This window comes from Eutrigla gurnardus, assembly GCF_963514095.1.
Source record: "Eutrigla gurnardus genome assembly, chromosome: 9".
NCBI classification, from domain to species: Eukaryota; Metazoa; Chordata; class Actinopteri; order Perciformes; family Triglidae; genus Eutrigla; species Eutrigla gurnardus.
Window position 1 is genome coordinate 4,241,079 of NC_139923.1, and position 118,919 is coordinate 4,359,997.

At 42.9% G+C, this 118,919-nt stretch overlaps 4 protein-coding genes across 6 annotated transcripts; 3 read left to right on the forward strand and 1 right to left on the reverse strand.

Annotated features, from left to right (window-relative positions):
• Positions 1–7,886: 7,886 nt before the first annotated feature.
• On the reverse strand, positions 7,887–14,764 carry LOC311018325 (hydroperoxide isomerase ALOXE3-like). 2 transcript variants are annotated; one of them, XM_084017238.1, is made up of 15 exons: positions 14,525–14,657; positions 13,521–13,658; positions 12,976–13,180; positions 12,767–12,848; positions 12,538–12,657; positions 12,276–12,379; positions 11,257–11,429; positions 11,030–11,173; positions 10,662–10,865; positions 10,198–10,284; positions 9,872–10,038; positions 9,604–9,725; positions 9,386–9,486; positions 8,794–8,964; positions 7,887–8,668 (listed from the first exon to the last, which is right to left on the reverse strand). In XM_084017238.1, exons 3-15 carry the CDS (start codon positions 13,163–13,165, stop codon positions 8,489–8,491), a joined length of 1,845 nt encoding a protein of 614 aa, XP_083873364.1. In that variant the 5' UTR covers positions 13,166–13,180; positions 13,521–13,658; positions 14,525–14,657; the 3' UTR covers positions 7,887–8,488. The 2 variants fall into 2 exon arrangements, with proteins under 2 accessions (XP_083873364.1, XP_083873363.1); XM_084017237.1 differs by lacking the exon at positions 13,521–13,658 and having other exon boundaries at positions 14,525–14,764.
• A 17,712-nt stretch (positions 14,765–32,476) lies between these two features.
• slc7a10b (solute carrier family 7 member 10b) lies at positions 32,477–99,120 on the forward strand. Its single transcript, XM_084018404.1, has 11 exons — positions 32,477–32,720; positions 38,733–38,937; positions 41,705–41,856; positions 52,764–52,889; positions 52,974–53,127; positions 58,299–58,422; positions 64,495–64,598; positions 64,706–64,802; positions 96,305–96,454; positions 97,405–97,582; positions 98,328–99,120. The coding sequence occupies exons 1-11, from the start codon at positions 32,561–32,563 to the stop codon at positions 98,456–98,458; spliced, it is 1,581 nt and encodes a 526-aa protein (XP_083874530.1). The 5' UTR covers positions 32,477–32,560; the 3' UTR covers positions 98,459–99,120.
• On the forward strand, positions 72,889–75,420 carry LOC311019158 (nuclear factor 7, brain-like). Its single transcript, XM_084018407.1, has one exon. The coding sequence runs from the start codon at positions 72,921–72,923 to the stop codon at positions 74,367–74,369; it is 1,449 nt and encodes a 482-aa protein (XP_083874533.1). The 5' UTR covers positions 72,889–72,920; the 3' UTR covers positions 74,370–75,420.
• A 6,972-nt stretch (positions 99,121–106,092) lies between the features above and the next one.
• On the forward strand, positions 106,093–118,122 carry dus2 (dihydrouridine synthase 2). 2 transcript variants are annotated; one of them, XM_084018405.1, is made up of 16 exons: positions 106,093–106,202; positions 106,881–107,018; positions 107,922–107,967; positions 109,781–109,872; positions 109,956–109,999; positions 110,226–110,286; positions 110,361–110,408; positions 111,337–111,402; positions 112,173–112,243; positions 114,313–114,399; positions 115,265–115,433; positions 115,585–115,706; positions 115,784–115,924; positions 116,031–116,118; positions 116,669–116,742; positions 116,892–118,122. In XM_084018405.1, the coding sequence occupies exons 2-16, from the start codon at positions 106,896–106,898 to the stop codon at positions 117,139–117,141; spliced, it is 1,482 nt and encodes a 493-aa protein (XP_083874531.1). In that variant the 5' UTR covers positions 106,093–106,202; positions 106,881–106,895; the 3' UTR covers positions 117,142–118,122. The 2 variants fall into 2 exon arrangements, with proteins under 2 accessions (XP_083874531.1, XP_083874532.1); XM_084018406.1 differs by having other exon boundaries at positions 106,100–106,181.
• The last annotated feature ends 797 nt before the right edge of the window (positions 118,123–118,919 follow it).

Here is a 118,919-nt window from a genome sequence, read left to right on the forward strand (position 1 = left end):
CAGCAGTCCTGGAACATCCTCAGAGTCTCCAGCAGTCCTGGGACATCCTCAGAGACTCCAGCAGTCCTGGGACATCCTCAGAGACTCCAGCAGTCCTGGGACATCCTCAGAGGCTCGTAGCTGCAGTGTCTGCTCCAAATGTCCAGATCCCTGTGTTGCAAGAACATGATTATTGTTGAGGTTTTATTTGTGTTTATCAGTAGTGCAGTTTATAAGTAATACCACACAGTAGTTCTTACAGACAAATGTTTCCTGTTAAATGTTTTACGATTATTAGGTTCTGTACAAATCTAAATAATAAATATCTGAATATATATATGATTGTTGACTCATGTTTTAGGCCTGCAGGTCTATTTCCCTCCTGTTCTGGAGGAGAGACCCTGCTGCAGTGGTTGGCATCATGGCTGAGGAGATGGGGTGTAGTGGAGTAATAGCAGGTCTTTGCTCCATCACCTCATCCATGACCATAAACACTTCCAGTGTGCAGCAGTGACCTCTCCTCCCTCAGGGCTGACACCATCCGTTCCTATAAACAACATATACATACATACAAACACTTATCGTAATCATTGTTTAGATCAACTATTCACCACTAGTCATATATTAGAATATGGACAGTAATACTGTTCCACATGGGATAAACTTAATGGACTCTGATGTTTTAACACATTGTAGATATTACCCAGCACTGACTTTGCCTGATTATTAATAAGAAAGACAACTTCATTCATGTTCAACAGAACGTTTCAGGTAGACATCTCAGGAGAGCAGTACATCTCCCATCTATATACGCTGGTGTTCAACCTTATATCATTGAGAAGCTAAATATGCACCAGTAGTAGTAAGCCCTGCATATGAGAATTATAACATTTAACACCACATTTTCTTAAGTGAAGCCTCTCAGAGCAGCATTCCTCCTGCCGGTGAACGTCTCCTCATCGTTCCCTCCACCGGATGAGGCGCTCGGTGTCTGCATCCGTCCCTTTAACGAACGGTGCACCGCGTTATTTACCGCCGTTAGTAAATATATAACCACGGTTTAACATAAGCACTATATTCTTAGTTAACGTCGGTAAAAACGGTACATTTGCCACTTCGGTTACGCTCGCTAACCTCTATGGTAAATTACCGTCTGTAGGCTAGCCGGCTGGCAGGACCTTCGATTCATAACGTTATCGTACAATTCCAACAACAATAAAGTAACGTTCATTATCAATACGATTAAAAAGTCAGCTGGAAACATACAAATCGTGTTACAGTATACTTACATGTGTACGCGGTTTGTGTCGGGCTGTCGCCAGAATCACCGCAATCGTCCGCCATTATCCAAAACTTTTCAGAAGTCAGACGAGCCGCAATGCATTTTGGGGAAGTTGAGTAGGTCTCCCAAGACTCCCAAGACGGGGCTCACCCGACCGGCCAATAGGAACGTGGCCCCGCCCCTGACATCATTTTCACGGCCAGAGCAAAATCCTGACACGAGAGAAAAATCCTGACACGAGAGCAAGAAATTGCTTCGAGAGCAAAGGTTTTGAGAGCGAGAAGAAAAACGTTTTGAGAGAAAATGTGTTCACACTGATAGCAAAAAAAAATATTTTGAGAGAGATTTTTTTTTTCTCTGAAATAATTTTCAAAATGTATATTTTTTTATGTTCTATGAGAAAATACTTTCTCTCAAAACTTTTTTTAGTCTCAAATATTATTATCTTTTGCTATTGGTATGAAAACTTTTTCTCTCAAATTTTTTTTTTTCTCTCAGATCATTTATTTTTTTGCATGTAATAAAGACACAAATCTAACTCCATACCAGTGTGGCTGTGTGATTACGCCTCAGCACTACTTCTTCCTCTTAAGTCGTAAAGGTCGTGTGAAGTCAAAATAAAGTTTCTGGTTTTACAATGAACTCAAAAAACATGTATTGATTGAGTTATTTATTAGCAGCATAACTGCTCAATAAAATACCAATACCGTTCTGGTTGTTTCAATGAGTAGAGGAGCCGACATTATAATAAAAAGATGCCTCATTGAAAGAGCCTATCCAACAAGTTTGAAGGGGGCTCCTCCTTTGTGATAGCAATTTACTATTCTCTTGATCTGAACGACCCGATTGGAGTGAGGGGAATAGAAAGGAATTTCTTCTCCCTTCTCTTCAAGATGGTTTTTAAAAATCAGCAATTAGCTGAGAGGGCACAGCTTCATGTCTCAAAGAAAAATACATTCAAAGATGCAACATTCATGAAACGTCATAGTACCATTAAAAAAGTCATATATGCCAAGAAGAGTCATCAAAGGTTCCATTATTGTATGTCATAAAAGTATAGAATGCAATACACAAGTCATAATGTACCATAAAATGTAATGGCATTGCATGTCATATACATATAATACAATAATATGGCATAAAATGTAATAAAAAATCCATGCTATGTCATAATGAAGTCATAATTTAGTATGCCATAAAAAATGTCATACAAAAACCGGGGTATTATTATCAACCACACAAGATATGTTTGTTAACAGATTCAACCATCATGACGGAACATGACATTAACTGTTAAAATTTAAACTTAGAGCCAATCAACTCCTTGATCTGGTGACAGCCGGTTGTTTCCCATCATGCTCTGGGTCTTGCAGTCGGTGGAGAGTGGTGCCTGGCCCTAAAAACCGAGGCAGTGTGTGAAGTCAGAACAAGTTGGCATCAAGTCGGACACAAATCTTACCAGCATGCATTGCGAGGCGATCGATCAGCCTGGCTCATTTCCAACGAGCTGAATGTGATGTTTGTCTGTAAGCAATGGAAGAATTAAAATCACCTGCATAATATAGATATTAAAACATATCTCATGATATTACTCTGTCAATCCACATCAACCTGAATCAGGCCTCTGGAGTCCCCTATTAGGGCCATGTTGCCCCCCATACTGGAAGTAGGCCTATTTTACAACAAACACAGTGTGTTCTCTCTCTGCTGCTCTAAACATCCAGGTGACTTCTTTAGGAACTCTGAAGTTTGCTGTTTTCATCTGTAGACCTCCAGTGTTGCTACACTACAGGATGTGATCATTAGAAATGCAGCAGGTTTATAAAATGTGACAGAAGTCATGACTCTGTCTCCCACAAACGTCTGACAGATACCTACTTGTAATAACCGAATATCCAGAAGTATAACTTCATTTTGAACTCCCACATTGTTCCCTTTGATTCCCACAACGTCACATCTGGTTCCCTTACAATAGATCAGCAGCCCAGTACTTATGCCTCCGACTGAGCTAAAATAGCCTTTATCCTTAGCCTATTAGAGGGCAGGGCATCCCAGTGGGCGGTAGCCACCTCCAAGTCTCAGGCCCCTTTCCGTAATTCCGTTTGTTCACTGCCGAGCTACTTAAGATCTTTGATCAACCCGTTCAGGGCAGAGAGACCGCTAGCCGCTTGTTAGCTCTACAACAGGGGGCCAGTTCAGTAGCTGACTTCGCGGTCGATTTTCAAATCTTGGCCGCGGAGACTGGGTGAGATGAGGCCACGATTCAGGGGGTATTTTTAAGGGGTTTAGCGGATAACATCCAGGACGAGTTAGCAACCCGTGACGAGACTTCCTCCCTAGAGGAGCTAATTTCCCTAGCTATAAGACTCGACAATAGGCTCAGGGAGAGACGTAGGTGACGAAAGGTCCCTTAAGTCCCCTCCTGCTTACCCTCAGCCCCGAAAACCCTCTGCGGTGCCTCCCCGCCCCACTGCCACGCCTCCTCCCTCTGTCCAGCCTGTGGAGGAGCTGGGCCGAATGCACCTCTAACCAGTGGAACGCCAGCGTAGGCTAAAGGAAGGACTTTGCCTGTACTGTGGGGAGCCCAGTCACGCCCTCCCCCTTTGCCCCCTTCGGCCAAAAGCCGGGGCTCATCATGCGACAGGGGAGCGCTGATGAGCCGAACCGCCTCCGCGGCTACCTCCCCCTCTCGCATCCAACTCCAGGGAACCCTTACCTGGTCTCTTCAGCCCCTATCCCTGTCGGTGCTCATCGATTCGGGCTCCGATGAGAACTTTATCGGGCACGGTAGACCAGGCTCACATCCCCACACTCCCTCTTCCGGTCCCCAAGGAGGTTTTCGCCCTGGACGGACGATTATTAGCCAGGGTCACTCACCGCACTGCCCCCCTGACGCTTCTTCTGTCTGGCAACCACAGCGAAAAGATTCAACTGTTCATAATCCCCTCACCCCAGTCACCTGTGGTCCTCGGTCTCCCTTGGCTAAAACTGCACAATCCCCAAATCGATTGGTCTGGCAGCTGGAGTGTGCACTGCCACTCGAACTGTCTCCACTCAGCTGCTCCCTCCGGTGCCCCGGTAACCCCAGCCCGTCCTGCACCTGTAGACCTCACCACCATCCCCTCTGCCTACCACGACCTGGCAGAGGTTTTCAGCAAGGACTGTGCGTAGTCCCCTATTGTAGCTTTTCCGGTAACGCCTGTCTTGTGGCTTCACTCTCCAGGAAACCCCCAGCGCATCTCAGTCTGGATTCCTGCCTGCCTGCCTGCTCGTCGTCTCGGCTGCCTACTGCCGACAGCCCTCACAGCCACGTCAACCGCACCAGCTCTCTGCACCATACTTGTTGTAAATAAACACTTTTTCCTGCCGCTCCGTCTCTGGTCTCTCAGTCCGGGTCCACAAACAAAAACACAACAATTTATTGACTAAGAATTGAACAAGGTGAATAAAAGCATAACAGAGATGTAACAGAAACACAAATACAACACAAGAAATATAACTGGGAAAGTAGTTACTAGGGCTGAAACGATTACTCGAGTTATTAAAGTAACTCGATTACAAAAAATTATCGAGGCTAAAACTCTGCATCGAAGCTTTGTTAAATTCCTATCTCGGCATTATGCGGCTGCTCAGCAGGGATCATTGTTCCACACGGACTGTTTTTGAGGAAGCCAGGGCTCCAGAGTGCAACCATTACGGATGTGAGGCTAAATATGTTCCTTGGTCGTACCGGTGCTCCTAACATTCAGCTGGTCTGTTTATGTGTGTAGCGTAATGTTTATTTCCCCACTGCATACAGAGATGAATCACCACGGAGGCCGAGTAGGGGCGGACCTTCGTCTCTGAATCCAGAATACTGTTATTGCTGTTAGATGAGTGTAATGTAAAAGTTAGTTTCTTTACCTGCATTACAACAGCTTAATTAAAAGCATATTAAAATAGATATTGGCAATAATGAAAACAATAAAGAACTATTTAGGAACTAAATAATACTAAAAAAAAAGGTTAGTTTTACTACATTGCTTAATTGTTAAGGCATTAAACACTGACACAAGTGACTACAGCCCTGGCAGCTCTCTGAGGTTAATGTGATGTGGAGCAGATCAGAAAAGTCATCATGCTTTAGCAGGTGTGCAAAGCTTCATGACTGTTGATCTGGTGTAAGAGAGTGGAACTGCATTTACCAGTCATAGAGCTCACAGTCGACAGCGCTGAGTCCCCCTAGTGTCCCCCCCCCCCTCCCCCTCTGTTTCTCCTCTGTGCAGGGTGACATCATAAGCATGTAGTTTCAAAATGTTTTTTGCTGATTTCCTGTTGACCTTAGAGTAAGAGTCCAAGATGCTTTTTAGTACATGTCTACATGTTCTATGTACAAAAATATGTCATGCATGTTCGACCTAAAGGGGGGTCCAATATCTTCTGAATAAAACCATATTTTGAAAACCTTTTGCAACCATGACCCCAGCTTTATTAAGTACTGAAAACTATTTTCGTCAGAGAAATAAATAAAAACATGTTTTTCATAAAATCCAAGATGGCAGATGTTTTACTGGAAAACACCACATTCTCAAATTTTTCACCAGGCCGTATGTGCACACCAATGTTGTTGAGGGTTTTTTTTTAATGCTAAGGCCCCCTAAAAGTATTTTAGTGAAAGAATAATATGAAACGACCCAATTACAATGGAGCTGTTGGGGATTTCACAAAACACCCACTTTTGCAGCAGGTGAAAAAATAACATGCCTGAACTGAATTCATTGAGGCTGTACAGGCACACAATGTGCAGCCAAGTAACAGGTTCCCAGGGTATCATAGCCCCGAAGGCAATGGCACAGAGATGAAAGACAACCTCTGGTATGAGTGCAAATGGGCAAATAAATTTGTCGTTTCTTAGCTTGTCGGTCAAAAGATCAATTTTTGAGAGCATTTAAATTTCAGTACTAAAATGCTGCTTAATTTCATTATTATTTTTCTATGGTTGTGAACTCTTGAATGAGAAGGTGCCCCCACCATCCCCAGCTCAACAACACCAGAAGTGCAGACTCCTTTAGGGTTAGGATCTTTTAAGGCGGGTCCACACCGGACCGAAAATCGGCGTCTTTGAGAGAGTCGGCGTCCGTGACATGAGTCTCCTTGGTGTGGTCGCTCGAATTGGCCCACGTCGGCGTTCATTTCAGCCGATTCAAATGTGTAATCCGCCATTCGAGTCGGCCATATTAAGTAGCCCGACTTCATTTACCGACGCGAGTCAGGCAGTCGGTGTGGTGTGGACCTAGTCTGGTTTTCACCATACTAAGGTCAATCTTTTAAGATTGAACATTAGTCTGGGGAAGCTGCGCTTTGTTTCTACTGCTCAAGAGGCGGGATCAATGGGCATCGTTCAAATGACTCCGTACGCAATTGGATAGTCCTACAACCAATCAGAGCAACTTTCCGGGTGACGTACTTATCACAACTGCTGCTTCGAGTCGCTTATGTTTCGTCATCCTCACGTCACCGGCCAATAGCGTGCCAGGAGAAAATGGCCGTTTCTGATTGGAGCCAAAGATTCTGGCAATGTAACAGCGAAAGTAAGCCTGAGGGTGTCCAGCCTAAACTGCCGAGCAAAATCCAAATTTCCCGGAAGTTCAGGCAGGGTTCACCCAGCCTAGTGTGGACCCCCTTTAGGTTTGAACACAACGCTTTGGAACAAGCTTCGTCTGCTTGGCTCTTGCCTCGGTTTACCTTGCTTTGACCTTTTCCTAGTTTCCTCTTGGGTGTGTATTTACGTTCTGATACCTGGTTGCTCAAAAATAGCTAAATAAGAAACTACATGGAGAGGGCGGGGGCTGTTCTCTTCCAGACACCGCTACACATTTCTTGTGGGTCATAAGTCATTTTTGAGAGATTATTTTGGATGGGTCGAATGATACAATTTTTTAGCCTTAATCTCGTAAATGGTATTAATATAACTATTGGAGGATATAACAACTGAAAAGGTGAACAGAACAAGTTGCATAAAAACAATTTTCTTGTTATCCATTCTGTTTGACTCGCAGGTTGACAATTTCAAGCTATTATTATAAAATGAAAATAGGACAATTCTTGGAAGATTCTAGTGGATGCTTTATTGTTAACCTTAGAATATAGGAATATCTGTTTTTGGAAAGGATGTCTGTTATGTCTCGTGTTCAGTTGTTCCATGTTGAACAAAACTCATTACAAAAATGGCTTTCTAACCTTCAGGCCTCCTCTCCCCTGAACACCAGCACACAAGGCACCTGCTAGACAGCGAGTTGAAAGTTTCTTTGAATCATATGAGATGTTGCAGAGGTGAGTGTTTCTGATACTTGGGGCTACGTGGACACCAGTACTGACAGGCTAATTTGAAAAGGCTAGAACGGTACTTCCTACTAAACACAGGTCAAGCCTCATAAGGTCTTCGGATATTCATTAAAACCTGATGGCACTAGCAAAACCTGCTCATGCTGATGCATTCTGGGATAATTTCTGCTGTCCCTGGTATACCATGGCACTGAACATGTGCCTTCAAAACAGAAGTCATGCATGGGTTGGTTGATTGAGTGTATGTTGTGTGTGTGTGTCCAACACAGATTTCACTGAAATATAAACATCAAACGATCAATACCCTAACCCTAATATAGTTAGTTTATGCTTTCATAAGACAAAGATTAAACACAAAGATTAACTTGGGTGCCCAATCTTTCTCTCATCCTCTTAAGTCAGAACCAAATCTTCGAGTCTTCTACTTGTCTGTGTCAGAGAAAAGATAAAAGCTTCTCACAGGACGATGGTGTCCTGATGATCTAATGCCTGTACACTGAATGACAAACCAACATATGAGCTGACCTGCAATGTCAGAGGAAAATAAGACATAAAAAGTAAATATAGTATCATATAAATATGGAATTTCCCACACCCAATAGACCACATTCATCTTGATGTTATAATATCTGCATTCCCATTCTACTTTTAATACTAAATAAAACCCTTCTTTTGGTTACAAACATGTTTGAATACTATACGGTTTTACATTATTAACATATGCCCCCATTCCTATAAGGATAGGAAAACATCTATCTAATCCTAATGACGAGAACTAAAAGCACTATATGTAGAAATGACTGTTGCAGAAGCAGTTGTAGATGTCTGATGCAACCAAATTAGTTGCAGAAAAGTACACTAAAGCAGAGAACTCTTTACACCAACCAGCATGCAATCATCTGCTTAAATAGTTATACTGTTCTCTATCTCAGTAGGGTTCAGATATGTGTAGGGCACTTCAAGCTCTGAGTTTCTTTCCTTGATTGCTTCACTGAGGAAGAACAACTCTGCTTTAAATTCCTTAATCATCTGCAGAAGGGCAGGCTCATTGAATCGTTCCTCGGGGTATGTGCCCATGGGAATCTTCCGCAATGACAAAAACAAGACAGAACATTAGACAACACAGAATTTCATGGTAAAATTTTCATTTTCAAATGCAGAGAGGCCATATTGAACCCATTGTAAGTATTCACTAACATCAAACTTACATAATCTGTGTACTTGTCTGAAAGGAGCCATAACATTGCTGCAACGCTGACCGTCTCCCCAACATCTGGGAGAGTCTCCAAAATGGTCTTCATGCTCGACTTTCCCTTTGTGGTTGGAGGAGGTTTGCGCAGCAGGAGCGAACCATTGGGTGCCCAGCCACTGTAGTCATACTGAATATGAAAGAAGCTTAAATATGTATCAATTTTGAAAGGAAACAAATTCAGTGAACCGATTCTAATGTCTAACAATACAGAAACATGCAGAGGAAAACGCAAGCTTTGCACCACATTGTAGCCGTCATTCCCAAAAAGGAGTCAACTAATCAATGTATCACAGCAGCACATATACTACAAATATCTATGTTTCACTTAATAAGAATGATCAATTCTTGTAAAAAATAATAAATAAAAAATCAGAATTATAACCAGTAAGATGTGAACTTGAGCAGGCGTAGCTGAAAAGCTAATTAGGACAGGTGCCAGCACCAAACCATACATGAACCACTAACAATGCACAGTGGCGACTATTCTGTGAAATTAAACTAAGACTTACTCAAATATCAGTACGTTTCCCATTATCCCAACTGTTTACCTGCCCACTGTTTACAGCAGCATGTTGAGCTGTCACTGTGAAGATCACCATGGTGATAAACTTGGTCACTTCTGCGACAGTATGAAAGCATGCTGGAATCCCTGTACAATCATCATCATCAATTAATTATTGGCATTCACTTTGTCTTCCATGAAATATTATTGGTTGCTATTAACTTTTTAAATATGTTGTGTTTACCAATGACTTCCGATAAATACCTGAGGCTTTGTTTCCTAAGAAGCCGTGGATGAATATCTCACTGATCCATTCCTGCAGCTCAGTGTCTTTATTCACCTCACTGTCTGAGGGATAAAAGTACTCCACTACTGCCTTCACAAAGCTGGTGGACACAATAATAATATATAGAAAATATATAAGAAATATCAAATAAGAGTTTAAATGTTAATGTGACAAAGCAAAATACTTTAAGCAGTTAATTGTAAATTAAATCAGTGTAGACAGTGGCAATATGTTTTTAAAGATAACCTTCCGATGATGTTCCACAGCTTCAGGCCATCATCTCTGTAGTAGAAGTTGGGGATGGACTCCAATCCTCTTGCAGTGATGTTCTCTGGCAGACAGAGGGAGCTGTAGGTCATTTCAGAGAGAGCCCTTCTCATCAGCTCCATCAGCCCCTCATATCCAAGTGAACTCTAATACATGAAGAATACACAAATATTTACTATCAAACACATTTCTTGAAGTAAAAGCAAAATATGCATTGTCAAGTCAAAAGGTTCTAATGTGTTTTGCAACCCTGCAATAATATATTCAGAGAAAATTCAGAAATATGTATTTCAAAAGAGCCATACTTTGCTTAAAGGCCCATCAGGTCCAAAAAGAGATGTGAGAGCTGCAATGTTCATGTGCAGCGTGTACCGGAAGTGGGGAAACAGCAGCTGTACAGACAAAGGGGAAGAATTAAAAAAAAGAAGTAATTTGGGATGTGCTGCCTGTTGTTTGTTGATCACCAAAGATAGCCATTTACAAAACAAAACTGAAAACTGGCTTATTAAACAAAGAAAATGGGGAAGTTGAAATCTGATGTACTTTTATATAAATGTGTACTGAAGTACTGTTATAAAAGTTTGATATAAGTTCGTATGGAAAGTAAAAACAAAATAGTTCCTGACACTCCTTTCTGTCTTTGCTTGGTCGTCTGTTGTCTACCCACCACCTGATCTGTCCTGCCCGTCTTGCCAGTTTGTGTTCACGGAGTGTTTTGGGATTTTCACCGTTTGTAAGTTCTGTTTATGACCTCTGCGGTGTATTATACCTTGTAGAGGGGATGAATCACAGAGAAGCTGCGGAAAGCAGCAACAGCATAGACCTCTGCCAGACGGTGAGTTTTCATGAAGTGTTGGACTGCTTGATGATCCATTACATCAGCATTTTTAATAAACATCTTGGCCAGCAACCAATCAGTCTCTGGGTCACTGGGCAGAAAGATGGGGTTCTGCTCAGAAGGTTGTTGATGCAACTGCAATGTGATAAAACGGGTAAAAAAAGGTATTAAAATATTATATTATATATATATTATTATATATATTAAAATATAAGACATGCAACTGAACCAGACCAGTGATTTGATTTAAACTTGTATAGTATAAATACTGTCACTAATTTGCTGTCTCAGTTAGATACCTGTATTGCAATCGGCATCAGTTTGTCTTCTGGGTTCTTGTAGAACAAACAGAGACCAGCAGTCACATGCAGAGGTCCACCATTATAGTCCCTCGGGGGTATTCCATCCATCATCTTCTGGTCATAGAGGAATATATTGCCTTTCTGTATAGGAAGGGAAAGACAGAGCAAAGAATATTTAAGACATTCAATATTTTATTCCATATAAAGACACCCTTCTTTCATACCTTCATTTCCCTCTGCAGAGAGCTGCCCTCTTCCAGGAACGGCTTCACCATCTCCTCTGTCACTGGGAAGTTTGGGGGAAGCTCTGAGCAGCGCTTGATCACATTGGGGTTGATTCCATTCAGAAACTGGGATCCATAAAAGTCATCTTCCTTCCAGTGCTCTGTAACATAGTCTGGAAGCATAGAAATTGGTAAATATAGTATATGATATCTAACGTTGCCTTTTTTTTTCTTTTTTCGGTTTGATTATGATGACACAGTCACTAACTAAAACAAGATTGTGTGTTTGTTCCTGAAAGGTTTTTACTTTGTAGAAAAACAAATTGTTGTACATTTACATTTACATTTAAGGCATTTAGCAGACACTTTTGTCCAAAGCGACTTACAATAAGTACATTTGTCAAAAGAAAGAAACCACAACATATCATTGCTGATAAAGTAAGAGCTAAAAATAGAACAAGTGTTAGGTCCTTGTCTGAGTAAAGTAGTAGCTGTTCAGCAAACGTGCCTTAAGAACAACAGTGCTATGATCAAAGTATAGGTGAGAACATAGAAGTATTTTTTTTTTGTGGAAGTGAGTTATGCTATGCAGAGTCGAGGTGAAGTCTGAACAGGTGAGTCTTGAGCCTTTCGCTGAAGATGGCAGTGACTCAGCTGTCCTGACATTGGTCGGGAGTTTGTTTCACCACTGAGACGCCAGAACAGAAAAGAGATTATACAGAATGCCTAAACCCAGCATCTACAATTACTTTCTGACTTACCAACAAGATGAAATGCAGCTTCCTTCCTTTCTTTCAACAAATGTAACTGAACAGAAGTTTACTGACAAATCCTTAATGCAGGTTTAGCTCCTTCCTCCAATCAGGTCTATTCACTACTGCCGAGATGGCTGAAACTAGGTAATTTTTTCACCAGTAGGTAAAAGGTTGTACTCATCAGGAAGAACACTCCTTCTAAGACCACTGAGGTTGTGGTGAGTTACACTGCAGAAGTGGAAAATGGGGAAACAAAAAGTCTACCTGACATCATTGTCTTGTTGAACAAGAAGATTTTTTTCAGGTCTTCAATGCGTTCCCATTTTTCAGTAGATCCAAGCAGCCCCTTCAGCTTGAGTTCAATACCGCTGAAGGAAAACAGGGTGAACAAAAGAGTACACATAATATGGAATTAATAATGTAATAACATTACATTTTACTTTGTTTAGAACTTAGAGAACATTATGTTGTGTCCATGGTGTGTGTGTGTGTGTGTGTGTGTATGTGTATATATATATAGACCCACATTATCTTTCGTGTATCACTCAGCTCAGTTGCTTTGGACTTAGATAAGGCGATTTCAGCCGGGAGATCAGACTGATGATTGAAATGGTTGGTGTGAGGTAGTCCTTCAAGGGTCTTCCACCTAATAGAACAAACTAAATATATGAGAAGCACATAGACATTTCTCCAAATAAACTGAGACAGTAACAGCAGCTCCTGGTACATACTGTACTGCACACATGAAAACTTACTGGTAAAAGCGCTTTCTTAGTGTCAGCTCTTGTTTACGGTGGTCAATCAACATGGGATGGTCCTCCTCAAAACCCTTCATGGCTGATGCATGAATAGAACATATCAGTCAAATTTCAAATGACAAAAAAAAAAAACTTTTTTAAAAAGAAATATCCATAAATCTCAATATTTAGGATGTATGAATAATTTATTTTGACTCGAAGCAGACCTCGTCCTCCTCTCAGTTCCACCAGTTCTCCCCTGGAGATCCATCTGTAACAGGGGAAATGAACGACATCCCCTTCTGGAGTCGTCACCACTATTTTAGCGCAATACCACTCATCTTCTGGGAGGACCAAAAATGGGTCTTTCTCCACTCTGAGCAGCAGAAGTTTCCCCAGCGACAAATTGGTTTTCATGGTGTAGGTCCCTGTCTGGGAAATATAATTAATAGAAATGTTAACAAAGTGAGTGCACCATTTGTTAAAAGGTTTATGTTGACATGGCTCAGGCAACTATGTATGTTGGACCCAAGCTATAGACTTCTACACTGGTGTAGTCAGTAAAGGCTACTACGGTAAACCTAACAGCATATGAACCACAATCTGCAAATAAACTTATAGTATGATACAGTTCAACATGTATGTTAGGGTATAGTATATACATATTTGACCAAAAATATTTAGTTGAACATGATATAGGCAAGCATGTAAAAAGGATACATCCACCAGGACTGGTGCAGAAACCTGGATTGTTGATTGATTGTTGACGCACCTTTTCGCTTTGGTGTTAATGCACGAGTGAGTGCCGCTAGAGGGCATGCTTTCCATGCCTTCAGTCAACCAATTGATCCAATTGTTTTTGAACTTGCGGAATTTCTTCTTCACAGCCATAGTTCCTTCTGCACAATTCCTGTAAAATGTGCTTGGCTGGAAGATTAAGGGCTGCATGTAACCTTACGGATCATACACTGAGCTGACAATTGAAAAAATCCCCCATTGTGTTGGCATCCGTTCTTTGCAGTCCATGCGAAAGTTGAATGTGTCACTTTCCATACACCATTGGAGCCCTAAGGCTCTTTCCATTGGGAGTTGATCTCGGTCTTAATTGAGTTTGTTAGCTCACTCACATTCTTAGAGTGGCCTCATTATTGGCCCACTTTAAGAAGTTCTGGTGGCCATAGCGCCACCCTGGTCACACACTGAAATGGCTTCAACAGTGATATACAATCATGCCAACTGGCTGGTGAAAGCCCTGATCTTTATAGAATATCTAAATCCTGTCCCGTAAAATTTGGCCTTTTTACAATAGATGGTTATTTCAAAGAGTGCGACTCTGACAACTGTCAGTGTAAGTTATGGTGGTTAATGTCAGATAGGCCACACCTCGAAGAAGAATTTGACGTTTTAAGTTTAACCCTTACCGAATTAAAAACTTTTAATCTCTTTTTTATCTTATCCAAATATCTTATATCTATATTTAGAAAAGTGTGGATGAAATGTATTTAACAAGTGTCCATAAAACTTCTGTGTGTCCAAAAGATTTGTATTGAATAAACTTGGGACATTTTGCTCCTGTACCTCAGAGCACTTGAATTACAAACTAAAATTTGAATTGCTCGCTAGATTGCTATTTGTTATCTATAGTGTTATAAATTCTGTAAAGGTACTCTAATTAGTCATAGAGAAAAATATTACCCTAGCATATGCACAAACAAAAGACATTACATTGTCCCATACCTAATTTGAGAATCACTGAATGAATTGCATTGAACTTACTGTCCCAGTTGAAAAGTCCAAGCCAAAGTTGTCCAACTCAGTACGATCACTCTGCCCTTCATTTCCAACTAAGGTGACATATATGTGGTCCCATGTTCCTGCATATTGCATATGACCTGTTGTCACTTCTAGCTTGTACTCAGCCATGGTTACCTCCAGAACTGTCTATGAAAAGCGACACATTAAAATCTCTAAACTGTGGGCTGAATGCTCCAATGCTCTGAAAAAGTGACTCCAAAAGATGTTGTTTCAGGTTTTAAGTGTCTGTAGGGAGTGTCTGTAGGGAGGGAGGAGTTGGCACAGCGCCCCCTTTTTCACCAGAAATAAAACAAGTCTGAACTGAATGTATTGATGTTGTACAGGAATGTAACAGGGAAAATGTGCAACCAAGTAACAGGTTCCCAGGGTATCAGAGCCCCAAAGGCAATGGTACCGAGATGAAAAACAACCCTTGGTATGTTTGCAAATGGGCGAGTAAATTTGTGTTTCTCAGCTTCTTGATGATCAAAAGATCACTGTTTGAGAGCATTTCAATTTCAGCACTAAAATGCTGCTTATTTTCATTATTTGTCTATGGTTGTGAACACTTGAATGAGAAGGTGCCTCTAGCTTGTACTATACCGCCATGGTCACTGTAGAAACAGTCTATAAAAAGACACAAATTAAAATCGAATCTGTGGGCTGAATGCTCCAATGCTCTGCAAAAGGAATTACTCAGAATCGATGTGACTCGAAAATATGTTGTATTTCAGGTTTTAAGTTTCTGTAGGGAGGGAAAGGTAAGTACAGCAACCCCTTTTTCACCATAAATAAAACAAGCCTGAACTGAATTAATTGAGGCTGTACAGGTACCAAGTAACAGGTTCCCAGGGAAACTTGCTGCATTACACTGCAAAGCACAATTATTTCTAAACGGTACGATTGCGGCATATTTTTGACTCTCCTTGATTACGGTGCAATCTTCTGTGTAAAAAAACTAATGTATCATTCGGGAGGCTCTCCTATGGCAAGAGCCAAAGCGACTTACAATAAGAGTCTTTGTCGAAAGAAAGAAACCACAACACATCATTGCCAATAAAGAGCAAAAAAGTAGAAACAAGTGTTAGGTCCTGATCTGAGTAAAGTAGCTGTTCAGCAAGGGTACAACAGTGCTATGATCAAAGTGCTATAGGTAAGAACATAGAAGTGTGTGTTTTTGTTTTTTTTTGGAAGTGAGTCATGATATGTAGAGTCATGGTGAAGTCTGAACAGGTGAGTCTTGAGTCTTTTGCAGAGCGCTGAACTGTCAGACGCCACCTCTAATGGCTCGGACACCACCACAGGTGACGGGGGAGCACTGGGCCAAACCCAATCACCACAGATATCATTGCCCAGAATCATTGACACGCCCTGCAAAGGCAACTCAGGCCGCACAGCAAAAACACCTTTAGCCAGATCTCAATCCAACACCACATCATGGCATGGCATGGGGACAAAACCAAGCTCCATCCCCCTCATCACAATGAAATCACCGACTGCATATCAGAGGGAAAAGGGAGCACAGACTGTACAATGAAAGAATGCCGGGCCCCTGTATCACGCAACAAGTTCAGCACTGCCCACCAAGGATACCTGTGCCTCTATGATGATGAAAGGCTCAAACCCAGACCTGTCAGTAGCAGTCACCTCGTGGTTCCACGTGGTTTTTAACAGCGTGGCCCTGCCCCCTCCGAAACACTCACCGGAGACTCATGAAGCAATTAATCAACCTGTGGAAAGAGATTGGAAACAGCGAGAGAAGCACCACACGCAAACACAAACAACCACACCCACTGGGGTTGTCACAAGGTGGCAAGTGAATCTGATGTCCTGACATTAGTCGGGAGTTCGTTCCACCACTGAACCAGCCACGGAATTGGACCTGAAGAGTTTTTCTTCTACAGTGTAGCCACCAGAGGAAGGCTGTCTGTCCTAATTATAAATTAGGACCGACAGATTTAAGGATGCCCTAATCAGGCAGATAGGCAGCCAGGGTGCGAACTACGGGGGAGCCAGGGGGGTCTCAGCCCCCTTAATGAGACATGAGCTCCCCTGAAAACATAATTTGTGAAATTTTGGGGGGGTCTCTAAAATATTGGCAAAAATGCTGTTTTTTCCCATGCATTGCCTTTTTGTTTTGTTTTTTTGTTTTTTTGTTTTGTCATAATCATGGATCATGTGTAAAATTAGGCTATTTTTAATGTATGATTTTAGCATGAGGGTGATTGATCACTATTTCACTTTAATAAAGATACCGGCCTCAGAGGTTATTTTGCGCATGTTAATGCGGACTTGATTCCTTGTAACCAGACTGGCATATTTTGGTTTCTACGCGTGTGGAGGTTGGATGTGATGCTGGCACACAGGCTTGTAATAATGGATGTGTTTTGAGTAAGTCCTCGCTCTGAGGCACGCGCAAGCCCCCCCCCCCGCCAATATATGTGAGCCCCCCGAAAGCCGCGGTATAGTTTGCATACTGTAGGCTGCTGTCTGTTTGGAGTTCTCACCAGCTAATTTGCTGCAGGCTGGTGAGGGGGATTATGAGGGCACTGCCGACTCTGTTAGGAGCTGTTCCAGGAGGTATGTTTATTGCTATGATTAAAGAGTGTCCACTGTTCATTTGGCATGTTGTGTGTGTGTGAGTGTGTGCATATGTTAATGCTGACTATATTGTTTGTTGTCACTGAAACAGTTGCAGGGAGGAAACGAGCCGACGAGTGTTGGGCAGATCAGTGTGGGCACCGGCAGGAGTTGCTTTTGAGTGTCTGCAGTGGTTATGGTTGCTCGATAGAGGTGCTGTGTTATAGTTACTGCCAGGTGCGTGTGTTTAACGTTATAAATCACTGTTTTGTTTATCCTGTCTCTCACCTGCAGTAAACCCGACGGAGCCAGGCCGGCTGTGAACCTCATCGTTAGGGGAAATGTTTTTAGTCATTGTTGCGAGCAACATTCCTTTTATATGTGCCAATAAATAAATAGATTTGAGCCTAACTTGTGTATAAATAAAGAACAAGTGTTTTAAAATTTTATACTGGAGTCCTGGCTCATCTTTCGAACCATGGTAACAACAGTAAGGTGGCTGGTTCAGATGAGATTTAGGCCCCATCCATATGAAGACGTTTTTTGTGGGTAAACCAACAAGTCTCGTGCGTTTCCGTCCATATGGATCCGGCGTTTTCGCTGCCTGAAAACACACTTTTTTTAAACCAGCTCTCAGGGTGAAAAAGAAAAAAATGACACCCCTCCGTTTCGTGTTCGTTTTCATGTAGATGGCGAAAACGAATACATAGTCATCGCCCTGCTCCTCGACGCTCGAGCCTGACTTCTTCTCCGCGACGTCTCGTAACAACAACAACAACGGCAGCCTACGTGCTCGTAGCAGATATTCTGCTCGTCTGTACGACGCCGTATCAGGGCCGCTGTATGAAAAAAAACTGAGCCGAGAGAGGGGGGCAATATTCCAGGAAAAAAGTCGCAGATTTGCTACTTTTTTACGATGCTAACAAACAACCGCTAGCTAACTTCCCATGAATGTAGGCATTTATTTGTCTAATTAATCCATCCCAATGTGTGACAACGCCTCGTCAAGGTCCTTAGGGTGATGGCTGTTGATGCTTATTGTTGGTTTTACAAACCCGATTCCAAAAAAGTTGGGACACTGTACAAATTGTGAATAAAAACAGAATGCAATGACGTGGAAGTTTCAAATTTCAATATTTTATTCAGAATACAACATAGATGACATATCAAATGTTCAAACTGAGAAAATGTATCATTTTAAGGGGAAAATAAGTTGTTTTTCAATTTCATGGCATCAACACATCTCAAAAAAGTTGGGACAAGGCCATGTTTACCACTGTGTGGCATCCCCTCTTTTTATAACAGTCTGCAAATGTCTGAGGACTGAGGAGACAAGTTGCTCAAGTTTAGGAATAGGAATGTTGTCCCATTCTTGTCTAATACATGCTTCTAGTTGCTCAACTGTCTTAGGTCTTCTTTGTTGCATCTTCCTCTTTATGATGCGCCAAATGTTTTCTATGGGTGAAAGATCTGGACTGCAGGCTGGCCATTTCAGTAGCCTACCCAGATCCTTCTTCTACGCAGCCATGATGTTGTAATTGATGCAGTATGTGGTCTGGCATTGTCCTGTTGGAAAATGCAAGGTCTTCCCTGAAAGAGACGACGTCTGGATGGGAGCATATGTTGTTCTAGAACTTGGATATACCTTTCAGCATTGATGGTGCCTTTCCAGATGTGTAAGCTGCCCATGCCACAGGCACTCATGCAACCCCATACCATCAGAGATGCAGGCTTCTGAACTGAGTGCTGATAACAACTTGGGTTGTCCTTGTCCTCTTTAGTCCGGATGACATGGCGTCCCAGTTTTCCAAAAAGAACTTAAAATTTTGATTCGTCTGACCACAGAACAGTTTTCCACTTTGCCACAGGATCATGTTTAGAAATGGCTTCTTTTTTGACCTATAGAGTTTTAGCCGGCAACGGCGAATGGCACGGTGGATTGTGTTCACTGACAATGTTTTCTGGAAGTATTCCTGAGCCCATTTTGGGATTTCCATGACAGTAGCATTCCTGTATGTGATGCAGTGCTGTCTAAGGGCCCGAAGATCACGGGCATCCAGTATGGACCAGGAGTTGCGTTCTCTCGCCTCCTTTGTGAGGAAAGACTGGATCCTGCAGATATTGTAGAGGGCAAATCTGCAGGATCGGGCCACAGCAGTGATGTTGGGGGTGCAGGATAGTTAGTCATCGAGGATTACACCCAGGTTCCTCGCAGTTGACGACAGCAATACTGTGATGCCCTCGACAGTGACCGACAGGTCCATGCGAGGGCAGTCTTTCCCCGGGATGAAGAGGAGTTCGGTTTTATTCAGGTTAAGCTTGAGGTGATGTGCAGTTGTCTAGAAAGAGATGTCTGCCAGTCATTCCGAGATGCGAGTTGCAATGTGAGTGTCAGAGGTTGGGGGAAAAGAGAGGAACAGCTGGGTGTCATCTGCGTAGCAATGGTAGGAGAATCCATGCGATGTGATTACAGAGCCTAATGATCCGGTGTATAGTGAGAACAGAAGCAGTCCTAATATTGAGCCTTGAGAGACACCCGTTTCCTGAGAGCAGAGTTTGGACAAAGAGCCATTCCATGTGACCTGAAAGGTGCGATTTGTCAGGTATGATGTGAACCAGGTGAGAGCAGAATCAGTGCGTGATGCTACATGAGAGTCTATGAGAGACCGCTGGGGCGATTTTCAACCTGACTGAAATTGAGGCGGGACCATTTGAAGCACGATGTTAGTCTGATTGGACAATGATTTTTTTGGCAGCTCAAATGTCTAGAACACTGATAACACTGATAACGACTGTTGTGCTGTGATAGAAAAACGACCACCGAGCTCCTTCCCCTCGACTTCGTGCCCTTTGAAATCCCTTAGATCATGCCACCTTTGAAACGCAGCTCCGATGTTGACTCTGGTTTTATCACGGGCACCGTCGCAATCTTTCTTTTTTTTCCTTCTTTTCCAACGGTGTTTTCTTTTCCTTGGTTGTTTTGGACCTCCTCGTTTCGGTTTTTAAAGCAACACTAAAGAGTATGTAGTGTCTTAAAATAATGTTTCCAAAATTGTTTCAGTACTTCATCACCTCAAAACCGGGTGAACGGCACTTCAGCATTTATTTGCTGTAACCGCACTATGTAACTTTGCCTCGTCGGGTAGCGGTTTTGTAGTTCGAATGAGACTACAAATTTGACCTGCTTTACGGCAAGCGTTACAAAAGCCAGTAGGTAGAGATCAGAGGGAGAACACCCGGCAGGTGCGTGGAAGATACCTTGCAGCTAGGTAGTTTTAAAATTGGCGTCATGGCAGAGCCTGCAAAGAAAAGGAGGAGTATAATGTCCGATGAGGCGAACAAAAGAAAACGGGAGCATGACAAAGAAAGAGCTTGAACGAGAGTGAATATCGGACCGGCTCACACTCGTTGGCGAGAGCTGAAGGAGGCTACAAGATGCAAGACGGATGGTGACTTGGCTTTGTTGCTGCTGGACTTGTAACGCCCAATTTCCACTGCATACATCTCCGCTGCGGTGCGTCTCCGATCCGGCATCAGTCCGACGTCCGCCAATCCCCACAGGATGCGTTTGAGTCCGCCACGGGGCAGTCCGGTAGAACGACTGTGACGTCGCGATAATACGTAATCGTGCGAGACTGCAGTTAAAGAAATCTGAAAACCTCTGACTTGTGACTCCGTACCTGGCCCCGCCCATTCTTTGTGACGTAGTTAACTGAAATATGATCCGTCGTCAAGAGGTTTTATTAACACAAGTGTTTTATTTTGAAGTAACCGGATGTTTTATTGTTGAGTATGTACCAAACTTCCTGTTTCGCTATATTTGCTCTGTGCTGAATTGCTGCGCCGTGGTCCAGCATCCGCCAGAAATAGAAGCCCTCCGTATTTGTTGCGGAGAGCAGCGGACTGCCGGAGCCGAGACGCAGAGGACACGCAGCGCAGCGGAGACGCATGCAGTGGAAATTGGGGGATCGCTGCTGTTCACCGTAAAGTCTGGCTGCTGCGTGTAACGTGCATCATGGAGAGGGGCGGGAGCAGAGCTGACGCCGCTGCGTGCACGCCTTTAGCCTGGAGAAGTAGATGGAGTTGGTGAAAAGTAAACTTGCTGCAGGTGAATTCACCGTCGCTGTCTTCTTGTCATGATAAGACGTGTAGGCTATGAGAAAAAAAGAAGAAGGGGGGGGCGGCATCGGCGTCGGGCGTCGGGCCGGGTTCGGGCAGATAATCCATGTTGATTGTTATACTTTGTCCTCTGGCAACAAAAAAAAACGCGCATTGTATGATTTATGGCCGTCGGTGGCACCTGTAGTCTTGATCCAGAGGGAAGGTGCGCGTCCACAGGCAGCGGTGTTTCCCCGCGTCCCATTCATTGTATTCTGGTAGCGTTGCGGCGAATGTCGAGAGACGGCGCGCGAGTTGGCCGCTCCTCAAGTATAAGTCGAATCTACTTTATGCTAATCAGAGGCGCCGGGCTCGACTCGCCGCCTCGGGAACGCTCGCGAACGCTCGCAAAAATATGTTGTTTGAAGGAGAGCGCCTGTCAATCATCCTCTAGTGGCAGCCCACCAAGCGTGCAATACTGGGAAGCGGCGCGTCCACACGCGTTTAAAATCGATTTGTGAACAGCAAATTCACCTTCAAAAGACTGCCGGATGGTTCAGTCGATAAGACCAAAGTCATCTGCGCGTACTGTGGGTATGAAATGAGCTACCATAGAAGTACGTCCAGTCTGAGATATCACTTGCAAGCCAATGCACTTATATCCTAACTGTACTTATCTCCTGTTACACTATCTCCTGTGACATGTTCACTTTAATTGTTTGTGATATATTCTTATAACCCTGTTTTGATCCCATGTTTTGGTAAGGGGATATTTGAAGTGTTAAATAAACATTTTCATAAATCAAGTATATTTGCCCTTATGTTGTTAAAAGTATTAAGAATATGAAAAAAATTCATTAAAGTACATTTAGAAGAAAAAAAAATGTGCTAAAAAAAATGCGATTAATTTGCGATTAATCGCGAGTTAACTATGGACAAAATGCGATTAATCGCGATTAAAAAAATCAATCTTTTGACAGCCCTAGTTTTTATATTTAAATAAACCGCTGACACTGGCTTGCGTGTACTCTTGTTTATTCCGCCATCTTGAATCACGTACACCCGAACATTCTCGCGTGAGTTGTCACACACCTACGGTGGCCGTAGTGGCCGGAATGTTACATCTCCCTTCTTAACAAAAAACAGGGTTATTCACTTACACACAGGGAACAAGTATTTGTAGGTGCATTTAAAACAAGTGCAACAATCTTTGTAACTCTGGACCAATGTCCTTCACATTAGTGTTTTCTCACAGTGCATCCAACGCTACTTATGTAAACGCAAAATTAGGAAAACATTTCAAGTACATCCATTATGTCGGATATGTAAACTTCATTCTTTGATTATTGTATTCAACCAACAGGTAAGTAACAGGTAAGTATTTCTTTTCAACAGGTAAGTGCTTTCCTTCTACAGGTACATACTTTTTCCCCCTTTTTTTTTTTTACAAGTAGATTTGTTTGAACAGGTAAATATTTATTTTTAACAGATACATTTGTGAACAGGTAAGTGTTTTTTTTTAAACAGGGCAGCGATCCGCCTACACCCTTTACAATGTTTACAAGTCCAGGACTTGTCTCGGCCTGATGGTGCGGCCCGATCTTGTCGTGTGACCAGGTGGCTGGCTGTCTGGCGGTGGTTGGTCCACAGGCTCGGGGTGTGGGGGCTGTATGTTTTTGACAGGTGAGTGCTGTTGTATGTTGTTGGTGTGTGCGTGTTGGGTGTCTGTGGTGTTTGTGTTTCCCTTGCTTTCGTGGAGGTGCCGTCTGTTGCGTCAGAACGTCTGGTCCTCGCTTGTTTGGATGTGATAGCTTCTTTGTGTGTCTGCCAGTTGTGTTACCGTTGCTGGTTTCCAAGACCCGTCATCTTGCTGGAAACGGACAGGGGCGCCGACAGGTAGGTGGGAGAGTGGTCTTGCAGATCTGTCGTAGTATACCTGCTGGCAGTGCTGGCATACTTTTCCACTCTCACGTACAACTTTTTGATGTGCCACTTGTGGCTTCAGCTGTCTCGCAGTCACTGGGAGCACTGAGCGGAGTCTGCGGCTCATCAAGAGTTGGGCGGGGGACTTCAAGTTGTCGACCGGGGTGTTCCTGTGTTCTAGCAGACTCAGGTGTTGGTCTTTCTTCCCAGCTTTGGCCTTGTCTAGGATGTGTTTTGCTGTCTGGACTGTTCTTTCGGCGAGGCCGTTGCTTTGTGGGTAGCGCGGGCTTGAGGTGACGTGCTTAAAGTCCCACTCGTTTGCGAAGAGGCGGAACTCAGTGGAGCTGTAGCATGGCCCGTTGTCGCTGACCACAGTGTCCGGGATGCCGTGGCGTGCGAATGACGCTTTGCACTTTGTGATGACTGAAGACGACGTGCAGCTGGTAAGTTTCTCCATCTCAAAGTACATGCTGTAGTAGTCAACAATGATGATGAAGTCTTGTGAGTTCCATGTGAACAGGTCGGTTCCCACGACCTGCCATGGTCTCTCTGGTATGGCGTACGAGAGGAGTGGCTCTTTGGTGTTGGAGCTGCGTCGTTCCTGGCATATGTCGCACTTTGCCACGGATACTTCAATGTGCTTCCCCATGCCGGGCCAGAAGAGGATGTCGCGAGCGCGACTCTTGCTTTTCTCTACACGTCTCTGAGGGTGTGAGGGATGATGATTTTCTCACCTTTGAACATTATGCCGTTGACTTCAGAGATTTCGTTCCTGTGGTTCCAATATTCCTGGATGTTGAGTGGACACTTCCTCCTTTCGTCGGGCCAACCTGATCTCGTGGTGTTCCTCAGTGTGGTAAGCTGGGCATCTTGGGCTGTTGCCTCTCTGATTTCCTGCAGTTTGGTCTTACTCACCGGGACGTTGCTGACGAGCGTGTGCACCTGTGCCTCTAATCCTTCTGTTATGCTGCTGTCGTGGTACTGTATCGACTTTCGTGACAGGGTGTCGGCCACTGGTATTTCTTTCCCAGGGCGGTGAATGATCTGAATGTCGTATCTTTGTAATTGCAGTATCATCTTTTGGAGCCGTGGGGGCGCTGCAGCCAGGGGTTTGCGTAGTATGGCTTCTGGCTTGTGGTCCGACTCAACGATCACCCTGCGGCCATACATATATTCGTGAAAACGCTTGCACCCAAACAGCACCGCATATAGCTCTTTTTCTATTTGTGCGTAGTTTTCCTCTGTGCTGTTGAGTGATTTGGATGCGTACGCCACAGGTCTTTCGTCTTGAAGCATGACTGCTCCCAGGCCGCATTTCGAAGCATCTACCTGGAGCCTCAACTCCTTCTTTGGATCGAAGAATGTGAGCACAGGGTGGTGCGTTATCAGCTCTTTGATCCATTTGAACGCCTCCTCCTGCTGCTGGTCCCATGCAAACTCGTTTTCATGTTTCAGGAGCAGCCGTAACGGTTTGTTTATCTGAGACAGGTGAGGTGCGAATCTGGCCAGGTAATTGATCATCCCTAGGATAGTCTCCAGCTCGGCTTTGTTCTTCGGCGGTGGCATCTCTTGGATGGCTTTTACCTTTGCGGGGTCTGGTTTGATACCCTCACGGGACAGTGTATGTCCGAAATACTTGACCTCAGGCAGGCAGATCTGGCACTTTTCTGGATTCAGTCGCACCCCTCTCTCTCTTGTGCGCTGCAACATGGCCCTGAGGTTCTCGTTGTGCTCTTCCCTCGTCTTTCCGAACACCAGGATGTCATCGACGATGGCTGTTACTCCGCTGAGGCCTTCGTACGTCTCGACGACTCGCCTCTGGAACTCGTCTTGGGCCGAGTTAAGCCCGAAAGGTAACCTGAGGAATCGATATCTGCCGAACGGCGTTTTGAACGTTGTCAGCACGGATGACTTTGGGCACAGCTTGATTGTCCAGTAGCCGGACCTGGCATCCAGGACGCTGAAAAACTGTACGCCAGCTAGCTTCGTCGTGGCATCCTCTAGCGTGGGCAGTGGGTAGTGAGCAGTGTTTGGAATAACGAATAGCGTTAGGTAACGCCGTTATTTTTTCAGTAATGGGGTAATCTAACTAATTACTGTTTCCGTCGTTACAACGCCGTTATCGTTACTGAACGTTAAATGCAGTGCAAAAAAAAAGTCAGGATCGTGTTCTGCTTGCGCGCCGCTCGTGCCTGGTCTCGGCAGCCTGTTGTCCGTGGAGAAACGTGCAAACTTGCCGCGAGCTGGAGCCGGAGTTGGGGCTGCTGCTGGTCTGAGCGGCGCACGAGGGCCACGCGGGCCCCGGTGTCCCGCCGTTCTGGTGTTGGACGGGAATCCGGTGCAGCTGTGGAGCGCGGATGGTGAAGACGGTGGTGATGATGATGATGATGATGAACGGCGCGGCGGCTCGTGGAGGCACCGGGGTCTCGCCGTCATTATGTCTACTGCTGTGCGCTCTGACCCTGTTTTGTGATATATGACAGACACAGCGTCTCCCACTGTATAATTTCTCCTCAAGTTTTAATTATTCCCGCATGCGAGGGGCGGAGAATGCAATCTCAATTATTATACACAAGACTACACGCTACGCGACTATAGGAGTAGACTACAAGACTACAGTTTGCCATCTCATTACAAGAAAAATCCAAATTCTATGACATAAAGCAACTTTTTTTTTTACAGTAACGCAAATAGTTACTTTCCCTGGTAACTAGTTACTTTTATTATAAAGTAATTCAGTTACTAACTCAGTTACTTTTTGGAACAAGTAGTGAGTAACTATAACTAATTACTTATTTAAAGTAACATTCCCAACACTGGTAGTGAGGTCTTTGAAGTGCCTTGTTGAGGTCCCTGGGGTCCAGGCATACTCTCAACTTGCCACTGTGTGGCTTCTCCACTACCACTAACGCGTTCACCCACTCGGTGGGCTCAGTCACCTTACATATGATGTTGGACTTTTCCATCTTGTCCAGCTCCTGCTTGAGCCTGCCACGCAGTGCGATGGGGACGCGGCGTGGCTGGTCGACGTGGAGGCGACATTCGCCTGGGAATTCTCCGATACCCTGGAAAACGTCTGCATACTCCTCTAGTAGACTCTGTGCCTCGTCGTCTCTTGCTACTGCCAATATCAGCTTGATCAGGTTCAGGTCCAAGCTGGCCCTCATGGCTAGTATGGGTGGCGCTTTGGTGTCGACAATGTGGAACTCCAACGTCGCTGAGTGGTCTTTGTGCTTACACCTTAGCTGACAGGTGCCGCTCACCTTCAGCTGCTCTCCTCCATAGGATGTGAGCCTCTGCGTAGCTGGCTGTAGAGCTATGTCTTTGAATAGCCGTCGGAACATGTATTCAGGAATGGCGTTAGTCTGTGCACCAGTGTCTATTTTGAATTTAATGTTCTGTGTTGCTACCTTTATCTCTGCATAGGCTTGTTCGATGTCTTTGCCAGCGTTCTCCGTCGTGAGCCCGTCTATGAAGAGTTCTTGTTCCTCCTCGTCGCTCGCTTCCATCACGGCGTGTATGGCTTTACGGTGGCGCGGCGTAGCAGTCTTTGCTTTACACACTTTGGCGAAGTGATTTAACTTACTGCAGTTTAAGCATTGCTTGCCTTTTGCCGGGCCTTTGGTCTTGCTCCTCTTTTAAATGGTCTCCTGTTGTCAGGTCTCTTGCTAATGGCGTGCACTGCTTCACTAGCATGGTCCTTATTTCCTGCCATTTCTTTCATTTGTGCTTGGGCTAGCTCGTATGACCGTGCTATGTTGATAGTCTTTTCTAGCATGAGCTCTGCTCCATAGCTGAGTAACTTCTCGCGTACACGCGGAGAGTTGGTTGCGATGACTATCTGGTCTCTAACCATTTCATCGCTGTTTGGATAGCTGCAGTCCCTCACGAGTAGTTTCAACTCGGTAATGAAATGCTCAAACGTTTCCTTGTCGCCTTGCGTCTTCTCATGAAAACGGTATCTAGCGTAAATGGGGTTGGACTTGGGAGTGAGATATTTCGTGTACGAGTCGTAGTACGTCTTTAACTTTTTAGCGTCATCTGCCGACAATGTCCACGTGTTATATACATCCCTGCCTTTCTCCCCGAGCCACAACAACAGGTAACTGCACTTATCCTTCTCTGCTTTCTCTTGCAGGGGTCCCGAGAACATCAGTTCGGCGTGTTGTTGGAAACGACACCATGCCTCCGGGAGGTTCGCCGAATCCCAGTCCATCCTGGGTGTAGGAACGCCAAACGTCTCCATTCCGGTCTTGCTGTGTGAGTATGCTATCCCACTCTGACACCATGTTATACTTTGCCCTCTGGCAATACGTTTTTATTAGGGCTGTCAAAGTTAACGCGTTAATAACGCGTTAACGCAACATCCTCTTAACAGCGTTAATTTTTTTAACGCGCGATTAACGCTCGGTATTAAAAAAAAAAAAAAACGCGCATTGTATGATTTATGGCCGTCGGTGGCACCTGTAGTCTTGATCCAGAGGGAAGGTGCGCGTCCACAGGCAGCGGTGTTTCCCCGCGTCCCATTCATTGTATTCTGGTAGCGTTGCGGCGAATGTCGAGAGACGGCGCGCGAGTTGGCCGCTCCTCAAGTATAAGTCGAATCTACTTTATGCTAATCAGAGGCGCCGGGCTCGACTCGCCGCCTCGGGAACGCTCGCGAACGCTCGCAAAAATATGTTGTTTGAAGGAGAGCGCCTGTCAATCATCCTCTAGTGGCAGCCCACCAAGCGTGCAATACTGGGAAGCGGCGCGTCCACACGCGTTTAAAATCGATTTGTGAACGGCAAATTCACCTTTAAAAGACTGCCGGATGGTTCAGTCGATAAGACCAAAGTCATCTGCGCGTATTGTGGGTATGAAATGAGCTACCATAGAAGTACGTCCAGTCTGAGATATCACTTGCAAGCCAATGCACTTATATCCTAACTGTACTTATCTCCTGTTACACTATCTCCTGTGACATGTTCACTTTAATTGTTTGTGATATATTCTTATAACCCTGTTTTGATCCCATGTTTAAGGGGATATTTGAAGTGTTAAATAAACATTTTCATAAATCAAGTTTATTTGCCCTTATGTTGTTAAAAGTATTAAGAATATGAAAAAAAATAATTAAAGTACATTTAGAAGAAAAAAAAATGTGCTAAAAAAAATGCGATTAATTTGCGATTAATCGCGAGTTAACTATGGACAAAATGCGATTAATCGCGATTAAAAAAATCAATCTTTTGACAGCCCTAGTTTTTATATTTAAATAAACCGCTGACACTGGCTTGCGTGTACTCTTGTTTATTCCGCCATCTTGAATCACGTACACCCGAACATTCTCGCGTGAGTTGTCACAAAGCTACGGTGGCCGTAGTGGCCGGAATGTTACATTGATGTGTCGGGTTACATCGGGTCCGGGCTTTAAAAGCCACGGGCCGGGTCGGGTCGGGTCGTAATTTTCAGGCCCGTTGAGAACTCTAACCCTGGGGACAACGAAAATGGGGTCAAAAATAACCAGATTTCTCCTTTAATATATTGTTAGATAGTAATATTAATATCAGATATTGTAGTTTATTATCTTATTGTTAGAGAAAGGCTATTATTAGGTAATAATAATCCCACCTAAGAGAACACGTTCTGAGGTGTGGGAGCATTTCCAATTGGAACAATTGCAGCAACAATACATCCTCCATGTTGCGCCATTTGAGATGCACTCATCCTGGAGTTCTAACCCCAGAGTGTCACGATGATCTCCCTGCTGTTGCTGCTGCTGCTGCTTATGCTGCTGATGCCAATGCTGATGCTGCTGCTGATTTCGATGCTGATGCCATTGCGTAGAGGTATGCTAAAACATTTGTTTTACACTTTTAAAATGTAGTGTGATTTCCTGAGACTATGCAAGCCTGGTAATTCTCCTACCACAACACATTATGCGGGCAAATATTGAGCTCCTGGAAGAGTGGGGTATAACCACCAAGGGCTGACAATGCAGCAAACATGGTCCTGAGTGTGAACATGCAAAATACCTAACATTTGCCATGTTTGGCCCACACTCTGAACATGATTGTGAAGAAGGCAGTGGAAGAAACTCCTGTAAATGAGATCCGCGTGAAGGCCAGGAAAATCGTTGGATTGTTATCTGAGATGCAGACTTGTATGAGCAGGCCTTCCCTTAAACTGATTCAAGATGTTGAAACCAGACGGAACAGTACATATGACATGCTTCAACGCTTATATGACGAAAGAGAACCCGTGGCTGCTTCCCTGTCCCATCTGTATACAGACCATAGACCTCTAACCAACTATGTATTGGAGGTAATTTCTGAGTGCTTGGCTCTTCATCCACCCTTCAAATTGGCAATTTGATGCAATTTCTGCATCAAAGCTTATTCCACTTACAGAATGATACAGTAAAGTAAAATGAAAAAAGAGGGGCTCAACAAACGGTCCGAGTCTTCAATTGGGTAGGCTATGTTGCAATAACATCAATGCCAGATGTGAACATGCATATCATTATGTTAAATGTTATGATTAATGCTTGTATTTGTTTGGTACTTAAGAACATTATTCTGCTGAGAGATGGGATTCAAACCAGATGTGGCTTCTATGAAGTATCAACCTTGTTGACCTTTTCCACATAGCTGGACCCAAGATTTAAATCCCTAACATTTGGAAACCCACAGAAGGCCCAGAGACAGAACAGAATCTGATTCAGGAGTGTGCTTCATTGATACGTGCTGCTACATTAACACCTGGTGAGTACTGTTTTTATTTCAGTGTATTGGATGATGTAGCGTAATGTAAAGAGTAATATGTAAGATATATAATGTATAAGTAATTGCTGTTTTGCATTCAAAATAGACCCACAAGCTTCATCCTCAGGCCCACAAGCATCACCTACACTATCGGCATCAACATCAGCAGCAGCATCAAGATCCCCATCAGCAGAGAGTTGGATCTGTTTGACAATCGTGTGAACCAAATTAATGTTGTCCATAGAGCAACTTCAGATGCAACTCTGGAAGTGAAAAATTATTTAAGAGATCCACCTATTTCAAGACGGGCAGATCCTTTGAAAGATTGGCCGTCTTTCCTCATTTGTACCAACTGACTAAAAAGTTTTTAAGTGTCCCAGCAACAAGTGTACCATGTGAAGGATTTTTTCTAAAGCAGGGGAAGTGTTATCCAAAAAAACAAACCGACTGAACTCAAAAAGAGCTGAACAAATATTTTTTAAGAAAAAAAAATGGATTATTGTATTGCATATACAAATGTGTAGTTTATTTATTTTTTAACAAAGTTTAATTCAACCTGTGTTCTCCTTAAATTAAGGAAAACCTAAGACCGGCTCATTTCATAGTGGCACATAATTAGGAGTTTTATTTGGCCAGAGCATGTAGTTCACATTGGCCACTAAATGCCACCGTAGAGGCAGGTTTCGTATTTGTTTCAAAGCTTCATCACTGAAACATTGCTTTGAACTGTGTTGAAGATTCCCTTTGCCCATCACTGGGTCGAACATGGGATAGAGTAGACAGGTCAGGGACAGGCGGGGCCCATTATTGTTCATTGTGAGCACATCACCATCACCAACGGTGAGGTTTTATAGACTGTATTAAGTGGACATACGTCACCCATTGGTTTGTGGACTACGTTTTTGAAGCATCAAGTTCAATATTTTGTCTGTTGCCATCTTGGATGTTTTGCAACCAGTGAATGAAGTGACTGCTGAGGAGGAACGGGTGGATCTGCCGAACACAAGCGGCAGAGCGGAACCCTGAGCAGCAACCTTACTGGATCTGGATCAAGCTAGCTTCTGAAGCTGTTAGCAAAGTTAGCGTCATAATTCAAGTGTTGATTGCATTGGTAGTGACTGCAGAGAGGCCGTGGTGGCAACCTGTCAATCAATTGGTAGCCCCATCCTGAAGCATCCCTTTATGGTCTCTTTGACTCTCAATGGACCATAATTGAAATGAACATCATGCTGTATTGAAGAATACTTGAAAGTGAAGTCATGATTACGATGTTTGCTGAGATGAGAAATCAAATCAGAAGTAGAGTCATTTTCTTATTGACTTCCATGCAATCTGACTGAAAAGTTGCGCCCCTGATGGCCAGTAAAGAGAATGCAAAGCATTGGTTTCTATGGTGGCCCTGAAGGGTGAACGGCAACAACGGTGCTTATGTTAATGTGGTTGTGTTTTTGTTAATGTGGTTGTGTTTTTCTTTTTTGGTTGTGTTTTTGTTAATGTGGTTGTGTTTCTCTATTTGTGGTTGTGTTTTTGTTAATGTGGTTGTGTTTTTTTTTTTGGTTGTGTTTTTGTTAATGTGGTTGTGGTTTTTTTTTTTGGTTGTGTTTTTGTTAATGTCATTGTTTTTTTCTTTTTGTGGTTGTGTTTTTCTTTTTGTGGGTGTGTTTTTGTTAATGTGGTTGTGTTTTTCTTTTTGCGATTGTGTTTTTTTTTTTTTTTGTCGTTATGTTTCCTGCTTTTTGGTCATGGTTGGGATGGATCCATCTCTGCGTGGCTGTGCCTGCTGCCATGGATTACTACTGTTGATACTATCTCTTCTGTTAATGCCACCACTACTGCTAATGCTACTACTACTACTATACTACTACCAACACCAAATGCAGTTGGAACCCAAGGGCCTGGGCTGCACAAGATTTCTGCCTAAAAGCCTATTAAGGCAGTTTTTTCTCGCCACTGTTGCTGTAACGCTTGCTGCTGGTGATGTTGGGACTTTGAAAATGTATTAACTCTGAACATCATGAGCGTATTCTAGTCCTGCTCAATGTGTTAAGTGTCCTGAGATGACTTCTGTTGTGATGCGACACTATAAATAAAATTGAGTTGAATTGAATTGTTTTTCTCTTTGTCGTTGTGTTGTGGTTAATGTCGTTGCCTTTTGCCCTTCAAAAAAATGTAGACTAAACAAAACCTGTGTTGATTGTTATGATTAAACATTATTATTATTATTATTATTATTATTATTATTATTATTATTATTATTATTATTATTATTATCATTATCATTAGTGTGATAATAATTATTATTTTATTTGAACTGTAAGCACATTTGACCAATGTAAAACTGCTGTCACTGAAGTCTTTTTTTTTAGTTACAGGTCTTGAGTATTTTTTCCACCAGTGATGCTTCCTTTGAATTCTGATGAAGTGTGTTTCTCTGACTCTCCCTGGAGGAGGCAAAAGAAGCGGTACGGTTCCTCCCGGTGTCCCTGAACGCATCACTGAGAGTCCAGGGTATTTAACATTCTACCCTGGACAGCGGCAGGTTGTTGCGCAAGCGCAGCCCATTCAGTCTGCATGAATGCGGAGCGAGGAGAGAGGACAGGAGCACTGGGAGTACTGAGACTGGGAGGACACAGTGGACTGGACGGACCGGACCGGACCCGGGCAGGCGGACATGGATAAACAGAATGGCAGCGGCGGCAGCGGCAGCATCTGCTCCCGGCCGCACGGCACCGCGACGGACGGCAAGAAGAAGAAGGAGAAGAAGAACATCCCCGACAGAGTGACGCTGAAGAAGGAGATCGGGCTGCTGAGCGCGTGCACCATCATCATAGGTGAGGCAGGAAAACAAGAGCGCGGCCACTTTGGCTCAGCCTCTGCTTTTTTTTCTTTATCACTAATAAACAACAAGTTAGCGAGTCTTTCTGCAGGACTCACACACAGACACGTGTTAGAAGTAGCTGAATTACACGGTGGACTTCTAACAACTTGACTGATATGGTAAAAGCATCGTTTTCTGTTTTCTGTGTTTGCATGCGTTGTAAGTGCTTACGTGGCTAAAATATGTGAAGTCCAGATGCAGTCCGGTGGTGAAGCAGAAGAACATTGTCTGCTGGAGCAGAATGGACAGCTTTAAACACACCTAGTAAATAAGTGATCAGCATCCAGGCGGGATGGAGGGGGAGGAGGGGAGGGAGTCAGACATGCATGCAGAGAGCTGCCATCGCTGCTAGTATTCATATGCACAGCTGATGGAGGGAATGGATATGACCCCCCCTCCCAAAAAAGAAAAGTTACTTAAAACCATAAGTTTCAAACTTAAAGGTTGAGTAGGTGATTCTATTCAGAAACCTTTTCTGTTGTATTACTTGAAATCCTTGTGACATACTGATAGCAATGAATACATGACATGCTCTGACATCAAACTTAAAAAAACAAAACGTCATCTGTGGCCGTGGCAGGACTGTAGAACCCCGTCCAATCAAAAAAGTCAGGCCGGAGAACATGATTGGACGGCCTGCCTGTCTGTCAATGACTTTTTTGGTTTGGCGATGTGTTCAAAGTTCAAAGTTTCTGTTTTTTTTCCCCAAATAAACTACTCTACTCTTTGCTAATATTTTTCATTGTAAAGTATGTTTTGTTTGTAACTATTTTGCCTTCATTGGAGAGGACAGTGTTAGAGTGAACGGGGAAGAGAAGGGGTGGGGCGGGGGGCATAGGGCTGCGGGTCGGGCTTGAAACTGGGGCGCTGCAATAAGGACTTAGCCCTTAGTACATGGGGCATCAACTCTACCAAGTGAGCTATCCCATTCGCTAATATGTTTATACCGATGATCTTATGTTGATTTCGATTTGAGTGACTCAAACATTATTGACCCCTGTAGATGGACATCAGAAAAAAATTTGGACGTACTAGCAAAGACAGGGAAGCAGTCCGAGAGATGAGACTGAGAGGTAAGACCATAGGCTTATCAAGCACGGTTTAGGGTTGCTTTTCCCAAGAACCAACTGGCCAGCAGTTTGAAAAGCTGCAGTAGAGATGTATGGCCAAAAGAAAAGCCCACATTTCAGGACTTTTTGTACAAATATCACAATGGCAACCTCTTCAAGAAGGTGGCTGAAGAAATGAAAGAGGGGAACTGGGAAGTCCACCACCAATAGAAACTTTGAAAAAACACATTTTAGTAACTTAGCACTGCTCCTGCTGTTCATCGTCATGATGTTCGGGCATCGACCTGTCAAACACAGCAGAGAATGGAGTCCATGTGGGATTTACCTGCTGAGGATGTGGTGGCGACCTCCTCTAATGGACCAGATGATGCAGGTAAAAAATAGGGACAAAGACAACTAACGTTACATTAATTCGATTATGAATGGCTGCATATAAACTGGAATATTTTCATCAGCCAGCTAAACAGATGAGTAGGAATATTGTCTTTTTTCGGAATAAGATCAAATACCGTAATATTTGGTGCATGTAAACACAGTCTGTGTGGATCCAGGCTGTCCACACATGGGAGAGCAAAGTGAAGACACTGAATGGAAATGAAAAAATTCAATGGAACAAGTCAAACGAGTTAACTGCATTCGTCTTGCTCGCCCATCTCCATAAAGATCCCTGGGATGGAAATGCGTATGAGTCATGTAAGGAGACCTCTGGAGACGGGAGATGTCTTCTGCAGGAACCTTTATTGAGGCCCGACGGCCGTCCTGACAGTCAAGGTTTGAGCAGTACAACAATGCAGTTCCAACCCCAAGTCTGCCCACTGTCCTCCTGGCCAGGGCATAAGAAGCCCAAGGTATCTGGAGGACGCTGCCACGGTGTCTGTAGCATGTCTAGGTCAAAGGTTAGAAGAGTGGCTGCGGTGGAATAGTCTTCTTCTCTTAGGAAGGTTCCTAACTGAAGAAGTGACCCGGAAGTAAACAAGTGGCCGCCATGATAAGAGCTGTTTAATTCTCTAAATTTGAAGGAAAGGAGCTCCAATGCTTCCTTTCAGAGCTCCTTTCAGAAAATGCCGCACACTTCGGCCGTTCATGAAAACGTTATGAGCATTTGCAGATTTAACAATGACTTTCATGCAGACATTTAGTCATTGGAATTGTGTTGATAAATGTGTGTGGACAGTGATAATAATTGAATGGTATTTTTTATTTATTTCAATCATGTTACAAATGTTTGACAAAAACGAAACTAAAACCACAAATGAAATGTAAAAACAGCAAACGGTCACACAGGAAGGAGGAGCTGCTGAACTGAAGCCGGTCAGTGAACCAGCTGTTTATAAAACCAACAACATGGGAAGAAGTGGACAATGTGCTTTTTGTAGTCCATTATTGTAGTTTCTCCAGTGCAGACGCACGTCAATCACTGGATCATCAGCTGTCAATCATCAGCAGCATTATAATGACGTAGCTTAGTGAAAGTCCGGTCGGATTCTCTGAGCACCGCGGCTGACTTCAACTAAATCCTTTTGAGTTCTCCTATCGCCTTTCCTTTTTCCCCAGAGGTCAAGGATAGGAGTTAAGAATAGGAGTTAGGACTGAATATTTTGACTATTCGTCACTCATCTTTATTTTATTTACCTAGTTTTAGTTCTACATGCTACTTTTTGGGGTTGCACAGTGGTGTAGCACTATCGCCTCACAGCGAGCATTCGCATGCCTGTTTCAACAATGGGGGGGGGGGGGGGGGGCTCTCCCGGGGGGCTCTCCCACTCACCCACCCACCCAGTCAGCCAGTCAGCCGCTGAGACGCCTGTAGGCCGGCCCGCGGGTCCGACAAACATGAGAAACTTTGACTAAATGCAGTCCATTTACTTCATGCAGCGGGGGATCCCAGCAGTTGCACGTCATGGTGGCCCACATGAGGTTTGACCTCGGGTTTTGGTCCAGGTTTTGGCTAACCGGACCACCTTTCCCGCTCGGCCAGGCTGTTGCTAGCTCAAGGCGGACATTTTTTTTGTAAAACGACAAGAGAAAGGTCCTGTGTACAGAATGCTGAAGCACCTTTCCATTCAGAGAGAGCACTGAGTGAACAAGCTGGCACACTGAAGCAGGCTCAGCATCAAGAGTCACATTAGAACTGAATGTTCTTTGGAGGAGATCATCTGCACGGCACGGTTATTATTTCCCGCTTCTAGGAAGCTGCAGGATGCTGAAGGTGAGTCAGTCACTTCCCACCTCCGCAGCGCCGGAGTGGATAATTTATGTCTGGTTATGTAATGGCCTGTCTGTGCCACTTGGCTGCCTTCTGCTGTGCTACTGGTAGCGCTGTAGTCTGAATGCGTCGGAGACGCTGGTACTCTACACTGCATACTGAGGCTCTTGGCAGGAGGGATTGTCCTGGCCTGAGTGATGGCCTTTACCTCCTTCTCTAACTCACTCTACTATAGAGCTTTGTGTTTTAATGCCCTCCGTATCAACTCAGAGGGGCAACCGTTTGGATCGTGTGACTGAGGTCAAGAAACGGGTCACTGGCGGTTTGAGGTGCTGCAGCAGAAATGTTGGACATGTTCTGGGAGATGATGTGGAAATTGTGGCTACAACAAGTCACATGTTCTGTATGGACATGCAAATGTTTCCCACATGGGTGAAAACGTTTGCTTCAATGTTGATTTTCATCTCGACATGCTATTAGGTTCCTTATTTATGTCAGACATTTTTTAAATATGCAGAGGCATGTTTATCTCACTGCTTGCTGGTCCAATCAGAGCCAGCCAGAGAACTTTTGACCAATGGGATGCAGCCAGCGGAACGTGTCCAACCTGGTGTTAGCGTCTTTGAGTATTAAGAAAAGCGCTTTATAAAATTGATTTATTATTATTATTATTATTGTACTGAGAGAGTGTGCTTGTTATTGAGGTCGGCATACGACAAAATATAATCTTGAACTTTTTATGACCGGCAAGCTCCACCCAAGCCACTTAGGTAAACTGGAAGCAGCCGACATTAATAACACATGCACACAGAACCAGCTTCTAGCTTTGACGCAGACGTTATTAGATATCAATGCACAACTTTGAATGGTTTTTATTAGAGTAATAAAGTAATTTTAGATCTAAACAACATGGTGAGGTTGACTTATATAAACCAAGTGACTTAAAGTTGCACTCCGTATCAGTTTCATCTATGTAATTGTCTTTTAAAGTGATGGTTCAGAGTAAAATGCACCCTAGGTCATTTCCACCATGACATCCAGCCAAATACCCCCTCAGAAGCATTTTTAGCGATGGTCAGCATTGGTCAAGACAGGGCTATCAGCCGAATGGCTTAGTACTGGTGCAATGGTACATTATGTATATCTCGTAAATTACCCCACTAATAATGCATGGAATGTTACCAAACTTCTGCAGTAGTACACATAGGGTCTGTACTCACAAAACCAGGCATTTGAAAGTTTGTAAGTACACCAGGAGTTTATTTAAACCTGCTTTCAGTGTGGAGCATTTGAAGGCATCACGCAGATGAGAGACAGTCACACTGTTGGTGAGGGAGATGAATCCCAGAGGCTCGCCTGCAGTTCCATCTACCGCCACAGAGGCCGCTAGAAGCAACGCATCACATATTATGGACTGCCACTTTCACAGTCCAGTAGAGTGCTTTTACACACTATTTCAACATGAATGGCAAAAGGGATGCAAGATGCAGAATACCAAGCAGGTGGCCAAAGGAAGTTTAAGTATTTCAATAAAACAATAATTAATTGTGCATGGTTTCAGAAATGGGGAAATCCAGGTGAGTGGGGGAGCAGGCCGGAGACCAGGGCAGTGGTGGAAGCCGGGAGGGAGAGAGCAATGAGGGAGACGGGTGAGTGGGGAGCAGTGAGACTGGACGTGAAGCCTGGTGGAGAATCTGACGAGAAGACAAGGCGGGTTAAAAAAATGTCTTTTGAAGAAATAGAGATCTCAGACAGACAGACTGAACCCGAGGATTTGGCCTGGATAACGGGGATAAAGACACACTGAGTACACATGACAGACACAGGGAGAGAAACATAGAAGCAAGACTGGGGGGGGATCTTTTTTTTGGGGACGGTACACTACATAGACATAGGCACACTACCATGAGGCGGTAATTATGGTTATATTTATCTTTACAAGGATCTCGAAAATCACAAAACATTTTAATGATGGGGAGGGGGGGGGGGGGGGGGATCTTTTTTTTGGGGACGGACGGACAGATGGGTGGCTTTTATTTGAATAAGTCTAAAAATATTTAAATCTGAAACACTGCTGTGAATTCATGTTTGACATGAGACAAGATATTACACAATGTGAGTGAATGTGGAGCGCTAAGAGCTGCTGCATCTGTGCATGCTGCCATTTTGCCGGACAACATAACACTAAAAAACAAGTTGGGTTTAGGAAACAAAACCACTTAATGAGGTTTAGGTTAAATGTTGTCATGGTTGGGCTTAAAATAACTTAATTAAATCATTCAGGTTTAGCCAACAAAACAAATGTCAGGTTGAGGGAAACCATCACAAACGCATTGTCCAACAAATATTCATCACCAGACATGACTGTCTGTCTAATCTGGAGTCTCATTCCACTCGAACATGAAATATGCAGGTTGTGTAACAAAGTCATCCACCTCCTCACCGTAAGTCGTCCTTCTCATAAGAGGTCACTAGCTCTGGATGTTGCGTAGTTACGGGGACGTGCTTCATTTGTGTCTCCACCACTAAAAAGGATCCCGATTGACTTTCCATTGGTGTTGTTTTCCTGCTGGGCTGCCTATTAACATGCGATCTCCATATTTTCTCTGGATTACAAGCGAAGGCTAGATTTGATTTTTATTAACAGAAAATATTTCACCTTCTAATACCTTCTGCCTCCTCTCCTCAGGGAACATCATCGGCTCTGGGATCTTCATCTCTCCGAAGGGGGTCCTGGAGCACTCGGGCTCAGTGGGTTTGGCGCTGGTGGTTTGGTTGCTTGGAGGCTGCATCGCTGCCTTGGGCTCCCTCTGCTATGCCGAACTGGGCGTCACCATCCCCAAATCTGGAGGGGACTACTCGTATGTCACCGAGATATTCGGCGGTCTGATGGGGTGAGCCAAGAGCCCGTGTCTGCTCGATGCACGATCGCGGTCGGCTCTCACTACGTGTCCATGCATTGTGAGAATGTTTGATGGGCTCCAGGTTAAAACACTTTTCAGCACAAACACTTCCATTTGCTCAACACATTACATAGTAGTGTTGCACTGTATACCGAGAGAGAATACCGATACCTTGCAGTTTAAAACGGTACGATAGCTCGTTTTATGGGTAGCGATACTAAGTAGGACAGTCTGCTAGGTCAGGGGTTCCCAAAGTGGGGGTTGGGACCCCCTGGGGAGATGTTTTTTTTAGATATTCTTCAGGTAACATGGAACTGAAAGTATAACATAAGTTCCATGGAGATGACTTTGACTGAGATATTCTGCTTTTATCTGATAGTAAACTGTTTGACAATTATGATCAATATAATCATTTAATTAAATAATTATATTATGACAATTTCCCACAAATGTCTAACCACAAAAAATCATTGGTTGATAATGTTTTGGACAGACATAGATACACTACATAGACATAGGCACACTACCATGAGGCGGTAATTATGGTTATATTTATCTTTACAAGGATCTCGAAAATCACAAAACATTTTAATGATGGGGACTTTCAGCACATTGTTTATCAACTTTACTTTTCTGGTTCATCCTACATTTCCCAAAATGCAATTCAGCAGCATATTTTCATTCAACCCTGTGAAAAAGATGAAAATCAGTCACAAAGTACTTTAATAAATGTATTCATTTGGGGAAATATGCTGTAGTGGCCCCAAATTGACAACAGCGGCGTAAACCACACCTTTCACAATACTCTTTTACCTTTCCAAATAAAAGCCCTAGACATATATGCAGCATCGGGGGAAATTGAATTACAACAAATAACCATTACAATATGTATGTATTACAAAAATCTTAATTTATTATGGATGGTCCACCAGCCAACATTGACCTGGAACATTTGATTGTTCGAAAGCAGTGATGTAATGTAATTGAGCAAAGAAACCATTTTACAGGTGAGCTCATTATGTAATCCTTTATTTAGTCCTCTACATAGTCCATGTCACAACTGTGGGTTTTTGCACGTTGGTCTGTTTCCCTGCCTGCTTCTCTACCCTGCCTCCCATGGATTTTCTCGTGCTCCTGTGTCCACCCTCCTCTTGTGTTTTTGGTATCATGAGTGTTTCTTTTGACTCCCGTTTCTGCCCTTGTGGCCTCCTTTAGTTTTGTCTTGTTTTGTTAGTTTAATAAATATTTTTTGCATTTACCATTTTGTCCCTTTTGCCTGCATTTGGGTCCACCCTCCTTTTTCCCAACTACAAACCCTGACCGTCCTCTACATTCCTCTATATCAGGGGTCTCAAACTCGCGGCCCGCGGGCCAATTGCGGCCCCTGGAACGATATTTTGCGGCCCCCTACCTGAAATCAAAGCTGGTGTTAGTGTGGCCCGTACGTTTTTTTCTTCACTTTATCTGCGTGAGTCGTTGCCCTGTGCGTTTTGTATTTTTTAACACTTATGAGCTACCATAGCTCAGGCTCGTGACAACAACACAAATTAGCAACATTGGTCACTTGTACCGTAATTTCCAGACTATTGAGCACACCTGAATATAAGCCGCACCCACAAACATTGGTCCCCCTTTTTTTGTGGAATACTTGATGTGGCCCAGCCTCACCCAGACTCTACCTCCAGCGGCCCACAGGTTAGTTGAGTTTGAGACCCCTGCTCTATATAGTCCTCTACATAGTCCTCTATATAGTCCACAACCCTAATGAATCATCGTGTTCCTCTGTACCTGCTGGATGTGGATATTTGGCTTTCGAGTGAAATTCATGGAAAATGTAAAGACACAGTGATATATCAATAAAGTAGGGCATTTAAGTAGAAGCATGCTATGGTGATTTCCTCATCTCAAACTATTTATTGAAACAAAAGCCAGCAGCAGTGGTGTGTATACCACAACATAACATGTCACTGTCTCAATAACTTGTCATGTGACCAAAGATCGTCCACGTCTCTGCCTTTCTGGGACTCCCTTCCCTCTGACAACATCCTGTTTGAAGCCTTGCATGGCGAGGTGCTGTTGATCACTTGTTAGGTGTCGTCTTGGTCTCATGATGTCAACATGTGAACAGTATGATGAAGACGATGTTTAAATACCGATTCTAATTGAACCAGGACATTGATTGGTCGATTCAAGGATCAAACAGCTGAATGTTGCCGTTCAGCTCCGTGTTAGAGAACAGCAAGTTGTGTAAAGTCCTGAAAACATTGAACAGTTGGACATGTGCATTCAAAAGTTTAGAGAAGGTCAAATTAAGTTCACCTGTAAAGGTTAAAGTGCATTTTAGGTTCATCCTGAAATTTCACCTGAAAGCCGAATATCCCTAACTTTTTGTGAGTAGTGTATACACAGATATACATCACTTTAATATTGCAGCTTGTAAGGGTGGAGCTCTTTCTTATGTTTTACATTTGTAAAATAAATTGCAATGTAGTATATACACTATACACTGTATATATGTATACGTAGTGTGTTTCTTTCCAGCACCTTAGGATAAAGCAATTGTAGCTTCTTGTGGTCAAGGCCATCAAATACTTTCAAACTCTTAAACCAAGACACTAGTACTACTCCTATTATCACACCAGTGTTAGCAAACATAACATATATTAATGCGTGTAATCTTAAGTAAATGCTTCATGCCTAATTACCTAGAGTGCTTTACTTTGACACATCACTTCCTGACTGTCTTTCTCTTGATCAGGTTTCTCCTGTTGTGGAGCGCTGTCCTCATCATGTACCCGACCACGCTGGCCGTCATCGCCCTCACGTTCTCCAGCTACGTCCTGCAGCCCGTCTTCCCCGACTGTGTTCCTCCGTACATGGCCACACGGATGCTGTCAGCCACATGCCTCCGTGAGTAGCTTCTACACCATCTGTACTCCGAGAGTCAGATTCACCCCCACATCAACTTGGTTGGCTATTATTCTGCATAATGAGTAGCCCCATTTAGGTGAAGGCTTATTCAATAAAAAAATTCTTGAGTTGAGACGACATAACCATGACGCGTATTGGGGTCTTTGAAGGTAACATGTTTTAACAAAAACTAAGGAGGGGAGTAAGATTCTTAAAAAAAAAAAAAAACATTTTTTTATTTGCTAATGTAAGGGGGGATAAATTACTGTATAAATTCTCTGAGATTAAAGTGTCAAATTAACAGGAAAAAAATTAAATTAAATCTATGGTCTACGATTTGGAATAAAAAATCAGCCGTAGGCCTGCATAGAAATTGACCAATGGGAGCCATTGCTCCGGAAGGCTCCCATTGGCTCCCCTCCATCCAATCCCCCCGTCTCCCCTGCTCTTCCTCATCCCGCCTCGTCGAATCGTGGCACTGAGGGGAGGGGTTTGGTTTGGGGGGGGCGGGATGCTTTTTTCAAATTGTCTCAGAGGCTCAACTGACTTTCAGAATGTAGACCATAGCTTTAAGTTAAAGTGGAACATTTATGGGAAAAATAGATTTTCTCTGATATTAAAGTGGAACATTTATTGGGGAAAAAATATATTATCTGATATTTATGTAGCAAATGTATGGGGAAAAAGATAGATATTCTCTGAGCTTAAAGTGGAAAATGTATGGGGAAAATTGTCTGAGATAATTAAGTCAAATTTTCTCAAATTTTGAGAGAATTTTGGATGAGAAAATACATAAAAATGTATTCATCATTTTTTGAATCACTCTGGGCAGCAGTGTGATGAAGATTATCCACCCTTGCAAAGTGAATTTGTCAGAGAGTGTGCACGTGTTTGTCTTCAACAGTTTTTTTGTAGTAAATTTACCACTTTAATCTCAATATCCAAGATGTTTCCTTGTAAATTTGGTGAGTTTTTGCACATACATTTCCTCCTTTAATCTCAAAACATTCAAGATTTGTGTTTTGCCTCCAATTGGTATGATATGCTGTTGTACATAACATCTCCACTACTACTCGATGTTGAAACTGGAGGCATGGTGGTTGTTGCTGCTCACTGTCTGATAGTAAGCTTGCATCATTCATAAAGAGTGATATTGTCTGGTTGCTCTGGTGCTGCGCTCTAATGCTGATCATAATCCAGCTCATCAATAAACTACAAGTCCATATGTCTGGGTGTCAGAGGGGAAGTGGTCACATGTGGAATATCTCTTATGTAACTTCTGGCTGGAGGCTTTTTAAAAATCAATATTTTATGGCTGTCAGAGCTTGAGGAGGTAGACCATCAGGACTAGAAGGAGGGATGAGAATGTGAGGTTTGTGAGGTGTGGAAAACAAAAAGCTGGTTTCATGGAAAACTGATCAGCCTGGTGAGTCTAGTTGGAGTCACTGAGCTTTGATTGAACATCACTGTTTGAGAATTGGGTTTAATGACCTCACAGAGGTGCGGATGCAGGGAATGTTAGATCTGAAAAGCTCTTGATGTATACTGAAACATATAGAAAGGCAGATACCTCATGCAGAGTACTATGAAATACAAAACTCTAAATTGTTTAATTCTGAACCAATTTTCATCAAATTTGGTTTGCTAGAAACGTGGAAAAAACACGATATTGATTACTTATTGGGGGTGGATCTAATCAGCCTCTTTCCAAAACCTTAACTTGAATAATTGCTACTTCCTCTGTAATGTGCAGACTTCATGAATAGACAAAATCAAGTATAAATATTTATTTCTATATTTATTGCGCAATGATGAAGCCACAAATATTGTTTATCGCAAATATTTTTATCTTCATTAATTTCCTTACAAAATACTTTAATAACAATAATACTATATCATAATATACTATAATACAATAGCTAACTCAACTACAATGCTATAATGAATTAGCTGAGAGGTGCAGACAGTACTTTAATTCCAAGATCTGACATATTTTTATAGGAAATATGAATATTATTTTCTTTCAGCAGATATTGTTAAATGGCTGAAGGATGTGATCTCAGAGGGGGGAAATTGCATTTTTCATTTCATCACAACTTGAAAGCCGGTCTGTGCTAGAAGAGACAGGATGTGCCAAGCAGACTTCATCCAGGATCTCAGGCTTGTGCAGCCAGAGCTGACTTGACATCAGTCATGTGGAGCCCTAGGCTGCCTAATTGCTTGTCTTGCCTGAGAATACCTGCACTGAACACCATTCATCCACACAGCCTCTTTGTCTTATCAATGCGTAACAAACCATCTGGCCCGAAATCCCATCTGCGAGTTGAAGCGGCGGGATTTCACTGTGTGATGGCTTGCCTCTGACACCATCATTCACACTTGTTTTTTTGGAGGTGGATGCTGAAACGTGAGCTCTGTCCAGCCTCCGCAGGGTGGTGGTGGTGGTGGTGTGTGTGTGTGTGTGTGTGGGGGGGGGGGGGGGGGGGGGGGGGTACCTCGCCATGTTTTGTTTGCTCTTTGCAACGGAAGTGGTTTGTTTTGTGGGCCTGACAGCTCGTCTTTGTGTTGAAGAGCGACGCCACCATGAGAGAGAGCGGGGCAAAGTCGGTGACAATGATGGACGAGGTGAAACAATCATGCCCTCCCTCGCTCGCCTGTTTCCCACATTCCTGCCTCCCATGGCAACTGGCTGCTGCCGCCCACCACCGGCAGCACCAGCATCCGTTCTCCAGTGTGGCGACCATACTGGTGCTGATGTATTTAAAGGAGCACTCCAACACAGTCACTTCACTAAAAAATATCTCAACTCAGCTTTAATTTGAAAACAGGTTGAATAATAATAAATCAATACAACATGGAAAAGAAAAAAATAGAAAGGCTGCCTTACAAACTGGAGGATGGAGTTTGGAATATGTTGACGTTAACAGGGTTGAATGAAAAGATGCTGCTGAGTTGCATTTTGGGAAATGTAGGATCTGGTGTTTCTGGAGCTTGACCTATAGCCGGGATTATAACATATTGTCTGACCTAGGGTTTCAGAATTCTGGGAAAATTCAACGTGAAAGCTTTCCATGGGAATTAATGGGAAATAACGTGCATAAAATGGAAATTAGTTGGGTAATTTGCTCAGGCTGTATTTACTATGTCATATGTAGATAGAAACAAACCTTTGACCATCTTCTGTTGAAGTCACATTAGTCATTGACTTCAGCATTTATACACTAAATACGATACACCAACTTACACAAAACCATATTTCAAGATTGGAACTCCACCTATTTTGAACTTGTGTAATAGAACAATTGAACAATTTAGATCAGCTGAACTTTAACTCAATTAGTTGAATATTCTAACATTAAATTGAACATTTGTTGAACAATATTCAATACTTTTCTACAAAAAATTATTTTCCTCTCGGCCTCCACATCCTCTCCTGCATTTCCAACCCAAATGAGTCCACTGTTGGTGTGTCTTGTTAAAATTGTATTATTGATCAGGGTGTATCTCCCGAAAGTCACCATTCATTGTTTTTATTTTTTGTTTTTGTTTTATCTATAAAAACCCCTTCATGCATGAATTATGATAACCTCAGTCAGGATTATTTTTACAAAGTGTTTTAATCATCTTTAGGCATGAAAAACAAGGTTGGAACTTTATTTTTTCAACCCATATTTAAAGGGATAGTTCGGAATTTTGGACATAAGACCTATTTTCCAAGTCAGCCGATGTGTTCGAGACGTCTGGAGACGTTTTCAAGAAATTTCCTTCAGTTCTTCTAGTTGCCGAGTTCGCTTCTGCTATGGCTAGCGCAAGTCAAAACTTGTCTTGCCCACTCCACAGTGCACCCGAGGCAAATCAATTAAAACACTAGACTGTCGATGTACATATCTGTGTTGATAGAATAATATTTGAAACAAAACTAACCTCGCATCGCATGAATCATCCATTTTTTGAGGGACTAGTTTCTCAGCAGCAGCGGAATTTTACTTTGCTCTGTCGGACACAAAACTCTAAGATGCGCTGCTCGGAATCCAGCAGGTAAATACACACCTGAACACCGCCGATTTGTCGGCACTTATGCTCCCAAGGATGCAGGCCCGGACTGGCCATCGGGAGAACCGGGAGGTTTCCCGAAGCGCCGGTCTCTCTCTCTCTTTTTTTTGATTTTTTTTTTTTTTTTAAGTCTGCCGGTCAGCCGGCGCCGCGGCTATCTGACTTTTTTTTTTCTAAAGGTACGTGTCCACAGGGGCGATCTTCCCAGTATTGCACGCTTGGTGGGCTGCCACTAGAGGATGATTGACAGGCGCTCTCCTTTAAACAACAAATTTTTGCGAGCGTTCGCGAGCCATAAAGGTGCGTGTCCACAGGCAGCGGTGTTTCCCCGCGTCCCATTCATTGTCTATGTGAAAAGCCGTGCAATGCATTCTGGTAGCGTTGCGGCGAATGTCGAGAGACGGCGCGCGAGTTGGCCGCTCCTCATTTGCCTAAAGTTGAAGTCAAATCTACTTTATGCTAATCAGAGGCGCCGGGCTCGACTCGCCGCCTCGGGAACGCTCGCAAAAATTGGTTGTTTAAAGGAGAGCGCCTGTCAATCATCCTCTCGTGGCAGCCCACCAAGCGTGCAATACTGGGAAGCGGCTGAGTTATGCTTCCGTGTCGACACAACGCAAGGGGGCTTGCGGACCCCTTACGTCCTTGCGGGCCCCCCTTACGTCCAACGCAAGGGCCTGACGTGTGCCTCCCAAAAATCCTAGACGCGCGTCGAGGCGACGCAACACCAACGCAACGCCAACGCAGCGGCATTGGCTGTGATTCGTCCGCTAACTACATCCGCTGGAGACCGCTATCCGGTTTCCACTCATAAACACCGCCATTTAAACTTTTAAAAGGCTACTTTTATTGTTTTCACCTCGTTTTATTGTTTGCACCTTCTCGCTTTTGCACAAAGAAATAAAACACCAAGTTCTGAAAAATTGTGGACGTTTAAAGCCGGAAAGTAAACAAATACGCTATAACGAGGCTAACGACGATATACGCCAAGAGTCTCGGTCGGTCGGTCAGTCTTTACAAAAAACATAGCGGCCTTTACCGGTGTGGCATTGAATTGCATTTCGACACGTAAACCCAACGCAGAACCATCACGGTCTCCAAGCAACTGCGTGGCCGTTGCGTTGCCGTTGCGTTGCCGTTGCGTTATCACTACGCGGAAGCATAATCAGGGCTTAAAGTCAGAGATGCAGGCCTGGCCAATCAGAGGCCACTCAGGCCAGTAGCATGTGAGGAGGACAAGGCGATTGGTTTGTTTTGATTAACACCCGCCCCAACAGTCCGTATCAACCACACAGACAGCATGCGGAGGAAGGGGTGTGTGTGACACTGATGCTGCAGTCGCGGTGTGTGTGTAGCGAGCGCCGAGCAGAGAGGGAGAGTCGAGGCTTCGACTAGTACTGTAAACCATGGACCCCAACCCACCGGGTAAAAAAAAAAGAAAAGGCGGTGCCGAGAGGGAGAGAGAGAAAAAAAGAAAGGCGCTGGAGGAGGATGCGGCCAAATGCCGTAAACTGACAAATGTATTCAGCCCCCCCCCCAGCCAAGATACCTCTGCAAGTAAGTTGTGTAAAAAACAACAACAACAACAACAAAAAAACACTGGTTCTTGAGGTCCAGGGACCTGGGTCCTTGAGGCTGTACACTTTTACACAGTAGCCTATAGGTCCTGGTCATGAAATTAAACAAGCCACTTTTTTATTTACTGTTATCATTCCATTATTATGTCTATGAATACAAGGGCACATTAAGTGAGACATAGGCTACACTATCTTACTGTATGAACTATAGTGTATGGAAAAACACTGTAAGCATATGTTTGCTATTCAAAGGTGGTGATAGTGATGACACAAGTCCTGCTGGTACTTCAGGAGAAGCCAGTGCAGAGCAGTTGGCGGAAGGTACAGAATCATTTCTAGAGCAACAACATGCAAGTTGCAGACATAACACCAACAGGCACTGCCATTTGACATAAATGGCTCTCATTTGTAATATGGTAATAGCTGCCATTCTATTAAGCACTAGTGTTGAATTTTGCTGTCTGTTGCTGACTTGCTGTTATGTATCCCAGCCCTATATTAGAATATGAGTCAATATTATGTGATTGCTTATTAGGAACTATACTCTCGGACTGTATTATACATTGCGTCTATCAGTGTGTGCATGTTCTGTGAACATGTATTCAAAGGCTGTCCCCTCATAGCTGATTAATTGTTTGATTTGGACTTTGTTGTCTTTGTTTATTAGGTTATATTGTAGGCTACACATAAAAATTATGCCAAAGAGGCTGTTGACATTCCACATGATATGATGTTTAAGTAACCTTGGCACTGCGTTAAACCTTTATTCTCTTCTAGTAAGTGTGTTAGTGGATTTTGCTGAGGATTGTTGTGTTACTGTATTTTACCAGCCCGGCCCCAAACACAAAAGTTACTGTATATTCCTAACTTAGTTTGTACATAGGTCCCATATTTGAACTTCTATTTGGAATGCAGTGTGTGTGTGTGTGTGTGTGTGTGTTCGTGCGTGCGTGCATGTGCGTGTACATGCGTGCCAATGCATGTAGGTGTGGGTGTGAACGTGCGCATGTGGGCAAGGCCAGGGTGGCCTGGTTACATGACTGACTCCTGGCCTGAAAAAGTCTCCCAGTCCGGCCCTGCAAGGATGTCTGAAAAGCCCTTGGACCTCACACAAACACCGGCCAGCCCACGGCCACGCGAACCCACAATTACGCACCGCGAACCCGAACCTCTGCTCCGTCCGGAGAACCGTAAACCCTCGGACGCGTTGCGGGGGATTCCCTCCTGGCACCACCAGTCTCCGTTTGTTCGGTCCCGGTTCTCCACAGACGCTCGTTCACGTTCTGCCCTTTGAGCATCCCTCTCGTGCAATTCTTCCTCTGTATATTCAGGCTCGTACAGGTACGGTTGGGTTTGGGTGGAAAAAAACTCCTCATCAGTGTCTTCAAAAGTTTCAGTATATTCTCCAAAAGTGTCCATTTCTGTGAGATTGAAGAAACTAGCACTGCAGGCTACTCTGCTGTAGCAATGACAGCAGGTAAACAAACTATAGAACCGGTGACTTATAAGTGCTAGGTGATATCACTCCGCCGCTGCCATAGCCTACTAGGAAGTATGACACGCTGCTGCTGCTGCTGAGACATAAATCCAAGGTTGGTTTTATTTCAAACATTGCCTCGGGTGCACTGTGGAGTCAGTATGAGTGTTTTTAATGCCATGCTAAAACTAGAACGATTGACTTGCGCTAGCCATAGCATAAGTGAACTCGGCAACTAGAAGAACTGAATTAAATGTCTTGAAAACGTCTCCAGACGTCTCGAACACACCGGCTGACTTGGAAAATAGGTCTTATGTCCAAAATTCCAAACTATCCCTTTAATAAAGATATAATAATTACATGTACACTCAGGTGGACAGCATGCAATTTTGTAGAAACATATTTAAAAAACAAATGAATAAAATTATATAATATAGTGTGTTGAAATGTGAAATGTTCATGTGAACTATAAAATAATTGAATTTATGCATGCATAGAGGAATTCACTCTCCTGTATAGATTCCCAAGTCTCTCGCTCACGATTCATCGACTGTCAGCCATATTAAGGTGCACTGTCCAGCATTGACTTACACTGAATGTTTTCATGGCTAGCTGTACTGCAAGGAAACCTCCTCTACATACTGTTTTATAAGCCACGTCAATGCCTGTCCTTTTCCATTGAGCTCTGTTAGGTGATGCATCCTCAGCAGTGTTGGGAGTAACGCGTTACAAAAGTAATGCATTACTGTAATGCATTACGTTTTGCTGTAACGCGGTAATGTAAGGCATTACAAAAAAAAAAACATTAATATTTTACTCGGTACAAATCTCAGTTACGCGCGTTACAATGCATTTTAAACCCCAAATCAATTGACTCTACATTCGCGATCGCGAGATGGGAATACGCTCTTGGAAAAGTGTGAAAGCCGGTCCGTGTAACTCTACACTGTGTTAATAAATCGCTGTTGCTAGCAGGCTCCATGAGCTGGACACCGACTCACAGAGCGGCTCCCGGTCGGTCAGAGTGCAGCCGACCCCGCACACCGAGGATCAACAGTTGAGGGGCGGCGGCGAGGAGGCGGAGGCTCCGATTCTCCCCGTCGGTTTTGAACGGCTTTTATGTCTGCGTCGTAACGCTTTTGGTGCGAGTTTAAAACAGTAGGTTTATTTCAAAACGTGAGCGTCAGACGCTGTCAGAGCGTTAATGAACAGTGATTTAGAGCTCCCCCTAAATGTCTCAGGTAGGCTTTCAGGTAATTTCGCAGCACACAGCGCCTTCAAAGTCATTAAAAAAAAACTTCAAATCACATTCTAAAAACATAAACAAGTTGATTTACAGCCAAAAAAGAACAGCAGTAATATTAGACTATGCAGCCTATGAATTGTAGTTGAAATATAGCTCATGATGCATGATGTACACTTTAGTGGACATGTGATTAATCACAATTTCCTTCCAACATAAAATCAATACTTGGAAAATGTAGCAATTGCATGACTCCTTAGTAGTTCCTTAATGTCACCATGTGTTTCTTACCTGCAAGGGTCTCTTTTCATAGACGTTTTGAAAAAGAAAATTAGCAACTTGTTTCTGGCTGTCTGTCGGCCATCTTGGTTTGACTCCGGGGTTTTTCACTTGCAATGTCTTGCCACTGGGTGGAAGTGTGTGAGATGATGCAATAGCGTCCACTGTAGTGGCTGCGATGCAAATATGCCATCAAAACTCATGCATATACAAAAAAAACTGCTTTTGAAAAGCTGTAAGATTATTATTTATGTGTAGGCTATATCAGATTGAGTTCATTATTTAAGTTACCGGTACTTACATTATAGAAAGAGATAGGAGCTCATATATCTTAACTTGCTGTACATGTTTACTGTTCATTGTATTGATCATACTTGTTTTCTTATTATTTGTTACATTTTCAAAATATATCTGTCTTATGTATTCTATTCATTTACCATCATTGAAAAGATTAATCATTTTAATTTATTAATCCCAATAAATTATGAAAAGATTGAAAAGATTAATAAATTAAAATTAAATTTATTTTAAACAATTTCATTGATCATTGATTGAAGGTAGGGTTGGTAATATTGAGAAACTTGCAAGAGTACGCTGAATTTCAAAAAGTTATAGTACGAACCCGGCGTTAAGGATGCGGTGATTCAATTTCGGAGGTCAAGGTCACTGTGACCTCATGTCCTCCCCATCCTCGTGAATGTGTTATCTCAGCAATGCTTTGAACACATTTCTTCAAATGTTGAACTAAAGGTTGAACTGATTAGAATTTGGTGGTCAAATGTTATTGTGACATCACAAGACACGTTTTTGGCGAACCTCTATGTAAAATATGCCTCATGTATGTTTCATTACATGCATCATTTCAACTTTAAATGATTATCATGTCGAATCAGGCGGCAAAGCCAACGCTGAAGTGCCTTAAACCTGCATTCTCTATACTGACCATCAGGGGGCAACTATCTTCAAAATGAAGACTGATTGTATGGAAGTCATTGTAAACATGAGTTTATGGTCTCAATCACTAGTTTCAAGACTTCTTGAATACTTTGTGATGTTAATTTAGTAAATTATTCATTGAGAGTCAAATAGACCATCAGTGCTCAACAATAAGGATTGCCCGACATCCCGGGGCAAGTAAAACGCCACGGGATGTCGGGCAATCCTTATTGTTGACTATGACAACCCACTTGCCCGTTTGGGCAAGTGGAGGACTCGAAGCAAAAAAAAAACAAAAAAAACAATCATCATCGATAAAGTTATGATGTTGCCCCCTCCCCTTGCCCTCGTCGGATAATGCTTGTAATTAGGGCTGTAACGATATACGTATTGAAGCTGAAATCGCGACACTCAGATCCACGAACCTGTCTCGCGCCACGAGAAGGCAGAATCGCGACACAACTTCCGGTCCACATCAGCACTATGAGCTGTAAATAACACCACATTAACACCGCAGCGGTCGTTCGCTAATTCTCCGCCGTTGTTCGTTCACACGGAGCGAAGCACCGCTGGAGTAAAGACGAACCGCTGTGTAATTCACACAGAAAGCAGCGCAAAGAGACGTCCCGGTACACATCATGATGATGACGTGTGTGCATTTTCAAGGGGTTTCCCTGGAGTCTCCCTGTCACTCAAAATCCGACGGAGGCTAAAGTTCACTGAAGTCTCGGTCCGGAGGGGTTACCGTCGCAGAGATTTTCGGAGAATCAAAATTGAGATCGCGAAACTCCCGCTATTCCGCTACATAGCTCCGCTACCGCCAACTACAATGCAGAACGTGTTGTAGGACGATGGCTGTCAGCAGGTCAGAGAGCACGTCGGGTGTGAGGGGATTATTTATTTTTGTGCCAAAGTTTGAGTGGCCAAGATTAAAATATGGGATAAAACCGCAAAAAAAAAAAATACCAATGTTCCAACAATGTCAGAATTATTCATACATTGTAAATAAAGATCAAATATAACAATTTACCTGAATATTTGTCGTTATTTGATAACCACTAATAAAAAAAACTATTTATATTTGGGGCCAGTGAAAATTGACTTCGGGCAAGTAGAATTCAGACCCACTGGCCCGACCGGGCAAGTGGAAAAAAATCTTAGCGTTGAGCCCTGATCATAAAGCAGTGTACACTTTAGGGTGGGGCTACCTTGTGACAGGTCACTACCATAGCCTTGCTATCACGCTTCCATGCTACCAATGCAATCAGTTGGTAAGATGACTTTAACAACTGAATGTGTCCTCCTAGTCCGACGGTGATCCTGAAACCGTGTGTTTTCCGCTCAGTGCTGCTGACATGGGTGAACTGCTCCAGCGTTCGTATGGCCACCAGGATCCAGGACGTCTTCACGGTGGGGAAGCTGATGGCTTTGGGCCTCATCATTGTGGTCGGCCTGGTGCAGATCTGCAACGGTAGCGTCCGCAGCCTGTGACCCCTAATGCTTTATCGCTCCCGACGTAAAAAGCAACCACTCAAACGTCTGATTTATCTTCCAGGGAACTATGAGGCGCTGACTCCTCAGGTGGCCTTCGCCCTGGACAGGACGCCGACAGTGGGTCAGATCGCTCTGGCCTTCCTGCAGGCATCCTTCGCTTTCAGCGGCTGGAACTTCCTCAACTATGTCACGGAGGAAGTTGTTGAACCCAGACGGTGACTATTTATGCATCTCAACATCTTTAGAAAATGTAACACTGCAAATGTTCAGCTTGTTTCTTTGCTCTCTTCGCTCAGATTTTTGGCGACATGTTGGACTTTTGGTCTAAATCAAATATTAAAGGAATAGTTTGACATTGTAGAAAACTTCTTCATTTCACTTCTCTACAACTCTCATATCCGTCCATCCAGGGACGTCACTAGGATTTAAAGACAGTACTGTACACTGTAAGAAAAAAAAATGTAAAAAAACGGTCAATGACTGGCAGCTACGGCTGCCAACCAAAAACCGTAAAATTAAAGTAAAATATCCTAATTCAAATAAAGTTCAAAAACATTACTATTACAGAAAATTTCATTAAATGTTCTGCAGGAAAATACCGTTATTTTACAGATTTTTCCTCAATTTTTATAATCAAACACCTTTAATAAAGTGAAAATGCTATAAGTTCTGCAGGAAAATACTTTTATTTTACAGATTTTCCTATTTTTTTTTTTTTTTAATGATCAAACACCTTTAATAAAGTGACAATGCTAAAAGTTCTGCAGAAAAATACCATTATTCTACAGATTTTTCCTAAATTATTACAATCAAACACCTTTAATAACAGTTAAAAACACCTTAAAAACAGTCAAATGACTGGCAGCTGCCAAACAAAAACCCTAAAATTAAAGTAAAATATCTATAATAATACATCTAATTCAGATTAAGTAACATTTTCATTCTGCATGGTTCTGCATAAAGATACCACTATTCTACATATTTTTCCTATATTTTTTTTACAATCAAACACCTTCAATAAGTGTGTTACATGCTAAATATTTAATGATTCAGTTTTTGTAATATTACAGTTTTAATGTAATACATTGAATATTTTAACTACTGTACTGACAAAATATCATGTAAAAGATTATTGTGAAATATCCTCAACTCAAAACATACTTAGGAAATTCAAAATCGATACATCTAAAGGTTTTCACTGTTTCAATTAAAGTAGGTCGCAAAACTTAATTATAAATAAAATACACACCAATATTGATTCTAAACCCCCTTTATTTAATGTATTGAGTTGTAAATTTACAATATCAACCAATTATTCACAAACAGTTCTTCAGAGACCCCCAAGGAAGAACTGAAATACTAAAAATTCTATTTCTCCATGTGTCTATCTTGTCTGATAGCTGTACTATCATGACGAGGTGATGGCGTTTCACTTTTGAAACAGGTGGAGAGCTGCTGGGCTGAGGGGGTTGTTGTCAGTTGTTTTTTAGCTTGTATTTTCCAAGTCAGTTTTATATTGTTTTCCGCAATGTTCTCCTGTCCCTGGGGGCTCTGTAGTTCCAATAATATTTGTAGTATTTGTGCACATGCATTACATTCTTAATTTAGCCTATTCAGCCCTCTTAATTTAACCTTAAATGTACAGTGTATTATCAAATAAAATCAAAACATACCACAAAAGGTCAATTAATATGTACCAGAGGTGACAGTGCAATGTAGCAGATCAAGAAGAATCCTCCTCCAAATTGCATCAGATGGATCTTTGGTGCACCTGGGGGAGGGGGAAGGGAGAAAGGACAAAGTAAGATCCACTGACAAGTCCTTACTATAAAATGGATTTTATTTATTTTTCTATTATTATTAGTTGATCCAGAGTCAATTTTGTTTTTGCCCATATATATGGCCGTGCCTGCCCTGGGCTGGAAACTGTTTATTTTATTTGGGTTTTGTTTTTTACCTCGGAGTGGCCAACGCTCTATTATTCCTATCTCGGTTTGTCGATACAATTCAACCAATCCAATCAACGAACAAACGTGCTGGCCAATTACAGGGGTTGGGGAGGCGGGTCATTGAGTCAGACTCATGAGATGTTGACGTTCATGGTCGCAGTTGCTCTAGTCGCTAGTTAGCTGTGGTGTTCTGTATGGATATCCGTATTTTTTTCCCAAAAAATACGCGGACAAGAAGTGATGACGTGAACGGGAGCCAGCAGGAAGCAGCGACATTCACTTCTACTGGAAACGTCAGCACTGAAGTCAACAGTAACACTGGAGTAAACATTCATGCTAGGAGAGGTAGCTGCCTAGCTGCTGGAGCTAGCGCTCCCAGTATGAATGTTTACTTCGGTGTTCAGGTTGACGTTATTTGCTAAAATAACGTTAATCACCTACGACTATACGATAACATTAGTTAACGGTTAGCTAACAGTTTGACAAGACCATCACTGTAAATTAAGGGAATGAACACAAACACTGCGTTAGGTTATGATTTTACAAAGGGAAGGGAAATGTATTCTTACCTGATACAGCAGTTATGTAGTGAAGTCCAAGTAATAGCTGACCAAACAGATCCGTCTGACTCTTCAACTGTGTCCATACTCCACTTTGTTGTTCTCCGTTGAAATCCCACAACTCATATTCGCTCCAAATGAAAACATGGCGAGCAGATGTAAAATAGTCCAGGTAATAATCCAGGTAATACGTTAGTGGTCAGGTAGTCCACTAGTGCACGATTGCCAGCGCGTACCCATTCAAACTGACGTATTTTCAAAAAGAAGGCGCGCACAGTTGTCATTGGGAAGTTTTTGTTATGACAGCCACATCAACCAATCACATTCAAAGCAACATGGCAAGACGGCCAATAGCAATTGTATCAGCGTGGTATCTTTTTCTTTATCAAGAAAAGATAAATGTTTATTTATTTTTATTTGTAGGCGGATATATATTTAATTACATAAGCATCTCTCTCTCTCTCTCTCTCTCTCTCTCTCTCTCTCTCTCTCTCTCTCTCTCTCTCTCTCTCTGTCACACACGATCTACTGCATTATGTGTAAAGCACTATATAAACAAAGATGAGTTGACTTCACTTGATTTAAGCAAAATATCAAAAGCATCAATATTGTTACTGGTACTTGCATTACTTGCTGAACAGCAGATAAAGGCCTATTCCAGTTTAATGTAACATAGATATATTATTAATTCTTTTAATTGGAATGTATAAATGCTAACCCACTCATATTTTTTTATTTTGCAATAATCATTGTTATTTAAGCATCATCCGAATTCATCAAAGCATCAACAAGTTTACCGATTGCCGTCATTGACCTGTTTTTAACCTCCCCACACATTGCGCTGCTGCAGCCACTGAAAGACGCACCATACCTGTCTGCACCGACAGCCTGACCTGTACGTATTTTTGTTAGAATCATTGCCATTATATCCAGAATTACAGTTTGAATATTAGGTACTCACTAGTCTAATCCAAAGTCTATACAAGTACTTTTATACATACCACATAGTACTAGTGAACTAATAAGATTTACCTTAACCTTACAGAGAAAAACGTTAGTATGGACATAAATCTTAATATAATGAGCTACATATTTAATTGCATAGACCGAACTCCTCTGATGATAGGAGATATCCAAGAGGGGGCGTTCATCACCGAGGTGAAGTTCGGTGTGTCCTGATAGGCCGAACTCCTCTGATGATAGGAGATATCATGTTTTTAATGACTATGTGCCGGCTACGGTCCATGTTAGCTTGTTTGTGTGTGCTAACCACTTCACATCGGACTGCTTCAGTAAGGAGGGTCTGTACAAAGCTGCCTTTGCCTTGACACTGACCCTCGTAAAAGGATCTGTCCCAACCATATGGGACTAGCAACTTCACCTGAGCCACATTGGCGAGCCATAGCGATACATCCACGTAAACATTGGTACATGCTACCTTTAGCGTAAGCAGCATCCTCTCCGTCTCTCTCCAAGTAGGCGATGACAGACGGAGCTCATTATCATTTAAAGGCGCAGACACAGAAACAGCCTGTTCTCAGCAGAGCTCATAAAATTCACATGCAAATTTAAGACACACAAATGTGAACTTGGGTAAAAAGAAACAAACAAATAAACAGAACACTATCCTACTCTTAAATATATAAGTAACAATATTAAATATTGAAAATATAAAATATAAAGCTCACGCTAGCTGCATTTGGGCTTGGGTTTGGGTTAGCAGCAGCAGCAGCAACAAGTGTCGTGTTAGCATGTGTTGATGTGAGGTGCTTCATAAGATTCGAGTTGCTTGAGGCTGACGTGGATAACGTTCACTCTTGCCTTTAAGTGCCCCCCCCCCCCCCCCCCCCCCCCCCGCTCTCTCCAGGCAGCTGATGTGTGGTACTGGCCAAAGCCGACGCCTTGCGCTTCATTCAACCTAATTGTAGTAACGCAACTTTACATTCTTAACAACGGCAAATAGTAACGCCGTTATACTCTATCGCCGTTATTACCAACACAGGTTAGGGGCAATGCATTCCAATCCAGTGTTGTTGGACCTCTGACAGCTGTGTGGACTTGATGAAAAACAGTATAATATGGGACCTTTAACTTTTACACACATTAAAGCTGCATGCTTAGAACAGGCCCTGATTGTGTAAATGTGTCTTAAAGTGATAGCGTATCTAATTCCTCTCTCCATTAGATACGCTGCAGGTCAATCAGAGTGGGATACTGCTCAGTAATGTTTCTGTCATAAAGTATACAGTAGAATAAACCAAGTCTGGTTTTAAAGGTCACAGTAAAATCTGACAACATAAATATGAACTTTACCCAAATAACTGTATTTTGGATGGATTTATTCAGAAAAATGAGGATACAGTGTCTGTAAAAAAAGAAGTTAAAAAACAAAAAGACAAATAGGCTTTACAGAAATGCACCAACAGTTGGTTAGCTTAGCTTAGCATAGCATAAAGACTGGAATCAGAGGGAAACAGCTAGCCTGGCTCTGTTGAACAGTTACACAGTCTGTCGACCTACCAGCATCTCTAAAGCATGTCATATTGTGTTTGTTTAATCTGTAAAAAACAGAAGTGGGAAATGACAATTTGTCAATTTACAAAAAAAAGCCTTTTTTCCCATTATGTTCTTTGTGTTGATTAGACAGGAAACTGTCAAACTATCCCTTTAATATGTCTTTAGCCTTTACATCTACATGTCTGTGGAGTGACATTTGGTGTTGTTATGGCTCATTTGCATTTCCATCGTTTTACTCAACATTATATTTTGTGAACTGTGTTTTGATCCTTGACATTTCTGTTTCTTGCATGTTTGATTGCTTTTTTTGGGTGGGGGGGTTGACTGTGTCATCTGTGCATGGTGTGTGACCTCGGTCAGGAATCTACCTCGTGCCATCTACATCTCCATACCATTGGTGACCTTTGTGTACACGCTCACCAACATCGCCTACTTCTCCTCCATGTCGCCCGAGGAGCTGCTGTCATCCAATGCTGTGGCTGTAGTGAGTAACGTGGCCAAATCATCTTCAGTCACAATAAAACTATCTTTATACTTTCTAGATCAGGAGCATTACAAGCACAACAGTGAGGGAATGCAGCTAAGTACATATACTCAAGTAGTGTGCTTGAGTACAATTTGACATACTACTTGAGTATTTCCTTTATACTTTATTTACTCCACTACATCTCAGAGGAAGATATGGTACTTCACTACATTCATGACAATTATAGTTACTTATTACATATAGCACATTGTGTTTTATATGATATAATGCAGTACAATAATCTACCCAGTAGTACACAACGTATCTAAACTGACTCCACATGGTTACAACATGAAAATGCTGATGCGTTACCGTGTGAGTGATACAAGGAGCCTTTCTGCACAATGAGTACTTCTGCTACTTTCAGCATGTTTTGCTGATAATACTTCTGTACTTTTACTTTGATAACATTTTGACTTGTAATGAAGTATTTTTAGACTATGGTCCCGAGACTTTCAACCGGGACAGTCTGTCTAAAGTGGGAGGGGCCTAATTGCCGATGCAACCCACCAGACCCGTCTTGAAGCATGGAGCCCATCTCGTTAAGCAATGCTTTCAGTGTAACTTTTATACTTTCATAATTTATTTATACTTTCATCATAACTTTCATTAATACATTGATTTAATTGTGTATTGATCTTGACTCCTAAATTTGCTTTCAGAGTGCATCAAATTGACAAATTTAACTTTAGAGTGAGTAAAATTTAGAGTGAAAGTACCAGAAATAAAATTGCAGAAAATAATATTGCAATGTCCATTTTGTTCCAATGTCGTGCAGTCGTGGTCATCACTCTAAAAACTCTCTTCAAAAATCCTCAAACCAAATTGTTGATTTCAATAAAGTCATGAATTAGGCTGGACACCCTCAGGCTTACTTTCGCTGTTACATTGCCAGAATCTTTGGCTCCAATCAGAAACGGCCATTCTCTCCTGGCACGCTATTGGCCGGTGACGTGACGATGACGAAACATAAGCGACGCAAAGCAGCAGTTGTGATAAGTACGTCACCCGGAAAGTTGCTCTGATTGGTTGTAGGACTATCCAATTGCGTACAGAGTCATTTGAACGATGCCCATTGATCCCGCCTCTTGAGCAGTAGAAACAAAGCGCAGCTTCCCCAGACTAATGTTCAATCTTAAAAGATTGACCTTAGTATGGTGAAAACCAGACTAGTCATGAATTAGATTATATGAGTGAATTTCTTTTGAATGAATAGAATAGAACTTATCAGTGCTGCCTCTTTGTGTGAGAGGAGCTGTGAAAGTGAAAAGCCAAATGCCAACAAATAATTTCTTTTGATTAAACCACATCTTTTTTCCTCTGGGTCATTCCCTGCCATCTCAGCCACCCATGTACATGGTACCTCTCAGATTTTGCTGAAAAAAATATGCCTTATGTTACCAAACAAGGGAATCTGAAGTTTCAGGTCAATATCTCAAACGGTCTGCCCGTGGCATCCATTTGAATTTCAAGTGCCACACCCCTTTTTGACACATTGGAATTTCACATTTCATTTTTTGTGTGTGTTAGTTTATTGTAGTTTGTACTACACAATTCTACAGGCAGAATCAACATTCCTTACTGTTTGGGTGAGAGGTGGGTCACCAAAGTCCTAAAAAATGTTGACTGCATGTGTGATTTTTCGCTTTTTGGGTGGCCCTAGCACCACGATTAATGGTCATATTTATTATAAACAGGATTATTTGTTATATTTGGGATGTTTGCTCTTGCCAAAATTTGTTTGAAGGGTATGGTACCACTGGTGGGGGTCTTATGGGGGTCCTAAAACCCTCTCGGGTAGAGGTGACTCTTTTGGAACCCCATATTTGGACCCCCAAATGACCTCTTTTGGAACCCCATATTTGGACCCCCAAATGACCACGTGGGCCCTTGATGATCCTAACGGGATTTATACCAGATAAAGGTACATATTTGTTCTTTCTTTTAATGAACTAAAACCTAGACTATGAAGCTTCATCATATGAATTTTATTCTTCAAAATGCACCATTTTGGACATTTTTTCCAGAAGTCTGGAATGTAGATCAGGGAGAATTTAGTGATGATAATGATGGAAATAACTTAGTATTATGCTCAGTGATGGCAAACAATTAAATATTTAGCCTGCTGGCCATTAATTTCCTGAAAATCACAGATTAACCCCTGATCCCGATGAAAGAGACCCGCCTGCAACAAGCGACTTGCAGCACAAGCAATTCTGCAGGCCACTGATGCAAACCATATTCTGACACCAATGGATGTCCATGGTAATGCAGAAGATATTAAAAAACACGAGGAAACGTACGAATTGGAGAGACGAACACGATCGCATCATTGCTTTATACCAATTTCCAAAAATAAGATATGGATGAAAAGAATATCACAGGATACAATATTCACAGATGTCGATGCAGGACAACAATCGGATTCAGAACACTTGGATACAGAACACCCGGAGGCAGAACACTCGCAGTCAGATCGCCAATACAACCTTGACAATTTCTTGGATAATAAATAATAGTGTCTGTAACTATTATCCAAGAAATTGTGGAAGCAGTGACATCATTTTGTCATGGTCCTTTTGGTCAAGTTTGTATTGGTGAGCACTGCGTCCATAGATGTCTGGCACACTGACACAACAAATGATGTGTTGGAATGGCACCCAACAGGGGATCTGTCTTTGGTCCGATGGCCATGTGAGGATGTTGTTGACACGCTTCCAACCGGGGTCGACGGCGTATGCGTACGTGTAACATACATGGCATGACCTCTAACCACTCCGCCACCTGCACGCCCCTAAATCACTGTTTTTCGGGTAGGGGGGGCTGAGAAAGATGTGAACTTGTTAGTTTGCATCACAGTTTCAGCTGTGTTAATTCAGTCAGGCTGAGTTTCCGTTACGCGTGCCATCCGCCTTTGATCTGACGTCAGATGTGACGGGACAATCTATATAGATATAAATTCACGTGTTGATTCAATTAGTTGCATTAAATAGTGTTTGTTGTGATTATGTATTGCATTTAAATGTGCCTGGAACTGTGGAAACCTGCCTGTGAGGTCTTGGTGACGTGTACGCACTGCGCGCCAGTGAGCCAAACTGCCACTCCGCCAGCTGTAATTCGCCTTGAATGAATGGACTTTATTTGCGCCTTGCGCCTTACGCCAAGAGTAGACTAGGTTGGAGCTGGCGGGCTTTCAGCATAGTCTCGGCGAGGCTTTTTGCCACGAAACTTCCGCTACGCCAAGCTGAATCTGTGACGCCTCCTCCTGCTGCGCTGCCACACCCATCTTGGCGCAGGCGATCCACCAAACTGCCAAACTAACTGTGCGCAAGGCTGCAATGGTCGAAACTTGCATTACGCCGGCTCCGCCACCCTGCGCTGAGCCACGAAACTAGGGCCCAAGGCGTGGAGTGGGATTAACACAGCCGATTCAGATCTTCACCAATCAAATGAGCTCCTCTCCTCACCTTTAATGCGCCAGGCGAGGTGCAGTGCAGTTTCGTCACTTGACAACCCAATGACAGAAGCAGCGCCGCGGCTCCCACCACGCGCATCACGTGCTGTGCGTAGGGCACCAAGTGCTGAGGGGGCACCAAAAATATTATGAAAAATCATCATAGTCATAATAATTATAATGCCGATATTATATCACTATAGAAATTGTAGGCACATTTTAGGCATGTCTATCACAAAACAGGGTCAGGGCGCACAGTAGTAGACATAATAGACGAGCCAGCCGGGCCGTTCATCATCATCATCACCGTCTTCATCATCTGCGCTCCACAGCTGCACCGGATTCCCCGTCCAACACCAGAACGGCGGGACATTGTGACGCCGCTCAGACCAGCTGCAGCCCCAACTCCGGTTCCAGCTCACGGCAAAGTTGCACGTTTCTCCACACGGACAACGGGCTGCCGAGGTGCGAGACCAGGCACGAGCTGCTGTATTTTTTTTTAAAGATTTTTTTAGGCATAGATTTTATTAGCAGTGGATAGATATGAAAAACAGGAGAGAGAGAGGGAGGTGTGACATGCAGCAAAAGACCTTCGGACGGGATTCGAACTGGGGTCGGCGGCGTATGCATACGTGTAACATACATGGGATGTGCTCTAACCACTCCGCCACCTGTGCAACCCTAAATCACTGTTTTTCGGGTGGGGATCATCATAAAGGAATTCTGCTTAGGGCACTAAAATGGCTAGCGGCGGCGCTGGACAGAAGACAGCAGCAGCAGCGACAGACGGCCAGACTTTTCCCAGGATGAAACTGATGTTTTGGTCCGAGAGGTCCAAGTTTCAGCTGTGTTAATTCAGTCAGATGTGACGGGACAATCTATATAGATATAAATTCACATGTTGATTCAATTAGTTGCATTAAATAGTGCTTGTGTGATTATTTATTGCATTTAAATGTGCCTGGAACTGTGGAAACCTGCCTGTGAGGTCTTGGTGACGTGTGCACACTGCGCGCCGGTGAGCCAAACTGCCACTCCGCCAGCTGTGATTCACCTTGCGCCAAGAGTAGACCAGGTTGGAGCTGGCGGTCTTTCAGCGCAGTCTCAGCGAGGCTTTTTGCCACGAAACCTCCGCTGCGCCAAGCTGAATCTGTGACGCCTCCCCCTGCTGCGCCGCCACACCCATCTTGGCGCAGGCGATCCACCAAACTGCCAAACTGACAGTGCGCAAGGCTGGGCTGGTCGAAACTTGCATTGCACCGGCTCCGCCACCCTGCGCTGCGCCATGAAACTAGGGCCCTTAATATTGAATTGTTTGCCATCACTGAGGATAATACTAAGTTATTTCCACTATTTTCATGCTTTATCATCACTAAATTCTCCCTGATCTTCATTCCAGACTTCTGAAAAAAAGGTGCAAGATGGCGCATTATGAAGAATAAAATTCATATGATGGAGCTTCATAGTTAAAGGTTTTATTTCATTAAAAGAAAGAGCAAATATGTATCTTTATCTGGTATAAATCCCATTAGATCATCAAGTGCCCACGTGGTCATTTGGGGGTCCAAATATGGGGTTCCAAAAACCCTCCCGGGTCACCTCTGCCCGGGAGGGTTTTTGGACCCCCATAATACCCCCACCAGTGGTACCATACCCTTCAAATTCATTTTGGCAAGAGCAAACGTCCCAAATATAACAAATAATCTTGTTTAGAATAAATATGATCATTAATCGTGGTGCTAGGGCCACCTAAAAAGTAAAAAATATATATATACATTTTTTTTTTAAATTGGACTTTGGTGACCCACCTCTCACCCAAACAGTAAGGAATTTTGATTCTGAATCCTTCAGAATTGTGTAGTACAAACTACAATGAACTAACAGACCAATTTCCAACCTTCTATCACTATTAGAACAGAAGTTATGGGCCTCCAAAAAATGCCAACAAATGAAATGCGAAATTCCAATGTGTCAAAAAGGGGTGTGGCACTTGAAATTCAAATGGACACCACGGGCAAACCGTTTGAGATAATGACCTGAAACTTCATTTTCCTTTGTTTGGTAACATAAGGCATATTTTCACCCTTTTCCAGCAAAATCTGTGAGGTGTCATGCACATGATACCCTGATATTTCATTTTGAGTTTTGGACTTAACGTTGTGGATTTATTGGAAATGTTTGGATCACACTGGTCGGAAACACTCCTACACAGCCCCCACTGGAATCCAATTCTACAAGTAGTTTGAAACTAATAATAGTAGTGTAGCCTGATCTTTATCTGACACTGTGCAGAAATGCTTCGAACACAATGAGGACATATGCAAAAAAACATGGCGTGCAGCAATTGAGTTTGAATTCTGAATTCCAACGTCGGCCTTAAGAACAATTCAGTCAACTCTCAGCACCAAGCTTTAAAACCTGACTCTAGTTAACTCTGTTTGGGGTGTGGAATGAAAGGTTTTCTAACAGCCGAGCTATACCATCCATTCAAGCACACGTTGACCCCTGGAGGTCACGTTGTGGTGTTGATCAGGTCTGTTCACATGGGTGATTCTGTCTGTCACTCTGCTGTTCAGACCTTTGGAGAGAAGCTGCTGGGAATGTTCTCTGTCATCATGCCGATCTCCGTGGCTCTGTCCACCTTTGGAGGAATCAACGGCTACCTGTTCACCTCGTCCAGGTGAGACCCGCTGCTCTGCCTGCTGCTCTGCCTGCTGCTCTGCCTGCTGCTCCACGCTCCCACACTGCTGACGTATGCCTGCTGACAGCCATCTGATGTTCCTGCAGGTTGTGTTTTTCTGGAGCCAGAGAGGGTCACCTTCCCAGCCTGCTGGCCATGATCCACTATAAGAACTGCACACCCATCCCTGCCCTGCTGGTCTGCGTACGTACAACCTGCCGCTGGTATTAACGTAATCACTGGGCTTTTAGTGCTTCTGTCACATATTGATTTGACTCCACATAGTCTTGATTTTCTCTTGTTAGTGTATGTAGTGTTTATATTAAACCATCCGATCTTTTAACCAGGTGATATTTATACATGCTTAAGATTTGTTCGCTATGAAAGACAAGACATTTGCAAATGATTCCATCTTCATGGGCGACCCTGTAGTAACGTGCATCGAGTTAGTGTTGACAGTCACGTAACTCATTATGAGGTAATCAGATCTCTCTGAGGTCGACGTCACGCTGCAGCGGTATCAGGTGGAGTTGTAACTTAGAGTTTTATTAGGCTGCTTGTTTATTGATTGTTCCGTCTTTGTTTTTTAACTCAAACATCCCATCTAGAGAGCCGACAGCGTTAATGCGTTAAAAATAATGAAGGCGTTCATTTTTGTTAATTCAAAAGAAATGAATCATTACGGGTTAATGTTCATTGACAGCCTCAAAACCAAAAGGCTATGGTACAAACAACAGGGTTGCTGCTGTATTTATGCCTCAACCTTATTTTAAGTGTGTTGGAGAAACTACAGTGTTAACATAGCCTACCTCTCCCATTTCGAAAAGAAGCATTTTAAACGTTGTTTGCCTATTGTCTTGCAGACAGACCTGACAAACCATGAGTTATGACTTTTTATTAATTGTTGTCAGCATCCTTTTTATCCGTTTATTGTAATTAAATCACAACAAAATAGCTTGTTTTGGGTTCATACCGCTGTAGTAAACCAGCTGATGTGTGGCTTGCTATTCACAGGAAGATGTGAACTCAGACAGGATGCTGTTTGAGTCGGTGTATCTGGAACAAAGCAGCAATATGGTTATTTCAGCTCTGACTGATGAAACGTTGTTAGTGTCTACATGGGCGTGAGACCCACCCTCCTCCCCGGGCAAAATCTAGCCTCCACGCCGTCCATTAATTATGTTAACCCTCTAGTGTATGCATTATGATATCATTGAGGTTAAATTTCCGTTTGTTGCCTCAAGGCAACAATGAAGCATTTGATATTTCATGCAGACAAAAGTAATATATTTATTGATAACATCAATTTCTTCAGTCATTACACATTTTATATTTCATCAAAAGTAACATGTCAGATCCAGTTGTTGCTCTCAGGCAACATTGTACCATCGTGAAACACAAAGGTATCCAATTCATCATATCATCAAAGTTTCGGATCAAAACATTATAGTCAATATGCACCTTACCCTTACAGTCATGCACATGCACACGGAAGACCTGCACATACACAAGCACAAAATCTCCTTCCTCACTAATGCTCTCATCTCATCTCCTCAGCTGTCAAGTATTCAGCAGGATGTTTGACTTCTGTTGCCTTTAGTAATCTGTCAACATGCAGCTTTTTGTCATTTCCTATGAAACATTTGTTGATATTATGTCATGTGTTGTTTTTTTAAATATTTCTCTACTTACCAGTGAAGGTCTCTCAGATCTTTGGTAGGTGATTGTCTGTATGAAAATTAATGAAAAATGCACTTTTTATGAGAGAAAATAGAGCGCTGTGGCACACATGTGCTGAAAGAGGAGGACTGTGGGTCATGTGACCAGTTATTGTCATTGGTTAGTATCTGAGTTCCCCTGGCATTACATAGCATTTAACAAATAAATGGTGTCTCATTTAAAACTGCTCAAACAGGCTGATAGGAGCCTCCAGCAACATAATACAGTGTTTTTCTATTGCTAGACGACGGCAGTTAAACTGCAGCTACATGTAAAACTTGAACACGGTCTGCATAAAACTTGAACACGGTCTGCATCACCAACACTCACCTGAACTCAACAGTTCACCTCACATCACCTGCAAAACCGGCTCAGTGCAGCGATGACAACAACACACACTGAGAGGAAAACACTCCCATCACCCCCCCCCCCCCCATGTGCCATTAAAAATATTAGTGCATGACGGGTCTAATTTGTCCAGCACTGTTTTCATTGCTTCACGATCAAATCCGTTCCACCAGTAAGAGAATACCCACAGCAATAGGAATCCACTCCGTGTTTTCCTGGTTTCCTACACACACACACACACACACACACCCGCAGCACGCACAAGCACTAAAGGAAGTTTGCTTCTTGCAGCTACTTGGTCAACGAGTTGACACCAGCAACACGGGCGGCCTGATGGTCGACATTCCATGTTGAAGTGCTGCTGAATCTCCACTATTTGTTACAAAAATAATTGAGAAGTTCTTGACATCTCTCTGGGGAAGATTCAACTGGCTGGCTAAGTGGGGACCAATCACAGAATTTACAGTTTTAAGAAGGATTCTGGGATTATGACCTTGTTTAGTGATCAGTTCAGAAAAATAGGTGCTCCTTGCTTGTTTGATTGTACCCTGATAAGTGAACATTCGATTTTCTAGAGAAGCAAGGGAGACACTGACTTTATCCTTTTTTCATTTCTGCTCTGCCTTCATGCATTGTCTCTTTAAAATCCTTATTTTGTCATTCAACCATGGAGAAGGCTTCAGTTTTTATATCTGACTGGAGATATAAGATCTAAACTATGTGTGCAAGAGCTGTGAAAAGCTCCTTGACGGTGAGGCCATGTGGTTCACTGGTATTAGAAAACTTGTTTGACGTAATGCTTGCTTGACAGAAGTGAGGAACAGAGAGTTTAGGGGTGGGAGTGAATCAGTGTGGTGGGTTTGGGGTCAGCAGAGAGGAGTAGAACCTGGAAGAGCACTGCGTTGTGATCAGAGACAGCAAAATGGACCAAGTTCACATCATCCACACAACACCCATGGGAGAGCACAAGGTCAAGTGTGTGCTGCAGCTTCATGGATTGCTCGACATGACGTAATTTGTGCCAGCGTATCACAGTGTGGACAGAGGGATAGATGTCGAGGAGACCTGGGATCATTTCCATACAATCAGCTGTCTTGCCTCCTGAAAGATGTAATAACACCAGGAAGCTTCACACATCTGTCTGATGATAGAGTCTCCAACGATTAAAACATGCAAAACTTGAACATGGTCAGTTCAGCAGTTCACCTCACATCACCAACACTCACCTGAGTTCAGCAGTTCACCTCACATCACCAACACTCACCTGAGTTCACACTTAACCTCACATCACCAACACTCACCTGAGTTCACACTTCACCTCACATCACCAACACTCACCTGAGTTCACACTTCACCTCACATCACCAACACTAACCTGAGTTCATACTTCACCTCACATCACCAACACTCACCTGAGTTCAGCAGTTCACCTCACATCACCAACACTCACCTGAGTTCACACTTCACCTCACATCACCAACACTCACCTGAGTTCACACTTCACCTCACATCACCAACACTCACCTGAGTTCACACTTCACCTCACATCAGCTGCAAAACCGGCTCAGTGCAGCAATGATGACATCACACACTGTCACTCTGAACACACTGAGAGTAAAACACTCCCGTCACACACCAACACACACGTTACACACTTTCATCTTTACAGTTTACTTCAAGTGACTTCACACAAATCAATATTTTCTTTGAAGAAAAGAGTGACATTTTTTCACATGAATATTTGTATTTTATATCATACCAGTTTTTAGGTAAAATAAGAAGGAATGAAAACATTACAGGAACTGATTTCTGTATTGCAATTATAGAATATTTACACAGATACTAACAGTTTTTACTGTAAAATATAATTTTACAAAAGGCACAACAGGAGGAAGAGGAAGGATATGTTCAGATGAGCAGGGAAATTATATATATATATATATATATATATATATATATATATATATATATATATATATATATATATATATATATATATATATATACAGTGCAAATTGCTGATTTTCATTCCTTCTTATTTCACCTAAAAACTAGTATGATATAAAATACAAATATTCATGTGAAAGAATTTCACTGTTTTCTTTAAAGAAAATATTGGTTTGATTTGTGTGAAGTCACTGAAAGTATTCAAACTGTAAAGAGGAAAAGTGTGTAACGTGTGTTGGTGTGTGACGGGAGGGTTTTCCTCTCAGTGTGTTCAGAGTGACAGTGTGTGATGTCGTCATCGCTGCACTGAGCAGGTTTTGCAGGTGATGTGAGGTGAAGTGTGAACTCAGGTGAGTGTTGGTGATGTGAGGTGAAGTGTGAACTCAGGTGAGTGTTGGTGATGTGAGGTGAAGTGTGAACTCAGGTGAGTGTTGGTGATGTGAGGTGAAGTGTGAACTCAGGTGAGTGTTGGTGATGTGAGGTGAAGTGTGAACTCAGGTGAGTGTTGGTGATGTGAGGTGAAGTGTGAACTCAGGTGAGTGTTGGTGATGCAGACCGGGTTCAAGTTTTACACATGTAGCTGCAGTTTGACCGCTGTCGTCTAGCAATAGAAAAACACTGTAAAGCGCTACAGTAACAATACAACATCGACTGGTTCATTAAGCCACAGTACTTCTTTTTACGGAGGAGCTTGAACTCCTCATACGCCTCCATCAAAAGCTCATGCTCAGTGTGGAAAAGTTTGCCGCAGGCGTCGTTGTCGTCAGGGTGAATTTCGGATTGCATCAATGGATCAGTGGTGGATCTCGGGGTCTAGTAGGAAGCCGTGAGCACACACTGTCCAGGATTAGTTTTCCGGGCTTGACAGATTTTCCACCGAGGCATTTTGAGGGCCGGTTCGGAGCCGGTGCCCAATCGCGAACCAGTTCTTCCTGTTTCCACAGACAAAGAGCCGGCTCTCGGCCTGGAAAACTGGTTCCCGAGCGGCTCCAACTCCTTGCTGGGCTGGAACCAGGCCCGGCTTACGTTAGGGGCTGGGGGCGGGGTTAACGCTCGAGGCAACGGGGGGAAATACGCCGCTGCGGAGTTTTACTAACGTTACTGTTCCCGGTAAGTTTCACTTTTAAAATGTTTCACCTCGTTGCAAACCAACGACACATTTCTGTTTAGTTTACCAAGCTAGTGATTACGTTCGTAACAGCAGCAACTAGTGGCTTTGCTTCCTCGGGTAATGTAAGCCGACCGGCTAGCTGGCCAGCTAGCGTGATATTGCTAACAACAACGTTAGCATGCCACTTTCTGACTGCCGTTCGCTCACTAAACGTTACCAACTACCAACGTAACATAACATCTGTGTTTACAGCGTCGTGGACACGTTTGTGATTAAACCGCTGTTCTCTGGTTTGTGTTTGTAGAGCTGTCGGACATCGGCGATATTGAACGGAGGTCCAACCTGCAGATGACTAAACATCAAACACTCCGATCTATTGATCACACACTGTTCTACACTTTAAAAAATGTTGTGATTTTAGTATTTTGTGTATTTTATTGTTATTATATTATTTGCCAAAATAAACACTTTTTCTGAAGAGACATGTCTGCTATGCTTGAAATGAGCGCTGCGGGGAAACCTCAGACGTATACAGTGACGTAATGACGTGGCTCTCTGGGCTCTCTAGCCGGTGGAAACGCAAACAGGTTCTCAGTACGGTTCGCAAGTTGAACCAACTGCGAACCAGCACGGGCACCGGCCCGGCTCTTGAACTAGGTTCGCGTTGGTGGAAAAGGGGTACTAGTCAGCTGTTGAGATGATGAAATCCACAATCCTCAGTCATTATCCTCGCATCCTGTGTCCGCAAAACAGCAACGGAGAATCACTGGTTTTTAACCTACTTCCTTACCTCCGGTCTGTGGAGAGGTGGACACCACTCTACTGAGCAAAGCAGAGATTGCTGAGATAAAAAAAAAATGGACTGCAATCCATTGAGCGGCTCATCGAGGATCTCCTCCGGAGGCAGACTGAGCTGTGTTCCTGGCTAGCGTGTCTCGAGCCTTCGGGTGGCAAACAGCCCCAGGCCTCGGATGCAGCGGCTGCTCCTGCTGATGTCCCTGGCCTGACTTGTCCCCCCTCTTGGGCCTGGTCTGTTAGGGGTCGCAGAAAGATCTCTCTCCCCCTCTATGACTCGTCTAGTGTCGGCGGTTGTCCTCTCCCCTATTCCACCTCCTGCTCGTGGAGCAGAACGTGTCCGGCCTGCAATCAGAAAGTGTACCACACGGGCTCGCTGTCCCTTTCATTGCCCCCCCAGCTGCAAACGCCCCTGCTTGTCACTCCTGCAGTCAGAGCCTGACGTCCTGTTCCACTTGGTGTCGGCTCCAGTGTCTTCCTCTCCTTCACAACAGCCACCCGTTACTATCTCAGTGCCTCCCCCCACGCTTCTATTAGTAATCGCTCGGCTCACCTGAACTCAGCCAGCTGGTAAACAGTCAGCCATGATCGCAGATCATAGCTTTCAATTTACAAAGGCAACCCTGAAACTGAGCGACCTGAGATTTTAATTGTTGGAGACTCTATCATCAGATGTGTGAAGCTTCCTGGTGTTATTACATCTTTCAGGAGGCAAGACAGCTGATTGTATGGAAATGATCCCAGGTCTCCTCGACATCTATCCCTCTGTCCACACTGTGATACGCTGGCACAAATTACGTCATGTCCAGCAATCCATGAAGCTGCAGCACACACTTGACCTTGTGCTCTCCCATGGGTGTTGTGTGGATGATGTGAACTTGGTCCATTTTGCTGTCTCTGATCACAACGCAGTGCTCTTCCAGGTTCCACTCCTCTCTGCTGACCCCAAACCCACCACACTGATTCACTCCCACCCCTAAACTCTCTGTTCCTCACTTCTGGCAAGCAAGCATTACGTCAAACATGTTTTCTAATACCAGTGAACCACATGGCCTCACCGTCAAGGAGCTTTTCACAGCTCTTGCACACATACTTTAGATCTTATATCTCCAGTCAGATATAAAAACTGAAGCCTTCTCCATGGTTGAATGACAAAATAAGGATTTTAAAGAGACAATGCATGAAGGCAGAGCAGAAATGAAAAAAGGATAAAGTCAGTGTCTCCCTTGCTTCTCTAGAAAATCGAATGTTCACTTATCAGGGTACAATCAAACAAGCAAGGAGCACCTATTTTTCTGAACTGATCACTAAACAAGGTCATAATCCCAGAATCCTTCTTAAAACTGTAAATTCTGTGATTGGTCCCCACTTAGCCAGCCAGTTGAATCTTCCCCAGAGAGATGTCAAGAACTTCTCAATTATTTTTGTAACAAATAGTGGAGATTCAGCAGCACTTCAACATGGAATGTCGACCGTCAGGCCGCCCGTGTTGCTGGTGTCAACTCGTTGACCAAGTAGCTGCAAGAAGCAAACTTCCTTTAGTGCTTGTGCGTGCTGCGGGTGTGTGTGTGTGTGTGTGTAGGAAACCAGGAAAACACGGAGTGGATTCCTATTGCTGTGGGTATTCTCTTACTGGTGGAACGGATTTGATCGTGAAGCAATGAAAAGAGTGCTGGACAAATTAGACCCGTCATGCACTAATATTTTTAATGGCACATGGGGGGGGCAAACAACTTTTGAAAGTTGGTGGTAACTCCCATGATTTAAAGCCTTGAATGGTCAGGCTCCTGCCTATATCTGTGATCTACCTCCCTATGAGCCTGATCGCTGCTTGAGATCCTCCAGCAGGCCCTTCTAATGGTTCCAAAGTCTCCTCTTGTCAAAAAAGGTGATGTTCCTTTATCTGTTCGGGCCCCTAAGCTGTGGAACTCCCTGCCTGGAGATCTCAGGCAAACTCAGTGTCCTCTTTTAAATCTCTTCTTAAGACTCACTTTTGGCTTTTCCTAACTAATGGCATTTCCTGTACTATTCAATATTATTTTATCTTGTTTTATTATTTGATCTGTTTCATTATATGTTTTGGATCTTGTTGTTATTCTTATTATTGTTATTATTGTTGTTGTTATTATTGTTATCATTATTATTTTAGTTTACATGCTGATTATTTGATTGGTCATATATTTGGGCTAATGTGTGTAAATTAACTTCATAGTGGAAACAAAGACGTTGGTATGTAAGGGTGGCAGTTTTGGCATTTGACTCAACCTGATAAAGTGAAAGAACAGGTTGTTCTGCTTCACTGTGACGACACAGACACACACTAAGAAAACATTTGCCTTCAGACCAGAACCACCATTCCACTAAGAAACATCGGAGGGAATACTCGGTCAATCTGAGACTAAATGGCTGCCAGATTAGAGGAAGATCTCTGCTGTTCAGTCTGCAGTGAAGTCTTCAAAGATCCTGTCATCCTGTCATGTAGCCACAGCTTCTGTCAAGTCTGTCTGCAGAGCTGGTGGACAGAGAAAGAAATCCAAGACTGTCCAGGTTGTAAGAGAAGGCATTCAAAGGATATTCTACTTTCCAATTTGGCTTTGAAGAAGCTGTGTGAGCGTTTCTTACAGGAGAGAGCTCTTTTCTGTCCAGAGGCTGCCTGCAGTCTGCACTCTGAGAAACTCCAACTCTTCTGTCTGGACCATCAGCAGCTAGTGTGTCTTGTCTGCAGAGGTTCAGAACAACACGCCAACCACAGATTCAAACCCATTGATGAAGCTGCACGCCAACACAAGAAGGAACTTGGGGAAACTCTGGAGCTCTTAAAGGAGAAGTTAAAGCTTTTTGAAGAAGGTAAAGTGAAGTCTGATCAAATACGTGAACACATCAAGTTCCAGGTCCGACACACAGAGAGGCAGATTAAGGAGCAGTTCAACAAGCTTCACCAGTTTCTAGACGAGGAAGAGGAGGCCAGGATCTCTGCACTGAGGGAGGAAGAGGAGCAGAAGAGTCAGATGGTGAAAGAGAAGATGGAGATTCTGAGCAGAGAGATAGCAGCTCTTTCTGACACAATCCGAGCCACGGAGGAGGAGCTGAGAGCTGAAGACATCTCATTCCTGCACAACTACAAGGCTGCAGTGGAACGAGTCCAGCAGCACCCCCTGCTGGAGGATCCACCGCTGTTCTCGGGAGCTCTGATAGACCAGGCCAAACACCTGGGCAACCTGACCTTCAACATCTGGAACAAGATGAAGGATGTGGTCTCCTACGCTCCTCTGATTCTGGACCCAAACACTGCCGGTACAAGACTCATCCTGTCTGAAGACCTGACCAGCGTGAGACCAGGAAAGAAACGGCAGCTTCCCGGTAACCCTGAGAGGATCGATGGGTACTATTACTTCTCTGTCCTGGGCTCTGTGGGCTTTAACTCTGGGACTCACAGCTGGGACGTCCACGTTGGAGACAGTGAAGTCTGGTCAGTGGGTGTGTTGGCAGAGACCGTTCAGAGGAAGGGAGTCATTCCGTCCGGATTATGGAAAATAGAGTTCTTCTATGGGAAATACAACATGTTCTCCCCATCAGATCAAGACACTGATCTCGTAGTGCAGGAGAAGCTTCAGAGGATCCGGGTGACTCTTGACTGGAACAAAGGAAAGCTGTCGTTCTCCGATCCTGATACGAACACACACATACACACCTTCACACACACATTCACAGAGAGAATGTTCCCATACATTAACACTGTGAGTCTCCCACTGACGGTTTTACCAGTGAAGGTATCTGTAGAACGACATGAGGAGGAGGATGGACAATGTGAGGAGGATAATGAGGATCATTATGATGATGATGATAACTGATGATACCGATGACGAAGATGAAGACGACACCAACGATGAACATCATTATTATATTCTGACATATTTGTATAAAACATACTGGATGTTCTTCTCTGAGTCATTGAGGAATGTGTGACTATGTTGGCCTGATGATGCTGTTGGTTGTGATGGCGGTTGACATCTACTGTTTTACAAAAATATTTGTTTTTAATTTAGAGTCAAAGATGTTAAACCAACAGACATTTTCATGTAAATTAAGATTTGTTTCAGTCAAAGTGTATTCTTCTAAACGGTCCATGATACAGTATACATATGTATTCAGTTTTACATTCCTGCAGGTTTACTGCTGTGTATACAACACAAAAATATAATAACTCAGATTCAGTCAATAGCTCCTGTTTCAAAGTTACCGGACCTGTTAATAATTAAGTTGTGATTGATTTAGCTTGCAATGCATTTTGGTGGTGGGAGGGGCTTTGATTATTAATTATTCATAATGTCTGTCTGTGTAGCTCAACAGAAGGTAAAAGCTGGTAGAGCTGTGAAGCTCACTCATTTAGGGGTAAAGATATTTTATCTTAGATGTGCTGCACTCAGCGGCTAGAAATGAGATTAAAGCCTCAACTGGAAAATGAAAGTGTCTCATGAAGCAGAAATTGGGCCAGGATGAGGACCTTGCTCACTGCCACCACCTCCTCTATCACCTCAACTGTATTGGCAGCTAAATCTGCCTTCTACCTATCAAGGACCAACTCTTCCGCCTCCAACCCCAGGAAACTCTTCTCCATGTTCTCCTCCCTCCTCACCCCTCCTACCCCTCCCCCTCCTTCCTCCCTCACTGCTGATGACTTTGCAACTTACTTTAGGCAAGGCAACGTTATTTGTATAACACATTTCATACACAAGGCAGACTCAAAGTGCTTCACATCATAACATGTCATACAATAAAGTGAAAAAAATAGAAGAATTTAAAAAATAAAGGCAAAATTAAAATGCATTACAGAAAGACAAGGAGAATAAAAACATATTTGCAATAATAATTAAAAAACAGTGCAGACATTAAAAGATTTAGCAGAAAGCTATGGTGAACATATAAGTTTTCAGTCTAGTTTTAAAAGTGGTCAGAGTTGGGGCAAGCCTTACATCTGTTGGGGAAGTAGCAGGAGCAGATTTGGTTATTAGTATTAATATCAATAGAATTATTGATATTATTGATATTAATAGGATTATTAATATAATTAATATATTAATATAATTAATAATCTACGGGGCACCACCCGGCAATCAGGGAAAAGATAACCAAACCTGTATTCACTCTCATATAATAGGCTTTGTACTCAAATGCCAATAATGAATAACTATAAGCATATGAGTACAAAAAGTTGAAGGATTTATGAATTCTTTGCAGAGAAGAGGTTGATATCACTCACAATTATACAACATTAATAACACAGCAGGATGCTTAAAAGGGGTTTATTAACAATAAACAAATAAACGTACACTAATTCTAAGTGGCCTATCTAACTAAATACTATACAAGTGTGTGTGTGTGTGTGTGTGTGTGTGTGTGTGTGTGTGTGTGTGTGTGTGTGTGTGTGTGTGCGCGTGTGTGTGTGTACAAGAGTGTGTGTGTGTGTGTCAAGTCGCCAATGGTAACAAAATAGTTCCTATCTTGTAGATATGACTTGAACCAGCTTAAGACTGTGCCTGAGAGCCCCACCCAGTTTTCCAACCTGTCCAAAATTATTGAGTGGTCGACTGTCAAATGCAGCATTAACCAAGAAAGTAAAAGACATCAGCTCCTCATTCACTCCTTTAACCTCCCAGAAACCATCTCCCCCAACTCTCAACACTGATGGCCTTACCAGCTTCAGCCCTCTCACCTCTGAAGACTTTCACGCACTTGTTACATCTAACCGTGCCACCACCTGCTCCATTGACCCGATTCCCTCCTCTCTTCTCCAAGACATCTCACACGACATCTTGCCATTCCTCACCACCCTGATCAACTCCTCCCTCACCTCAGGTGTCATTCCAGCAGCTTTTAAGACAGCTACAGTGAAGCCCCTCCTAAAGAAAACACTCTAGATGCTGCTGACATCCAAAGCTACAGACCTGTCTCTCTTCTTTCATTCCTATCTAAAACCCTGGAAAGTGCCGCCTACAACCATCATCCTATCTCTCACAGAACAACCTCCTTGACCCTAATCAATCAGGATTCAGGACTGCTCACTCCACTGAGACGGCCCTCCTCACAGTGACTGAGTCCCTGCGAAACGCCAGAGCCTCATCCCACTCCTCCGTTCTCATTCTCCTCGACCTATCTGCTGCATTCGACACAGTCAACCACCAAATCCTCCTCTCCACCCTGGCTGAACTTGGCATCACTGACTCTGCTCTAACCTGGTTCACATCATACCTGCTCTATGTCCAAACCCTGTTCTCTGGAAACGAGTGTCCCTCAAGGCTCAGTACTAAGACCGCTTCTGTTCTCATTATACACCAGATCACTAGGCTCTGTAATCACATCACATGGATTCTCCTACCATTGTTACGCAGATGACACCCAGCTGTTCTTCTTTTTTTCCCCAACCTTCGACACCCACATTGAAACTCACATCTTGGAATCTCCGCCTGGGCAACTGTGCATCACCTCAAGCTTAACCTGCATAAAACTGAACTCTGAACACTGCAGCACGCCTTCTCTTCAATCTACCCAAACATTTTTTGATCATATTTACTGAAGCCGACATTATGCTCCGATAGAACAACATAAATCATCCGGTTTTAGAAAAAAAAAGTTGAGCCTGTTGTTTGTTTTGCAAAAAATCAACAGAGCCCGGATCATCCTGTCCACTCAGCAAGCAGGACTGTGTTCGTGCACACTCAGAGCCCCTCCACCCTCGGGTCGTTCCACTGTCACAGGGGGGAGGTGGAGGGAAGTAGCAACAAGCTTCCAATTCCTCGGTTAAAAACCGAAACGAGGAGGTCCAAAACAACCAACCAACAACACCGGTGGAAAATAAGAAGAAAAAAAAAGAAAGAAAGATTGCGACGGTGCCCGTGATTCAACAGAGAGTCAACATCGGACCGCGTTTCAAAGGTGGCATGATCTAAGGGATTTCAAACGGCACGAAGTCGAGGGGAAGGAGCTCGGTGGTCGTGGGGGAGGAGCGTGAGAGTTGTTAACATTCAAAATCTGACAGAGTGCCCTCGATCCGCCGGACTTGCCAACTGGGACTTTAAACATCCAATCTCAGATGCATTGCTTGGTATGGTGATGAAGCTCAGTACATGGGCGGTGCTCGCCGGCTCTCGATAAATCTTCTCCAGGACTTTGTTAGTCAATGCTCTCCAGGTGTAGACAGTCCACAAAGGAGTACAGAGACTTTGATTTTACGCCTGATGCTTATTCAGAGACATTTAAAATGAGTGCTCTACTCACTAACACCAACGGGGAAATCAGTGTGTGGAGATCCTGATGAGCAGGTGGCTATTCAATTCAATTTTATTTACTGTGTCGTATCACAACAGAAGTTATCTCAGGACACTTAACACATTGAGCAGGACTAGAACATGCTCGTGATTTTCAAAGTTAATACATTTTCAAGGTCCCGACATCACTAGGAACAAGAGTTACAGCGACAGTGGTGAGAAAACCTGCCTTAATAGCTTTTTAGGAAGAAATCTCTTGGGTTGGGCCCTTGGTGTTGGTAGTAGTATAGTAGTAGTAGCATTAACAGTAGTGGATCAGTCTATGAATGTGTGTGTGAATCAGGCTGCAACTTCGGTTCTGAAAAGTGAAGCCAAGCCTTAAGTGCCTTAAATTTGCATTATCTCAACTGGCCATCCTCTGATTGTAAAAAGAAGTCTGATTGCATGGAAGTATATGAGAAAATGTCCCTACTTCTCACTTGATTTATTAGCTAACTTAACATTGTAAACATCAGTGTATGGACTCAACCTCTAGTCTCAAGCCTTCTTCAATACAGCATGATTAGTAAATTAGGGTCCATTTCGAGTGATATTGTGGGGACCCACTTTTAAAAAATTACAAATCATGGCGACCCAATAGACCGAAGGCCTTATCTCTAAATCACGAGAAGAGTGAATTTGTATGTAAATGAACATTCTTGACCATTTAGAAGAGACGTGCATTTGATGAATCACAACTTTGTTTTACACATGCGTTATTGAAACATAAGTTATGTATAGATAAATCAAATAAATGCATCAACGCGTAATTAACAGGCTGTCTCGCTCTTTTCATTTCCTCTCATCAGTTATGCATTTAGGTGGCATATACAGGCTCAACAGGTTTTTCTTCTCATCTGTAAAACGAACGAGAAGAATGTACGCTAGCCCTTCATGGTTGGCTACAATTATTACCAATTACTACGTGTCCCCGGGGTAGTACTCATCCCATGTGAATAAAGTTCAAGATTACTTTAAAGGAGAAATCTGGTCATTTTTTTACCCCATTTTCGTTGTCCCCAGGGTCATCCCGACTTATTAGAAGCAAAAAACCTGACAAGAATTTACTTGACCTAGCCCAACATCTGTACCTGCCTAGCAGCCTTCCAGAATAACTCCAATGCTAACCCATAGGGGCAAGTTTTATCTGCTTTTCTTGGCCTCAGAAAATAATTCCAAGACCAATGCAACACAGATTGGGTCCTTACGAGACACGACAGCGCTTGTTTAGCTCAAATAGTGTGGCGAAACGACATTAATATGTGTGTTTTTGCATTGAATTACTCACCTCAAATCACCCCATAGACATTAGCAGTAGATAGCCGAGTGCGCGCTCGTCCCTCCCAGTCACCGCAGCAACGAAATTGTTTTCCTTGTAATTTTGATTTTGTATAGATAAAGAAACGATCGAGCAGTGCAGTCGTCATGTCCATAATAAATCCATGAAGCTGTTGGGCCCTAGTTTCGTAGACCAGGCGCAGTCAGCTTTCAGCGCACCTGCGCCGCGCCGACGGGGTGTGTCCGCCTGGACTTTGCAAGTTTCGTGCACCGCGCAGGCTCGCACAGGCACACCTCCCGTCTCGCCCACCGGCGCAAGTGGGAAAGAGGGAGGAGAAGAAGGCGTGAGTGGGAGACAAGGAGGAGACGAGGAGGAGACGAGGCGTGGACTGGGATTAATACAGCCGATTCAGATCTTCACCAATCAAATGAGCTCCTCTCCTCTCCTTTAACGCGTTAGAGGAGGTTCAGTGCAAGATTTGTCACTTGACAACCCGATGACAGAAGCAGCGCCGCCGCTCCCACCACGCGCATCACGCGCTGTGCGTGCGTATCATAATAATAACAATGCCCATATTATAAAAAACAGGAGAGAGAGAGGGAGATGTTTTGGTCCAAGAGGCTGAGTTTCCGTTACGCGTGCCATCCGCCTTTGATCTGACGTCAGATGTGACGGGACAATCTATATAGATATAAATTCACGTGTTGATTCAATTAGTTGCATTAAATAGTGTTTGTTGTGATTATTTATTGCATTTAAATGTGCCTGGAACTGTGGAAACCTGCCTGTGAGGTCTCGGTGACGTGTGCGCACTGCGCGCCGTCAGCCAAACTTCCATTCCGCCAGCTGTGATTCGCATTGAATGAATGGACTTTATTTACGCATTGCGCCTTGCACCGAAAGTAGACCAGGTTGGAGCTGGCGAGCTTTCAGCGCAGTCTCGGCGAGGCTTTTTGCCACGAAACTTCCGCTACGCCAAGCTGAATCTGTGACGCCTCCCCCTGCTGCGCCGCCACACCCATCTTGGCGCAGGCGATCCACCAAACTGCCAAACTGACCGTGCGCAAGGCTGCGCGGGTCGAAACTTGCATTGCGCCGGCTCCGCCACCCTGCGCCGCCCTGCGCTGCGCCACGAAACTAGGGCCCGTTATGTCCATATGTATGACCAAGGGCGTAACTTTGAGTTGAACATTGGGGGGGTTGAGATTCACATTGCCTGTGAAGCAAGTATATATATAGTATGCGGTGGTATGCTTTCTTCATACCACCGCTGATGCTTCGTACACGTACGGGGAGAGACCGGGAGAGACAGTAGAGAAGCGCAGGTCCGAGCAAGGTGGACTAAACCAAATCTCAGAGCGGGAGGGGGCACAGACAAACATCACTATTTTTTACTGGTAAATTGGGAAAATCTACCACACTGTTGTGATTACAATGCTTAACATTCAATATCAATAATTATGATATCATATTGGGTGGGTTGTGGTGGCTGGTTTGGATTATTGAGTTGGTTGCAACCCACCCATCCCCCCCATAAATTACGCCTATGTGTATGACTATGTTACAACATGGCAACGATTGCTTAAACAGCAGCCCATAGCCAAAACAATGCAAAGTCATACATATGGGCTGTAGTGGCAGCTTTCCAGCAGCCACTTCTGGGAGCGGATACAACCGGACAACGCGCGTCGTAAATTATAGATCCATTTATTTGTTCCTTCTTCGTTAATACAAACATAGATGTCCCTATCGCATTCACGCGGTTGAAAAATTGTTTGCCACTTCTGCCTCACATGGTCATAGGTAACCTAGGTAACCCATCACTATATCAAGCTACAACGTCTGACGTCACATTCCATTGGCTTGACAGATTGCGGCAGTCAATCCGTTTTCACATATAGAATTACGTTATTTTTAAACCATAATTCACCATACTATTAAACCATATTCCATAAACTTAAATATTATAATTATTTCAACCGTGTTATCAATCTTAATAACTTAATTTGCAACATAAATATCAAAATGGCTCCAACACTCCGGCCCCTAATTGGCCATAATAAGGCAATTCATAACAAGATATTCATGGGAGCCACACAGTTCAAAGAGTCCATTGCAATATTATTCATGTTTCACATTTCTTTTTTTTCACATATTTGTTTCAATGGTTCATGAAAAGTCCAGCCGGAAAAGGCTTTCTTCTTTCAAAAATATGACCCCTTATAAAAATCAAGGGGAATTCAGAGTCTTTTCTCAAAAAATATTCCAATAGTCCTTTCGATAGCCCATTCAATAGTCCTTTTGATAGTCCATTCAATAGTCCTTTTCAAATCATATAATTTCACATTAATACATTTAATTTAATCTTTCCATAAACATCAGCAGGTAAGTATCCAACAAATTCGTATGTATTCTTTGCTCGTTCAAAAGTGAAATATACTAGAAAGGGATTTCAGTATTTTATCAAAATAAATGTTATGTTTGTTAGCAGTGTAGTGTGGTGTGTGTCAATGTGTAAGTTAGTCAGTCGGGTCAGTAGGATGGTCAGTCAGGACATGTCTTTGAGGAGACACAGCTTGGTAATAGGTCTTTCCAGGATGTTTGTCTGAGTTTTTACTTTGACACGACGTACACAGCCCTTTGCGTCTGGAAAGGTTTCCATGATACGTCCCATAGGCCAGGAGTTTCGTGGAGAGGTCTCATCTATGATCAGTACTATGTCTCCAGGTTTCAGGTTTCTTTTGACTTCATTCCATTTTTGTCTCTCCTGCATTAGCGGGAGATGCTCCCGTGTCCATCTTTTCCAGAAGAGGTCTGACAGGTACTGAACCTGTTTCCACCTTCTTCTAGAGTAGCTGTCCTGTTTGGAAAAGAGCCCGGGTGGAAGAATGGGTTTTCCTTTCAAGAGCAGAAGGTGGTTTGGAGTTAGGGGTTCAGGATCTTTGGAGTATCCAGATGATACTGTAATGGGACGGGCATTGAGAACTGCCTCCACTTCGCACAAGGCAGTTTGAAGACATTCGTCATTCAGGGTCTGTTCCTTTGTGATGGAGTAAAGGATTTTTTTTATGATTCGAATGAGACGTTCCCACACGCCTCCGTGGTGGGAACCATAAGGCGGGTTGAAACTCCATTTGATGCCTTTTGTATTCATTGAATCCTGTATTTTATTCATGTTCAGGTGAGCAAGTGCCTCTTTTAATTCTCGCTCTGCGCCCACGAAATTTGTTCCGTTGTCTGAAACTATTTCTTTGATTTGACCACGTCTGCAGATGAATCTTCGCAAGGCTGAGATACATGAATCTGTGTCCATGGAGTAAGCCATCTCCAAGTGTACAGCCCTACTGATAAGACATGTAAACAAGGCTCCGTATCTCTTCACCCGGCTACGGCCACTCTTGACTTCTATGGGCCCGAAATAGTCCAGGCCAGTGTGAGTGAACGGGGGGAGATCTGGTGTTATGCGTATGAGCGGTAAATCAGCCATTTTCTGTTTCATAGCACTGCCATGCCATCGTCTGCAGAGTGTGCAATCGCGGGTTATTTTCCTTGCAGCCTGATTGGCTTTGGGAATCCAATATTTTGTTCTTAGCTTAGAAAGCATCTGATTTTTTCCACAATGACCAACCAGATGGTGGGTGTGGTTCAGAAGAAGTTTTGAGAAGTGGTCTACATTAGACAGAATAGCCGGGTGTTTGAAGTCCTCCGGCATAGCCAACTTACTTAATCTACCGCCCACTCTCAGTATTCCATCACTAAGAATGGGGTCCAACTTGTATAGTCTGCTACTCCTTCTTACAGCTTGGCCTGCTCTTAAGGCATTCACTTCATCCCTGAAGGCTTTCTGTTGAACATAAGCAACAAGTGATTCCTCAGCTTCTGTAAAATCCTGCACGGACAGTTGCTGGTCAGATAGCTGCTTGTCTTTCACATATTCTGATTTAACTGATGCACTGTGTTACGGGTGGTGGGGTTCTGCTTTGTTGTGTGTTTACTTGTTCTGATCCTGTGGCTCATCTGTGTTTTTCCCACTCTGTTAGTAGGTCCACACTGAGGGCCTGCAGTGATTTCCTGCATTGCTTGCAGCTGAGGCCAGGAAATCAGCCAGGGCAATCAAGCCATCCACCAATCAGCTCACACCCACACCCTATATATATATGTTTGTTAGTTTGGTTTCACGGGGGGGGGGAGAAGGTGGAAGGTCTCAGACTGGTGCAGGTTGCTGTTTCAGTCTGTGCTTTCTTGGCTAGTACTTTGTTGTTTAGGCACATTTTTGTTTTGATCGTTTACCAACGTGTTTGTTAACTTTTGTCTGTTTTGCAGATCTATCCGGCGCAGGGTTGGAGAGGTTAGGGAACTTAGGTAGACACCTGCAGGTATACATTTGTGTCCCTCACCACACGTAGGTTACCTCTTGTATTAGTACACCAGTTAGAGCGGCGACACTACTCCATGTATTTTGAGGCATTAAGGTGCCTGCAAAGGGGATTAGTTTAGGGGGTTAGTCCTGGGGATGTTTTTGATTATAGCTAGTTGTTTTGGGGCGTTTCTTTAGTGATCGCTGTATAGCTCAGGGGGTTTGTGTTGTCTCCGCCCTGTGTCCGTTGTGTGGTTAATTAAACTGATTCATTGCAGTCTTTTGGTGACATTGGTTTCTTTTCATCCATACATTCACTGTCCTATGTTACACCGGGGTCCTCCGACCATCGGAGGACGTGTAACATATTTGGGGGCTCGTCCGGGATCCTTGTGGTCCCACTGGATGGTGAAAGTGTGGATGTTGGGTTCAGTGGCACAGGCTGGTAATAGGTTTAGTTTTTGTAGTTTAGTGTTTTTTTTTGTTTTTTTTTGGCTACTGTTTTGGTGCAGTGGAGTAGGAGTGGAGTAGAACTCCATTCATTTGGTAAGTATACAGGGCCATGCTCTACAAATTTTGCTAGGTGATATTGCTTAAAACTTTGTAATTACAAAGGTTTCACTGGCTGTTTGGTAGTTTGCCGGGCACCAAGATGGCTACTGGTTTCAATGTTGAGGATTTTCTGGCCACACCCACTTTAGAAGAGCTGGACCAGTGTAGGAAGGTAGATTTATGTGAGATCGGTGCTCACTTTGGAGTTGAGTTGTCTAGGGCTACAACTGTGGCTCAGTTAAAAGAGGCGGCACCAGGGGCAGAGCAGGTGGTAAAATCTCTTTCTACTCTAGGTAGCTCGCGAGCTTCCTCTGTATCCAGTGTCTCAGTAAGTACCAAACTGAAGGTTCGTTTGGCCCGCTTAAAATTGGAGGCAGAGGAGAGGGAGAAGGAGAGAGCGGCTGACTACAGGCACAGGGAGGCTATGCGCAAACTTGAGTTGGATGCTGAGATGCAACATGCCGTGGAGATGAAAAAGCTTGAGGTTGAGTTGGAAAAAAAGAGACTTGATTGTCAATTTTTCCAAAAGTCTCCCATTACTCCGCAGCCTGACGCTCTTACTTATCCAAATAAGCCTTTTGATGCTAGTCGGCACATAGCATTAGTTCCCCAATTCCGTGAACATGAGATAGATGCATATTTTGAGTCTTTTGAAAGAGTTGCTACCGCTTTTAAGTGGCCTAAAGATGCTTGGGCACCTTTGCTACAGAGCAAACTGACAGGAAAGGCCCGTGAGGTGATGAATAAATTGCCTCTCACTGATAGCCTGGATTATGAGGTGTTAAAAGCGGCTGTGCTTCGAACATATAGTTTGGTGCCTGAGGCGTATAGACAGCGTTTTCGTGCTTACAGAAAATTCCATGACAAAACCTTTGTTGAATTTGCTAGTGAGAAAGAGACACTGTTCTACCGGTGGCTAAAGGCTACTGAGGTATCTGACTTTGAGTCCGTTTGTGAATTGGTTTTGATGGAGGAGTTTAAAAACAATTTGTCCGAGCGTGTAGTGACGTATCTGAATGAGCAAAAACCTGTCAGGCTAGCAGATGCTGCTGTTTTAGTTGACGAGTTTGTACTTACTCACAAGCAGCATTTCAGTTCATCTGGCCCATATAAACAGGAGAAGACTGAGCGCTTGGACAAAAACAAAGCTATAGTGGCTAATTCCAACTTCACGCCTAAATACCAACCTCAATCAGGTCCACGTTCAGAACTCCGTGAGTGTCATTATTGTCACCAAGTTGGTCATCTCATAGCCAACTGTTCTTTGCGTAAACGCAGGGAAGCAACCAAAGCAGGCTCTCCTTCGCCAACCGGATTATGTCCATTAGTTGTCACATCAGGTGTAAGGGAAAGCCCTGATCCAACCTATGCACCATTCATGTTGGATGGCTATGTTTCCCTGGGCTCAGACAGAAAATGTCCAGTGCGCATACTGCGTGACACAGGGGCAGCAAAATCATTTATTTTGTCAGATGTTTTGCCTTTCTCTGAAGAGTCTTCATGTCACTCTAGCGTACTAGTCCAGGGGATAGGTATGAGTTATATTTCTGTACCTCTGCACCGTCTGAACCTGACTTGTGATTTAGTGAGTGGTGATTTCTCAGTTGGTGTTCGTCCTTCGTTGCCCATTGCGAGGGGTTACATTTGTGTTAGGCAACGACATAGCCGGTGGAAAGGTTACACCTGTTCTAGAGGTGTTAGATCAACCTGACTTGTCACAGCCGGATGTTCTTGGGCGATCCTACCCTGATGTGTTTCCGGTATGCGCCGTTACACGCGCACAGGCCCGTAAGCTGGGTGATGCAGTTGATTTATCAGACACTGTGTTTGCTGAAGGTCTAAGCGATCAGGCATTTTCACCCTCTCTCCCCAGTCATGATTCTGAAAATAGTAAAGAGGCTAAACCTAGGTTAAACCCAGAGAGTGTGTTTGATGTTAAACATTTGCCTATGACTCGTGACAGCCTCGTAGGGGCACAGAAAGCTGATCTTAGTTTGTCTAAGTTTTTCAATAACATTAAAAACACTGACTCAACTAACAACAAAGACACCATGTATTTTATTGAAAATGGTTTGCTGTTGAGGAGGTGGAGAGATCGCCGTGATGGTGATAGTGATTCTAGTGCTGTGGTTCAGGTAGTTATTCCATCAAAACACAGACAGTCAGTTTTATCCCTGGCTCATGATAATGTGTGGGCGGGTCATTTGGGAGTGGCAAAGACATATGATCGAGTGCTCCGACATTTTTTCTGGCCAGGTCTGAAAAAGGATGTGACTCATTTTTGTCGAACTTGTCCCATATGTCAGGTGGTTGGAAAACCAAACCAGGTTATCCAACCTGCTCCACTTCGCCCGATTCCAGCAGTAGGTGAGGCTTTTGAGCATGTCCTAGTTGATTGTGTAGGTCCCCTCCCTAAAACAAAAAGTGGGAATCAGTACTTGTTGACTATGATGTGTATAGCTACTAGGTACCCAGAAGCAATTCCTCTTAGAAAGGTAACATCGCAGTCTGTAGTGAAGGCCCTGATCAAGTTTTTCTCTACATTCGGGCTGCCAAAGATAGTACAAACTGATCAAGGTACTAACTTTCTATCTGGCATCTTTGAGCAGGTTTTAAAATCTCTAGCTATCACTCATCGTGTCTCCAGTGCTTACCACCCTGAGTCGCAGGGCGCTTTGGAAAGATGGCATGGTACCCTCAAGTCCGTGCTGCGTAAGTACTGCCTGGAGCACGGAAAAGACTGGGACGAGGGTGTCCCGTTGGCTCTTTTTGCAGTCCGCGAAGCAGTGCAGGAATCACTAGGTTTCAGCCCAGCCGAACTAGTGTTTGGCCATACTGTGAGGGGGCCTCTGAAAGTGCTCAAGGATTCAATCATTGGTGATGGTCTGTCAAAAAAAGTAAACATCCTCAGTTATGTGAGTCGTTTCCGTGAGCGGCTACATGGAGCATGTAGCCTAGCCAAAGAGAGTTTGTCTGGAGTTCAGAGCAACATGAAGAGGCGGTATGACAAGAAAGCAATTTCCCGTGCTCTAGTACCAGGTGACCAAGTATTGGTTTTGTTACCTATCCAGGGTTCATCCATGTCAGCTCGGTTTTTAGGTCCTTATGCTGTGGAGAGGAAGTTAAGTGAAACCGATTATGTTATTAAAACTCCAGAGCGTAAGAGAAAAACACGTGTGTGTCATCTCAACATGTTGAAGTTGTACCATGTTAGAGACAGTTCCGGTTCCGTGAGGGTGCCTCCAGTGGCTACTGTTGGTGCTGCTGTGCCTAGCTCTCAAATCCAGGATAGTGATGAGGATGGTTTAGATACCCGTAGACTCCAGCAACAAACTCCTCGGTTATCCAACTCAGAGATGTTGAAGGACCTTTTGAGTTTGATGCCACATTTGAGTGCCAGCCAGCGACATGATTTAGTGTCTTTGATTTTGGATTTTAAGTGTCTGTTCGGAGACAGTCCGTCTCGCACCAATGTTCTGGAACATGACATAGATGTTGGTGATGCTCGTCCAATAAAACAACATCCCTACAGAGTGAATGCTGTCAAGAGGGCAGCTATGAGACAGGAGACTCAGTATTTACTGGAGCATGGTCTAGCAAAACCTAGCTCTAGTCCGTGGAGTAGTCCCTGTCTACTTGTTCCAAAACCAGACTCGACATTCCGTTTTTGCACTGATTACCGTAAGGTAAATAATATCACTGTATCTGACTCGTTTCCACTACCGCGAATAGACGACTGTGTTGACACGATTGGTTCCGCTTGCTTTGTCACAAAATTAGATCTGCTCAAGGGTTATTGGCAGGTCCCTCTCACAGCTCGTGCTTCTGACATTTCAGCGTTTGTGACACCAGATACCTTTTTGCAATACACTGTAATGGCGTTTGGCCTGAAAAATGCTCCTGCCTGTTTCCAGAAGTTGGTTAACACTGTACTTGGCGACATTCCAAATTGCACTGCATATCTGGATGATGTGGTTGTTCACTCTACTGAGTGGGAGGAACATGTGTGCTCTCTCCAAGCAGTTTTCCAACGTTTGGCTGATGCCTCCCTAACAGTCAACCTGGCAAAATGCGAGTTTGGGAAGGCGACGGTCACCTACTTGGGCAAGCAAGTGGGTGGTGGCAAAGTGCGCCCCCTTGCTACAAAGTTGGCTGCCATCAGTTCATTTCCGGTCCCCTCCACTAGGAGAGAGTTGCGACGGTTTTTAGGAATGGCCGGCTACTACAGGGGTTTCTGTAGAAATCTCTCCTCTGTTGCTGCTCCTTTAACCGACCTTGTTAGTCCAAAACTTCCTTTTCAGTGGACGGCTTCATGTCAGGTGGCCTTTGAGAGCTGCAAGGCTCTTTTGTGCAGTGCCCCAGTTCTTAGTGCACCTGATTTTAGCCGCCCCTTTGCACTGGAAGTAGATGCCAGCTGCATTGGTGCTGGTGCAGTTCTGATTCAGTCGGACGACCATGGGTTAGATCATCCTGTTGGGTTTTACTCTAAGAAGTTCAGCAAGTGCCAGATGCGTTATTCCACAGTAGAACAGGAGACCCTGGCTCTACTGTTAGCTTTGCAGTTCTTCGATGTGTATGTGGGATCCAGTCCTGTGCCAGTTGTGGTCTACACGGACCACAACCCTCTAGTCTTTATACATCGCATGTATAATCACAACAGGAGGTTAATGAGATGGTCATTGTTCCTGCAGAACTACCGCCTTGTCATCCGCCACAAAAAGGGCAAAGACAATGTGGTTGCAGATGCACTGTCCCGGTGTGGACAGGTTTAGCTTATAGTTCATTTAGCGAAGCATTAAGTTTTTTATTTATACATCATGTATGTATTTGATCATACGGTTGAAAAAGTTGCTTGATTATGTTACTTAACATATTCCCTCAGTTATTGTGTGATCCTTGACTTGAGTAAACAGGCTATTCCGGATATGCTCCAGTTTGTATCAACCGGGGGTTGCTATTTGAGGGGGGGAGTGTTACGGGTGGTGGGGTTCTGCTTTGTTGTGTGTTTACTTGTTCTGATCCTGTGGCTCATCTGTGTTTTTCCCACTCTGTTAGTAGGTCCACACTGAGGGCCTGCAGTGATTTCCTGCATTGCTTGCAGCTGAGGCCAGGAAATCAGCCAGGGCAATCAAGCCATCCACCAATCAGCTCACACCCACACCCTATATATATATGTTTGTTAGTTTGGTTTCACGGGGGGGGAGAAGGTGGAAGGTCTCAGACTGGTGCAGGTTGCTGTTTCAGTCTGTGCTTTCTTGGCTAGTACTTTGTTGTTTAGGCACATTTTTGTTTTGATCGTTTACCAACGTGTTTGTTAACTTTTGTCTGTTTTGCAGATCTATCCGGCGCAGGGTTGGAGAGGTTAGGGAACTTAGGTAGACACCTGCAGGTATACATTTGTGTCCCTCACCACACGTAGGTTACCTCTTGTATTAGTACACCAGTTAGAGCGGCGACACTACTCCATGTATTTTGAGGCATTAAGGTGCCTGCAAAGGGGATTAGTTTAGGGGGTTAGTCCTGGGGATGTTTTTGATTATAGCTAGTTGTTTTGGGGCGTTTCTTTAGTGATCGCTGCATAGCTCAGGGGGTTTGTGTTGTCTCCGCCCTGTGTCCGTTGTGTGGTTAATTAAACTGATTCATTGCAGTCTTTTGGTGACATTGGTTTCTTTTCATCCATACATTCACTGTCCTATGTTACACCGGGGTCCTCCGACCATCGGAGGACGTGTAACACACTGTGTGAGGTATATGCTTTTTTCAATTGGATCAAGTGTCTCAGGGTCCCTTTGAACTTCAAAAGCCACGCCGTAGATCTGATGAGTTTGTCCCATGATGAGAAGGATTCGATGAAGCGAGTCAGAGGGTCTTCGTGGACTGTTGTTGCGAAGGCCACAACAGTTTTCTTTACCTCTGAGTCACTGTCAGAAAGTACTGGTGGTTGAGTGGAAAGTTTCGGCCAGTCAGCTTCGCATTTGGCCAGAAAGTCTGGACCGTTAAGCCAAGATCTTTCTTTCAGAAAAGCATCAACTCGCATTCCCCTAGACGCATTGTCTGCTGGGTTGAGGTCAGTCTTAATGTGACGCCACTGAGATTTCTGTGTCAGGTCACGAATCAGGGATACTCGGTTAGCCACAAAGGTCTTGAATCTCTGAGTGTCACTCAGAATGTACTTCAGGACAGAAGTACTATCAGTCCAGAAGAAGGAGTCTGAGATCTGAAGCCCCAGTTCTTTCCTGAGCATATTGTCAATACGAGCGGCCAAAACCGCTGCAGTGAGCTCCATTCTGGGGATTGTGACCACTTTTAGGGGTGCAACCCTCGCTTTTCCCATCACTAACGTAATGTGAGGAGGTTTGCTTCCGCTGGTAAATCTTATGTAGCTGACAGTCCCATAGCCACTTTCGCTGGCATCGCAGAAGTGGTGTAATTGGGTGTCAGTGACATCAAAATCTACGGGTTTGTAGCATCTTTCGATTCTGAAGTCGGAAATCCCATGAAGATCTTTCTGCCACTCGCTCCATTTTGACGCAAGGGCAGGTGGGATTTCCCCATCCCATCCGCAGTTGATCTTACACAGCTCCTGCTGTATCAGTTTCCCTGTGAGCATCACTGGCGATAAGAATCCCAGAGGATCGTAAACAGAATTGAGCACAGACAAGATTCCCCTTCGACTAACTGGCTGTTGTTTCGGGGTGATGTCAAAGAAGAATGTATCGGACTCAACATCCCACCGCATGCCAAGTGCTCTCTCCACAGGAAGCTTGTCTTTCTCAAGGTCAATGTTCTTTACTTCTTTTGCCTTTTCCTCTACGGGTAAAGATGCAAGGACAGAACGGCTGTTGCTGGTCCATTTGGTAAGTTTAAATCCTCCAGTTGCACATATTTTCTTTAAGTTCTGAACCAGACTAATGGCTTGGTTTTCATCTGGAACTGATTTAACACAGTCATCCACGTAGAAATTGTGAAAAATAGTGTTCAGTGCTGAGCTATCGGCTTTCCCTTCATTATCCTCAGCTGTCTGCTTGAGGGCAAAATTTGCACAGCTGGGAGATGAAACTGCACCGAATAGATGCACAGTCATTCGAAATTCCCTCAGTGCTTGAGTAGTGTCGCCACCTGGCCACCACAAGAACCTCAGAAAGTCCACATCCGTTTCAGGAATCTTCACTTGGTGGAACATTCCTTCGATGTCTCCCATCACAGCTACTGGTTCCTGTCTGAACTTCAGAAGTACACCTAGCAAGGTGTTTTGTAAGGTCTGGGCCTTGTAGTAGCTCTGTGTTCAAAGAGGTACCTCTGTAGGCCGAAGTACAGTCGAAGACCACCCGGATTGTTTTTTTACGTTTGTGGTACACTCCGTGGTGGGGAATGTACCAGAGTCTCCCATCAGTCCGGTGGAGCTGTTCTTCGGGTACCATCTCTGCATGTCCTTTCAATAAGACATCGTTCATGAAACACACGTAATCCTTCTTAAATGATTCATCCTTCTCAAGTCTTTTCTTAAGGCCATATGCTCTTTGTTCAGCCATTTGCCTATTATTTGGCATACGAAGATCATCCTTACGGAAGGGAAGTCGGATTTCATAATGACCGTCTCTTTTCCTTAAAGATTCTTTCATGATTTGCAGAAATCTTTTATCTTCGAATGAATGTTCGTCTTTCTCCTCATAGCTCAATTCGGGGAAGTCTTGATTGTACTGTTGGATCAGAAGATCGCCCAAGCGAGCCACTGATATTCTGTTTGTCATTATTTGTGGTCGTCCATGTTTGTTTACATGTGAGCTAATTCCCAGTGGGCCATTAACTATCCATCCAAGGTGTGTCAGGACAGCATACGGGCCATTGTCCTGGCTGTTGATGACCTTGAGTGGTTCCATGGCTTTGGGGATGTTCATCCCAATCAACAGACTCACGTCAGCTTCAATGGAGTTCAGTTTGACCTCATTTAGGTAAGGCCATTGTTTTAGATCCTCTTCTCTTGGGATGTTCTTATCACTTACAGGAATTGTGCATTGTGTGAAGACCTCTGGGAGTTCGATGAAGTCTTTGCCATCAAGGCTGCTTACTTCCAGTCCACATAATTTGAAGGTTTTTACTGGCTTTTCATAGCACATGGTTTGAAGCAGAATTTCTGTTTTCCTCCCTCTGACAGACAGTTCTTCCATTAGTTTTTCTGTACAGAAGGTAGCGGAACTCCCGGGATCCAGAAATGCATATGTTTTTATGGCATGACTACCTTTGGTCGCCTTCACTATCACGGGTACAATTGCCAATTTGTGGTCTGTATTGCCCGCCTCTGTTTGGTCGGTTGGTGGCAGGGTAACTGTGACAGAGTTGGCTTGAACGGCTGTGCCACCACTAGTATTGTTCGTGGCTACTACAGGTGCTTTAGTGTCTATGGCGCCATCTGTTGGCCAGTTTTCGATGTGTAAGAGTGTTGGGTGTTTCTTATCACATGAGTGGCAAGTCAGGCGTTTCTCACATGTTTTGCTGAGATGTCCTTTTGTCAAACAGGCAAAGCAAAATCCATGTTTCTTTAGAAATTCAATCTTCTCTTTGTGTGGGAGTTTTGACATTGCTTCACATCTTTCCATTGCATGCTCTCTATTACAGTAAACACAGGGTTTGGAAAAAGCATAACTTTCATTGAAAGGAGTGACATTTTTAAATTGATTTATCTTTTCTTTTACATTGGCTTTTGCAACAGCACTAGTGGTGACTGGAGAGACTGCAGTGAGAAAGCTCTGCTTGCTGGCAGGTTCACTGTAGGTGCTCTCACCTTTGCTTCTCTGCGAACGTCTTGAATGTCGCCAAAGACCGGATCCTGCAATATTCTGGACTGTTTCTGAATTAATCTGACGAGATCATTGAATTTAGGCCTCTGTTGTGTTTGTTCCGTAATGTCACATACCACTGTTCTCCATCTCTCTCTGAGTTTGTATGGGAGCTTGGAGACTATTTGTTTCATATTGGATTGCAAGTCAAGTTCCGACATGTATTGAAGGTTTTGGGCAGCATTACAGCAACTTCTTAAATATAACGCATAACTGTAAAGTGCCTTTCCATCATCTGGTCTGATTACAGTCCAGTCTAAGGCCTTCTCCATATAGGCAGTCGTGATTTTAAAGTCATTGCCAAAGTGTCGCTTGAGCAGGCGCTTGGCTTCAGCATATCCTTCCGCAGCGTCCATGTGAAAACAGCTTCTGACAAGTTATTTCGGTTGTCCGACTGTATATTGTTCCAAAAAGTAAAGTCGGTCTTCGTTACTGTCAGTCTTATCTTCTATGTTGTATTTGATTGCTTGCATGAACAACTGAAATTCCAGGGGGTTACCATTGAACACGGGAACTTCCTTCTTTGGAAGTGCTGATTGGGCTACAACAGATACAAGCAGATTTGTCAAGTCTGAGTTATCTAGGGGTTCTAATGGTTCTCTTCCCGGAGTAGATTGTGCTCTTCTTGGTTGAGTCGAAGTAGTTCTAGTGCCTCCACTTGATAAGTTGAGCCTAGTTGTTGCAGCAGTGGTTGTTTGCAGTACTGCCATTGATTTCTGGGCTAGGCCGTCACGCATAGCCCTCTGTAATGGTGTTTTAGGTACTGCTCCCAGATCCACGAAATCCGGCTGAGATATCCCTGCCACTCTGCTGCTTTCCACTGATTCGGAAATTGGTTCCTCCGTTCTGTGTGATTTCTCCATATATTTCTCCAGGTAAGCGTTCATACCATCCTCAGGTCTGAAAGCCATTCCTGCTGTTGCTTCAGTTGGATCAATTTCTTCTATGGCCTCTAGTTTGGCATTTGTGACAGCAAGATCCTCTCTTAGTTGAAATGCTTCCATTTTAGCTCGCAGTTTAAGCTTTTCCATTTCCGTTTCCATTTCCATTTCGTGTTTCTCTCTCAATGACTTAGCTCTGGCCAGTAAACCAGCTTTATCCACAGCAATTTTAATTCGCGCAGAATAAGCTGATGATGCTTTAGAACTACTCTTAGATACCATTGACACACTATCATGCACATCATCAGGTGATTGTGGGTCTTGCTGACGTCTTAACCATATCTCGGTTTGACAAATAAAGTCATTAAACTTGGCTATCTTCGGTTCATACCAGTCAACATTTTCATTCTCTTTCACGTCATCAGATAAAAGCATTTGAACTGATTCATGAGATGTTTTAAATGTCTTCAATATTTTATGAAGCTCTTCCAATTGTGCTTTCACAGCAACAGAATCTCCTCTACCAAATCTTATTTCATTATTAATCTCATTCATTTTTCGAGTGCAGTGCCCAAGTTTGCCACGACGAGTTGCGCTGAGCTCTTTAATCCCATGTCTGCTCTGATGTTGCTCACCCGTGTCTGGGCCTATGGCCTCCTCTTCCTCAGACATGATCTCGGTTATTTTATTTCGTTTTATAAATAATTATTCCTTCCCATGTCGCATCAACATACAAATAAACAGCGTCTTAATTTCTTTAATTCCTTTAATTCTTGCCGTCGGTTTATTCGTTCCTATAGATGTTGCGCGCATAATTTATTCATTTGCAAAATCGTAATTATTTTGTAGATTTTATTGCAGGTTATGCTTAGTTACTGAAGTCTTAGTTTGTCATATAAGCAATATTCTTAAAAGTGTCCACGTTGAATTAACACGTCGGGATCTCAGCGATCGCTTAAATACTTCCTTCCTGCGATCGCGCAATTCAGATTGTCCCATCAAACATTTCAATCTCTCCTGATGTCTCATCGTATGGGTCTTGATTGCGCAATTCGGATTGTCCCATCAAACGTTTCATTCTCTCCTGATGTCCGATCGTATGGGTCTTGATTGCGCAATTCGGATTGTCCCATCAAACATTTCGGTCTCTCCTAATGTCTGATCGTATCATGGGTCTCTGAAGACAATGGAAATCGCCGGGTACTCACGAAGAAGCAAGTTGATGCTGAATGTGTTCCAGCGTATTTCCAAGCACAGCTCCAAGATGCAATCCGCCAGTTTCCTTTGTCCGACGTTTCGGATGGGCAATTTTTCAACTTAATGTAGTGGCAGCTTTCCAGCAGCCACTTCTGGGAGCGGATACAACCGGACAACGCGCGTCGTAAATTATAGATCCATTTATTTGTTCCTTCTTCGTTAATACAAACATAGATGTCCCTATCGCATTCACGCGGTTGAAAAATTGTTTGCCACTTCCGCCTCACATGGTCATAGGTAACCTAGGTAACCCATCACTATATCAAGCTACAACGTCTGACGTCACATTCCATTGGCTTGACAGATTGCGGCAGTCAATCCGTTTTCACACATAGAATTACGTTATTTTTAAACCATAATTCACCATACTATTAAACCATATTCCATAAACTTAAATATTATAATTATTTCAACCGTGTTATCAATCTTAATAACTTAATTTGCAACATAAATATCAAAATGGCTCCAACATGGGCTGTCGTGTCTCGTATGGACCCAACCTGTGTTGCATAGGTCTTGGAATTATTACTTTACTATTATTATTACTAGGCCCAGTAAAGCAGATAAAACTTGCCCCTATAAGCACTGGAGCGAGTCTGGAAGGCTGCCAGGCAGGTACAGATCTCGGGCTAGGCAACGTCAATTTTTGTTGGGTTTTTTCTAATAAGCCGGGATGACCTGGGGACAACGAAAATGGGGTAAAAAATGACCAGATTTCTCCTTTAACACTTACCTTGAATTATGAAGCTAACTTTATTTATAGCTTCACAAAGCCCAGACGGAGCCAGATGCAGTAAGGATGCTGCTTGCTTGCATATATCACTACAGGTAATTTGCCCTGGTTTACCGTGTGAATCGACTGAAAGGGAACTGCACCTGAAAACTACATGCACGTAATCTTATATTTGCAAATCATTTTGTTCATCTTTTAACATGGTACTCCTGTCATAAAATAATTTAATATTCATCACATTATTTACATTTAGGTAATTTAGCAGACGCTTTTGTCCAAAGCGACTTGAAAGGTGTGATTTGTCAGGTATGATGTAAACCAGGTTAGAGCAGAGTCAGTTATGCCAAGTTCAGCCAAGATGGAGAGGAGGATTTGGTGGTTGACTGTGTCGAATGCAGCAGATAGGTCGAGGAGAATGAGAACGGAGGAGTGGGATGAGGCTCTGGCGTCTCGCAGGGACTCGGTCACTGTGAGGAGGGCCGTCTCAGTGGAGTGAGCAGTCCTGAATCCTGATTGATTAGGGTCAAGGAGGTTGTTTTGCGAGAGATAGGATGATAGGATTATCATTCTTTGCTGTGTTTTTCAGTGCGCTGCCACGATTGTTATACTCTGCATCGGAGAGACGCACAACCTGATCAACTATGTCTCCTTCATCAACTATCTGTCATATGGCGTCACCATCGCAGGCCTGCTGTACTACCGCTGGAAGAAACCCAACCTGTACCGGCCCATCAAGGTACCAATACTATACCAGCGGTGGGATGTAGCCTAGTACTCAGGAACTGTAATTTAAGAGAAAATAATGAGGTACTTTACGATCGGCATCCTGAAAAGTGAAGCCAAAGCTAAAGTGCCTTGAAAATTGTCTCTACTCGGGGCGACTCCTCTGCTTGAAAAAACAAGTACGAAGTCAATGGGAAAATGAGCCTACTTCTCAAACATTGTAAACATGAGTTTATGGTCTTAATCTTTAGTTTCAAGTCTTCTTCAATCCAGCATGATGTTCATTTTGTAAATCATGGTCCATTTAGAGTGAAATAGAGTATAAAGCAGGGGATGCTTTAGGGCATGGCTACCTTGTCCGTGTTTTCGTCTTACAACTTTAACCCTTTATTCAAGTTAGTTGTGATATTTTGGTAGTCTTAAAATGTCTTATTCAGCGTTGTTAGCTCCACCCTTTCTTGTCACTTCTGGTTGCAAACAAACCAAGATGGCGATGGCAAAAAACCAACATGAAAATGTCCACTTCTTATTTACAGTCTCTTTGGGAATTTTAGTTACTTTACAAATTAACATTTTTTGCAAACAAACATGAAGATTTAATAATTTTTAATGTCAAACATTTCCTGGTTCAAGCTTTTCTAATGTGACGATGTATTGCTTTTCCTTTTAATAATCTTAATAATTGTAATGTATCATTAATAATGTTACAATATTCATAATTAATATTAATAATTGTCAAAACTAACATTGTGAATGTGTCACTTTGACTGATTATACTGACATCAATTTACTGAAGAAACATTTCCAAGCTGGACTCTCTACAAAGTATAATTTAGTATTTTTACAATGTAGTATTAGTAATTTTACTGAAGTAAAAGATCTGAGTACATATTACCACCTTTTTTAAAAAAAAATCCATAACCTGGTAATGATTGTAAACGTTTAACCTTTTGTTTTCTTCAGGTGAACCTGTTGGTTCCTGTGTGCTACCTGATGTTCTGGGCGCTGCTGCTGGGTTTCAGCCTTTACTCAGAGCCGGTGGTTTGTGGCGTTGGCTTAGTCATCATGCTCACCGGTGTACCTGTGTACTTCCTGGGTGTCCATTGGAAAGAAAAACCAAAGTGCATCTACAACTTCATTGGTGAGTTTCTAAAGGAAAAACTCACCAATGTGTAATGAAAGGTTTTGACTATTTTCTTTGTATCTTATATGTAACTTGTTTATACGACTCACAGCAGTTTGTGAAACAGTCACAAAATATCTATTGGTTTTGCATTGAGTGACAGTCTGGACGTCACTACGCAACAAAACCAGTTGCCAGAGTTAGGTTTTGGAAAACATTGTGATTGCAGCTTATGGCTGCATGATATATTGTTTTAGCATCAACCTTGAGACGTGTGACCCGACCCCCTTGGAAAGACCCGGGTTCAAGGTGACTCATGGATCTGACCCGTGAGCTTTACAGCACCCCTCGCCAGTAGGCCACTCGCTTCATGCCTCCTGTGAGGAGGAATGGAGCTCCCTGCACTACTGGACAGTCCAGAGGGGGAGGGGCCTGCAGATCGTAACGTTATTCCTTTCATACCCATACAACCAGAGAGTTTATGATTACATGTTTTACCAGAATACAAAATACTTTGCACTCATGAAAAACACTTTGAGTGAAAATTCTTATTTTTTTCATGTCACTATCTGTCACTTGTGTCCACCACGAAAAAGGATCGTAACTGAATTTCTATTGGCATTGTTTTTTGTGCTCAGCGATACGAAAACTTGGACTATTTGTTTCCCTTTACAAAAAAACAGTAGAATGCGTTTTGGGACTCTTTCATGCCATGAGACTGAGCTTCTACACAATGTAATGTATAACTCTTGTTTTCCTGCAGAGAGGGCGACGTACGTGGGCCAGAGGTTGTGCTTCGTGGTCTTTCCTCAAATCGACCCCATCGTGATCGCCAATCCTTCAGAATGGACTGACCGGTCATCAGGCAGGAGCAGTTTGTCTGCCAATTCCTAAAACTTTTACTCTGAATATATGAAGATCTTTTGTTTTTTGCCTCTTTTATTTTTATCCTGTCACTGTGTAAAGTCCGGACACTTCTTCCCAGTTTGGGAGCTGCCTGTCTGACCTTTGACCCTCTGAGACTCTCTGGTTTCCCGACAGCAGATTGGAAACCCCTGTTCTTCTGCGCAGGCTGTTTGCGCTTTTTATTTTATCCTCTTTTCTACTAAGTCGTCAAGTTCCAACAACCTAATGCCAACCATGTCACGCTGTGGATTCATTTCCATTTTGGACCCTTTTGTTCCTTTTTTCTGTAACATGACAGAACTCTGACCGACTGGCGGCTCTTTCTTCTGAATTTTGTGACTGATTTATTGTTTCTTAAGGCCTTTTCACACCAAGCCCCAAACAAATCTATAGCTAGTAATTTGAAACCTGTCTTCATTTATTTGTATTCTTCTTTCCCCCTGTATGGCTGCTTGTAGTAGCATGTTTTCCATCCTAATATACAGATTTCTGAGGTTCCGCCAGTCTGGCATCTTGTTCTACTGGAGGAAGAGGTTTGGTCAGTATTTTAGGTATAAGTGTCTGAGAGCCAAAGTGACAACCAGAACTGAGGGTTGTGGATCAGAAATGTCTAAACACAACTGTATTGTTCTTCACTCCGTGTCTAGATTAGAGATAAACTCCAACACAGACTTCTGAGTTAATCACGAAACTGATCCGAGTTCACTCACTTGAGTATATCACCCAGCGCATAGAAATCCTGTTCCCCTCAAGATGAACTCTAGTAACTTCCACTGACTGTTTATACACCTGCAGAGCCAATGACATCCAAATGTCATCAGCCTCAGCTGTACTTAGTGTTTACTAAGATGGTGAACATGGTAAATATACCACACATACCTGGTCAACAAGTCCCTTCCAGTTTCCCTCAGTGGATTTTGGAAAAATAAATAGTCAACGGCGAGAGACAAATAAATTTGCCTCCCATTTGAAAAGTATCATGAATTACACATAGGCCTACACTAGATTGCCAAAGGTATTAACTCACCCATCCAAATAATTGAAATCAGGTGTTCCCATCACTTCCATGGCCACAGGTGTATAAAATAAAGCACCTAGGCATGCAGACTGTTTCTACAAACATGTGAAAGAATGCGTCGCCCTCAGGAGCTCAGTGAACTTGACTGTCCTGACCTCAACCCGATAGAACACCTTTGGGATGAATTAGAGTGGAGACTGAGAGCCAAGCCTTCCCGTCCAAGATCAGTGACCTCACAAATACACTTCTGGAAGAATGGTCAAAAAGTCGCATAAACACACTCCTAAACCTTGTGGAAAGCCTTCCAGAAGAGTTGAAGCTGTTATAGCTGCAAAGGGTGGACCGAGGTCATATTAAACCTTATGGATTAAGAATGGGATGTCACTTAAGTTCATATGCGAATCAAGGCAGGTAAGCGAATACTTTTGCAATATAGCGTAGTTGTTTGTCAATTTAAAATATATTTTTTTAACATCAAGAAAGGCACAGTTTGTCGTATAATTTAGAAGAAAAAAGGATTTGCCATTGAAATAGGGCGCGGGAAAGGGGCGGGACCTCACCTCTCTATTGTTAGCATACCAATGTTAGCATTCAGCTAAAACCATATCATACAGAGCTACTAGCATGGCTGTATACTCTGGCTTAAAAGGCATGTTATATTAATTTGATATTTCTGTTTGAGCAGCAAACAATGTTTCCCACAAACCCAACAGAAGAGCGAAGACATGGCTAAGCTAGAGCAAAAACATGGAAAGCTGAAGTGGATATAATGGATAAAGGAGAAACCAATAGAAACATTTTTGTTCTCTGCTAACAACTTAATTGTTTCTAACTTTGGGTTTGAATTCTAATATCTTAGATTCTACATACTAATTCATATCAGAGTAGGTACAGTGAACAGAACACTTTTTCAGAAACACCACTTTTTCAGAAACACAAGGTAATGTTACTCAATGAACTCACAGCACAAAAAAGTCTTCATTATGTAGACTGGTCCATTTCAGAATGATATATTGGATCATTATTAAAAATAAATTAAAGTGTAATTAAAGTGTCACTTTTGCTTAATAATTCATCATACTCTATTTGTTGGGTATATTTTGTCCTTTCAATCAGACTAAAGTAACTAGATGCTAAACTAAATACAGTCAGGTAGAAGTGTTAAGTGAGGTACAAGAACCTTAAAATTGTATGTGAAATGTACTTATTCCTGCCTGCATAGATTGAATGTGACTTGATGTGAAAAGGCCTTTATGGGGAAAAATGTATATTCAAATGTTGTTTATTAACTGACTCACTCTATTAGATTTGTAATATATTTTCCATGTGACTTTTTGCTTTGTATGTATTGTGCATTTGATTATTTGAGAAGCACTTTGGTCTTCCATCATCTGTTTTCTGTCCGTGCCGTTCAGTTTGAACTGTTCTCCTCACATTTGTAAAAACCTGATGCCACCAGACTCATTTTGCACAAATCTCCGTCATATCATTGAGACCAAGGGCAAGATAAGATTTATTAATCGACTGTTAACAAAGTAGTTATGTTCATTTGATCTGCTGCTGCTATCATGTCAATACCCATAACTCTGGTTTGTTGGAATCCACTAATTTAATATAGAAGTATAGTAGTATATTAAGCCATGCTAACGAAATGTTTGACTGAGACGGAATCTGCCATTGTTATAAATATCATTCATGTAATTCCACTTGTTCTTGTTTGGGAATTAACCACTACTCAAGTTGGCTCAATAACACCTCACTCAGTGTGGTCACTTATCATTTGATGATTTTATATGGCACATAACACTTTGCAGGTGTTACCATTGATGTATCTGCCTGTTGTATTGTTGTCAGAAAACTATGTTATTATAAAAAAAAAAAACAGGTGATTTAATTAAAGACAGGCTAAGTGTCCCGCATGGGACCTTATTTCAGTAATATATGTACGGTAGTCAACAACGAGGGACAAATATTTTTTTGCTTCCATTTGAATTCTCTCATGAATGACACATATGATGTTTTTCAATTTAAAAGATCATTTTGCAAGTCAATAAAGTGTTGGTTTGTCGTAGGTTTGTTGTATTATTAAGGTTTTCTGCAAAACGCTCAATGGAATAATCTTTCGTCTCACACAATGTTCATCACCAACACGCCCGCTAGCTTGGATAACTAGCTAGCTAGCTAACTTAGCTACGTTCCATCCTAAATGTAATGTTAACTTAGCTGATGTGTTTTATGCAGAGACTCTTTTTATCAGCCTGAAAGAGAAAGAAGGAGAGAGACCTGTTGTTAGTGTGAGTAACGTTACATCCTGGTACCCAACACACAGAGAGACCTGTTGTTATAGTAACCTTACATCCTGGTACCCAACACACAGAGAGACCTGTTGTTATAGTAACGTTACATCCTGGTACTCAACACAGAGACCTGTTGTTATAGTAACGTTACATCCTGGTACCCAACAGAGAGACCTGTTGTTATGGTAACATTACATCCTGGTACCTAACACAAAGAGACACCTGTTGTTAGTGTGAGTAATGTTACATCCTGGTATCCAACACACGGAGAGATCTGTTGTTATAGTAACGTTACATCCTGGTACCCAACACACAGAGACACCTGTTGTTATAGTAACGTTACATCCTGGTACCCAACACACAGAGAGACCTGTTGTTATAGTAACGTTACATCCTGGTACCCAACACACAGAGAGACCTGTTGTTAGTGTGAGTAATGTTACATCCTGGTACCCAACACACAGAGAGACCTGTTGTTATAGTAACGTTACATCCTGGTACCCAACACACAGAGAGACCTGTTGTTATAGTAACGTTACATCCTGGTACCCAACACACACAGAGACCTGTTGTTAGTGTGAGTAACGTTACATCCTGGTACCCAACACACAGAGAGACCTGGTGTTATAGTAACATTACATCCTGGTACCCAACACACAGAGAGACCTGTTATAGTAACGTTACATCCTGGTACCCAACACACAGAGAGACCTGGTGTTATAGTAACGTTACATCCTGGTACCCAACACACAGAGAGACCTGTTGTTAGTGTGAGAAACGTTACATCCTGATGATACAAGTCATACAGGCTAAAAGAAAATATTTGTCTCTCACCATTGGCAACAATTTTCCCAAATAATGTCCCAGGGTGGTCAACCCAAAGCGACATGAGATATCCTCTCTAATGTTTGCAAGTTTGCATTGTTAAACTCTTGATCAAATCATTATTTAATAACTCTGCAGTTGTTGAGATAAGAACACAACAATGTGTCATAATGCAAAATATAATGATCCATAACAGAGGGTATGCACAGAAAGCAAGTGGATGAAGCTCCTGCTACAACCCCAACAAAGCATAATTCAATCCTGCTGTTAGCAAGTAAGTTAGTTTTATGCAAAATTACTTTTATTAAAAGTCTGAGTTTTGGTTTCAATAGTTCTGTCCAACACATTACATATATACAGTATATATAGGATGAATGATGCAATATGATAATCACTCACTTTTTCTTCTTTGTTGTTTGTTTTCAAAGATCATTCTGGAGCCTTTTCAACACTTCATTTGATTTAATTTTGTATTCATTCATTTTTCTACAACTAGTAGAAGTGCCTCCTTTTCATTGATGCATTGCATTGTGGGACCATGAACAACAAATTCCTGTTGAGTGTGTATTTTGACTGTTTTTGGGTACACTTAATCTGTTACTTCTCTACCAGCTTTGAGGTAGTATGTTGTATGGAATTGTGATGCAGCTTCTCTTAGTCATGCCCATGTCTGTTTATGTGTAACTGTACATTCATGTGTTGGGGACCTAACCGTTAGGACTACACAATGCGGCCTACAAAGCCTACACATGCGGCCAGAACAAAGGGACAAAGGGGATTAAAAACTACACCGCCATTTTAGTTTCACATCTCACCCAGGTGAGAAATGTGACGTCACACAACTGGTGCCCTATTGGCTGACAACTGCAGGTACCCCAGGGGGTCCCCGGCAGCAGCCGTGAGCTTTATAAACCGAAGCCGCCTGGAGAACGCTCTCTTACTCTTACTCTGGCGTCTCTTCCTACAACCGACGCAACACAACGTTGCAACGGGAGGCGACCCCTCCTGCAGCGCACCGCTGCAACAAGAGGAACCAAGCCGTTCCTGCCTTCCAGCTACCAGACGCTGTCTGAAGTAAGCTGACTAAATCGCCAAGCCGCGATTATATCGCCGCTCGTGGAAGGAGGAAACAAACTGTTTTCTTTATTTGAGTTTGATCAACGAGAGGAAACCCGCTCCGCTCTCGTCTGGACGAAGCCGACTCATCACGTCCCCCGCTGACGCCGGGGACTCACGAACCACCGCCGTTACGGAACGCCGTCATCGTCTTACGCAACGATACCAGTAAGAGGCTATCAGTCTGGGCAGAGACATAAGTGATAGTGTAGGATATGCTTGTAATTCTTGCTAACGTGTTTTAAGTTCTGATCGCGGACCGCCGAGTCCGTTTGTTCATGTGCTGCTGTATTTGAATGCTGATTGTGTACCACGCAGCTGGGTTGATTTCTGTAACAGTGTTTTCGACTAACCTCCGCCATATTCGCGAGCTCAGAAAGCCTCTACTATCAGTTAAAAGACCGGTCTCGCGGAATAAGTTCATTCACGCGCGCCCGTGTGATAGCGGCACGCCTTCTGAGCCTCAGAATATCGCTCGTGCATTCTCTCTCTCTTTGTTTGTGTCCCGCTAACCCACACACACACACCGCACACACGTGTCCTACGCCAGGTGTTCCCGGCGGACGCTAAGGACATAGCTACATCTGGTGGTGGCGCCCGACCATATCTCTCTCTCCCTCTCTCTCTCTACACACACGCACACGCACACACACTCCACGTGTGTCTCTCCTTCTGTTTAGCTTAGTTTTGTGTGTTAGGTAGTTAGGTAATAAGGCTTTGTTAATTGCAGTGTTATTGATTGTGATCATTATTACTGATTTTAATCAATCTTATTATATTATAACTAGCGGTCTCTTGTGCTTGTTGTGTATATGTCACTGGATAACAGCAGGTTGTGAAGGCTAGTGCTCGAATTTCACGCCCTTTTTAATTGTTAGATTGTTTTTATGCTTCCATGCCAATGATCACGATGATTGGCATGTGAGTATAAAACCTTTATATTGAGACTGAATACAGTTTTAGGTTATCTTTTCCCTGATCCCAGGGTGGTGCCCCGTTTATTCATGATTATATCATGATAATATATTAAATATAATTATTAATACCGATAATCATATTGATATTAATAATTAACTGTTGATAACCAAATCTGCTCCTGCTACAACCCCAACACATGCATTGCTCTTTGTTTCACCTGCTTCCGCTCAGGTGTTGAGACCAGCTGGCTGAGGATATTTCTGTTTAATATGTAATTGTTTGTTTCAACAATTTTTTTATTTTTTATTTTTTATTTTTATTTAACCTTTATTTAACCAGGAATAATCCCATTGAGATTCAGAATCTCTTTTGCAATTAGTCCATTCGTCATGTAGGTGATTGACAGAAAATTAATTGTCTAACTTCTTTGATTTGATGTTCATGTAAAAAACGATTTGCTTACTTTTCACTTTAATTTTGTAATACTGTTAATAATAATGTTGAGGTCTGGACCAAAGAAACACAATGAAGGTGTCACTTTGTGCTCTAGGTCATTGTGAAATAATTTCTCACGAGTTCACTGTTTACAAACAAAATAATCCATCCATTGTCTACCGCTTATCCTGTACTCAGGGTCGCTGGGGGGCTGGAGCCGATCCTAGCTATCACTGGGCGAAGGCAGTCTACGCCAGTCTATCACAGGGCCGACATGTAGAGACTAATGGCGGGTCCACACCGGACCGAAAATCGGCGTCTTTGAGAGAGTCGGCGTCCGTGACATGAGTCTCCTTGGTGTGGTCGCTCGAATCGGCCCACGTCGGCGTTCATTTCAGCCGACTCAAATGTGTAATCCGCCATTCGAGTCGGCCATATTAAGTAGCCCGACTTCATTTACCGACGCGAGTCGGGCAGTCGGTGCGGTGTGGAGCCGCCTTAACAACCATTCACGCTCACACTCACACCTACGGGCAATTTAGAGTCATCAATGAACCTATCCCCATCCTGCATGTCTTTGGACTGTGGGAGGAAGCCGGAGAGAACCCACGCTTACACGGGGAGAACATGCAAACTCCACACAGAAGGAACCTGGGGCCAACCCGGAAATCGAAACTGGGATCCTCTTGTCCATAACACATAATGAAAGTAATTAGTTAATAATGCAAAATGAGCTCCAGCTCAACAACTACAACAGTAAAATCCTGCTTTTACATTAATGCTGAGTAATATAATGACTTACTTTCACTGAAGGAACATTTTTTTGTAACAAACAAAAACTGTATGCTATTTAGTACTTTTACTGTAACAAAGTACTTTTACTGTGTGGTATTAGCATTTTTACTTCAGGATCCGAATACTTGCTCCACCATTTCTGTATAGTGTGATTCTATGTGGTGGTGCTGATCTACACGTTTGTATTCTATCATGTTATGATGACGTAGAAGTCCAAACAGGAAGTTAGAACATCACGCTTCATTTTACCTACCACATGATCACACGCCACAGCTGCTGTCGTCAGTATTAGACAACATACATGCCGGTTAGTTGATTAAATACAAAGGTATGCAGTATACAGATGACCATTTATATAAACATATGAGTCGCTACCATATTAAAGCCTTTTTTAGCTAACGTCGTGTTGAATCTGACAGTGTTGATGGAGCAGCTAGAATGTTAGCAATAGCATAGCCCTGGTCGAACCGTTCCACCAAACTCTATTCAGAAAAGTCGCAGTTAAAAGGTTGCTTGCTTGTCGATATGCTAACCGATGTTATAGACCGCGACTGTAATCTGCTTGCTTACCGGTATCGCCGTGGTGTTACGTCGGCCTACCCCTTTTTTCTGTAACTGCATGTATATTTGAATAAAATCTTGATTTATGTTTTGCTCCACCGCTGGAGAAAGCCACAGTAATTCGCCGAGCTGTAGGAGTTCAAAGTTAATATTATGCGTTATATGTCTGGTATTGTGTGATTAGTATTTGCCGGATCAAAGGTTAAGCTACACAATGTAGGTCTTGAATGTAAGGTCTTTAGATGTCTCCTGTTAAATGTACACTTTGGCTAGAGCCGGAACCGCACCAAATCAACTGGTTTTTGATCAGAGTTTCGCGTGATGTGTTTGTTGTGAGGGGACGAGGTTATCACGGTAAAATGCATCAGGGACGGTTGATAATTCATAACCCAGTGTTTACAGATACGTGTTGGAGTGACTGTCGACTCCTCTGTTTTGTTAACAGGACGAATGAGCCGCCATGATGGCAGCAGGCAGGTTGAGCTTCAGTAACATCACAGCCCTGGCTCCGATGGTCCGGGTGGGGACTCTGCCCATGAGGCTGCTGGCTCTGGACTACGGAGCTGATGTGGTTTACTGTGAGGTGAGGATGCAGACTTTCCACAGGGAAAAGCATCTGATCTCAATGGGAGCACCTTTCTCATTATTTTTTGTTATGATAATTTATTTATTAATATAATTTACTAAGAGGTGATAATTCGCTCTAATATCCATTTTATATTGCTGTAAAAACATCTCTAACAAACAACTGCGTTTATTTAAGTTTCTCGCCATAAACTACATTTTACAGGATTGATTTTTGAACACATCATGATAGCATTATAATTCACCTTCACCCCGATACAATTATTTACTGAATGGAGCTTGAACTCATCATAATGTTGTTCATGTTGGAGGATTATCAGGGGAAATGGGGTGGAAGAGAGTGTTTAACCACATGTGTCGTGTGAGTTTACACATGTGCAGTAGTGATGTAGCGAGTGACACATGACATGATAACATGATATGGGATCAGTGCGTAGACTTGCATACTCAAGTCAAGTATGCATATTTGAGTAATTTGAGATACTAAATCATTATTTTGAGAATGTTTTTCATTTCTTTGAGATACCAACTCAATATTTGCAGCTTAGTCATTATTTTGAGATATTAAGTCATTTTTTTTAGATACTCACTCCATCCATCCATTGTCTACCACCTATCCTGTATTCAGGGTCGCGGGGAGATACTCACTCATTAGTTTCAAATTCTGCATCATTCTTTTGCGATACTAACAAATTATAATCAGAAAGTGAGTACTTATTTTGAGATATAAAGTGATTATTTTGAGATACTAACTGATTATATTGAGATACTACGACTAATAATAATAATAATAATTTCAACTTGTATAGCATTTTCTTTGTTATCTTTTACCGGCACAAATGGGCTTCCATAGGTATCAGTGTTTGTATGAGTGTTATTAACTGTATGCTGTCTGTTTCAGGAGTTGATTGACATTAAAATGGCCCAGTGTCACAGGGTGGTGAACGGTGAGTGTGTTGGTTTACACCCTCCTTTATATCACAGGCTGGCAGCTGATGATCCAGACTGACTGACACAACAACACACTTTTAAATTTAACACTGGCAGTGGTGGAAGAAGTACTCGGTTCAAGTAAATGTCCTGCATTCTAAATGTAACTAAACTTAACTGTATTGATTTATTTATATAACATCCTTTTATACAAGCAACGTTGGGCATATAGAAATAAATAATACATTAAGATTTTCACAGCTAAAAAACAAATTAATAAAATAACATGTTAAAAGTAAACCAAACAAGCAGGGCCGTGGTAGTGACCTGTCACCTGGGTAGCCACGTCCTTAAAGTGATGGTTCGGAGTGAAATGCACCCGAGGTAATTTCCACCATGACATCCAGCCAAATACCCCCTCAGAAGCATTTTTAGCGATGGTCAACATTGGTCAAGACAGGGCTATCAGCCGAATGGCTTAGTACTAGCGCTAATGGTACAGTGTGTATATCTCGTAAATTTCCCCACTAATAATGCATGGAATGTTACCAAACTTCTGCAGTAGTACACATAGGGTCTGTACTCACAAAACCAGGCGTTTGAAAGTTTGTAAGTACACAAGGAGTTTATTTAAAAGAACACTTGCCTGATAATCTCTATCCTCGGCTACTAACGCTAACTAACGCTACCGCAGCGTAGACGCTACTTCCGTGTTTACCCAGCCGATGCCGTGACGCGAGTTTCACGCGAGAGTATGAAAAAGTTTCGCTAAATGTTTATAAATGCTTGTATTATCAGGTCAACACTTGTCAACACTTGTTGACCTGATAATACAAGCATTTATAAAAATGTGTTGACATGATAATACAAGCATTTATAAAAACTCAGCGAAACTTTTTCATACTTTCGCGTGAAACTCACGTCACGGCATCGGCTGGGTAAACACGGAAGTGGCGTCTACGCTGAGGTAGCACAGCAGCCGAGGATAGAAGCTATCAGGCAAGTGTTCTTTTAAATAAACTCCTGGTGTACTTACAAACTTTCAAATGCCTCGTTTTGTGAGTACAGACCCTATGTGTACTACTGCAGAAGTTTGGTAACATTCCATGCATTATTAGTGGGGTAATTTACGAGATATACTCTATGTACTATAGCGCCAGTACTAAGCCATTCGGCTGATAGCGGCTATCTTGACCAATGCTGACCATCGCTAAAAATGCTTCTGAGGGGGTGTTTGGCTGGATGTCATGGTGGAAATGACCTCGGGTGCATTTTACTCCGAACCATCACTTTAATCATCCCCTGCTTTATGGTCTATTTTCCTCTAAATTCACTATAATTTACCAAATGAACATCATGCTGTATGGAAGAAGACTTGAAACTAGTGATTGAGACCATAAACTCATGTTTACAATGTTTACTGAGGTAATACATCTAGTGAAATATAGGATAATTTTCTCATAGACTTGCATGGAATCAAGCGTCTTTTTACAATCGCCCCCTGGTGGCAAGTAGAGAGAATGCAGCTCTAAGGATCTTTAAATTATTATTGCATTATAATTATTGATGCATTATTATTGATGTTTTCATCACTTTATTGTTGCAGCTGATGAAAGATGGAACTACTTTAAATCACATTATATACTGCTGGGTCAACACTTTATATAAATATAATATAAAATATTAATTATACATTTACTTTTGCATTATTTCATGTTTTATGTCTGGGATAGTTTTTTTCTTCTTACCATTTTGTACAGTGTTGTTGGAGGGGGCCTGATAACACCAACTCATTTTAAATATTATGATACACATTTTTTCTTTTCCTAGAGGTGCTGGAGACGGTGGATTTTGTTGCCCCAGATGATCGAGTGATGTTCAGGACCTGTGAGAAGGAGAGGGACAGAGTCATCTTCCAGATGGTGAGACACAAAACATCAACATTTGATTTGAGTTTGTTGTAGATCCTCAGGCAGAGTCGTGAGTTTTCTTCTTTTTATTTTAGGGAACTGCTGACCCGGACAGAGCGCTGGTCGTGGCCAGGCTTGTGTGAGTTCACAGCTCCATTATTCAACCTTCAACTGTGTTTTAATTCACAGTCAAAGCTTCAAACATACCTCGGTCATAGTAGCAGCTGGTTACACTCGGTTCAGTTTTCAAATGTTTACACAAGACATTGTGGAGTAATCCGCAAACAGAGAAAGACTGTGACATTCAGTCACCTTTCTACAGATGATATTTGTATAAAGTTAAAGTTCATGTGCTTATCCTGAAGGGAGAAGGATGTGGCTGCTATCGACGTGAATATGGGCTGTCCGAAAGAGTACTCCACTAAGGTGAGTCTCCTGTAAGTAACCAACCTGCTGCTGCTCTGACCTTTGACCTCTGGCTGACCTCTGACCTTTTGCAGGGTGGGATGGGAGCTGCTCTTCTGTCAGATCCGGACAAGATTGAGGCGGTGAGTAGGACAGCCAGACGATAACAAACTGTAGTCTCTCTCCCCAAAGTTCCTGGCTCGATTACTGAGAGAACCTTTCAGCCACCACTAGGGGTTTCCTATTCACACATTCAGGGACATTTCACACACGTCAGGACGATGAATAGACGTCGCACAGGGACAGTCCAGCAGGTGGTCCTATAGGATGGAAAACAAAGATGCATGTGTATGAGGCAGAAGACATCTCTTATTATTGTCAGGAATACGGCTGGCGAGGTTATGGTCTTTTTATTGTCATGTATTTATTATTACTAATCATTTTCTGACATTTTCATATGTTTTTTTCCCCACTTTTCTAGACCATTTTCCACACATTTGTTGGACATTTTTCATTTCTATCAGCTATTTAACATGTATTTTTTAAGGAAAATGTCACTAATTTTGAAGATATACTCCTAATAATTAATGTTTTGGACATTTTTCACACATTATTGGACATTTCTCCAGATGTTTTTCTTTACACATTTTTCACATATTTCTTTGGCTATTTCTCACATTTATCAGACTTTTCACTTATATGTTTCACTTATATATTGCTGATCATCAAAATCGTCATCAGCGGAGTTTGGATTGTGGAAACGTCCTCCTGTAGATGGCTGTCACCTATAACATACTTCGTATCGGCATTCTCCCTGAAACGTTATGAGGTCTTGAGGTGGAAAGATTGAGCAGATTTCCCTGAATATCGATCCCTGCTCTCGTTCACATGAGACATGCAGGGAATGTTCCTGAACGTTTCTGAGACACACTATGTGTGGAAGTGTTTATCAAAGTGTAGAAACTCTGAAACTGTGAAGAAGAGAATCAGGAAATCCTTATTTATCATTATGTTTTAAATACCACTGATTGTATCCAGCCGAATCTCAGGGTGTTTTTCCTTCATCTGTAGATCCTCAGGAAGCTTGTGACAGGAGTTTCCATACCGGTCACCTGTAAAATCCGAATCCTGCCTTCGGTAAGATGTGGAAAATGAATCATGATATCAATTTATTTTACCATATAATGTTTTTATTTCGTTTTCTCTTGTGATGTTTTGTCTGTTATTACTAGATTATGTTTTAGTTTTTGTTGAATGCATGACAGGAGAATACTGTTGAACTTGGATGGTGAATTTGTTTTCCAGTCAAGCGAAGTGTCAGTGACTCTTGATCATTTCTAAATAAATAAATCATATAATATAAATACTATAATACAGAAAGAAAAGCAAAAAAGCCTAATTCATCAAATAAATGCACAGAGGGTTAATGTCACAATAAATAAATATTCACAGAAAAATAATAATGAACACATTTTATTTGACAAATTACTTCTCTGTATGAACACATTTTCATATTTAATTATTTACCAATGTGTTGTTTTCTATCTACCTTTATTTAATTATTTTATGCATTTATTAATTAATTAACTCCCTTTTTATACATTTCTCTTTTTTATTCTAGTGTTATTGAAGCACAAAGGTGCTACTTGGATCTAAAAGTTGAGTTAGTTCTGTGATTCGAGAGGTTTATATATATACTATACTTATATACACTCATCATATGTTCAGCTGATTATCACATAGTCATCCTGTAGAAGCATTCTGTTTCTGTTGTGGTTACTAAATGTTCAACGTCAGTCTATACAGTGTATCAAACCTCATGTTTCCATCAGGGTTATTGCAACTGTCAGTTATGTTGTATTTGACATCGCAACGTGTCTCTGCGTTCACGTCCTTCTCTGGTTCAGCTGGAGGAGACGGTCAGTCTGGTCCAGAGGATTGAGAAGACGGGCGTCGCTGCGGTCGCTGTTCACGGCAGGTAAACCAGATGGAGACCATGTGAAGATACTATTTTAAACATTTAGGCGGCCTGTGGTGTAGGTAGCACTGTCAACTCCTAGCCAGAGGGCCTGTGTTCCATCCGATCCTGCTGTGTGGAGTCTGCATGTTCTCCGGCTTCTCCCCGCAGTCCAAAGACATGCAGGATCATTGATGACTAAGTTGCCTATAGGTGTGTATGTGAGTGTAATGGATGATTGGGGTAGATTTATTTTATTGTATCCATATTTGACATGTTTTGAATTTTAATTTTATGTCTTTCTCTTAATTTAGGTTTAAATATTTATAGGCAGCGCCCGAAATCACTCATTCATTCACGTCTGCCTACTCACTATCCAGGAAGTTCTCTATAGAGGACCATGTAGAGAACCATATGGAGAACCGTGTAGAGAACCATGTACTGCCTTTTTATAGAGAACCATGTAGAGAACCATGTACTGCCTTTTATAGAGAACCATGTACCGGCTTTATAGAGGACCATGTAGAGGACCATGTACTGCCTTTATAGAGGACCATGTAGAGGACCATGTACTGCCTTTATAGAGGACCATGTAGAGGACCATGTACTGGCTTTATAGAGGACCATGTAGAGAACCATGTACTGCCTTTATAGAGGACCATGTAGAGGACCATGTACTGCCTTTATAGAGGACCATGTAGAGGACCATGTACCGGCTTTATAGAGGACCATGTAGAGGACCATGTACCGGCTTTATAGAGGACCATGTAGAGGACCATGTACTGCCTTTATTGAGGACCATGTAGAGAACCATGTACTGGCTTTATAGAGGACCGTGTAGAGGACCATGTACTGCCTTTATAGAGGACCATGTAGAGGACCATGTACCGGCTTAATAGAGGGTCATGTAGAGGACCATGTACTGCCTTTATAGAGGACCATGTAGAGAACCATATGGAGAACCATGTAGAGAACCATGTACTGCCTTTTATAGAGAACCATGTAGAGAACCATGTATTGCCTTTATAGAGGACCATGTAGAGGACCATGTACTGCCTTTATAGAGGACCATGTAGAGGACCATGTACCGGCTTAATAGAGGACCATGTAGAGGACCATGTACTGCCTTTATAGAGGACCATGTAGAGGACCATGTACCGGCTTAATAGAGGACCATGTAGAGGACCATGTACCGGCTGTATAGAGGGTCATGTAGAGGACCATGTACCGGCTTTATAGAGGACCATGTAGAGAACCATGTACCGGCTTTATAGAGGACCATGTAGAGAACCATGTACCGGCTTTATAGAGGACCATGTAGAGAACCATGTACCGGCTTTATAGAGGACCATGTAGAGGACCATGTACCGGCTTTATAGAGGACCATGTAGAGGACCATGTACTGGCTTTATAGAGGACCATGTAGAGGACCATGTACTGGCTTTATAGAGGACCATGTAGAGGACCATGTACTGGCTTTATAGAGGACCATGTACTGGCTTTATAGAGGACCATGTAGAGAACCATGTACCGGCTTTATAGAGGACCATGTAGAGGACCATGTACCGGCTTTATAGAGGACCATGTAGAGGACCATGTACTGGCTTTATAGAGGACCATGTAGAGGACCATGTACTGGCTTTATAGAGGACCATGTAGAGGACCATGTACTGGCTTTATAGAGGACCATGTAGAGGACCATGTACTAGCTTTATAGAGGACCATGTAGATCACTAGGTAGAGAACCATGTACGGGCTGTATAAATCTATTATTTTCATGGATTTGTCTCACTTTACCTTCAGCGCATGGCATGATGGTTTATAGTACCCTGTTAGGGACCATCTTCTGTTAACTACTTTTCAAGATGCATTCTGGGATATTTGAGTCTACTGTAGGGTGTACTCATTCTGACCAACACTGACCACCGTGAGTGATTTCAGACAGCCATAGTTCTAGGTATGCCTTCTAGTTTGCCTGCTGCAGTCAAAGGACGGACACATCTTGTTCCTGATAGGCTGGCTGCTCCCTGTGGTAGCTGGATGGTTTAACCTGCAACATGTCCTTTTCCTCTGCCGGTCGGTGTGTTCAGGCTGAAGGAGGAGCGCCCCCGCCATCCCATCCACTGTGACTACATTCAGGCCGTCGCTCAGGCTGTTTCCATCCCCGTCATCGCCAAGTAAGCCTCAACATCATTTGTTTGTCCGGTATATTTAAAAGTGCAATGAAATTAACATGATTTTCTTCTCAAAGTTCTCTTGCATTCATCTGGTTCCACGATCTGATGCAGGGAATGTTTTGAGGAGAAAATGAAATCTAACAGATATGTCTGTCCGCCCCGGAGGAGCTCTATGGGAATAGAATTCAAACGTATCTTTTGTGCAGAATGACACTGTTATAATGCAGTAAACCATAAAAAGAAGACGGAAACCAAGTTGAAATTCTTTGAGGAGTTACTTTACAAAAATTGGAAAACAATGGAATCTATATATACAACATTTTCAACTAAGTGTTACCAATATTGGATAAAAATTGAGCTCAGAATTGAATGTTTTCTACAAGATCTGGTTCATATCCTCAAATGTTTATTATGGGTTTAACTTTAAGTGAGACATGTAGATTAACGTGATTTCAACAAAATATTAAGCTTTTATTGCTTTTCCTGTCAGAAGTTTTCGTCACACATATCTTTCAAGAGTTTCGGAGAGTTGAATCATCTGACAGTAATGTTTTTTTTTTTTAATAATGCTTCAAATCCTCTGGCGAGTTTTGGGGTTCGGAGGAGGATTTTCTCAACACATAAAAGAGCCGCTTCATTCTTCAGTTCATCACAAACATTCAACACATCTGGAGATCCGTGCTTCATTTGAGTAAATGTACTTCCATTCCATTATTTACTGGTTACACATTATTAACCGAAGGGAGTCTCGGGTCTCAGCCCGTTTCGTCACGTCGCACTGAAATAACATGAACCCGAAGGCGGATAGAAAACCCCAGAGGCCGTTTGTTAATGACTCATTAAAGCCGGTCGGTCTCTCCTGCAGCGGAGGTTCTCTGGATCTGGTGAAGACGAACGCCGACATCGAGGAGTTCAGGAAGGCGACCGGCGCCGCCTCTGTCATGTTGGCTCGCGCCGCCATGTGGAACGTGTCGGTGTTCAGCAAACAGGGGCCGTTCCCTCTGGAGGGAGTCATGGAGGAGTACCTCAAATACGTGAGCTTCTGTTCAGTCCGACCCACGTGTTCAAGCACTTCTTTCTTTCATTTCGGTTTGGTGTTCTCAGTGGACTTCTCTTCTACGTCCGTCCCTTTTCTGTAAAGCCAGTGGAGGAAATGGGATCGAGTGGTTGTTTTGTGTTTCACAGGCAATCCGGTACAACAACCATGCCTTCAACACAAAGTACTGTCTGTGCCAGATGCTGAGAGACAAGGTGGAGTCTCCTCTGGGGAAGCAGCTGCAGGCGTCTCAGACCAACGCGGAGATCAGGTACGCCACTGCTCCTTTCATTGTGGTGACCGCTGGCGTGTGATGTCAGGTGTCAGTGATGTGGCGTTGTGTTGCAGCGACGCGTACGGCCTGCGGGAGTTTTACCAGCAGACCCAGGAGCAGCTGCAGGCCAAGAGGGCCGCGCTGCAGAGCGACAGCCAGCCAGACCGACCGGTGATGGACGGAGACGTCACCACCATGGCTGTCAAGTTTGAGCGGTCAGTCACAGCGTTTTGTATTTCGGCAAAATGTCGAATCATCGATTGACGTTACCTGAGATTATTACCCACAGATCACAGCATGTGTGTGTGTGTGTGGTTCTAGGAGGGAGTATCCACCTCATATCACTCCAAAGATGTTCCTGCTGGAGTGGAGCCGCAAGGAGAAGCTGGTCCAGCCGCTGTATGAGATGGTGAGAAACCCCGGGGCCAGTTCACAGAAGCATTACGAGGCTTCTCCCGCCGCTAGATCCCCACAAATAAGACAGAAAGAAACTCTGCACTCTCAAAGCATCCGAAGAGGGTGAAATGCACCTTTAACTGTGCTGCCGGTCTCTGTGTTCCTGTGCTCATTTGCTCCTATTTAAATGAGGGAATATGCAGAGGCATGTGAAGAAACATAATTCTACGTATGCTGTAAATGGTTTTCTCTTCATCCATGAAATGGATGGGAACAACAAACGTTTTTTGTCGGGATTATTTTATTTTGTTTGTTTTTGTAATTCTCATTTTGGCCACAAGAGGCTGTAGTGCACCACTACTCCATGTTGAAAATAGGGTTTCTCTTCCAGGTGAGTTTTAATGTCTCAATTCTATTTAAATACAAGCTGCATATATTGTGTGTTAGCACGTTTGTTAATATTACTGTCATGTCTTTCTTTTGATGCCAGATATGCATTTGAATCGTTTCACATGGTGTGAACATGGCATAAGGAAAGAGTGTGTGTGTGTGTGTGTTTTCAGGTGCAGCGTTCTCAGGATCGAGCCTTCCAATCAACGGTGACTCTAGTGGGGAAGAAATACAGATCTTCACTGTGGTCAGCGCACACACACACACACACACACACACACACACACACTTAGAGAAACAGCATCATAATATGATTCATAATAATAATAATGCACAACAGTAGTATCCATGCCACACACAGAGGGCTCTCATGTTCAATGATATTCTCGTTTTCAGGGAGAAATCGAAGAAGTTTGCCGAGCAAGCGGCCGCCCTCGTCTGCCTGCGAGTTCTCGGAATACCGGAGGGTCGCATCGGTGAAGAAGACTCCGGCCTGGTCTGCAAGAGGAAGCTGAACGGCACCACAGAGGAAGAAGGCTGCAGGAAACGACACGTGGCCATCATCCAGCAGGAAAAGGACACAAAGAGCTCCGCGGTCGTCAACGGCGACCTTCACAAACCAGACACGCCTCCAGAACAAGCGTAGATCTCTAGTTGAAACAGAAGACGTTGAAACAGCCTGAAACACACGTGGAGCTCATTTTAGAGCTGCATCTTTACATGATTTACTGCTGCTACGATGGCGTTTTTGGACCATTGTAGGTGCAATGGTGATTATTACTTGAATAATCTCTTGGATTAAAGTCACAAATTTACGAGAAAAAAAAACACAAAAAAATGGTCACAACGCTTTACTTTGCGAGGTTAGTCGAAGCTCATCCCAGCACAGCAGACAGGCTCAACGTTATCTTTATGTGATCTCTAGTCTCTATGGTTGTGATAAACGTTCGATCATCCGGATCCATCTTTATGGACGTCCATCCATCCAATAATAAGGAGTTCAGCCGGTGACTAGTGTTGCCGTAGTGATAATGGTGCTGTCCCATATGATGGGGTTGATTCAACCATGCATGGTGATGCAATGTTTTCCTTGACAGTTTTTTTCCTTTGTATATTTTTTTACTTTATTATCTCAGAATATTATATATTTCCTCATAATTTCACAACTTTAATCTTGTTTTTCCCTGAATCGTACACTTCTCCCGCGGTTCCGTGATGATCATTTCTTTTGACCTACAATGACCCCAATACATCTTTGTGTGCTCGACTCAACTTGTCACTGGCGTCTCAACTTTTTAAGTGTTCAAACTGGGATCAAAGTACAGTCGCCCTCGGGGTCGGATGGGACAGTCTTTTTTATTTGAATAGAATCCCTAATTTCACCCGTCATTGAAGAGGTTTAAATTGTAAATGAGCAGCCAGTGAGGAGGCCATGCTGAAGCTTCGTATTAAGGTGTCATCGTTTCAGAAACATGTATTTGAACCTCGGTGCCTTACAGACCTTTATACATCCTGTTTGTCACCCGACGGCATCCTGGAGTCTCTGCTGAAGACAACCGTTTCATTGGTTTCATCATCGTCACTCAAGTCGTTAATACGGTGCCATATATTTCTGTTCATACTTGTATCCGACTCTGGATCTGATTTGTTTTCTCACGAGACACACAGACTGTTGTTTTTATTTTCATGTTGATGGAACAGCCAGTGTTATTTTATTCTTTTCTGCAGCCTGGTGTTAATGTCTCAACTCCAATTATTAAAACACATGAAAGAGCTAACTGTGTGTGTGTGTGTGTGTGCGCGCATTTACAAATTAGTATTTTACACACAAGACATATCAAGGCTTTATAAAATATGTTTTGATATAAACAAAATGACAAATACACCTGAATCACTTAGCTGATTGACTGATGGAAAATTAATATAAAGTCATGTTCATGTAAAAACAAGTCAGTGTTCCAGCTGCAGAAGTGTGAAGGTTTGCTATTTCACAATTTCTACAAACCAAACAATCCATCCATGAATGGAGAAAATATTCAGCGAATGAATCTGTAAACTAATCAACAGTTAAAAAAAACAACAACAACTACAACAGTAAAATCCTGCTTTTACATGAATGCTGAGTCATAATAATTAGAATGATAGAATATATGCTCATAGAAAAGTCACAATTTAATAGTTGGACTATATGTGACTAATTATACCGACATATCTTTACTGAAGGAACATTTTTAATGGATCAAATTAGTTGTATTGTGTGGTATTAGTACTTATAACTCGAAGTATATTTATTTTGTGGTATTAGTACCTCTATAGTAACAGGGTTTTACAGTGTGGTAATAGTACTTTTACTGAAGTATCTGAATACTTCCTCCACCACTGGTCTGAAAAAAAGTCCTGAACCGGAGAGACGTAGCCGCCCAG

Coding starts and splice junctions, on each gene's coding strand:
- LOC311019158 (XM_084018407.1), top strand. CDS start 72,921: ATGGCTGCCAGATTAGAGGAAGATCTCTGCTGTTCAGTCTGCAGTGAA.
- LOC311018325 (XM_084017237.1), bottom strand. CDS start 14,671: ATGGCTGAGTACAAGCTAGAAGTGACAACAGGTCATATGCAATATGCA. Junction 13,181..14,524: donor TGGACTTTTCAACTGGGACA/GTAAGTTCAATG, acceptor TATATTTCCCAG/ACAGGGACCTACACCATGAA. Junction 10,866..11,029: donor TGATGCCGATTGCAATACAG/GTATCTAACTGA, acceptor ATCACATTGCAG/TTGCATCAACAACCTTCTGA.
- dus2 (XM_084018405.1), top strand. CDS start 106,896: ATGATGGCAGCAGGCAGGTTGAGCTTCAGTAACATCACAGCCCTGGCT. Junction 110,409..111,336: donor ATCCGGACAAGATTGAGGCG/GTGAGTAGGACA, acceptor CTTCATCTGTAG/ATCCTCAGGAAGCTTGTGAC. Junction 116,119..116,668: donor TCCAGCCGCTGTATGAGATG/GTGAGAAACCCC, acceptor GTGTGTTTTCAG/GTGCAGCGTTCTCAGGATCG.
- slc7a10b (XM_084018404.1), top strand. CDS start 32,561: ATGGATAAACAGAATGGCAGCGGCGGCAGCGGCAGCATCTGCTCCCGG. Junction 38,938..41,704: donor ATATTCGGCGGTCTGATGGG/GTGAGCCAAGAG, acceptor TCTCTTGATCAG/GTTTCTCCTGTTGTGGAGCG. Junction 53,128..58,298: donor GAAGTTGTTGAACCCAGACG/GTGACTATTTAT, acceptor GACCTCGGTCAG/GAATCTACCTCGTGCCATCT.